The sequence below is a fragment of the Ahaetulla prasina genome, chromosome 1 (genome assembly GCF_028640845.1).
Source record: "Ahaetulla prasina isolate Xishuangbanna chromosome 1, ASM2864084v1, whole genome shotgun sequence".
Taxonomy (NCBI): Eukaryota; Metazoa; Chordata; class Lepidosauria; order Squamata; family Colubridae; genus Ahaetulla; species Ahaetulla prasina.
Genome location: NC_080539.1, coordinates 268258489 through 268387375, shown reverse-complemented (window position 1 = coordinate 268387375; position 128887 = coordinate 268258489). Strand labels below are relative to the sequence as shown.

The 128887-nt window shown below is 40.1% G+C and overlaps 2 long non-coding RNA genes across 4 annotated transcripts; one reads left to right on the top strand and one right to left on the bottom strand.

Moving 5' to 3' along the window:
- Positions 1–7228: 7228 nt before the first annotated feature.
- Positions 7229–76059, bottom strand: LOC131185756 (uncharacterized). Its single transcript, XR_009152224.1, has 3 exons — positions 75831–76059; positions 14085–14241; positions 7229–9290 (listed from the first exon to the last, which is right to left on the bottom strand). It is a non-coding gene; the product is annotated as an uncharacterized LOC131185756 (long non-coding RNA).
- Positions 76060–86511: 10452 nt separating this feature from the next.
- On the top strand, positions 86512–97440 carry LOC131185750 (uncharacterized). Of its 3 annotated transcripts, none has more exons than XR_009152222.1 (3): positions 86512–86854; positions 88081–88173; positions 97374–97440. It is a non-coding gene; the product is annotated as an uncharacterized LOC131185750 (long non-coding RNA). The 3 variants fall into 3 exon arrangements; XR_009152220.1 differs by lacking the exon at positions 97374–97440 and adding an exon at positions 92582–93257; XR_009152223.1 differs by lacking the exons at positions 86512–86854; positions 97374–97440 and adding exons at positions 86865–87178; positions 92582–93257.
- The last annotated feature ends 31447 nt before the right edge of the window (positions 97441–128887 follow it).

Below are 128887 nucleotides of genomic sequence, written 5' to 3'. Positions count from 1 at the left end.
TTCTCTTGATATATCCGGGAAGACTTGAATAGTCTTCCTTCAAACTCAAAGCATCTCCCAACTCTCTTAACTTGGCCATAACTTCCAACTTATCACCAAGATTTGCGAACCTGACAAGCACATTCCTGTTAGAACCATTTTGCCTTCTATATCCAATTCTAAAACACTTGCCAGGTCTGCTATTGTGAACGTAAGTTGCGTATCCAAATCATTAATCCATTTCAAAACCCGCTGTTTCAATTTATCTTCCTTTCTTCCGAGATTCCTCTGATAACAAAATTATATTTCCTCATCTCTTCTTCCAAAAGACAAATTCTCTTATCTTGCTGCTCATTTTATAAAATATTTTGCCAATTTGCCGATCTACTTTTGCCTCATGCACATGCAGCTGCTCCATTTCATCTTTAATCATTGTCATTTCCTCTTTTGTTTAGCAAAGTTATCATTCATATCTTGCTTTAAATTTTGCACTTCGGATGTCAGTTTAAATGTCAAATTATCTATACGCTCTGATAGTGCTGCTATTTTTTCCCCAATTTTATTTAAAGCTGCAGCAATTTGCTGCTTTTCTGAAAGTTGTTGAGTCATTTTGAAAAAAAACAAAACCAAAAATTTCTCAAACTGGGATTCCAATTTTCAAAGAGTCTTAGTGAAGATCAAAGGACAGCAGTCAAACCAATTTTACAGAGGGTCTTGATGAAGATCAAGGGACGACAATCTTTAATTGAAGCGAAACGGCTTATTTGCACTCGTTAGTAGCTTATCAGTAACTTATGAGTCATATTCACTCCACAAAGAAACACAATTACCTCACAGCTTAATCAGCGCCATTTTTTCTCCACGTCGGCAGAGAAAAAAAAAAAACAAACCAGCTTGAACTTCAAAACAAAGTCCTTTTTTTGTTTTCTGTAATATAAACAAGCTATTAAATTCCTCTCAAAAGAAAAATAATAAAAAATTATCCACCTAATAAAATCTTCTTCAGCCAATCAGCCAGTCAGTCCAACACAAAAGATCGATCTCTTCAATTAAAATTCTTCTCATTAGCAAATTCAGTCTTTGATATTCCTTAGCCTCAGCATTTAACACAGAACACGATAATTATAATAAGGAAAGCAAAAGACAGCAGTTTATTCCAAACTCCTTGTGTCTGCCAGTTCGGTCATCCCACGCAGTAAAAACTCCTTAATTCAAGCAGTTTCAGATGACCTACCAGTTTTAAATTCAGTCTGCTGGGCTATTAACACTTCCACTTCATGATTTATTAACTTTCATCCATAACGGTGCATTCCAAACAGCATTAATCCTCATAAATCTTCATTATTAAGCCCTGTGAAGTGAAGGAAAGGTCCTTACCCCACCACGGTCATGGCCACGCCCCGACACTCCTGCTCTAAAGGAACATTTGGAATTGAATCCAAGTACTGCACGTCCCATAAACTACAGAATCATGGTTATGCCTATATTGGAAAATGGCCAGGGGATGTTCTGATTCAGCAGAATGTTGATAAGATGGCTGTTCTATTTGATTCATCAAGGTCATTCTCATACTTTTGTAAAAGAAAATTCCAATCATGAAGCCAGGACCAGACAGAATAATAATAACAACAGCAGCAGCAACAACAACAGAGTTGGAAGGGACCTTGGAGGCCTTCTAGTCCAACCCCTGCCCAGGCAGGAAACCCTACACCATTTCAGACAAATGGTTATCCAACATTTTCTTAAAAAATTCCAGTGTTGGAGCATTCACAACTTCTGCAGGCAAGTCGTTCCACTCATTAATTGTTCTGTCAGGAAATTTCTCCTTAGTTCTAAGTTGCTTCTCTCCTTGATTAGTTTCCACCCATTGCATCTTGTTCTACCCTAGTAGAACAAGAAGTAATCTAGCATTATTTCGTTTTCGAGAATTTTATAAACTTGGGTAAATGTCCAGCAAAACAGTGTGTCGGTTTAGACGTTGACTCAATAGTGTTGTTTTTCAAGTAAGCTTAGTCAACTAAGAAGATAAGAAATGATGAGAGTTCTTGTGAAGTCCAATTATTTTAGTGACCCATGCTTTTGGGGATGTTATACTTGTCCTAAATGCCACCATTACTACTTCTTTACCTTTTGGTATTTTCCCAGATCACACACGACATTTTCAAAATGGTTGAATCTCTTGCCTGCAATTTTAATCTATTTTACATAATATAAGAGATTTTTAGCACCAGAAAAATGGCAATTTCCTCAGTCAGGTTTCATGTTCCTAACCTGATTTTCTGGGCTTAATCCTTTTCCTGTTGAAATCAGTAACTACATTGTAATATAATGATTCACGTTCAAGGTTCAAGCATGGAAAATTCAAGCTCCGTGCTGATTTTACTTCCATTGTTGAAAGATGATCCCCTAACGTTTGCAAGAGTGCAATAGATTTTTAACCCTTCCAGCTCTGCCCAACCTTCTCCAGAGGTCTGTTCTGAATGACTACAATATTTGATATATATATGGTGGAGGTATACAAACATATAAATTAATCAACTCTATAAAGAGGTATTTCATCAATTTAAATTAAGGCCATGCTGAACATTTTTTCTACAGGTTCACTTTCCTTTAATGGAAGATAACATTGGTGCTTTTCCTTCCCTTCCCTTCCCTTCCCTTCCCTTCCCTTCCCTTCCCTTCCCTTCCCTTCCCTTCTCTTTCTTCTTTCCTCTCTCGCTCTCTCTCTCTTTCCTTCCTTCCTTCCTTCCTTCCTTCCTTCCTTCCTTCCTTCCTTCCTTCCTTCCTTCCTTCCTTCCTTCCTTCCTTCCAAATAGATAAAAAAGAAAAATATATAATCGTTTATTTGAATCTTTGTGTTTTCATGCTTTGCAAAACAAATGCCAGGAGGTCGTAAGTCATATGACTGTACGCTGTTATCATATCAAAAAATAAAAATATGTACATTTTGGCAAATCTGTCTTTATTATTCTGTGCTGTGGAATGCAATTATCTGTGACTTTTGGTACATAAAAGGCAAAATACAAACAGAAGATAAACTAGGATTATAAATAAAAACAAAAGTTTTACATAAAAGTACAATTTTTCCAACCTTAACTTCATTTCACTTTTCTTTCTGAATCAGTTCACTTTTTAAGACAAATATCAACACAAAAATATATAGTTGTATATGCAGAAATGTTAACTTTATATACATTTTTGTGGATAATTTCTCCAAAGATTATCCAGATTTATGTGTTATTCTGTGAGTATTTATGCACCCTTTCTCATAAGAAATGCATTTTTAAGAAATGGAGAATTGTATTTCAAGTTCAAGAAGTTCTAAATATCAAAGTTTTAGTTCACTTATTAGTTTCAGAATCATAACATTAAGGAAACCAGGATGAACGTTCAGATAAATGCTTTTTCCTCCCTATTCCTATAGAGCAAATCAACCCTTCTTTAAAAAGTTTATGATCAACAATGAGAACGTTTACATTGAGGATTTTTTTTTAAAATTAAAAATGTGCCTGGTAAATAAAGGGTTAATAATCATGTTTATAATACCAAAGTTCCATTTTCTTAGATACACACACTTGACTGTGGTTGGTTAATCCCTGAAGCAAGGAGTTTTAAGGTAATTTGTGGTGCAGCTGTCCTTTTCTGGAACACAAGCAAAATGTTCTGCCCTGGGTCAGCTGTAGGAACAAATGCCGAAAGCAAATGCAAAAACAAGATGTTCACCCACAGACTGCAACTCCAGCAGGACAGGCACGTGAGCAGAGTAACTGGCATTGTCTGAATCAAACCATACAACTCCACAGAGTTTACTGTATGGCTTATGGTCAAGTAAAAGCGAGAGACCAGGGGTAAGGAAAGAACGTCGGTGATAGAAGCCAAACTGACTGACAGACTAATGCCATAAACTCACAGTAAATCTATTGTTTTACCAGAAGGAAGTAGGATTATGGACACATGACAGTCTCTGCATAAAATACCAAAGTAACAGTTGCTTCTCCAGTGCTGGATATTTAGAATCCAAATTCTTCAGTCCATACCGGGACAAACCTTCTCCGTACCTAATCTTGTTAAAATGGAGATTCTCCCTGAATGTTGGCCCTTCACTTTCTATACGTGCCACAATAATTAATCGACAGAGGCCACAAAGCTAATACCCTACAGCAGCTTCCCCAACTTCAGATCTTCTGGATGTGCAAAGATCACAATTTTCAAAATGTCCTGCCAGTGTTTCCATAGAGAGTTGTAATCACACAGTTGGGGGGAAACTTTTTCTTGATTCATAGTTATTGCAGAAACTTAGGGGATTTCCTGGTAAAGTCGTAATCCTGGTAGTGAGATAAGGTGACATCATGAGAATGATCAAGGGACATCATCGCTAAAACCTTGCGGTTGCAAGCAATTTCAATCCACTCCTGTGCCACTGGTGTTTTATCTGTGGATGCTTCAAAGCAGTGGATTTCAGTTCAGATATGGCAACTTACTCTTGCTTTGTGCTCAGTCTCTGATTTCATTGGATGGTATTTTTGTCTGATTCTCTCTCCTAGCATCAGGCTGGCATTATCAGATAAAAGTATATGCAAAATTCGAGCAAGACTATTAGCATGTTCTGATTTAGTTTTGGATATTTTGAATAATGAATGTCAATTCTCTTGGGCTGATTAATGACTGCAATAAAGTAATTTACATATTAGGCAAAAGAGCTGAAAAAAGCCCAAAGCCCAATCCTAATACTAGGATTAAAGGTAAAGGTAAAGGTTCCACTCGCATATATGTGCTAATCGTTCCTGACTCTAGGGGGCGGTGCTCATCTCTGTTTGAAAGCCGTTGAACCAGCGCTGTCTGAAGATGTCTCCATGGTCTTGTGGTGGCATGACTAAATGCCAAAGGCGCACGAAACGCTGTTACCTTCCCACCAAAGGTGATCTCTATTTTTCTACTTGCATTTTTTCTGTGCTTTCGAACTGCTAGGTTGGCAGAAGCTGGGACAAGTAATGGGAGCTCATCCCGTTACGCGGCACTAGAGATTCGAACCACTGAACTGCTGACCTTTCGATCGATAAGCTCTGCGTCTTAGCCACTGAGCCGCTGCATCCCTATGCTAGGATTAGGGGTTTGGAAAGCAACATGAATTTGTCCAGGTGTATTGAAGGAAGGGATTCCAAACAATTAAGATGATGGGTATTTTTTTTAACACAAGTTTTTTTTTACATGCAACACACTTTAAAACAGGATCTCAGTTACAAGGTCATTGTCACTATCTTGACTTTTTGACTTCCTGAGAATATCCCCAAATTTATCACCAGTATAGAAACACAGAGAAATGGTAGCAATTTATTCCTCCCTCCAACTCTGTTTCTTCCTCTATCTCTGGTTAATAGGAGAAGACATGGAATTTAGGGCACTGAAAGAAATATGAATATTGGCAGGCAGGCAAGCATTGATTTGATCCTTTATGGCCAGAAAGAACAAAACAGTTCTCTATAAGTTTAGACTTGTAGGTATAGAAAGAATTCCATGCTCACTGGATATTGATTTCTAATAGTTCTAAAAATTGTTAAAACTGGCTGCAACAATTTGGGTGAGCTTTAAAACTGGAATCATAAAGATCCAGTTGCCTACTAAGTCCTTAGGATGCTCAATCCCATGTGATCAGAGATGGGAAAGGGCACACTTCTCTCTGAGTTGATTCTGATTGACAAAAGGCAATAGTCTTAAGCAAAATTTAACACTAAAGTTTTTAAAGTAACCATTTTTATATATAAGGATAAACAACAGTTTCTACAGCTTTGTTCCTTCATCCTAAAGCTATAAAGTGCTGATTTAAAATCTCTTTCTTCCACACTTTGTTACAGGGTTTAATCCTTGTGATTTGTGTGTTGCTTAATTTGACACCAGAGGGTGCCATAGAATAGTTCATAGAAGAATTAAGATCAGTGAAAAAAAGAAAAAGAAAAAACCCAGATTAAAATACTGCCATCTTATTCATATATAAAGGTAAAGGTAAAGGTTCCCCTTGCACATATGTGCTGATCATTCCTGACTCTAGGGGGTAATGCTCATCTCTGTTTCAAAGCCGAAGAGCCAGCGCTGTCAGAAGACATCTCCGTGGTCTTGTGGTGGCATGACTAAACGCCAAAGGCGCACAGAACACTGTTACTTTCCCACCAAAGGTGGCCCCTATTTTTCTACTTGCATTTTTTATGTGCTTTAGAACTGCTAGGTTGGCAGAAGCTGGGACAAGTAATGGGAACTCACTTAGGGATTCGAACCGCTGAACTGCCGACCTTTCGATCGACAAGCTCAGCATCTTAGCCACTGAGCCACAGTGTCCCTTTATTCCCTTTATACTTTTTCATATATATATATTATTCATATATATTGCATTTGAATGTAATTTAATGACAAGTATTCATATATAGTTGTCATTAAATTACACTCAAATTCAATAGCACTTCTACATAGCAAGGAAGTTAATTGCTTTGTTAAACCTTATTTTTGTTCATATAACTATGATGCACTCATTTTTATCATCCTACCCAGAATATATCTACATCTCTAATATTGGAGACCTGGCTTTGACCTTTGAACATTAGATCTCCTCTTCTGTCTTCCTACTCCCCGCTATCTTATTCCTAAAATCTAGATATTCTGACTGCAGAAAGTTCCCAATCGTAGAATGGCAAGAGGATGATAAGGAAGATTGGATGGAGGAAGAAGATGAGTGGGTGTCCTAAGAATCCTTTAGCTCCAAGGCAGCACGAGGAAAACCAGTGAATGTGTCTCAGTTTCCTCCTTGCTTGCTTCAATTGAGCTATTGAGGGGACATGTAGAGCTGTCAAGCCCAGAATTTGGCTTTTAGGACTTCTTGTGGGAAGGGTGGCTGCAATTTAGGATCCATGAAGTGAGATAGAGAAGAATTCCTCCAATGGAGAAATGGCCTACCTCAAGCTTCACAGAATTCCATTGTTTCTATTCAAAAACTGGCTTCAGAGAAATCTTCTTACTTCCAGTAGCTGATTTGGAAGTAAATAAATTCAGCTGCTCAAGAGACACTGAGTTGTTCATGCAACATACTTTAAAAGTGATATGGAGCTATAATAGTACAAAACAAGAACAATTTGAAAGTTACATCATTTGTTTTAAAACTTATTTCGCAAATCCCATCCCTATATAAAAATAGCTTTTCTAAATGAGACGCTGTTTTAAAATATTATTTTTTGGTATTTATTTAAAACATTTAGCCCCAAAAGTTAACAAACATCTTAAGTCCGATAATATAGAAAAACATATTCTGTAAGTTTATGAAACATTAATTTGCTTAATATACATTGCGCATATAATAATATACGTTAAATATTATTTTGCATTGACAACAAAAATGTTAACTTAGTCATATTACCACAATTAAGGATGAATATCAGTCAACCTGTATTATTTTACTCTGTTCTTATATCTGACTTCTTGAAAATTACACAAGTTATCCAGCAGATCAGATTTGCACAAGTTTATTTTAACTAAGCTGGAAAAGGAACTGAGATTTTATAAGAAGCTCAGGTTTTGCAAAGCATGCATATTTACCACAAAGAAAATCCCTCCGATTTCAATTGGGCTTAAACAACTAATTGGCCCTAGGATTACTTTTTGTTTTTTTGTTTAAATTAATTTTGTGGGACTCTTGATGTTTTACAAAGTACTTTGCCAAACACACATTTATTGAATTTTTAAATACATCCACAACCAATAAAAGGTGGGAATATGATATATATTAACCACCTTACTCTGTTACAATTTACAATAATGTTCCACATGAAACATTCTTAATGAGTGAACACAAATTGGTCTGCACAAATGGAAAACATGTAAGCAGACAGGTAAACCAATCAAATTTTTTTTTATTCATACGATACAGCAGCTTGACTTCCATCCAAAACAACACAGACATTAGTCCATCATCTCTTCCTCTTTATGCTGAGTGATGGAGACCTATTTATTAATGGCTGGTAAAATTCCAAAGGCCTGCTCCAATTCAATGAAGTTTTTTCTGAGGCAGCCCTTTAAAAACCACATGTGTCCTCCCTCTCACTGCTAGAAGAAATGGAATGAGTGGCTGTGTTTTTACACAGCTCTTTGAGGGCCCTTATTTGGAAAATTTGGTAATTTGTGTTGTGTGCAATATATTCCTCCTATCAAATTTGGAAGACTAAATATGATTCCATGGACACTTTTCACTTACAGTTCAAAAGAGGAAATATGGGGTAGTTTACAATACCTATAATTACACCGCCCAGAGTCACTTTGTATGATATTGGTTATATATGATAGATAGATAGATAGATAGATAGATAGATAGATAGATAGATAGATAGATAGATAGATAGATAGATAGATAGATAGATTTAAATAATGAAGTCTTCATTATTATGGAGACCATGTTTCTAGGCAATATAGTTTACTGTGGGTAGGGTCAGTTATCTCAAATTCAGCCGGAATTTTTATTTCTTATTTATTTATTTTATTTTATTTGTTTGTCAATCATGTACAAGGTAGCAAGTATAAGTATGACTATAAACATGAAAAAAAGGGAGTAAACATAGATAAATGGGGACAGTAAGACAGGAAGGGTAGGCATACTGGTGTACTTATGCACGCCCCCTTTACAGGCCTCTTAGGAATGGGATGACGGTTAGGGTTAGGGTTAGAGCATTCCAGGCATTGACCACTCTGTTGCTGAAGTATATTCTGCAATCGAGTTTGGAGTGGTTTATCTTGAGTTTGGATCGATTGTTTGCCTGTGTATTATTGAGGTTGAAGCTGAAGAAGTAGTTGACAGGTAAGACGCTGTAGCAGACAATTTTGTGTTAATAGGATTATTTTATGATAATCTTATGTTGGGTTTACCATTTCCTGTAATAGCATTGACTTCATGATACAAACATTTAAGGGGAATACAAAACAGCTGAAGGTGCTCAAAAGTTGTTACACATTATGATGGATCAATGTGAAACATGTCAATTTACATGACAGCTGCTCTGTGAAAACCCTTCTCTTATCTCTGAGGTTGAAACTAAGGATAGTTCTTCTTAGACAAGTTCTCTTTATGAAGTTTAGAAAGTAAACTCAGGTAAAAAGGAACTTGAAAATGTATTGAAATTTTAGAAGCTATAGTAGTTTTGAAAACATAATTGTTGGAGTAAACTTGAAGTCATATTAGTGCTACTATTGAAATGGATTCCAGAGAAAGGTCTTGAATTTGCTGAGCCACAAAGGTCCATATGGCTGTAAGTTAAATCATCTGCAGTTAGGCCAATAATCTGTTGAAAGAAGAAGCAAGTATTATTTCTTTCTCAAGAGTTTCTCCTTGAGGGAGATGGGTAGTCTAGAAACATAAAACATAAATGAATAAAACAAATAAAAGCACAATGCCTGGACAAATGGATATTAGGATAAAGTCTGACTTGCTCTGAGATTTTAAGACACCTTTTCCTAGCTTGATGACTTTCAGAAGCATTGGAATGAGTCCATGCCTTTGTTTTTGTGAGACAGATGTATGGCCATGAACATCACTTTGCTGGCTGAATATTTGCAAACATCTAAGAAGTCTCTATTGAGTTGTAAAAGGGTTAAAATAGCAGCAGCAGCACAGCTGCTGGTGTGGAAGAGTCGAAGTTGCCTAGTCCTTATCTCATTGTTATCCTGTACCATGAACTGCCCACAATTACAGAACGTATCACTTACTGCCATCTGTTTTTTGTGAGGCACTCCTAGGATCGTGGCCAGCAAAAAGGGATTAAGCAGAGAAAAGCAGACATGGCAAAATGATTCTACAACAATTGGCTGCTACAATCAGCTTCCCTTGTATGTTGTGCACACCAGTAGATTCTGCAGCTGGGAACAGCTGCAAAGAATTAGGGATAAAGATAAACTGTGAAGACTGTTTCAAACCTGCTATAAAGGAAATGCATTTCTCAGTTCAGTGGTAATTGTAGGGTTGTAAAGAAATAAAGACATACAAAATGCACATGTTGTATAAGAAAGAGCGTTTGGGAACAATGCTTTCTTGATAACTGCTATCCAAGATTACTTCAAATTAAAGAAGTTCCTAGAGAAAAACTGAAGTTCATTGATACCGTATTGGCAATTAGTTTACACAGATGTAACACCACTCCAAGGCAATATAATGCTGTCATATCCGATGATCTAGTCCACTGATCTCAACAATAATTGAAAGTAGCATTCTAGAGATCTAATGGAAATTCCCAGACACTCTAGAACTGAGCTATGTCTTCTCCTCAACCACACGATTTGGTTTAGTGGTTAACTAGCCAGTTTTGTCTAATGATTAAAACATTAGGCTAGGAATCGGGAGACTGATTTCTAGTTCCACCTTAGGTATGAAAGCTGACTGGATGACTTTGGGCCAGTTGCTCTGTCTCCAACCCACCTCCTGGAATGGTTGTTGTGAGGAAAAGAGAAGTGGAAGGAGTATTAGGTATGAAAAAATGCTTTGAGTTTCTTGTTTTCATAAAATTAATAAAAGTGGAATAAAAATACATCAATAAAAACATTTTCAATAGAAAACTAATAATATTGTAAGATTTCTACAATAAAGTGAATAATCATCTTTCTAATAACTATAGCAACATTGGTAGTAAACAACCTTTTGACTGAATGACACAAAGGAAGAAAAGAGGGACAATATCAATTGATAATTTTCTTGGAAAGAAATGAGAGCTATTAGACCTGGCATGCAAACATCCAAATGACCTCTAGAAGGCAACAAAGAGATACAGACATCTTTTTTGCAATCCAGATTTGGTAGTCTTAATGAGGACAGTTCAGCATACAGATAATGTATAGTTAGTATAATCTGTGTGCCCCTTACATGTTCATTGAAAGTATGGGGGTGCTTTTAGAATGGAATTTTTGACTGATAATCCAATGTGACAACTTAATTAAGGCACTAGAGATATAATCACATATATTTGTCCTGCTCACATCTGATGTTGGGATATTGGTTGGCTTTCGATGCCTATAATCCATGATCAAGCAAAGGTAATTAATATTATACAGTATTTTAAAATACATCCATCAAATTTTAACTACTTATTTTTGCTTTCAACTTCAGAAAGTCAAGGAAGAATTTTTAACTATACATTAAAATGAATATTTTAGACTTGAAAATACAGAGTAAAATCTGAATATTATGTATGGTTGTTGCCTGATTGCTTTGGTGATTTGCCTTTATGGGCTTAATGTATATGTTTTATCCTTATTTAAGGTTAATTAGAAAGTATCTTTTGTATGCTCCAGAATTATGCAATATAAATAAACAAACAAAAAAACAAATAAATAGTTTGCTGTCTTACTTTTAGTGCCTAGTTGGGAATAATTATAGTTAAGATTAACGCAATCAAATTTCTCTGAAAATAAATGGAGACAGAGGCAGACTTTATAAATGCAATGAAATCTTTGAACTGATTTTAAGCCAAGCTAATTATTTTTTTAAAAATAATCCTTCTCATACATTGCCATTCTTTCGGCAGAAGGAGATAAACTGTCCCATTCAGTGCCACAGTGAAGAATCATTATTATTCAACAGCTGTACTTCCCCCCATCACCACTAAAACCAAATTAATTGAATTATTCCTTAATATGCCATACTGCCAAAATAAAGTACATGGGGCTTTATTGCTTACAGTAAATTAAATTATGGCTATGATGCAGATAATGCTTCTGATCCTTTTCTTTGCTTATATAAAATATCCCTCTTTTAAGATTATTCAATGCATGATTGTATCTTTTGGATTATCTTCAAAGGGCAAAGAAATCTCATTTTCTCATACAGAAATAAACAGATGCCAGCAAAGGTGTACTTTATTGAGGTCATTTTGTCACTGGAATTATTATAATTAAATGCCAGGGCATGGCAAAATAATGTTGTGATGCTTTGATATGCTCCCATCTCCATGTGGTTCACCACAGCAATTTTTGGATTGCCCTGGTGGTGTGAGATTTTAATCTAATTCCTGCTTTTTCTATAAAGCCTTGGCACATGCCAGCGGGACAGCTGTGCATCTTTAGCTTTTCTTTGTGTGGCTCTCACACCAAAATAAGGCCTAGCTGTCTCAAAACCAGGTTTCTATGCCAGGAGTGTCTGCAGTAAAATGGGACATGGTGATATCAATACAGAAATCCATACTTGAGGTGCGTGTCATGCACCACAAAAGTAAATCTTATTCCTTGCTTGATGGCAAAAAACAAAACCAAAACCAAAACCCAGCAACAGGCCAGTCAACTTAGCTTGCTTGTTTCCTGCTGGCAACTGCTAGTTACTGGTTGCAACCTGCTGCTGCTGGCCTGATCTTTTTTTCTTGGTTTGTTTCTTTTGCTTTACTTTTGTGCCAGCAAGCAATAATTAAAGTGCCTTTGTTTTGTTTGTTTGTTTGCTTGCTTGCTTGTTTATTTTTTTGTGCTCTGCTTGGATTTTAAAAAATATTGTCTGGGAAACAGCTTTTGTCAATTGACTTCACTCCCTGGATGGCCCCGCTATCTTTGTCAGAGGGAAGAATTCAGTAAACTTTACACCTAATAGAATTTAAAAGATAGCCTAATTTTGAGTATCTTCAAAGGTAGCTAGAAAATCATGCATTTATTTATAGTAAATACTGTAGTGTTAGGTTTATGATACAACTATGAAGGTCTAAATTATTTGCTTCATTTTGTAGCTCTGGCCACTAATGTGAAGCTCACTGAAGCTAACAGTGGTAAAACCTTATTCCAAATCCCTTTTTCTATATCTTAGTCCCTTATTAAAGTCTTATTGTCTTTTTTTACATCTCACTTCATAATCCTAATTCATTCTTTTGTCTCCGAAAGAAGCACAGCAAATGCCCCCCCACTTATTTTAATGGGGAAGGGGAGAAGGAAGATGATATATTGATGAAACTAAGGTATCAAAATCTTTTATCTCCCTCTTCCACAATGTGTGATAACATTCTATCCCAAAATATTAAAATGACTTTCCAAAGTATTTCTCTTCAGTTTACTACACAGTACAGAAAGATGCTGCATTTCAAAGTGTCCTGTCATGAATGTATTCTATTAATAATAACTGAACCAAACTCTAGATCTGTACATGGAAAGGTCCTTTGGAAATCACATATATCGGTTTGATGGGTCTTTTCTTTATTAGAGTATTTATTACAATAGTTCTTTATTAGAGTGTTTATTAGAGTATTTAAACCAGGGGTGAAATGCTCTTGGTTCTGACTGGATCCGGTATCGTGACCAGTGGTTCGGCATCCGGTAGCAATCGCCGAACCACCAGTGACACCCACCGCCCGGGTGTGATTACTTCCTGGTAATGTGTTTTTTACCTTCTGCGCATGCGCAGAAGGCTTTGCACATGCACAGAAGGTCTGCGTGCAGATGTGGACTTCCAAGCCAGTAAGGAAGGTAAGTCGACTTCACCCCTGATTTAAACACTGGTCAAGCTATCAAAAATTAGAAAATATTTGCCTAAAGGTAGAAAGCTCAGTTCCTTAGCATTCCATGATGATGCTTCCAAAATTCAGAGGTGCAATTTGAGACCACTTTAGGGAAGTTTAAGGAATGGAAGGATAGCAGTTTGCCTCCCACTTCCTTTCTCACAAGGATTATGGTCATGTTTCTTCTGTTGATATCAAAGTGTCACATTCATATGGCAAACATAGTTAATTCATCCTAATGCAATGAAAGTAGGTGTTATATTTACTTTCACAAGGAAAGCTGTAAGGTTTCTCTTACTATTATTGTTAGTTAGCTGCACACATGCTCAAATGAAATACATATATACATAAATATACAAAGAATATATATCTATAATTCTCTTTCTTTCTCTCTTTCTCTCTCTCTCTCTCACACACACACACACACATATCTGTCTGTCTGTCTGTCTGTCTGTCTATCTATCTATCTATCTATCTATCTATCTATCTATCTATCTATCTATTCATCTATATCTGAAAATTAGCATGGGGGCATTTCCAAATGAACAGCCTTTTCATCTCTCAAATGTTTCAGCTTTATCAGTTAGGCATCAGGATACAATGAACATAGATATTTACATGTATGAAAACCTTCTGGTTCACTGAAAACTGACAGCCAATTAGCACTTGCATTTTCTGACTGGTAGGTGAGCATGTCAGTAATTGGTGCTTGCTTGCTGGTTTCTAATAGAGTACCATATCCCATTCTTCGAAGGCTGCAGCTAAACTTGCATCTCTGTGAAAAGAAAGGAAAAATGCAGTCCTCTTGTTTTCTCCTATTTCTGTGCTATTTTATTTATTTTGTATGGCGTAACAGAAGACAGCATTAATGCAAAAACAGCATATAAAAGGGGTGTCAAAATATAAAGCACCAAAGCAGTGAATTATTTTAAAAATGGACAATATGAATGATAAATAAAATTATAAATATAAAAAAAGTATGTATCAGCAGTTACTAGAGTGGTTAAATCTAGAGTCGGATATCAAACCATTGTGATGTCAAACCATTGCTGCCTTCCAAGCCCCCAGAGCTGGTAGGTTGCATTTGTGCTCCTGGATTTAATCATGCCAGCATCCCAATCAGAAATTAAAAAACTGCCCAACTGAGAAAATTAGAACTCGTTTAACCACAAGACTTGGTAAACTGCCATATTTGAAGCAGAGTACGCTATCCTGAAATAGAATTTCCCAATTCAGAGCTGCAACACCTATATAAGGATACATTAAAATTGTTTAAATAATATTATTTGATACCAATAAAGGAGAATATTTGTAGCTCAGGGTTGACATGAGGGGGTCCTTTTTGCTCTTTGAGCTTTCTTGTTTTCTTGCAGAGGTTTCATTAGCCAAACTAGGTAGCATCCATGCTAGTCCATCAGCCCACTAGCACTGATGATGTTATCTAGTTTGGTTAAATGAAATATCTGCAAGAAAACAAGCAAGCTCAGAGAGCACCAAGGACCCCTCAATATCATTTGATCATTGAGGAGGTTCATCTTGTGTAAGTAAAATCTGCATCTTTATGTGGAAGGCGACCTTATGATGAATTGCTTTGCAGTAATTTTATCATGATAGAAATACACACTGTGGAAAGATGGAAAAGAACAAAAAGGGTCTTTAAAAAAAATCAATACAATTTGGTTTAGCTGAAATTAAGGGTATTTCCTGTACATAAGTCAAATAAAGAGCAAAATTTTATAATAATGCAAAGAGAATCTGTGGATTAAGTAAAAACAAGCCTTCTTTAGTGGCTCCAAGAAAAAGAATTGTTTCTGCCATGAAATACAAATGAGAGAGCAACATTTAAGAGTTACTGAACATAGTTGACCTTTAGATCTCTCTTAAAGGTCAACTATTTCCTCTGAAGAAAATTGTTATTCAAACAGAAAACTAACGTAATATGTTTGCTGGCATTCATATTCTCTATCACCACTTTAGTTCTGTACTTTGATTCTTCAACAGGCCTAGCTTCCTCAGCAAAAATGGAACCAGAAGTAGTACAATCGAGGAGAATTGTTAATGTATGAAAGAAATTATTTTCTCCACTTTCAGGAAAACAATGCTATAAAGCCGGGGTCTCCAACTTTGGTCCCTTTAAGACTTGTGGACTTCAACTCCCAGAGTCCCTCAGCCAGCAAAGCTCTCTCTCAGCCCAACCCACCTCACAGGATGGATGTTGTGGAGAAAAGAGGAGGAAGAAGGAATGCTATGTATATTCACTGCCTCATGTTACTTATAAAGTAATAAAGGAGGGATAAAAATCTAATAAATCTGATAAATAAAACAAAAGTGGGTTTTGAAAACAAGGAGGAGTGGGGTAGGATCAACCATGTAGAGAGGATGGCTGGGAAAAGATGCCCGCTCACCCTCTCTAACGTCAATGAACTTCCTGCTACCCATCCAGTAACAAAATGCAATGTCTTTTTGCCTACGTTCCACAATTCCTTATTGTACCTGTATTAAGAAATACTTTTCCAAATAAATCCCTATATGAAAATCATAGAGGGATATTGAACATAAGTGTTATAATGTCAATTTCACTATTAAAATGCTGGGAACAACCAGTGATGGCATTCAGCCGGTTCTGTCTGGATCACGCAAACCGGTAGCGGCAACTGCGTTAGGCTCCGCCCACCCACCTGGATGTAATGCGCGACTACGGTGCATGCGCAGAAGGCCGTGCGTATGCACAGAAGCATACACTCACATTTGTGAACCGGTAGGGAAGGTAAGTAAATCTCACCTCTGGGAAAAACCTCCCATTTGTGACAGTACAAACTGTCAACACAAACTGACAGTAAATCACCCTTTTAAAAACCTGGGAAATTTGCATCTAGAATGAGCTGTTCTTTTTCTGTGGAGATTTTCAGGAAGGGAGAAAGAAGAATTTCACAATCTGCCTTCTGCCCCCACAGACCTTGGATGGAAACAAAATCCTTCTGGGTGTAGATGACAAGAGCTTTAACCTTTAACTTTATTTTTCAGATTCCAAGGACTATTTTTATATTCTGAATGGCTCAAATGTTACTATATAGCACAGAGCTATTTAGTGATTAAAGACACTTCCTGAGCTTCAATCTATTTATGTATGAGTTGGGAAAACTAATTGTAACCACATCTGACTGTTCTTGCACTTGAATGTAATTCCAAAGTTCTACTCATGAGCAGGCTGAACTGCAAAAAAGAAAAAGGAATGACTCCAATGTTTCTCTTTTTCCTCTGTAAAAGCAGTTGTTCATTGATATTTATAGACCGTAGAAAAGTTCAAGTCCTAGTCTGGTGTTTTTTGAGGGGTGAGAGGCATTTCAAGTATGATCAGGCTGGATTTCATGTTCCTCCAGTTTCAGGCACTATTTTTTTTTAATAGTCCAATTCCCCTGTGGGCAGAGCCAGTTTCGTTTACATTTTTATTTAGTATTGTGGAAGAAGACAAGTAAAACATTTCTGGGATTTATACTTTTTAAAGATTTTATAAGCTTTTTACAATTCAAGACACATATTCATTATTAAGTGCTTGGAAATTTAGCTTATACCACAGATTCAAGAATTTTGATCAGAGACACGACTATCTACAGTATCATCTATCTATCTATCTATCTATCTATCTATCTATCTATCTATCTATCTATCTATCTATCTATCTATCTATCTATCTATCTATGAATGATCAGGCTTGAACAGACAAAGACAGAGCATTACCAAAACTCTTTCTTACATTTAATGGACAAACCAAGGAAAAAGATGTTAGCAAAGCCTGGAGTGATTTTGATAGATGATTAAATCCATGGCCTGTCAAAATATCTACCAATTAATATAGTATCAGTTATATTTATTTATTTACTTATTGCAAGAAGATATGCGAATGTCCTGGAAATAAAAATGTGCTGTCCCAGCAAATAAGATAATGTTAAATTCAGTTCACTTCAATTTTTAGACAGGTGCCCATTTCAGCCAAAGCTTTACTGTTCCTAATGAACAGAGTGGGGTTGAAGGCCAATACTATTTTTCCGTATGGAGAATTTAGAGTTCCTTTATATCCATACATCCATACATATCTGTGTATGTGTATGTGTATATGTATATGTATATGTTTATACAGAGGGACCTGGTGGCTCAGTGGCTAAGACTCTGAGCTTGTCGATCAAAAGGTTGGCAGTTCAGCGGTTCAAATCCCTAGTGCCGCGTAACGGGGTGAGCTCCCGTTACTTGTCCCAGCTTCTGCCAATCTAGCAGTTCGAAAGCATGTAAAAAATGCAAGTAGAAAAATAGGGACCAACTTTGGTGGGAAGATAACAGCGTTCCATGCGCCTTTAGCATTTAGTCATCCCAGCCACATGACCACAGAGAAGGTTTTGGACAGCGCTGGCTCTTTGGCTTTGAAACATAGATGAACACCACCCCCTAGAGTCAGGAATGACTAGCACATATGTGTGAGGGGAACCTTTACTTTTTACCTTATACCTAGAATGCCTGCCTCCACCAACTGATAATACATATTTTTTGTCCATGGTTTGGATTAAAATATGGTGGATCATGCAGAACATCTTGAAAAAGAAGATTAAGTTTACTCCACAATTTTTTTTTATTAGGAGTAATTTCAGACTGTACAGTTATAGAGACTAAATTGATTTTGAACCTAATAACTGCTGTGAGATTATTGATTGCACAATATTGGAAGAAATAAGACTTACCTACAATTGGAGAATGGACTAGTAAAGTATCCAATTTAGCAGAAATGGGAAAAATTTCTGCCTACTTGAAAGACTATACACAAGAAAAATATATTTTGGAATGGAGAAAGTGGATTGATTACATTCAAAATAAGTATCAGATTAAAAAATACCAATTAGCCTTTGAGTGAAGTTAGGATTTGTTTTGTATTAATAAGTTTAAGAAAGAAGGGAATTGATAGTGGGAGGGTGTGAAAGGACTGAGGATTATGTCTTATGTTATATTTTAGATTATGTTTGTTAGATATAATACCCTGTATTTTGTTCTGGGAAGTCTTGGGGTAGGAGGGGAAAGGGGGGGAAAGGGGGAAGTTTATAAATTGATTGATTGCCAATGTACACGAATAATTGAAGAATTAATTAAGTTGGAATGGTGCAAAGTCAGGCCTGCTCAGCAACCATTCCGGAAGGGAAAGGGTAGGGAGAGAGGAGAAGAGAGAAGGAAGAAAGTAGGTAGGTAGGGAGTAGGGGGAGAAGAAGGCGGGGAAGTGAGAGGGTTAGAAAGGATGGAAGTGAGAAGTGGGAAGGAGGAGAGAAAGTAGGAAAGTGAGGTGGAGGAAGGTGGAGAAAGTAAAAGAAGGTAGAGAAGGGTAGAAAGGTTTAAGGAAGGGAGTGGCGACTGGGCAGGCCCGATTGAGCATAATTTATGGGGAGGAATAAATGTTGGATAATTGAATGTATTGTACACTGGTTAAATTGTTGGAAATATGGAAAAATAAAAAAAAATTTGGAAAGAAAAAATGCAAGTAGAAAAATAGAGACCAACTTTGGTGGGAAGATAACAACGTTCCATGTGCCTTTGGCATTTAGTCATGCCAGCCACATGACCACAGAGAAGGTTTTGGACAGCGCTGGCTCTTTGGCTTTGAAACATAGATGAGCACCACCCCCTAGAGTCAGGAATGACTAGCACATATGTGCGAGGGGAACCTTTACTTTTTACCTTATACCTAGAATGCCTGCCTCCACCAACTGATAATTCACATTTTTTGTCCATGGTTTGATAGCTGTGATGGGTGCAGAGAACTAGTTCTGAGATAGCCAACAGGCAGACAGACAGATCTACTGGATAAAAAACTGGAAGTTTACAATTAGATCCTCTGCCATTTACATTTTATCAAATGCCAGCTATGGGATTAAGTTAGGGAGCACTTAACAGATGCATAAATAGACCAACAACATTTATTATAGGAAAAGTAAACATGGTTCATAGTTATTAAATAGATTCTTAGCAATTTACCAAAATCCAGCAGGTTTATGCTAACATATGCAAAGATACTACCAGATATTCTTCTTTGCTACCTCAAACTTAATAACTTTCCCATTCATTCAAAGAGGATCAAGATGCCAAAACTACTTCACCTTAGGTTGGTGCAATGAAAAAAGAATCTGCAAATCTGCTGCCCCTTAATGGTTGTAGCTGAACAATTCTGTGGGCTTACCTGATAAGGATACAATCATTGTTGTCAGTGGTGAATCAACACAATGTAGCTTGATATTTGCAAAACTTTGCTTAATACTGCTATATGAGAAATACGCACAAAGGCTTGTTTTGCAGTACCACAACATTCTGCTGGCTAAACAATATAAATGTAAAAACTCTATCTAGAAAATAGTAGAACAAGTAGAGTGGTTTCTGTAAATGTTTCCTTGATTTTTGTAAAAGGTTTTGGACCAGTGGTGAAATCTGAACCGGTTTACTACCGGTTCACCGGCTGCCCATGCCCTGAGCTCCAAATGCATGCTGTGCACGCGCATACACAGTTCGCACCACGCACCAAATGCGAGGTGCGTGTGCGTGAGCATTGCATGACAAAAGGAGGCATGGGGTAAGTAGAACAGCGTACGGAGGTATGTGTGTGATCAGCTGTGGAGCATGATCTTTTTTTTTTTTACTTTTAAAAGCATTTTTTTACAACCTATTCGGCCCGGAAAAAAAAGTAAAAAAAAAGGCTCTGATGATTGTGCAGCTCAGCTGTGATCATCAGAACCTTTTTTTAACCTCTTAAAAGCATTTTTTACAACCTATTTGGCCGAATAGGTTGTTAAAAATGCTTTTAAAAGTAAAAAAAAAGGCTAAGCTGTGATCATCAGAGTCTTTTTTACCTTTCAAAAGCATTTTTTACAACCTATTCCTACCATTCAGGTGGAAAAAGCGAGCGAGCCGAAAAGAAGCAGCAAGCGGGCAAGTGAGTGACTGGGCAATTGGGTGGGCATGGGAGGGGGGCCCAGGGATTTTTGCTACCAGTTCTCTGAACCACCTGCCGCCATCGCTACTGGATCAGTCGATCCGGTCTGAACTGGGAGCATTTCACCCCTGTTCTGGACTAGTCATAAGTCAATAGAAAACCTGATGCTGAGTACAGTTGAAATCTACCCTTTCCACATTATCCTTTCCTTTCCTTAGATAGTGGCTGGGATAGAAAGCCACTTATTCTCTTAAAGCATAACACTCAAATAGAACTCTCCCTATTTAGAAACTAATTATAATCCAAGCAGTTTTAGAAAACTATTTTCTCTTAATGATTTCTGGAGTTTGAGAAGAGATAGCTAGCTAGCTAGCTAGCTAGCTAGATAGATAGACAGACAGACAGACAGACAGACAGACAGACAAAATGGATGAGCTACATTTTACTGTGAAGTGAAAGATCAAAGACCTGATATTGACTTCTTTGAAGATAGTTTGTTAATCTGAGCCTAACAACATGAATTGTTGATAAAGCCAAAATCTACAAAAAAGGATGCCATTGATCTAGTCTACTTATCAAGAGATGAAAAAGCAAAATAAAATAGCTTTTCTTCATATAAAATAATAAGCCTATTAGCTCTGATAATCAATTTTAAAATATTAGACAATAAGACAATCACAGATGTGGAAGCTTATGTTTCTTTATTGTATTATGAACCATATCCTTCCTTAAATCTCTCAATTCCTTATATTCTAATCCCTTGTTGGGTATCATTTTCAATGCTAAACATAGTGTTTGCCAATCAATTTATTAAGGATTATCTTGTCTGTGCCAAGACAAATGTTCGTGCTCAAAGATAAAAGGAAGTCTAAAATTAAAATAATAATTTCACATCCTTGCTTGCAGAGCCTAATTATGGGAGAAATTTGGCACATAGAAAGTCTTGAGGTGATATGGAATCCATTTGTCAATACAGCCCCTTTGAAGTTGACCCTTGCTGTTCACACTATGTTGAACAATTCATGCCTGCTGGGATTGCAATAAAAGGGAGACTATCTCTTGGAAAACAACTACTACTTTCTATATAGTATTCTACCCTTTGGTATCTCCAGATGTATCATCCTATCATCCTTCAATTCACATCATCCTTTAGCATGAATACTACAAGAACTGAAAAGGTGTAAGTAAAGGTTGATGTAAAATTGTCTTGTTTTCTATATCAAATCATTAAAGCATCTACCGTAATAAGATTCTTTTTCTGAAACAGAAACACAATAAAGAAGATAATTCTGAAGCTGCAACCATTCAAATCAGTAGTGGGTTTCAATTTCAGCTGTTATTGGTTCAGTGGTGGGGGCGCGTGTGCTTGCGCAATGCTTCTGCATATATGCAGAGACTTCCAGGCAAGTGGGCGGAGCCTCCTGCAGCCGCCGCTACTGGTTTGCACGAACCAGGGCGAACTGGAAGCAACCCACCACTGATTCAAATCCATGTCAAATATATGGAGATTTCAATATGGTATACCTATCATTGCACTGAATTTAGTTTTCCTGCAAATATCTAAAACAGGGATGTCAAGCTCATGGCCTGCACTGGCCATTCCCACCTCCGTTTTAGCAAAGGGGGGGAAAAGTTGCGATACATCATGTGATGACGTGTCATCGTGAATTTGACACCCCTGGTCTAAAAGATCCTGGCTAATTAGCAATGATATTGATGGGGTTAGACGTAAGAATATTCAGCAATAACTTATAAGAGAACTCTTTGGAGAAAGGAAGGAAAACAAGGAAAACATCTCCCAGTGTATCAGGCTGTAGAGAACTCTAGAGGTTCCAGTTACAGGATCATGAGATGATCATGATCTTTGGTCTAATTCTAAATCTATAGAGAACGAACAAAGTCTCTGTTAGAAGTCAGGGTTATACTGATTTTTGAAAAAAAGTATTGATTGCCTATGAAATGAAGAGACTATGCTATGCATGCCTATGTTTGTAGAGACAGTAAATATTTTTGAAGCAGCCTGTGAATGTTGTAGAACAGGGGTGTCAAACTCAAGGCCCCGGGGGTCAGATCTGGCGCATGGAGTGCTTAAATCTGGCCCACAGGGCCACCCTGGAAACAGGCTGACTGGGTGCTGATCTACAAGCCGGTGGCAGCCGTTTTCGTTGTCAGAGTGCTGGAGCAGGCTGTTACAGCCGAAAATGGAGTGTCCCTCCCGAGCTTTGTTTTCGCTGGCAGAGTGCTAGCAAAACAAACTTGCTTGCCCTCTGCTGCCTAGGGCAGTGAACCAGTGGTGGGTTGCTACCGGTTCGCACCGGTTCGGGAGGACCGCTAGTGGCAATTTTATAATAATAATAATAATAATAATAATAATAATAATAATAATAATAATAATAATAATAATAATAATAATAATAATAATAATAATATTTTAATTTGTATACCGCCCTTCTCCCGAAGGACTCAGGGCGGTGAACAGGCAAATAAAATATAAATACACACAATAATTAAAAACAACCCTTAAAAAACTAATTTAAATGCCCAAAATGTTAAAAAACATACTCCCCCGTAAAATAACACAATTTTAAAACCCATCCAATAAAAATAAAAATCAGGCTAGTCCAGCCATATGAAATAAATAAGTTTTAAGTTCGCGGCGAAAGGTCCTAAGGTCAGGTAATTGTCGAAGTCCAAGGGGAAGTTCGTTCCACAGGGTCGGAGCTCCCACAGAGAAGGCCCTCCCCCTGGGGGCCGCCAGTCGACACTGTTTGGCTGATGGCACCCTGAGGAGTCCCTCTCTGTGGGAGCGTACCGGACGATGGGAGATAGAGGCCGGCAGTAGGCGGTCCCGTAGATTTTGGCTAGCTTGGAGAACTGTTAGTAATTGCTGGCTGGCCATGCCCCTGAACCACTTCCACTCGCTCACCCCAGCTGCCCGATGCTCGCTCGCCCCTCCCCATTCCACCCAGTCACTTCTCCTTACACTGTGTGGGTCCTCCGCATGCCCAGCTGAGCCACGCGATCATCAGAGGCTTTTTTTAAAACTTTTAAAAGCATTTTTTCTTCTTCAGCTGGCTGATGATCGCACGGCTCAGCTGGATCAACTGAAACCTTTAAAAGCATTTTTTTTCTACAGCCTCTTCGGCCAAAGAGGCTGTAAAAAATGCTTTTAAAAGGTTCCTCTGGCGATCCCAGCTGAGTTGCCTGATCATCAAAGGCTTTTAAAAGAATTTTTTTACAACCTCTTCGGCCAAAAACGTTGTTGAAAAAATGTTTTTAAAAGTAAAAAAAAAAGTTGGCCATGCCTACCCAGTCACATTACCCACCCCACCCAAGCCAGGCCCACAGAACTGGTAGTAACAAATTTTACATTTCACCCCTGTTGGAGAACCCTGACCTAGACCACTTTAGGAGCAAAATGGTGGGTTTTGCTGGCATTTCAGAAGGAAAGGGAGGGAGGGAGAGAGAGAGAGAGAGAAATAGACAAAGAGACAAAGAGACAAAGAAAGAAAGAGAAAGAAGGAAAGAAGGAGGGAGAGAGAAAAGAGACAAAGAGACAAAGAGAGAGAAACAAAGAGAAAGAAAAGAAAGAAAGAAAGAAAAGGAAGGAAGGAATGGAGAGAGAGAAAGAGAGAAGAGACAGAAAAAGAGAAAGAAAGAGAAAGAAAGAGGGAGAAAGAGAAAAGAGAGCGAGAAAGAGAGAAAGAAAGAAAGAGAGAAAGAAAAAATAAAGAGAAAGAAAGAGGAAGGAAGGGGGAGAGAGAGAGAAGAGGAACAAGGACTACAAACCCTGGCACTAGATGTGGCTTCAGAAGACGCTTTGAAACAGGACAGCAATCTAGGGCTTGAAGGGACCTTAGAGGCTGTCTAGTCCAACCACCTGCTCCAGCAGGAAACCTTACATTGTCTGGATTATTTTGGTGCCTCTAACAGAGAGGAAAATTGCCAGAAAGGACAATTAGTTGTTTACTAGGAAAAGGCTGCCATGCAGAGGAAGGCAGGGATAGTCCTTGACTTATGACCAGAATTGAGTCCAAAATTTTGGTTGCTAAGCAAGAGCGTTGTTAAGTGAGTTTCACCATATTTTACTCAATCCATGATTTCTCCTGGCTCTAACAGACATCTGCATGTTAGGGAAGAACATCTGAAGATGTGTGTAATGTTCTAAATGTACAGAAGTTATAGTTAAATGTGTGGCAGAAAGTGGACTCTGGGTATGTTTTTCCAAATGTAGTAAGTGAGGTTGAATGTGTATAGTTTTAGAAGAGGTGTGTGTGTGTGTGTGTATGTATATACAGTATTTATAGTAGATAATGTATTTTCTGTGTAATATTGTATGTACACATATGTGTAATATGTATGTACACATATGGCATATACATAGGATTAAATAGTATATTTTGGATGTTCAGTAGTAGTAAATAAATAGACAGGGAAATTGTATCTCGTTAAGACCTTTGAGGAGAGGAGAGGCCATGCACCCTAACCCTAACCTTTGACATGAGTGAATCAAGTTGGCCACACCCACCCAGTCACATGACCACCAAGCCACACCCACCCAGTCACATGACCACCAAGCCATGCCCACCAATAAGCCACGCCCACAGAACTGGTAGTGAAAAAATTTAGAACCCACCCCTGCAGTGAACAGCCTGCACTACCATGCGGGGGTCCTCCATGTGGCCTGAGAGGGATGGTGAGGCTCCTCTGGAGGACAAGGGTTTGGCATTCTCCCTGGTCTTGCCTTCCTCTGTTGGAGACAATGGATCCCCCCAGCCCTCCTTGAGACTCCACAGGTGCCCCCAACATGAGTGACATTGAGCTGATCATGCCCTCCTCCCGGCCATGCCCCCTGAGGTCAAACACAACTCTGATGCGGCCCTCAATGAAATTGAGTTTGACATCCCTGTTGTAGAAGATGCTGCTGCTTACATGCTTCAAAAAGAGGACATTATTAGTACATTATCTCTGTGCTTTGTAAACCACTTCTTTGAGGTACTTCACACAGCCCTGTTACAGATCTCTGCTTCTGGATGGCTTTATCTACATACTTGTAAAAATGCTCAACCAATTTATTTGGCCATTATGCTGAACTTTATTAAAACAAAGAGTTAATCAAAAGCAGCACACTCTTCTCTAGTATGGAGCATTATGGTACTAAGAAAAGAAAAAAGATTGCTGTATGGCTGACATCGATAAATGAGCATTTGATATGCAATGTGAGTATGGGAAAAAGAAATTAGTTCTATAATTAACTGCTTAAGGGTCCTCATCTTGAAAGTACTCTAACCCATCATGGAATTATGTGTGAAGAAGGCATAAATATCTGAGCAATTTTAAATGTGCTGTGAATATTTCTAGAGACTCACAAACTATAATAGAAGTATATGTATTGTGTCATTTCTCACTGAGGAAGCTGCAGCTGTTACATGATATGATATGATATATAGATGACATGATATAATATGATATATGATGTGATGGAATATTTGAGTATTTTCTTTTTCACTAACAATATCCTCAGTTTTCTGAAAACTAACACTACGGTTATTTACAAACATTCTTACATAATCAGATGTCATTAACAGAGTTTATCAGAAACCTAATTATGAAACTATACTGATATCATGAAACCTAATTACTTCCAATTGATGGTTTCTTTTTAAGGTTTAATTTACAGAGAAAAAACTGAACTTAAAGTATGAGATTTATGGCATTCAGCCACATAAATATTAATATCTCCACCAACAGACAATAAAAAAAAACACAAAAATATTATTTATACTTACATAATGCTTAGTATGTTTTATGACTGAAATGCTATGTGTTGTTATATGGATTAAGACGAAACTACAATGAAACCCAAAACCCCCCACAATTCATAGAAAACACAGAAGACCTGAATTTCTAGAAAACTGAAGAAAAGAATCTGTGGGAAAAGAGAAGTCAACTTAAAATTGAAAGCAGAGGAATTTATTTATTTATTTATTTATTTATTTATTCATACTTTTATACCGCCCTATCTCCCTAGGGACTCAGGGCGGTGTACAGCCATATAAAAACAACATAAATATACAAAGTAAAACATTCATCTAAAAAACTTATTAAATAGGCCAAATATTTAAAATAGACATATAAATAATAAAACCCAATTTAAAACCAAATCTAAAATTTAAACAATTAAAATTTAAAAATCTAGTCCAGTCCTGCGCAGATAAATAGATGTGTCTTAAGCTCGCGGCGGAAGGTCCGAAGGTCAGGAAGTTGACGGAGTCCTGGGGGAAGCTCGTTCCAGAGGGTGGGAGCCCCCACAGAAAAGGCCCTTCCCCTGGGCGTCGCCAGTCGGCACTGCCTAGCTGACGGCACCCTGAGGAGTCCCTCCCTGTGAGAGCGCACGGGCCGGTGGGAGGCATTCGGAGGCAGCAGACGGTCCCGTAAGTATAGTAAGTAAGTAAGAATAAAACATGGAAACTGAATCAGTAAATAAAAAGTCATGAAAAGAAAGTAATCTTTGCCTTATACCAGAATATTATAAATGCCAAAGTATCCCCATGTTTAATAATGAGATAATAATGAGATAATAGGTAGTCCTCACTCGCTGACAGTAATTGGAACTAGGAACTTTGTTGCTAAGTGACACAGTCAAAAGATGGAATGTCACATGACCACAACAACTTACCACGGCAGTCTTAGCAGTTCCAGTTACTGTAGCTAGGGTTGTAATATCCAGTGGCAACATTATTGCCACTTCCTACCTCCCACTGGCTTTCCCATTGACTTTGCTTGTCAGAAGCTGGCAGTGAACATTGCAAATGATGATCACAAGGTCATGGGACACAGTGACAATGGAGTTGTGAGCCAATTGCCAACCACCTGAATTACAACCATGTGACCACAGGTACATTGCGATGGCTGCAACTGCAAGGATGTGTCATAAGTCCTCCTTGTTCATCACCACTGCAATTTCAAATGGTCACTGAATGAGTAGATGTTCAGCAAGAACTACCTGTACTAATTAGCTCTTCCTGTCTATGCCACCTGTCATTTTTCATTAGGCAGCAGCTGTTAGAGAAGACACCAAAGTCAGTGTCAGATGCCAAACTGAGAATTTAAGTGTCTGCATGTTAAGGAGGGAGTTAAGTTCTCAGATGAAAAGGATTTTAAAAGACAATAGCAGCTCTCTGGATTGGATCCCAAAATGAACTGAAAATCTACCACAACTCAGTTGCAGAAATATGAACAGGGCATCACATTTTCTGTACCTCTTTTGCTGCCCTCTAATGGCAGTTCTCACTTTTGCACCCATGGTCTGGTAGTGAAGAGCACTGAAATAGCTGGTGGAATCCAGATAGTGTTCCTCCATCAACACAAGATTTCTGTCAGCAGAATGGAGAAAGGAAGCATTTTCAACAGTTCTTCCAATTTCCAAAAGACTATCCAACATTCCTGGAGAAATTTGGTGGGACACAATAGCCTACAAAAAGAGAAAAGCTGAGCGTTGCCATCCTTATTCTGCTGATGGAGTGTTTCCATTACAGAACGTTTGTTGGATTTGATCCAAGGGTTGGATTTGATACCTAGGACCACTTAGTATTCTCAAAACCATATTTGATACCACTTGAAGCCTCTAGCCAATTTTAAAAGGAATGTTACGTCCAGTACTATAGATTTCAAAAGTTTGCTAAATGTTGGTCACTTAATAGCCCTTGCAGTATTTAAACTTTTATCTTTTATACTAGTTTACAGTTTGCTTAAAGGGAGAACCATATTAAAAAGGTGGGAAGTCAGAACTTAATCCTATTATTAACAGAATGCCAACTTTTTCTAATAGAGTGTATTTCACACTTAGTAACTTTAAAATATACAAACCTCAACTCCCATAATTAAAATTGCCAAGTGTGAAAAACACTGTTCTAACACATAGTACAATCATCTCAAATATCAAGTGGGCAGTCATGTAAATTTAAATAATTTATTTATTTTTTAAAAAAGCTTTATTGAAAAATAAAATTGGGTTTGACTTGAAAATATAGCTCACAGTTGCATGAACTCAGTCATTTATGGTCCAATGTGTCATGTGGGATTAGTTAATTCTGTAAATCATGGTTCCTAGAACAGTTGCTAGATCTTTTAGTTTTGTATCTACCAGGTTTGGGCTGCAAAAATCTGGACTATGACTAAATGATAAGAAATACAGAAAAATCTGTATTCTATAAATATGTTCTATAAATGTCCATACATTTATAACCATAACATCAAAGAAAGTTTTCTATATCTCTTTGATGCCATCTAGAGAACATCTGGATTTTGTTGTATGTAGTATATGAACATGCTCAATGTGTCATTTAGGACAGACATGTCCATCCTGGAGCTAATAATATAGCCCCACAAAGGAAGTTTGTTATTTAGAATAGAATAGAATAGAATTTTTTATTGGCCAAGTGTGATTGGACACACAAGGAATTTGTCTTGGTGCATATGCTCTCAGTGTACATAAAAGAAAAGATACGTTCATCAAGGTACAACATTTACAACACAATTGATGGTCAATATATCAATATAAATCATAAGGATTGCCAGCAACAAAGTTACAGTCATAAGTGGAAAGAGATTGGTGATGGGAACTATGAGAAGATTAATAGTAGTGCAGATTTAGTAAATAGTTTGACAGTGTTGAGGGAATTATTTGTTTAGCAGAGTGATGGCCTTCGGGAAAAAACTGTTCTTGTGTCTAGTTGTTCTGGTGTGCAGTGCTCTATAGCGTCGTTTTGAGGGTAGGAGTTGAAACAGTTTATGTCCAGGATGTGAGGGATCTGTAAATATTTTCACAGCCCTCTTCTTGATTCGTGCAGTATACAGATCCTCAATGGAAAGCAGGTTGGTAGCAATTATTTTTTCTGCAGTTCTAATTATCCCCTGAAGTCTGTGTCTTTCTTGTTGAGTTGCAGAACCGAACCAGACAGTTTTAGAGGTGCAAATGACAGACTCAATAGTTCCTCTGTAGAACTGAATCAGCAGCTCCTTGGGCAGTTTGAGCTTACTGAGTTGGCGCAGAAAGAACATTCTTTGTTGTCCTTTTTTTGATGATGTTTTTGATGTTAGCTGTCCATTTTAGATCTTGCAATATGATAGAACCTAGAAATTTGAAGGTTTCTACTGTTGATACTGTCCTGTCTAGTATTGTGAGAGGTGGAAGTATGGAAGGGTTTCTCCTAAAGTCTACCACCATTTCTACGGTTTTGAGTGTGTTCAGTTCCAGATTGTTTCGGTTGCACCACAAGGCTAGTCGTTCGATCTCTCATTTATATTCGGATTCGTCATTGTATCGAATGAGACCAATCACTGTTGTGTCATCTGCGAACTTCAGTAGTTTAACAGATGGATCATTGGAGATGCAGTCATTGGTATACAGAGAGAAGAGAAGTGGGGAGAGCACACAGCCTTGGGGGTTTATATTTATATACATGAACTATATTATATACTTTATATGCAGTCCAACACAATTCCTCTTCAGTCAATGCAACCCAAGCAAGCAAAAGATTGGACAACCATGGTTTAGAGGATTATGATCTTTTTATTCAACCACCTTTCCCCAGAAGGAAATTACTTTTCCATATTTCTTATTTACTTGATAGTTTTACTGATTTCATTATATTAAGTTCGGTAAACTTGGTTGCTTACATATTATTTATTACCTAACTAGATTAAAACATCAACAGTGTGAGTATGGGATTTTCTGTTCATTAAAATGCAGTCGTTTTAGAAACATGCTCATTTTTCCATCTGTTTTGGTGAATTTTGAGAAGGCAGTGATGTGAATCAAAATATTAAAAAGTTTACTGCTTTATAAAATGAAACATATTGGGAAAGAGAACCGTGGTTTTATACTTATTTAAAATGATTTTGTATTGTTAACATCAATTCCTAACAAATGGGAATTTGGTATATTATTAGACAGCAGTAGTAACAAAACAGAAACACCCCCCCTGCAAATAATAGTACCATATACAGTAATGTTGTAATGTAAGGTAATGTCCTTCTCTTGACTTTCAGAAACAATCAAGGCCATTGTTTAGGACATACTTACTTGAGAGTAAGTCCTAATGAGAATTACCACTCAAGCTGAAACTCAAGTTGTTGATCACTCTGCCTATTTGACAACATGATTGTTCAAAGTGAAATGACATCCTTGAAGACAAAACAAGAGGTTTCTTAATATCCAGTCATGTCATCGTTTGACAACTTGGACAGTAAATGGATACGTGAAGGGTGGTTGGCATGTGTGTGTGTGCTGTTTCCAGATCAATGGCCTTTAATGGCCACTTAAAACAACCTCCTTGAGTTGGTTTACAGAAGGAAAAGTAGATGATTGGGTATGTGGGGGTGGGGTTGGTGGAGAACCTTCTCCCAGTGTAACCCAACTGAAAGCACCCAAAAGACACATCCCTCCCCCACTCAAGTAATTAGCATCGTTCCTCATTTTAACTGCAGCTTGAAGCAAGCATGACAATATCTTTGGGATAGTCTCAAATTTCAAAGGTTGTCCTCAAAACCAGCTGCGGCTCATGGAATCCGGCTACTTTTTCTGCATAAGATATAATGCCAAGCTTTTTGAAATGAAAGCTGTAGAAGGACTAGTAGAGATTAATATAGCGAGTGAAGGGAAGAAATGCTTCTTGTTTGATAAAGCACAGATGTCTGCTTGATTTGTTGAGATGGCTGACAGTTGCTGATGGCTTGCAGCTTGGGATTTACCCCTTACCCTCACCCATTCTCTGATCAGTTCATATTACCAATGTGCTGAGATCCAGTTATCATAAACTGCCTTGTAGGATGAAATAGTGAGCAAAAGATAACATACAAACTGGTAGCTAATTTATCTGATAATTTCCCAGGTAGTGTATTAAATAAGTAAGATTCATTGGCCATGAATCCACTTTGGCATGACACCTTAAATGGCCGTATGATATCACAGTCCCTCTCTCTCTCTCCCCACCCCTCGTTTCCCCCTCTCTTTCTCTTCCTCTTTCTCTCAGGAAAGTTTAGGAATTATGTGGGTTCCTAGAAAATAATTCTAAACCTAAATATATTTACTGCAGAATGAGTTGAACTTAACAGTTCATATATCAAGCCAACCCATAATGTAGCTAGTTTGTTTTTTTTCTTAGTGTGTCCTAAGGTCCAGCCATTGTAATGTGCAAATTGTGGTTTATGGTATAGTGTACTGTCTATGCTCAGACATCAAGGGTTTTCTAGCAAACCGTAATTAAGCAAAACATGAATTAATGTAAAGTATTAACCCAACCAATGTGATTTAATTCTGAGTAAACCTAATCAGATCTCCATTATTTGAAAGTCCCAATTATATAGTGATGCTGTCAAACTCAGGAAATCAGGAGTCAAGGTGGTTCAAATGAATGCAGGTTGATCGCATGCTAACATTCTCTAAAAGAATCTGAACTTCTAATGGTCAAAACAAATTGGCAGTAGATAAAGGTCAATGTGATTCAAGGTGGCCTGGAATCAGATTTCTTGTGGGCATGAAAGGACTTGAGACTGATGACATGCTTCAGCCTGCTCCAGAGGTAGTATTCAGCAGGTTCTGAACAGTTCTGGAGAATCAGTAGCAGAAATTTTGAGTAGCTCTGAGAACTGGTAAATACCAGCTCTGACTGGCCCCGCCCCCCATCCATTCTCTGTCTCCTGAGTCCCAGGTGATCAGGAGAAAATGGGGATTTTACAGTATCCTTCCCCTCCCATGCCCACCAAGCCATGCCACGCCCACTAAGTCACACCCACAGAACTGGTAGTAAAAAAAATTGAATCCCACCACTGGCCTGCTCATCTCCTAGAGCTGCACAGTGATATATACTTATATCAAATTCCAATTATATCAAGGACCTTCCCTCCAAATTTACAATTTGGCACCGTAGGTGATGGCGGTGATCTTTACGATCACCAACCTCTGGATTTTGTGGAATCGCTAGGACAGCTTAAATCTGCTGTCCAGCGGTTCGAAAACCCTCTTCGGGAGAAGAGGAGGGGTGAGCTGAGGCAGAGGTTGAATTTCCTAAAGCCCCTGAGAAAAAGGGGTTTGAAGGGTTAAGTTCCCTCCAGCAACCCGAAGAGCTCCAGATCCGAGGATTCTTCTGCTTGGGCGGAACCAATCACCACGACCAAACGCCGAGATTTATTTTGGACAATAAAGGATTATACCGGACAGAACGAAAGTGGGAGAACTTTATGCAAGTAGCCAAGCCGATTCCCCGATACTTTGTAACAAGTTTGAAAACAGCAAGAAAATGGAGGCGAATTGTTAACAAGTTAACGAGTGGAAAGCGAAAGTGATACTTTCAGCGTTTGTCTGCAGTTGGTAATTTGCATGTTACTTGCTGCTTTAACTCTTTAACTCTTTGCTGCCTAGAATCTAGGAGAGATTTTTTTTTTAAATATTGCTTTAAAAAAGCTTTAAAGGACTGTGTTTCCCAGAGGTTAAGAAGATTTAAACTGAATATTAAGTTGGAAATAAATAAATAATTTTATAGAAGATGGCAGCCAAACAATTTATTATTTAAATTTGTATACCGCCCTTCTCCCAAAGGACTCAGGGCGGTTCACAGCCAAGTAAAAATACATAATACACTATAAATATAATTAAAATACTATTAAAAAACTTATTAAATTGGCCAGAATTAAAATTTAGAAGTAAAACCCATTAAAAACCCATAAACTTAAAAAACTAACCCAGTCCAGCGCAGATGAATAAGTGAGTTTTAAGCTCACGGCGAAAGGTTCGGAGGTCCGGAAGTTGACGGAGTCCTGGGGGGAGTTCGTTCCAGAGGGCGGGAGCCCCCACAGAGAAGGCCCTTCCTGGGCGCGCCAGACGACACTGTCGCGCCGACGGCACCCTGAGGAGTCCCTCTGTGAGAGCGCACGGGTCGGTGAGAGGTATTCGTAGCAGCAGGCGGTCCCGTAAGTAACCCGCCCTATGCCATGGAGCGCTTTAAAGACGTTCACCAACACCTTGAAGCGCACCCGAAGGCCACAGGTAGCCAGTGCAGCCTGCGCAGGATAGGTGTCACCGGGAGCCACGAGGGCTCCTCTATCACCCGCAGCTGCATTCTGACTAACTGAGCCTCCGGATGCCCCTCAAGGGAGCCCCATGTAGAGAGCATTGCAGTAGTCCAGACGAGACGCCACAAGGGCGTGAGTGACTGTGCACAAGGCATCCCGGTCTAGAAAGGCGCAACTGGCGCACCAGGCGAACCTGGTGGAAAGCTCTCCTGGAGACGGTCCATGGTCTTCAAAGACAGCCGCTCATCCAGGAGAACGCCCAAATTGCGCACCTTCCATCGGGGCCAATGACTCGCTCCCGACAGTCAGCTGACTCAGCTGACTGTACCGGGATGCCGCATCCACAGCCACTCCGTCTTGGAGGATTGAGCTTGAGCCTGTTTCTCCCCATCCAGACCCGTCGGCTTCCAAACACCGACAGCACTTCGATAGCTTCATTGGGGTGGCCCGTGTGGAAAAGTACAGCTGGGTGTCATCAGCGCACAGCTGGTACCTCACACCGAAGCCACTGATGATCTCACCCAGCGGTTCATATAGATGTTGAACAGAAGGGCGAGAATCGACCCCGCGGCACCCCACAAGTGAGGCGCCGCGGGGTCGACCTCTGCCCGTCAACACCGTCTGCAACCGGTCGGAGAGATAGGAGGAGAACCACCGATAAACGGTGCCTCCCACTCCCAATCCCCCCAACCAGCGCAGCAGGATACCATGGTCGATGGTATCAAAAGCCGCTGAGAGGTCTAATAGGACCTAGGTAGAGGAACAACCCCTATCCCTGGCCCTCCAGAGATCATCCACCAATGCGACCAAAGCCGTCTCAGTGCTGTAACCGGGCCGGAAGCCGGACTGGAACGGGTCCAGATAGACAGTTTCCTCCAGGTGCAAGGGAAACTGATATGCCACCATATTTCTACAACCTTCGCCGCGGGCGGGTTGGAGACCGGACGATAATTACCTAAAACAGCCGGGTCAATTTTCCCTTTTAGCATATTTTTTCAACTGCACAGTGCTTTTCTGGAAATCTGCGTGCTACATTTCTCACATTGTCCCAGACACTTCCTTTTTTAATGATCCCAAAGAAAGACTTTTTCCTTTTTACAGAAGATATTCCATTGGTGCAAGTCTACATTGGTGTAACACTATTGAGCAGGCAGCCATTATTGCAACAGAAACACTTAAGCACAGATTTTCCTTTATCCCACCTCTGCCATTGCTTACACTGGGTTTCTGTGCTCTGAGTTTATGCCTTCTTAATAAGTTAGTTTAGAGGTGAGTTTCACTTATCTTTGCTACCAGTTTGCTCGTGCACGCGCTCACTTCGCTCACACATGCACCACTTCTGCGCATGCATAGAAGCTTCTGCACATGTGCAGAGCTTATTTGATGACATCTGGGTGGGTGGAAGGAGCCTCCTGCTGCCACTGCTACCGGTTCGCCTGAACCAGTAGCAACCCACCACTGAGTTAGTTGATATGAAAGCCTTATGAGTAGCATTTGCAGCATCTCTAATAAATGAATTAATAAGATGTTTGGTAAAATATATATTTGGAATTTTCAAATGATCTGACCCTGAATATTCTTTACTATATCCTACTATTATTTATAAAGAAACACTTGTTCTTACAGCTGTAGTGGGTTGCTACCGGTTTGGTCCGGATCTTGGGAACCGGTAGGAACAGCGGCGGGAGGCTGTGCCCACCTGCCTGGACGTCATTACGGATGCTCTGTGCATGTGCAGAAGCTTCTGTGCATGCGTAGAAGCACTGCGCGCTTGCGCTCCCATTGCGAACCAGTAGCGAAGGTAAGTGGAAGCCACCCCTGTCTTACAGATACAACCTTATACTGCTTAGTAATTGTCTTTGATTATTATTAGAAATTATTTATTTGTCCACTGCATCAATCCAAGTGAACTTTAGACAGTTTATAGGAGTTCAAATATCAATAATCAATAATATATTAATGATTAAAACTACAAAAATAAATATAATAAATACACAGCAAATGTTTATATGCTTTTGGCTCCATAGTCATGCTTCAGATGTTTTCTGGGAAACCTAGGTTTTTAGAAGCCACCAGAAGACTATAAGAGTGGGATCCATCCTTTCCTTGGGAGACAAAGTATTCCATAGCAAAGGATCTTCCATAAATAACACCCATTCTGAGGTCCCTTTCACGTGTGTGTGTGTGTGTGTGTGTGGGCGGGCTTAGTAGGCATCCTCTGGTTGAGTCAGATGGACATAATTTATATGGAAAAGAATGATAGTTTATCTCGAAATGATAAATGACCTCTCTCTTTTGAAAAAAATAATAATTTAGTATTAGAAGTAAAACTAAGAATTATAGATCTGAGTTCTAGGATTTCTGTGTACATTCAGTACTTGAAGATATTTGTATTGATACTTGCCAGAAGTTGGCCCTTTTCTCCCTCCCTCACCCTTTTCTGTCAATTCTGTCTCACATCCCCCTTCTCTGTAAAATTCCGGTGTTGTTGCATATTATTCCCTGTTGACTGATGGAAGTAAAATAATTGTTTGGAATGTTTCATGTGAGCTGTTACCAGATATGTTGAGGAGTGTGGCTTAAACTTGAGGGCACTTCTTAATTGATATGCACAAAGGAGATTTTGCAGACTAAAATTATGTCCTGGTGAATTAACTCAGTTACCATTCATATATAATAGATTCCTACAGTTAACAGTGTTTTTATTGACATAACCATAAAATCTGCAAAATCGAATTATTCATGGAATTGAAGTTGAAGCCCAGGATTCAGGTGACAGAATCATTAGTCCTGTTGTTCCATATACAAAGGTTTGGTTACTTGAGTCTCTGAGCTGCTGCCTCAGGAAACTACATTATAGAAAAGAGCTTTAAAAATAGATTGGAGGAACAGGATGTTATGGTTAATTAAAGGAAGTACCTAATTATTAAAGTGCAACTTCAAAAGATCTTTAAAAGACAATTTTTAAATGATGTTTTGTAATTGTAGTACAAGTAGTCCTTGAGTTACGACCACAATTCAGCTGAAAATTTATGTTGCCAAGTGAACATTTGTTAAGCGAATTTTCCCCCATTTTACGACCTTTGTTGCCACAGTTGTTACGTAAATCATAGCAGTTGTTAAGTTAGTAACATAGTTGTTAAGTGAACCTGGCTTCCTCATTGACTTTGCTTGTCAGAAGGTCACAAAAGGGGATCACATGACCCTGGGACACTGCAACCATCATAAATGTGAGTGAGCTGCCAAGCATTTGAATTTTGATCATGTGACCCTGGGGATGCTGCCATGGTTATGTGAAAAACAGCCATAAGTCACTGTTTTCAGTTCCATTGTAGCTTCAAATGGTCACTAAATAAACTGTTGAGGACTACCTGTATAATAGTTTACCTCATGAGAAGTAAGTATACATCATATAAAATAATATAAAAACTAATAATTAGAAAGAAGGCTATGTAATTGTTGTTAAGAAAGAAAAACACAGAAAATGAAAATCTAAGTTTCTAAAATGCCATTAGAAACAATATTACATAAAACAAAGCAGTTAAAATAATAATCAGGTAAAAATTAATTTATGAAGGGTTAATAGTATAGCTTTAATACTGAAATCTGTACAATGGGCAAAAATAAAGCTAGAGGAACTTTTCACACCTGTAAAGCATATGGAATTCCAAACAATTAAAATCCATGAGTAACTGAATGAAAGAAAGCTAAACCACTGGATAATAAAATCAGTGCATAGCATGTCTCAAAAGGTGCTTTTTTTTAATCTTCAAAAGGCAACTGGACTGTTTTTTTTCTTGAGGAAGAAGGAGAAAATGTTTTGCTTCTCATCCAAGAAGCTTCAATTCTGATTGAATGGAGGGAATGAAAGAATTCCCTGCAGTCATGTGGTCATTAACATTCTTTCTGAGAGTCATAGAGGCCACTTATATCTGCCCACTGCAAGGAGATATCTCTTCCTTGCTGTTGTATCTACTGTTTGAAATGAGCAACTTTACATAGATAATACATAGATCTAATACATCTATTACATAGATAATAGATAAATGATAGATAGATAGGTGATAGATGATAGATAGATGATGATAGATGATAGATGATAGATTGATCGATTGATCGATCGATCAATAGATGAGAGTGAGAGAGATAAGAAGATATCACTTCAGCCCAAAATAAAAGAGGCAAGAAAATTGGAGTGAGGATTAAAAATAAACTTTGATATAATTTTAATTTAAATCATAAATGTGATCCACCCATGATTCACATTAAAACCCTACACTCCGGCTCCCCCATTTTGAGCAATTCTGTGGATAATTTTGTGATTGTGAAATGTCATGTACAATTCTAGGTGGTTTAAATTAGATTGGAATTACATCGGAACTTCAACTGTAAAATAGCCATTTACAGTCTGCCTTCTAGTGGATGTTTTATAGATGATTTCCTGCATATGTAGGATCTCAAGATCAGTCCCAGGTATCTTCAACAGGATAAAGGATATTGGATAAAGGCATTAGGTGATTATTGGAATTAGTGTAGATAAACTACTCAGGATAAGCTCAAAGGGAATATATCCTTCCAATATTATAGTTGACGTTTGCTTCCATAATCCAGGCAAATTATATGCAATAGCAAACAGAATTGGAAACATGTGCAAAGTCAATAACTGAAAATAACCTTATTAAAGGGAATGTATTCCCAAGAATTATTTATGAATATTGTTCCCTAAACTATTAGGGAAGTTATTTAGAAAAATGTACTATTTTTCAAAATAAGTACTACAGTAAAAATAAGTGTATTGTTTAATCTTAATATGAAAATATGAAAAGTTAAATGCTGAGATTTATAATAATAATTAGAATTGACTGAACGTATCTTTTAAAATAGATGAGTTTTGCTCACTTATATGCTTGGGACTGCAAGTCTAAATTGGTCTTGGACAATATTTTTATGTTTTAAATCGATTTTTATTCTTGTGATATGAAAATTAGTTGTAAAAATTAAACTAAGCTTTAGTGAAAAGGACTCCCAAATCTTATGAAATTAAACCAAAGTTTAGATAAAATGAAAATCACTCATAAATCTTATGAAGCTATGCCTTGTCCAAATCTATCTTAGGGCCATTACAAGTTAATTCCCAAACTGGTATTATCGCTATGCATTATGCAGAAGTTCCACCAAATCTAACATGAATATCAAGTGAGATAGTTTTGGCAGCAATTGTGCTAAACAGGGATTTTCCAAGCTTGGCTGCTAACTCAGGATTCCTTTCTTAGGGTCACATTGCTTGTAGATTACAAAATTGGCTGCAGAATAGATACCCGACTCAAATGACAGATTTGTCCAACCTGTGCAGCACTAAAGGAAACTGGGCCATGTTTTGTAAACTGGAGCTAATATTTTCCATCTGTAACTAAGTACAAGACTGATGAAGGACAAAAGAATAGTGTGCAAGCAGAAGGGACTGCAAAGGGAGCCACAGAAGAGAAAGAGAATATAGTTAGTGCAGCTAACTTGGAGAAAGATGGATTCCTTCACAAGTGCTTTCCATTTTATTTAGATATGTTTGGTTGATTCTTTATCCAGGATCCTGTTTGCTTTGCAATGGGAAACTTGCAAAGATGAATCAGTGGTGAACTCTAGCTCAGAAATAAGGATCCTTGTTGGGATTCTTGATTCCTTATGCCTAAATTCATAATTGGGAAAATTTGTTCATATTTAGGGAAAATATTAGCAAAATATATTGTCATTCCAAATGAGAAACTATTTATAAGAAAATCTGCCAAGGATTTTGCTGTATGGCTATTTCTGTTTATTCATGTAAATGTTTTCATATGGAAACTGGTTGTCTCCTCTTTAAAATATCCAAATATATGTAACATCCTGATCTAATGGAACAGCAAGAATGAACCACAAAGTGAAAAGTGCTTGATGTGCCCTCAAATCAGTATCAACTCCTAGACATAAATGTTCTCCATGACAATATGTCCTAACCTGATTTTCAGGTCTTCCAGCAGTGCATTCACTGTAAGTGAGTTCATTCCAGGGGTGAAATGCTCCCGGTTTAGACCGGATCACGCGATCCGGTAGCAATCTTGGCAGCTGTTTGGCGATCCGGTAGCAATGGTAGAGTGAAGCTCTACCTGTTGTGCCTCACCCGCCCTCCTCTCCACAGCTGGGCCCCTCCCATCTCCTGCTATCTGAGTCAGAGTCTGATAATAAAGAGGAATGGCCTGGCATGCCTCCAGCCCCCAGCCCTGGCACCATGCCCAGACAGAATGTCAGGAATGAGCAAACAAACCTCCCTTCTACAGCGTGTGAGCATGAAGCCAGCCACATGCTAGAATTGCCAGCAGCAGATCAGGAGGATAGAAAGTCACAGTGGACGGATCCCCGCTTCCGGAGAATGGAGAGGCGATGTCAGCAAAAGGAAGGGAGGGGCAGGCCTGGATTAGTGCTGAGTCATGGAGCCATAAAAGACCAGCTTGAGTCAAGCAATTTGAGTCAAGCAAAGTCTCATCTGGTTTGCTGAAGTCACACCTTGGATTCCTGCCTGCCCTGAGAAATCTGACAGGAATTTGGCAAAGCTGCAGAGGCTTCGTGGCCACGCTTGATACAGACTTCCCAGACCCGGCTGGCGGAGGGGGAGTGGGACACGACACCACCCACCCACCTGGGTGTCCTTACTTCCTGGTTTTAACCAGAAAGTAATGTGTTTTATACCTTATGCGCATGTGCAGAAAGTTTTGCGCATGGGCAGAAGGTCTGCATGCGCATGTGAATCATTCACCTTATCATTGTCCTTCTAAATATCCTTCCATATTTCCCAGGATTAGAGCCTTTCTCAGAGAATAAGGGCTTTGCATTATGTGTCCAAATAAGATAATCTGAGTTTGGCCTTTTGTGTCTCCAGTGAAAACTTTGAGTTGATTTGTTTGATGATCCACCAGTTTGTTTCCTTAGCTATCCATGGTATTCTCAAGAGTTCCCAGGGGTTCTCTCCAGCATTCTTCAGCACTATACGGTAACTAAGTTTTATATTTATAAAACTTAATGACCACATAGATTCTTATTTTTATATTTATATATTCAGAGAAATAAGCACGGGTATCTTGGAAATATATATATTTTTAAAAAAGAACAAGAACAATACTTACAAACTTACAACTTTTATATAGATGTTATTATATTATTTTATATGTACAATTTAGAGGCTGTCCATCACTGCAAGACTGGCCAGCAACGAGAATAAAGATTGTATCCAAAACTAAACATAACATATATTTTATCAAATAAAAGATTCTACAAGGACTCAGCACTCATCCTGTCCCAATGCCTGAAAGGATAGTCAGGTTTTCAGATCTTTGTGAACATTATAAGGATGGGATCTCCAGAGAGATGCTATTCCAGGCAAAAGATCTGCTGAGGATCCATGATGCTCTCGAAGATTGATTATTATTATATTTTTGCAACTAGCAACTAGCATTGATGATGTTACCAAGTTTGGGTAATCAAATGTCTAAAAGAAAACAACCAAGTTCAGAAAGCACCAAGGACCCCTCATTTCAACCCTCAGCTACAAATATTCTCTTTTAATAGATCTGCTTCCTAGATCCCAAAAGATGGCATGCTTAGTTGAAGTGGCCTGGAGCACAGCTACTCAAAAGTAACATGATATTTGTAGGTCTCCTTTCCCCTTTTGCAGACACAAAGCCTACTATGTTTCAAGAAGATATATTTCAGTAAGAGAAATTGGATTTATTAAGAAAGGAATCATTAATCATTCCTGGCTAACAATGTTTTGGGGAAACACCTTCTAAGAGTCCCTTTAAGGAAGAGTTGACAAGCAGGGGACTTTCCAGTGGTGGAAAGGCAGTTACAGCAACATTATCACCAGTAATGTCTCCGCCGTTTCCATTTTAGAAATCCATTAAAAACAAACTTGGAAGAAATTCTCAGGAGCATAAAGTTGAAAAAAAGGAAGCTTCTTTTCCAGGGGATGAGAACTTTCAAAAAACACAAGGGAAATATTAAGGGTTTCTCCCTTTAAATACTACAAGAATGCCTGTTAGGTTCTGGAAGTAACAAGGCTGGAGACCAGGGTAGTGACAACAGCTCTTTAATATATGGTGAACCCAGCAACAGGCTGGGGGAAAACCTCTCCTTTTATACAGTTCTACTGGCGGCTTCGTCCAATCAGCAACGTGCTGATTTCCCGCCCAAATATTTAAAGGTACATACAAGAATACATAACACTCCTCCCCTCCCAGAAAACACTTTGCCTCTATTTACATTTTATTTACATGTTATTTTCAATGTAGTCACGCAAATAACCTGGGCGTCTCCTAGTTCTTTCAGACCTGCGCGGTTCAGTCCTGGGTGGTGTTTTGAGCTGGTCGGAGGGGCTGTTTTCCTCCCAGCTCTTTCTCTAGGCCATCGGGCCCTGGATTATTGGCAGACTTTTTTCTTGGCCATCCGCCTGGATTACTTTTGAATTTTCCTGCTGTTTCCTCGAACCTGATGGCGTCGCTGGACCTCCGGGACCTCAGCTAAGTCTTGCGCCTCCCGGTCATGGTCAGCTGTGGGTTCAAATAAGGAGGGGTCATAATTTGTTTCCTGTGGCTTAGTTTGTTCAGTTATTCGCTCCTTATCTGATCTATGTGGCGCCTCCATACTCGGTTGTCTTGTAATTCACCAAGTATGACTTTGGGCCGGTTGTTTTATTATTTGCCCTGCGAGCCAACTAGGGCCGTCCCCATAGTTCGGGCCCACACTCGGTCGCCTATGCCCATTTCCCTTGTTTTGTCTATTTCCCCCTTGTAACCCTCTGGTGTGTAATGGGGACTCAAACGGTCAAGTGGGCACCGGAGTTTCCGTCCCATCAATAATTCGGCTGGGCTTCTGCCTGTAGCAGTGCTTGGGGTTCTGTGCTGAACGGCCAGAAAGAGGTCTATCTTTGTTTGCCAGTCACCTGGCTTGAGCCTGGACAATGCCTCCTTAGCGCTCCGGACGGAACGCTCTGCAAGGCCATTCGACGCAGGGTGGAAAGGCGCAGAGAGGGCATGTCGGATGCCCTCCTCTGCCAAGTATTCTTCAACTGGGCTGCCGTGAATTGCGGCTCATGTCGGACACCAGAGTGCCAGGCAACCCGTGGGTTGCGAATAAGTGGCGCAGGGCTGCGATTACTGCCTCTGCCGTAGTGGATTTCATGAGTATGATCTCCAACCATTTAGAGAATGCGTCGACAACCACTAAGAAAGTTTGGCCATGGAAAGGGCCAGCAAAATCAATGTGGATTCTTGACCAGGGCCCTTGGGGTTTTTCCCATTCCTGACTGGGGCCGTTGGGGTAGGGGTCTGGACTCTTGGCAAGCCTGGCATTTCCCACCCTCTCAGCAATCTCTGAGTCCATGAGTGGCCACCACACATAGCTTCGCTAGCCCCTTCATCCTGACGATCCCTGGGTGACCTCGTGGAGGAGGTCCAGTACCTTTCCCTTAATTTATCGGGATTACCACACGATCACCCCATAACAGGCACCCCTTGAGCCGAGAGCTCATCCGTTTTTAACAAATTTTGAACTGCTCGCCCGGGCGCAGCGGGCCACCCTCTTTGTACCCAACCGAGTACAGTCCTTAACATAATGTCCCGGTATGATGCCCGAGCCACTTCCTTAGATGTGACTGGGCCAGAGTCCAAAGAGTCAATAAGCAGGATGGGCGTCCCCGGCGTAGGGTCTTCGATGGCCCTGGTAGTGGGCACCTGCTTAACGCGTCTGCATGCCCCACTTCTTTTCCTGGTCGATGCTGCAGCTTGTACGAATAAGCGGCTAAGAAAATAGTCCAACGGGTCAAGCGTGGCGAAAGTGCCACAGGCGTTGGGCGGTCGCCAGCCATTATCCCTAGTAGCGGTCTGTGGTCAGTCACGATTTCAAAATCCCGCCCAAAACATATTCGTGGAATTTTTCACCCTGACACAATGGCTAGTGCTTCTTTATCTAATTGGCTGTAGTTCCTCTCTGGGAGGACATCGTTCTAGAGTAAAAGCTATAGGGGCTTCTGTGCCGTTTGAAGTCTATGGCTGAGTACAGCCCCACCCCATAAGGGAGGCATCGCAAACCAGCACTAGGGGCAAAGTGTTATGATATTGGATGAGCAGGCTGTCACTTGAGAGCAGGTTTTTACTGCTTCAAAGCCCTATTTTCGACTTTCCCCAAGACCAAACAGTATTTTTCCTAAAAGCCTATGCAGCGGTTCAGCAACGGTCGCTTTGTTTTTAAAAAGACCGCGTAAAATTCACTAGCCCCAGGAATGCCTGTAGCTCTGCTTTGTTTTTGGGCGCTGGAGCCTTTCTAATTGCCTTGACCTTGCTCTCAGTGGGTGAATTTTCTTGTCTATCCGTAGCCCAAGAATTCGAGATTGACCCCTATTTGGCATTTGTTTACCTTGACTTTAATCCGGCTGTCCGGAAAATGCCCAGAACCTTTCTCAAACGCTCCCCAATTCCTCCATGTTTTCCCTGAAATCAAGACATCATCAAGTAGGAACTACCCTGGGAGCCCTTGCAGAAGTCGTTCCATTAGGTTTTGGAACAGCCCTGGTGCCACACTCACCCCAAATTGCAATTGGGTACACTTGAAGGCCCCTGTGCGTTACAATCGTTTGGGCTTGACTGTCGGGCGTCTACGGGCAGTTGTTGGTAGGCTTGAGCCAAGTCTAACTTTGCAAAGACTTGCCCTTGCCCCAAAGAGTGCAGCAAGTGTTGCACCACGGGAACCGGTAAGCGCTTTTCTGTAAGGCTTTGTTAAGCGCCGCCTTGTAGTCAGCGCAAATTCTAATTGACCCGTCTGGTTTTATTGGGTGACGATTGGCGTCTCCCACTTTGCGTGATCGACTGGCACCAAAATCCCTGATTTATGAGCTTATCTAGCTCCTTGTCAATTTTGGTTTTAGGGCAAAGGGACTCTCCTCGCCTTAAGCCTAATGGGAGCTACCTGGGGTCTAAGTTGAAGGAAATAGGGGTCCCTTGTACTTGCCCAGGCAGTCCTTGAAGACATCTTCGAACTCGTTAAAGAGAATGTCTTTCAGGTTACAGTCACTTCTGTAGATGCCAGTCACTCCATGCCCAGGGCACGAAACCAGTCTAGTCCCAACAGACTGGGCAGGGTCCTTCGACGATCGTGATGGGCAGGGTCTTCTTGTGTGGTCCGTGCGACTCGGACGGAGGTGGTCCTCGAACAGGGATGCGATTCTCCTGGTAGTCGTGGACTCGTAGCCGTTGTGTTGCAGGTGGCGCCGCGACTGACGGCAGTGACTTCGCCAAAGTGTCCCAGGACATGATGGTGATCGCTGATCCCGTGTCTACTTCGAGCCGGCACCGTACTCTCTATTTTGGTTTGGTGAAGATCTTCTTCTCCACTCGGTCGAGCGCCTATGACCACAGTCGTTGGTTTGAATCCGCCTTTTTGTTTGAGCCAATCGCGGTCGCCTTGCCGATTCCGCGCTCTGATTGGCCGATTTGAATTTTCGGCGGAAGGTTGGGCGCTCGACAAACTTGAGCTAGGTGCCCTTTCTTCCCACACCGCCGACATGTCGCGTCCTTAAACTTGCAGCGTTGGCGCTGGTGTTGACCTCCGCAGCTTCCGTGATTCGCCTCGGTCCCTTTGTCGCGCTTTCGGTTCGGCAGACCCTTCCTCATCTTCACCGCCGGATTCGGTCTGAACCTCCTCCTGGTGCACTGAGTTGCTTTCGCGCCGCCTTTTGTGGGAGGCTTTTGCAGTGTCTCCGCCGCTTGGAGGACATTTCATGTGCTCTGGCTTCGTCCAGAGCGCTGGCATTAGGTTGCTCTTTGCTAGCAGCCGTCGCAAACGGATGTCTTTGACCCTCAGATGAGTTGCTCGAGGAGCACCTCGCCTAGGTCACGGTATCCGCAGTCCTTGGACGCTTTCTTAGGGCGCCATGTAGTCACCGATGGATTCGCCTCCATCTGCCTTCGCCTCCAATTCAAACCGCCGCAATTTGGACGGCGGTGCGTGGTTTCTTAGTAATGTCTGTAGAGTTGGCCACGACACCGATTGTAACGGGCGTTGGCTCTGCCAGGGCTTCCGCGATATCAATGACCTCCGGACCACAGTGGCTTAAGAAATAAGCCCTTTGCGGTTATCTGAACTCCTTGCAGTTCGTTAGCTTCTAGAAAGCTTTCGAAACGGGTCATATATGTTCCCCATTTCTCTTTAGCCGGGTCAAACGGTGCGGGCGGAGTGTAACTGGCCATCTCCGCTTTTCTGCCCTGTGTTTGCTGGGTTCGGGTCTATCGTGCTTCAGCTCGGTTCTGGTTCTCCTTAGCCTCGAGATCCCACCTTCGTCGCCAGTGTTAGGTTCTGGAAGTAACGAGGCTGGAGACCAGGGTAGTGACAACAGCTCTTTAATATATGGTGAACCCAGCAACAGGCTGGGGGAAAACCTCTCCTTTTATACAGTTCTACTGGCGGCTTCGTCCAATCAGCAACGTGCTGATTTCCCGCCCAAATATTTAAAGGTACATACAAGAATACATAACAATGCCCATATCTGTAAATGACTCAAGTGCAAATAATTGAAAGCGCAAGTTGATTTTTAAATGGTCTCAGAGTGAAGGACTTCACTATTCAATCTGCTTCATATTCATGTTAGAATCCCAACCTTCTTCTGTTGTAGAGAAAAATTTAAGATTAAGGCACTGTACACGGGAATGAAAATTTTTGACAGACATTGTATAAGTCTTGACGTGCCTATCCAACACTGGCTTTTTTTTTCTAATGACAGAGTCCTGGGGTGGAGTAGATCCAGGAATCTCAGCATTGCACCAGGAGCCATTGAGTTTTCTTCTTACTTTGATGTTATCCTAGAAGCAGCCAGCTCTGGACAGGAAGATGGGTTGTGATGAAAACAACACCGGCCTATCCCCGGTTAGAAAAGAGACCTGCCAAGAGGAATGAAGGGAGAGTGACACTGCTGGAAGATTTCCTCAGGAAACATGCAAGAAGAATGTGGGTAAACAATATATATTAAAATTAATCATCCCTCAAGTTGAGAGGCTGTCAGGAAGGGGGCAGATCATAAGCCCATTATGAAGTAGCTATTTAGAGAAGTCTCTTCATTCTCTTTGGATCATATGCCTGAGCTTGTGAAAGGCAGCAATGCCTCAGGGAGAAGTAATGTGGCCATTGGGTCAGAGAATCATCTGAACAAACAAACAAACAACAAACAGGTGGGTCACAAACCATTCGACCAACAGTCTCATAAGATATCCAGAAGGAATAGCCACAAAACAAACTACACCTGAAATAAAGAACTGGCTTTCATATCTTACTTTTTGGTTTCCTAGGATGCTGTGTTTTGTTTTGTTCTCTTGTTGGATTTTTTTTCCAAATGTTATATTCTAGGACACCTAGGAAAGTATTGTGGGAATAGTTCACATTTCTTTGGAGAACCGCAGCAACAAACATTTGTCAATGTCTCTTTCACTTCCATGTGCTAATTTTTAATATCTTCAAAGGTAATTGCAGAAAAAATAATTGCTACCAACCTGCCTTCCATTGAGGACCTGTATACTGCACGAATCAAGAAGAGGGCCGTGAAAATATTTACAGATCCCTCACATCCAGGACATAAACTGTTTCAACTCCTACCCTCAAAACAACGCTATAGAGCACTGCACACCAGAACAACTAGACACAAGAACAGTTTTTTCCCAAAGGCCATCACTCTGCTAAACAAATAATTCCCTCAACACTGTCAAACTATTTACTAAATCTGCACTACTATTAATCTTCTCATCATTCCCATCACCAATCTCTTTCCACTTATGACTGTATGACTGTAACTTTGTTGCTGGCAATCCTTATGATTTATATTGATATATTGACCATCATTTGTGTTGTAAATGTTGTACCTTGATGAACGTATCTTTTCTTTTATGTACACTGAGAGCATATGCACCAAGACAAATTCCTTGTGTGTCCAATCACACTTGGCCAATAAAAATTCTATTCTATTCTATTCTATTCTATTCTATTCTATTCTATTCTATTCTATTCTATTCTATTCTATTCTAATTCCTGTCCCTCAGCCTGGAAAACAGTATATGGCATTGAAAATCTTATGCTCAGCTTCTTTATACTCTTCTAATTTATTTGGTATTTATGCAGTTAATTAAATGCCTCATAAAATGCTTTCTGAAGGCATTATATAATCTATAGAAAATAGTAATGCAATATTAGTAAAACAATTTATAATATAAACTTGATAAAATAATATAAATACCAATCTAAAACAAACCCAATATCACTTAAAAATTCTATTAGACTCAGGTGAAATGGACTGTATATATATCTAATGCAATAAACAAACCGACAAATAAATGAAGAGTTTTAAAAGTAGAATGGTGAAGGACACGTTAGTTCCCATAATGAAAGAATAGACGGCAAAGGTGATGGAGTTTGCAGAGATGGCAAAAAAAATTTCTAAGTAAAGAGAAGAATTTATCTAGCTTTGTTTCTACCTAGAAACCACTTCTGGATTTTGTACTTGAAAATGAAAAAAATCAAAACTTTAATTTTAGGTTTCCACAATTAGAATGACTTTGTTGTTATAGAAATGGCTCACAGCAAAAGGTTGAGGCTGTAACTTCTTTTTGTATTCTACTGCATTGAAAAAGGTCAGAAGTCACTACTTTTTTCTTTCTTTTTCACTTCTTTCTGCACTTCTTTTCTTTTTCAATTTTTGTTTCTATTTGTATTTTATCAGACAATAAACTTTAGTTTAAAAATCTACAAGAAGAATTAGAATAGCATAATTTGAGGTTCAGATGGCATGGTTTTCTATGGTTATGATGAAGTTAAGGTTAATGTAGATTTTAAGAATCATTATATTAGAAATGCCATATTCAAAATATGGACCAGGTATAAACTCAAACTGCGGCGAAAATCCCTTTATGGGCCTCAGAACAAGAAGTATCTTATGAAAGAAACAATTTCTTAATTTCAACAATAAAGAAAAATGTCATTTCTTTAGAATGTTTGTTTTCTTTTTCTTTTTTTCCTTTTCTATTTCTTTTTCTACAGATTTTTTTACTTTCTTATTACTTATCTTTATTCCACTTTAAATCAAAAGTTTAACTGTTTTTAAATCTATTGAAAACTTATTTAATAAAGAAGTTTAATAAAAAATATTTTAAAAAATAAGTCTATAATGCATGACATTTGTGATATTCATTGTGGGATCCGGAATTGACAGAGACAATGCTTTTAAGTTAAGCTAATGACTATTTGGCTTTTAGCTCTCTGTGGGTCTACGGCACAAATTAAACAGCAGCTCTTATTACAAGCAAGAGCTGATAGAAGAAAGGTCCACTAGAATATCAAAGAAAGCAACACGGTTGGCTTGTTGCCATTCCAAAATTAAAGAAATATGAGAATTAGACGACACCTATGAGTCTGTACTGAACAAGAAATCAGACAAGCTATATATGGGTCGAAGTTTAGCCACAGAGCTTCAAGAGTTAATCTGCCAGTACATGCATGTGCGAATTGCTTGATCTAGTCTGAGGCAAAGAATATGGTCAAAAGGCAACAGCAGAGTTCCGCTCTTGTATGGCTTCTCTAGACTGGGACTGTAGGAGGTACTTAATCTCATCTAGCTAAGAACAAAAGGAAAGTCCAGCTTAAATCAGTCAGCATGGTTTGGGATTTCAGGCCAGGGATTCTGAATACGAATTCAAGCCCCTCTCTCTGTGATGTGCCTCGTCCTCCCTCCTCTTCTCAGCCGGGCCCCTCCCGTCTCCTCCCGGGCCTGCTATCAGACTCAGAGTCTGATAATGAAGATGAACGGCCTGTCATGCCTCCAGCCCCCGGCCCTGGCCCCATGCCCAGACAGGATGTCAGGAATGAACAAACAAACCTCACTCATACGGGGTGTGTTCCTTTGGCTCAGCCATCAGAGGAAGTCAGCCACGGATTGGAATTACTCGGGCCTACTCCTTCTGACCCCTCCCTTTCTCAAACAGCAGAAGACAATTCAAAGTGGGAGGATCCTCGCTTCCGGAGATCTGAGAGGCAACGCCAGCAGAAGGAAGGGAGGGGAAGGCCTGGATAAATGCTGAGTCATGGAGCCACACCCCACAGCCTATATAAAGGACCTGCTTTTGGCATTCCAACTTTGAGTCAAGCAAAGTCTCATCTAGTTTGCTGAAGTCACAACTTGGACTCCTGCCTGCCCTGAGAAATCTGGAAGGAATTTGGCAAAGCTGCAGAGGCTTCGTGGCCACACTTGATACAGACTTCCTAGACCCGGTCGTCGGAGGGGGAGGGGGACACGACACTCTGATTTAGGCTAGTCTTTCAGTAGAAATTACCTCACAAGGTTGTGGTAAATATATAACGAAATGTGCGTGCATGCTTACACCCCCTTGAGTTCACCACGGGAACTAGAGCAGTGATGGCTAACCTTTTCCAAACCGTGTGCCCAAAGTGTGTGTGTGTGTGTGTGCGAATGCACGTGTGCCCAAACCCCAAAAATGCAATGTGTGCATGGCCCCCACACATGTGCCCCACCCCTTCGCACATGCACGCATGCCCCCCCCGCATGCCCCCCACCCCCACGCATGCACAGCAGAGACCCAAAGACCAGCTGGCTGGCGGGAGGCACACACGTATGCATGGCAGAGCTGAACTGGGGCGACGGTTTGCATGCCCTCAAAGAGGGCACTGCTTGCCACCTCTAGCATGCGTGCCATAGGTTTGCCATCACAGAAATAGAGTGTCTGTGGTTTTGAGGGCTGTGCTTGTATGTAATTAAGTGTAGTAATAAATAACATTTGGTGCATAGATATAGTCCTCGACTTACAGTCACAATTGAGCCCGAAATTTATGTTGCTAAGGTTGTTAAGTGAGTTTTCCCCATTTTATGGCCTTTCTTGGCATAGTTGTTAGGTGAATCACTGCAGTTGTTAAGTCAGTAACACGGTTGTTAAGTGAATCTGGCTTCCCTATTGAATTTGCTTGTTGGAAGGTCACAAAAGATGATCACATGACCCCAAGATCACACTGTCATAAATATGAGTCAGTTGCCAAGCTTTTGATCACACTACCATGGGGATGCTGCAATGGTTGTAAGTGTGAAAAACAGTCATGAGTCACATTTTTCACTTCCATTGTAACTTCAGTCATTAAATGAACTGTTGCAAGTCAAGGACTACCTGTAACTAAATCTACATTGTATTGGCTTTTGCTGGAGTCATTTATATATTGACCAAATCTACTTTCCTATGATTTTTTTTTCTGAAACTGATGTTTGGAAAAATAAGGATTGGAATTGGTTGGATTTGAAAGGGGTTATTTATTGTCCAGTCTTCCAGTTAACCCCTTCTTCTTCTATTTGTAAAGGGCAAAGTTGCAGAACAGAAAATATCTCCAGAGGCTACAAGATGCTGCAGAGTTGGTAGAACACCAGCTTTTTAAAAGAAAAGAAGACATAATGCCACAATGCCATGAAGTAGAAGAACAAGTAGGCATTGCTTTGTGCTTGCTTCCCTGATCTGCAAGATTTTAAAAATACCACAACTAATAACTTGAGTAAAGCATAGATTAATTTCTATGCCACCTGGCAAAGAGCTATGGATTAAAGCCAGGCCCTCCATATTGAGCTAATGTCCTATGAATACTGTGCCCAAATGCCCAACCAACTGGCCTCTTGTTTAAACCATGGACGTGTTGCTCTTGTTAGTCCGTGCTCTTAAGTGTTCATTCTCCTGTTTCCCTCCGAATGCAAAGATCATTGTTTCAGTGGAGGGGAGAAAAAGACAGTAAACCTGTTCAATTAAAGCACATTACTAGAACCAGCTGTTAAGGCTGCCTGAATGCCAGGGGCTTTAGCAAAAGTAAATATCCTTAGCGAAAGAAGGCAGACACATTCGGTCCTTGGAGGCAAGGCAACAATTTTCCTCCTGCTATTCAGAAAAAGAGTCTTTGTTTTAGGTTAGAGGCTAGAACCATGTAAAGATCACCCAAGTGAGTGCCCAATAAGTGTAAATCTTTCCCAGTCTAGGACAGTAAGGTCTCTATGCTCTCGCCCTAGGAAGTAACTATCCCATCAGTCAAAAACTTCATGTAACTGTGCATTTGATACACTAAATCAATATCTTTCTAAATCAGTAGCCCTCCCTTTTACTCCATGTAGCAATAGCACTTAGCAATAGCACTTAGACTTATATATCACTTCTCAGTGCTTTACAGGCCTTTCTAAGCGGTTTACAAAATCAGCATATTGCCCCCAACAATCTGGGTCCTCATTTTACCGACCTTGGAAAGATGGAAGGCTGAGTCAACCTTGAGCTCGTGAGAATCAAACTATTGAACTGCTGGCAGCTGATGGTCAGCAGAAGTAGTCTGCAGTACTGCATTCTAACCACTGTACCACCATGGCTCAATATATATATATATAGGTTTGGTTTTTATCCCACAATGCTTTCTAACTGTTAAGTGGGCAAGAGCTAGGGACAAGGGACAGGAACTCACCCTGTCCCGCGAAGCTGAACTCGAACCACCAGAGTGCTGGCAATTGCTCAGCACATCCAGTGTCATTAAGCCTCTGCACCACCATGTCTCCTAAGGCTGTCATGATAATAAGATCTGCAAATAGCACAGAATGCTCTAAGTACAAATAGATAACATATCTCAAGGAGAGTCAGTGGTATGCATATCTATTCAAAAGTACACCCATTATGTTTAATGCGATATATTTTCGGGTAACAGAACATGTAGAATAATAGACTTTAGGCTCACAAAAGCAAAAAAAGCAGGATATAAATCTAATAATGAAAATGTAAAAAAAACTTATACAGTATATAAGCTTGCACAATAAAATAACTGGACTGAGGTATAATTGATGACATAGTACAGTGGAGAAAACTCTTGATACAAAATGCTTCTATACTGAAGCTTCTAGACTTTGCACAGCTACTCCATATTTGCTTCCTTAACAGATTTTTTTGGTGACAAGAAAAGAATTGATGGAAGAAATGAAAAATATTGTTTGAATTCTTCTATTCTATGAAATTATGGCAGACTAGATGGATGATAGATGAAGGGGACACGGTGGCTCAGTGGTTGAGACACTGAGCTTGTCGATCAGAAAGGTTGGCAGTTCAGCGATTCAAATCCCTAGCACTGCATAACAGAGTGAGCTCCTGTTACTTGCCCCAGCTTCTGCCAGCCTAGCAGTTCAAAAGCATGTAAAAATGCAAGTAGAAAAATAGGGACCACCTTGGTCGGAAGGTAACAGGTTCCATGCACTTTTGGTGTTTAGTTATGCTGGCCACATGACCACGGAGACGTCTTTGGACAGCACTGGCTCTTCGGTTTTGAAACAGAGATGAGCACTGCCCCCTAAAATTGGGAATGACTAGCACATATGTGTGAGGGGAACTTTTACCTTTACCTAGATGGATGGATGGATGGATGGATGGAAGGAAGGAAGGAAGGAAGGAAGGAAGGAAGGAAGGAAGGAAGGAAGGAAGGAAGGAAGGAAGGGTCTTCGGTTGATCCTACCAGTGTTAAATATATCTTTAGACATGTTAAAGAACAGAACCTTTTTTCTAGCTTTAACTTCTAGCCTTGGAATAGCCTTGGATATTGCTAAAGAATATCATATGGTCTATATAGTCTCTATTGTCTTCCCTAGCAAGGAAAATTATATCCTTTGCTAATTGAAGGAAAAACCTAAACTGCACTGTTGAATTGATTAGTGCTATCAACTTCCAATATGCTTGTATAATAAAGTTTAGTCCTGTTTAATTATACATTCTATTTTTTTAAATTATTGCAATTATGATTTTAGCTGCCTGGAGTACTTTGAGCAACATTCATTGGTGGAAAGGGAGACTCAAAAATAAATGAACTAATAAATATATGCTTTATTCTGTGAAAAAGTTATATTTCAAAATGGAAGAGTATATAACATTTTGCTTTTAAATATCCCAATTAAGATATTTTTGGTAGATTTATAATTTTAGATATAGGAACAATTTAGGCTTAAATCAGTGATGAAATCCAATTTTTTTTACTACTGGCTCTGTGGGCGTGGCTTGGTGGGCATGGTGTGGCTTGGTGGGCATGGCAGAGGAAGGATACTGCAAAATCCCCATTCCACTACCGGTTCTCCAAACTGCTCAAAATTACTGCTACCGGTTCTCCGGAACCTGTCAGAACCTGTTGGATTTCACCCCTGGTTTAAATCTACTCATACATCATATATATTCTATTACATATCAAACCTCTAAGAAAATTGTTTATATCCATCCAAACCCTAGTTTAGGTGTGGTGGCCTTTCAGATATTGCTGAACTACAGTTTGCAAAGGGATCAGAGAAACCAAATGATGCTCTCTTTTGCAACATGAAATTGTTCTTTCTCATTGTCAAAAATGAGATGTTTGGAAGAAGACATTGCACACCAGAACTGCCTTCTGGTTCCGATTTGTAGCAGTCGCCTTTGAACATATCACAACACCAGCTATTATTTACTAAGACTTGATTGAATGAAAGGATTCTGCTTCATTCAAATCATGACACCCACAAGCCCCAGAGAGCCTTTCTTTGCTTACAACAGCAAGAACAACACAAAATCTCCTCTCCAAAAAAGCCCACTGCAGATCCAGGCAGTCTCTTATTGCAAAGCAGTCAGACTGGCTGGCACCCCCAAAGTAGCTTCTTCATCTCCAAGACAGCTGCATCGCAGGCATGACGATGGCTTTGCCAGTCAGGAAAGAGCTGGCTGAAAGCTGTCAGAGCACACCCAGAGGTCTTGCATGCCAGAGAAACCAGCTGTCCTGAGACAGTAAACACCATTCCACAAGAGTTGGGATCAAGCAGACTGGAGGGGTGTCCTCCATTCATGCGGACCTTCCACAGTGTAGTTGTCAGAATCAGCAGAGGCCACTTGAAAGAGTTCCACCTCCAAAGAGATGTAGCAGTGACAGGGGCTTCTTCATTGTTGGAGGTGTGACCAGGACAGGAGTCAAGAGTAATGTCATGGCACATGCGTAATCTTGCTTGCATGCATATATGCAAATACACTTCCAGAGGACTGGGCTCAGCTTCTCAAAGATGCATCAAAGGAAAATGAGCATGGAACTGTTTGTAAGCTTGTAAGCTTAAGGAGCAAGGGTTCCTTTTTAGTTGTAATGTCGAAAAATATTAGTTCTTTTAAAATAAATGGATATTTAGAAGTAGATATTTCTGAGTATTATTTATGATACTATATGTCCTGCATTCCTATTCTGTTTTTAAAAACACTTTTAACTGCAATTTCTCTTCTTTCTTTCTTTATTTTTTATTGGTGGTGGTGGTCCTGCTTTTTATCAAAAAAAGTAGTTGCAGCCATATTTTCTAAGACGATTGATTGATGATGGCTCACCAGATTTTTGAAGGGTCTGCTTTATATATGTGTGTGTGTGTGTGCTTTTATTCATAGTATTTTTGTGTTCTTTGCAACTTAGATGGTATATCATCTAGTAGTACTGTTTTACTACTTGCAAACCTTTAAATGTGTGTGATGTATTGTCATAATTAATCTGAAAACAATTGGCCAGTTCCAGCACTCCTGTCTGAATGGAGAATTCCACATATAATGTATTTTATGAGTGTGATCGATTTTTCTGAGATATATAATGAAAGGGGCTGTGCATGTCTAGCCTTTAAAAAAAGTAGCAATGACACAGCAGTGACACAGGTTCAAAGTCCCACTTTTCCCAAAGAGTTGATTGGCAGATTTTTCACATTTTCAAAAGAATATCAGTATGTCAGATATTCCCTCCCCCAATAAATATCTTACCACACCATATTTTTTCCTCACCTTTGCCATCAAACATGTTCCAAATATATTCAGTTCCAAGAATCTGAAAGCAAACCAGTGCAGATCCATTTCAGACTTCTTGCCACCCTTACAAGAAAAGGCCTTATTTTCTTCCTACTTCAGCACTCATATTCTCATATTGTCTTATGGCCATGTCCCAGCCTCAACTCCATTTCAATCAACTCAGTTGCAGCAGTGGGTAAACACTCCATCAGCTAATCTGATTTGATCCATGGAGAGATGATAGCACTTCAAACTGCTCAGTGCTTGTGTCAATAATTTCAAAAACCAATTTGTCCTTGCAACCAATTTTTGCTAGCGTATTGAAAGACTATTGCTATCCACAAGACTATTCTGCCAGCCACAAGTCAAATTTATATGAACAATGCATAGAATGCATATATTTGGGTCTGTATGATCTAGAAAAGTGCCTACTTTTCTTTCTTTGAAGGAAGTTTGTTATTTCATTGGGCACTGTTGACTCTCTAGGGAAGTGGTAACATACTCAGTGGCTGGCAAGCTTGAATTAAAAAAGAGAGAGAGACCTGAGTGGATGGCATTCTCTGTACTCAATTACTGACTGGATTGAGTTGAGCAATGCATGGCTGAATGTACCCCCTTGCCAGCTCCTGGGTCACAAAGAATGAACAACCTGCTAAATGCATATTTGATCTACAGTTGTTTTAGGTGAGGTTTTAAAGCATATTGGCAATGATTTGCAGAAGGGATAACTTGGGAAGTCACAAGGCTGTCCAGTTTGTGGTTTGTTGAAGGCAAAATACATACACTTTGGAAGGAAAATAAAATTGCAGTCATTTATCAGATGATTTTCATATATTCATTTCATCAATAATTTTCCTACACATTGTTGGGGCAAAATATACTTCTGAATCTCAAAGGAATCAGATATCAAATATGTGGCCACCTCTACCCCATGAGTGTTTTTCAAGCCTCTGATCCATCACAAAATGGTCTGAAGTATACCTGTGACGATTGTAACTTCAGGTCACTCAAACAGTCTGGGAATATGCATATGTGAATCCATCTGTCTTCCAACAGACAAATAAGGAAATGCAAAGAAAGGCATTCAGGTTAGCTCTGCATTTTCTTCTTGGTCATGACCACTATGGACTTCTCATAACTTCCTGGGTGCAGGAACAGATGATATGAAATCTTCTTCCCACGTCTAGCCCCTATTAATGCATCCTGAGCCTCTGGTTTACAGCTTCAATTCACAATTGTTGTCTTTTTACCAGAGAATCCTTCAGAGCAGTTGGACTCCAACTCTTCACCCCATTCTACTTCATTTTATTCAGATAACTGCCGTAGCTCTGATTGGCTGAGCTACCTGGCAGACCACCTCCCCTCCATTGGCTGTTCCCTGCCCTGGACAGCCATTTTCTTCTGTATACTCTCTGATGCTCAGCTGTTGCTTCTTTTTCATAATACTGAAATTGATCCAATGCTGGCTCATGAAGTTCATGAGTAACCTAGAAGCTGATCTGAGCAATTTTTGATATCTACTCAGGCTAAATAAAGCACGTGCCCTTTACTTTCCCATGTCTAGCCCAAAGTACGGTAAAGCTTTCCTTTCCCTTCCCATTTTTTTCTTTAAAAATCAGCTTTAAGTTGCAAATTTAGCTCTAAGTATCCATTGACCTATAGAATAATGTAAGGATGAAAGAACAGCCTTGTAATGTATTTAAACTTTAGGAGGGAAGTTTGGGCGGGAACTAGCACGTTGCTGATTGGTTGAAGCCTCAGCCAAAATAGTATTTAAAGAGGGGGTTTTGCCTATTGTCTTTTGCTGGGATCACTATAAACTATAGAGCTGTTGTCACTCACTGGTCTCCTGCCTCTTTATTGCCCAAACTTAACATTGGCGACGAAGGTGGGATATTGAGGCAGTGAGATTGGGAAAAAAGAGCTGAAGGAGCAAAGGAATTCGCGAACCCAGCCAGTTTCAAAGGGCGGATATTAGCGATGTCCAGCTACACGGCGCCAGTGCCATTTGACCCAGCCAAGGAGAAATGGGGGTCTTACATGGCTCGCTTCGAGTGTTTCCTCGAAGCAAACGAACTACAAGGAGTCTCGGATAATCGGAAGCGAGCGTACTTCCTGAGCCACTGCGGTCCAGAGGTTTTCGATACCGCGGAGTCACTTTCAGAGCCAACGCCGGTACAATCGGTACCGTGGCAAACACTACAAACAACACTTGACCACGCGGTACCCTCAAAGTTCGTCCAACGGTTCGAGTTGAGCAGCGGGTACAGCGAGAGGCGAATCGATAAGCGTGTACATGGCGCGTTGAGGAAAGCCGCGAACCACTGTGAGTACAGAGATTTGGAGGACTCCTTACTCGAACAACTCATTTGTGGGGTCAGGGACATCCGACTGCAAAGGCGGCTGCTGTCTAAAAGCAACCTGACTTTGGCAATAGCCTTGGCGAGGCCAGGGCTCACGAGATGTCCACCAAAGCGGCGGAGACCTTGCAAAAGCCGAACGCAGGGTGCCGGGCGAAAACAACACCGGTCCACAGCGAGAAGTCCAGGCCGAATCGGAAGGTGAGGAAGAGGAAGAGGTTTTCCACACGGGAGGCCGGAGAGAGGTGACCGGGACGAATGCGTGAGTTGTGGGGGCCAACACCAACGACAAAACTGCAGGTTCAAGGACGCGATTTGTTGGCGGTGCGAAAAGAAAGGACACATAGCTCAGGCCTGTCGAGCCCCCCAACCTTCCCGCCAAAAATTCAAACCGACCAATCAGAGCGCGGGAGCAGCGAAGCGGCCTGGGATTGGTCCATTCAAAAAGGGCACGAAGTTAAATCAGACCACTGTGAGAGTGGGCCATGCATCGACACGACTAGAAAAGAAGATTTTTACCAAAACATACATTGAAGGGGTACCGTGCCAAATGGAGGTGGACACCGGCTCATCAATCACAATTATGTCCTGGGACACCATCGTGAGGGACTTGCTAGCCATTGCAAAGCGCCAGCTACAAACCCAGAAGCTGAGAGTGCAAGACTACCAGGGAAATCGGATCCCTGTTCGAGGGGTCACGTCCGTCAAAGTCAAGTATGGACAATTCAAGAAAACCCTGCCAATCACCGTAGTAGATGGAACTTTACCGAGTTTGCTAGGACTGGACTGGTTCCGAGCTTTGGGCATGGGAGTGACCGGGGTCTACAGAAATGAAGTCAACCTCAAGGATGAACTGCTGAAGGAGTTCGAGGACGTCTTCAAAGACTGCCTGGGCAAGTACGTGGGGACCCCTATTTCTTTCAATCTAGACCCACAAGTTGCCCCCATCAGGTTAAAGGCTAGGAGGGTCCCATTCGCCCTAAAGCCCAAGATTGACAGGGAATTAGACAAGCTAGTAAGCCAGGGAATACTAGTCCCCGTCGACCATGCAAAATGGGAGACACCTATAGTGACCCCAGTCAAACCGGACGGATCGGTCCGGATTTGTGCTGACTACAAGGCAACGCTTAACAAAGCATTGCAGAAGAGCGCATACCCCATCCCAGTAGTGCAACACTTGCTGCACTCGTTAGGACAAGGGCAGGTTTTCGCCAAACTCGATTTGGCTCAGCCTACCAGCAACTACCCGTAGATAGCAGCACAGCCGAGGCGCAGACAATTGTCACGCACCGCGGCGCTTTCAAATGCACTCGATTCCAGTTCGGAGTTAGTGTGGCTCCAGGGCTATTCCAAAACCTAATGGAGTGACTATTACAGGGTCTACCTGGGGTGGTACCATATTTCGACGATGTATTGGTATCAGCAGAAAACTTAGATGAACTTGGGGTAAAACTAAGGAAGGTTTTGGGCATTTTCAGGTCTGCTGGGCTTAAAGTTAAGCTTAACAAATGCCAAATTGGGGTGGAATCCGTAGAGTTCCTGGGATACCGAATAGACAGGGAAGGGATTCACCCTACTGAGAGCAAGGTACGGACCATTAGGAAGGCCCCAGCTCCCAAAAATAAAACAGAATTACAAGCATTCTTAGGGCTTGTCAACTTCTATGCGGTATTCTTAAAGAATAAGGCAACAATAGCTGAACCGTTACATAAATTACTAGCAAAGAAAGCTATTTGGTCCTGGGGCAGGGTGGAGGCTAAGGCATTTGAGGGGGTAAAAAACCTTTTGTCCAGCGATAGCCTCCTCATTCAGTACAATGGCACGTTGCCATTAGTACTAGTTTGCGATGCATCTCCCTATGGGGTGGGGGCTATGCTCAGCCATAGGTTACCGAATGGAACAGAAGCCCCTATAGCGTATTATTCCCGAACAATGTCCTCGGCTGAAAGGAACTACAGCCAGCTAGCTAGGGAGGCATTGGCTATAGTCTCTGGGGTTAAGAAATTCCACGAATACTTATTCGGACGAGATTTCGAGATAGTCATGGACCATAGACCCCTACTGGAACTCCTAGCGGGCGACCGCCCATGTCGTGTCCCACTCCTCCGCTGACGGCTGGGTCCGGGAAATCCGAATCAGGCTTGCCTCTGCAGCTCTGCCCAAAGTCCTAGCAAAGTCCTCAGAGCAGGCAGGAGACCAGTAAGTGACTTCAGCAAGATAAGTTTGACTTTTGCCTGACTCAGAGACTGCCAGAAAGTAGCTCCTTTATATAGGCCATGGGGTGTGGCTCCATGACTCAGCACTCATTAAGGCCTGCCCCTCCCTTCCCTCTGTTGCCTCCGCCTCTCCAATCTTCTGATGCGAGGGTCACTCCAATCAGCTGTTCTTGGGAGTAAACCCTCCTCAGGCTCACCTGCTGTGGAGGAGGGGGAGGGGTCTAGCTGCTCCGTTTGCCTGGGCATGGAGTCAGGGCTGGGGCAGGGAGATGCTCCTTCTTCTGCAGTTTGTGGGGGCATGGAGCCAGGACTTGGGCCGGAAGGCATACATTCCTCAGTGTTGGGGAGCAGGTAAGAAGGCCCCAGCTGCTCTGAGGGCGGGCAAGACACAACAGCCCAACACCCATTGCACTTTCACCCAGGCTGACCCGATGGACTATCTTCCTAGCGGCATACTCTTACAAATTGCTCCACCACCCCGGAAAAGACTTAGGGCATGCAGACGCTCTTAGTAGATGCCCTTTACCAGAGACTATCGAAGACCCGACCTCGGGGACACCCTTCTTGCTAATTGACTCTTTGGACTCTGGCCCAGTCACATCCAAGGAAGTGGCTAGGGCATCTTACAAGGATATTACCATAGGGACTGTAATCGGTTGGGTGCAAAGGGGATGGCCCGCTGCGCCGGGTGAGCATTTCAAAGACTTTGCGAAAAAACCATCGGAACTGTCGGTTCAAGGAGGGTGTCTGTTATGGGGGAATAGGGTGGTTATCCCGGAGAAATTATGCAGAAATGTGTTGGAACTGTTGCATGTGGGCCACCCGGGGATTGTGAGGATGAAGAGCTTAGCAAGGAGTTATGTATGGTGGCCCCTAATGGATAAGGAAATTAGCGACAGGGTAGGGAAATGCCAATCCTGCCAAGAGTCAAGGCCACTACCCCCTACAGCCCCAATTAGAGAGTGGGAGAAACCCCAGGGGCCATGGTCCAGGATTCACATAGATTTTGCCGGGCCATTCCATGGGCAGACCTTTTTAATTGTAGTAGATGCCTACTCAAAATGGTTAGAAATCATCATCATGAAAACCACGATGGCCGAGGCAGTTATCTCAGTCCTGAGGCACCTATTCGTAACACATGGCCTGCCCGACACCCTAGTTTCTGACAACGGCCCGCAATTCACGGCAAACCAGTTTGAGGGGTACTTAGCGGAAGAGGGCATCAGACATGTCCTCTCGGCGCCTTTCCACCCGGCGCCGAACGGACTTGCAGAACGTTTCGTTCGGAGCGCCAAGGAAGCGCTATCTAGGATAAGTCCAGGCGATTGGCAAACCAAAATCGATACCTTCTTGGCAGTCCAACATAGAACCCCCGTGTGACAACTGGCCGCAGCCCAGCGGAACTATTGATGGGCAGGAAACTCAGGTGCCCATTAGACCGACTAAACCCAACCTACACCCCAGATGGGTACAAGGGTATACAAGAAAAAACTAGGGAAATGACAGCGGGTGACCCAGTGTGGGCACACAACTATAGCGAGGGCCCAACATGGTAATATTGGTGTATGATAGTATCTTAGGGGAAAGAAACAAAGAATAAAGACAGCCTAACTTTGTATCACTGGAGAGAATATGAGGAATGGGGAGGAGCGTGAAGCATCTATGTGTGCAAACATCTGGATCAACAAAGGAAAGAATTGGGACTAGTGAGGAAGGAACAATCCTAAAAGACCTAGACTTGTCTTCCCTGAATAGATGGGAAGGGTAAGAAACAGAGAATGACCAGACAGGTCTTATAATGCCATAGTCTGGACCAGTGGTGAAATTCAAAAAAATTCCTTACTGGTTCTGTGGGTGTGGCTTGGTGATCATGTGACTGGGTGGGCACAGCTTGGTGGTCATGTGACCAGGTGGGCGTGGCTGCACAAGTGACTCACACACAATGTAAAAGCAGCTGGACTTCACACAAAATTGCCCTGCAACAAGCAGGAACCTCACGGAGTCACAGAGAGTCAAAAACCAACTATAACTACACAAAATAACACAAAAGCTGCACAACTGACTCACACACAATGCAAAAGCAGCTAGACTTCACACAAAATGGCCCCTGCAACAAGCAGAAACCTCATAGTCAATCAGGAACAGCTGATTGTCTCACACCCGATTGTCGGAACTTTTTTTTAACTTTTTTTTAGCATTTTTTTACTACCAGTTCGGACGAATAGGCAGTAAAAATGCTAAAAAAAGTTTTTAAAAAGTTCCAATGATCACACAGCACAGCTGATTGTCACACAGCTGATTGTTGCACAGCTGATTGTCACTTTTTAAAGCATTTTTTACTACCGGTTCAGGCGAACTGGCCTAAACCGGTTGCATTTCATCCCTGGTCTGGACCAAATACCCAGGCTAACTCCACAGCCAAACCCATGCACTCCAGATTGGAATATCTGAAGTTGACTTAAGAAACAGATAGGAGCAGCATGGGAGACAAGTACCTTAGTCTGCAATGTTAAATTTCATGCCTTGCCTCTTGAACCTTGTCTGTCACAAGGGTAATTAAGATGATTTACTGTCTCTGGAGTTTCTCAGTCATCCAGGTCATAGTTGTCCCAAAGATGCTTTTTCAACTGGGCTTTCTTTGTTTTTTCCTTGAAGATGTTTTGCTTCTCGTCCAAGAAGCTTCTTCAGTTTCTAAGAACTGAAAGAACTGAAGAAGCTTCTTGGATGAGAAGCAAAACATCTTTGAGGGAAAAAACAAAGAAAGCCCAGTTGCCTTTGAAAAGCACTTTTGGAACAAGATGACCTGACCTTGTAATCAATCCTTTGCTTATTCAAGTGCCTCTAAGGAGGATTTGATAGTTCATTGGCAAGAGAGAGGGAAGACCAATGGAGAATGGTCATAAACACTGAAGAACCAAAACATTTTGGAAAAAGATTTCCAGTTTAACTGCATTTTCAGGTAAATGTTAGTGGAGCCAGAGAGAAGGGAGGGTAAATAAAGACTTTACTCTCAAAAATCACCTGACACTCCAATTGTACAAATGCACTGCTGGCAAAGATAATTTTTTATATAGCATTTCCCCAAGAGCATTCCCGAGATATTTCTTTTTCTTTACAACCCACCCTGGCCAGAAAAATATGGCAAATATTTTTCACTAGGTGTTGGATGGCTGACATGTTGTTCCCACAGTATCCCAGAAAGAGGCTCAGTCATGGAATGTCATAGAAGATGCAGAACAGTTGCCAGGCGGTCAGAGGAATTGCTGAAGCTAGTCTTTGTTGTGGCACCAAAACTACTACTTAAGTAAATGCAAACATCTCATGTGTGATGGAAGGATTATATTACTACATCACTGCCTGGTGATGATCCCATGAAATTAGTATTATCTTTCAGGTGTGTCTTTCTTTCCCCCAACAAAAATTAGTTAAATATTTAGGTCCAAAAAAGATTCTCCTTTTAGTTTTGGATCTCCCTCCTTGGGTATGGAGAGGAATGCCATTTCCTGAATGCCACCACTCTGCTAAACAACTAAGTCCCACAACACTGTCAAACTATTTACTAAGACTGTATTACTATTATTCTTCTCATCCTTCCTATTACCTTCTCCTCCCACTTATGACTATAACAATGTTGCTTGTATTTTTATGATTTGTGTTGTTCTGTTTGTTTCCTAGTATGATTTGATTGCTTATTAGTAACCTATGACTATCACTAAGTGTTGTATCTTATGATTCTTGATGAATGTATCTTGTCCTTTTATGTACACTGAGAGCATATGCATCAAAGACAAATTCATTGTGTATCCAATCACACTTGGCCAATACAAATTTCTATTCTATTCTATAAAAGTTCTAGCCTTGAAGATTCTCTGCTACATGCCTCAGAAATCTATATGCAGAAAGCATGTAAAAGAAAGCCTTCTCTAGGAACAGGACTGGAGTAGTGGTGAAATCTGAACCGGTTTGTTGTGACTCCGGCTCCCGAGCCTGCCCTCACGGAGGAAGATGACTCTGAAAGTGATGGGGAGGAGCTGACAAGGCCTCCCTCTCCAGGACCTTCCTTTCTGGCAACGCCTCAGGTTCCAGCTGAAGGCCAGGAGGAAGGCATGTCAGAGCACCCAGTAATAGGGAGTGATGAAAATCAATCTTGGATTGATCCCAGGCAGCGTTGGAGGGAGAGGCATGCGCAGCAAAGGAAGAGGTGTGGAAGGGCCAGAGATTGCTGAGTCACTGAGCCACGCCCACAGGGGATAAAAGTGGGTGGGGTTGCTCTGTAGGCTCTGTGACGGACAAAAACTGCATATTGTGAGTTTCGGATGGGATATTTTTCGGAATTAAGGCTTGGACGTTGTGAATGACTTCTGACTAACCTTTGAACTCTTGGTTGCTCCAGCAACGGACTACAGATATGCTGACTCCTGTTTCTAGAGGTTATAAGAAACTTGGCAGGCATTTGGAAAGTAGCTGCCAGCACTTTTATCTGCTAAAGGGATTCAGGTCGGCTTGTAAAAATAAATTACTGGTAAACGTCGTTTGCTCGTGTGTCTTCCTATGTGAGGTGGGGGGACAGAACATCCTGGTTTGCTGGCTGCGCATGTTCACCGCATGCCAAATGCATGCTGTGCGCATGCATGCGCAGTGTGCACCACACACCAAATGTGAGGTGCGTGCGCATGGGAGCATGCAGTGCACTCCAAAAGGAGGCATGGGGTAAGTAGAACAGCATGTTCGTGTGTGTGTGTGTGTGATCAGCTGTGCCGCACGATCTTTGGAGCCTTTTGTTTTTACTTTTAAAAGCAGGTGAATAGGTTGTAAAAAAAATGCTTTTAAAAGTAAAAAAAAGGCTCTGATGATCGCACACCACAGTTGTGAGTGTCGGAGCCTTTTTTGTACCTTTTAAAAGCATTTTTTTACAACCTATTCACCTGAATAGATTGGAAAAATGCTTTTAAAAGGTAAAAAAAGGCTCTGACAATTGTGCGCCACAGCTGTAATCCTCGGAGCCTTTTTAAAAACTTTTTTAAAGCATTTTTACTACCGGTTCTTCTCATTAATTAATAATTTATAATAAATATTTAGATATCTCTTCATAATTAAAGCAATACAAAGGAATAATCACTTGAATCATCATCATCATCATCTTTTAACGACCCCGTAATCCCTTGCGGGGTGGTATCTGGACAACTGAATGGAACTAGCAGAGAGTTTTAATGGCTGGATACCCTTCCTGTTGCCAATGCGGAGTTTTGTTCAGCAGATATATTCTCAGTGTGCCCAGAGAGAGAAATATCTGTCTCTACCTAGGATCGAACTCACAGCCTCCTGATTGTGAGGCAATAGCTCCACCTTCACTCTAGGCTACTACATCACTCCGAAATAATGACTTGAATGCAGTCCTGGAATTATTAGGTATTCAAAAACAATAAGTTTATGTACTATTTTATGGTTCAGAGGGTACTTGCTCTTTAAATGTAATTTATGTTGATAATCCCAAAGGTGCTTTTTCAAAAGGTACCTGGACTTTCTTTGTTTTTCCTTAAAGATGTTTCATTTCACTTCTTGCCTTTTGAAAAAACACCTTTGGGATAACCATGACCTAGATGACTAAGAATCTCCATAGAAATTAATGTCTATAATGATTAAATTAATTAATGGAGTGCTTGGTTCAATAGACAACTGAACATTTTATTTTATTTATTTATACTTTTATATTTTTTAAGTTATATTTGAGAAATGAGAAATTATTGAGAAATAATTAGGACTACTAGGAAAAAAATGGCCAATTTTTAAAAAAAACTGTTCGGAATGTGTATCATACTCTATTAAATGTCTTGTCTGATGATCTCAACTGAAATTCCAAAATTTGGAATAGTGGTTGAAAGCCTACATGGAAATTCTTTATGAATAAATATGTGGTCATGGTGACTAAAAGATTGTGGAACTCTAATTAGTCATTATTATTGCTAGAAAATAATTTTCCTCTATATGAATCAATATTTCTATTCACCTTAGATTAAGAACCCGAAGAAAGTAAATGCGTATCGTCTAATTTTACAGTGTGAAGTCTTGATTGAGTCATAAATGACTGGATATAATGTCATTTTTTTCTGTTGATGTACTGTGCTAGTTTGAGACGCAAACAGAAGGAATTGCCTTCTTCTCAAGACCGAAACTAATCCATGATGACTTGTGACATTGCAGTCTGCAATTCTCCAAATTATATTGGATTTCAACCCCCACTGTCCTTCCTCTTTGGCTGATAGGGCTCCTAGGTTTTGCCATTCAGCAACATCTGGAAAATCACAAATTATCAATCACAAATTCCAATTAAATGCTGGTACAATCAGTGAAACTATTAGCAATTCATAGCTATCTCTTGCAAAACATGGTTGGACTTTTGCAACGCACTGAAGACTTGACTGTTTCCCTAGCCAGGCATTTGGGTCAGGTGGGTAGATGAGCAAATATCCACATATCCTAGATCAGGGATGTCAAACTCATGGCGTCATGGCGGTGTCACATGACGTATCGGGACTTTTTTCCTCTTCACTAAAAGGGACATTCTAAAACTGAGTAAAGCATTGGTGGTTGACTGATACAATTTGATACATAGACATCTGGTACAATAGATAGTTTTGTCATATGGGTCATGTAGTCATTGTGCCAATGATACCAGCTGTACAATTTTATTGGACTTTTGCAAACTATACAATTTATGTCTTTCATGCAAAAAAATAATATTGTGCATGGTATCACTCGTCCCTCACTTTGTGACTGTCACTTTGTGACTTTGTGACTATATAAATAATTGTTGATAAGTAATATGTATATAATGGGACACAATGGCTCAGTGGCTAAGACGCCGAGCTTGTCAACTGAAAGGTTGGCAGTTCAGCGGTTCAAATCCCTAGTGCCGCGTAATGGGGTGAGCTCCCATTACTTTTTCCCAGCTTCTGCCAACCTAGCAGTTCAAAAGCAAGTAAAAAATGCAAATAGAAAAATAAGGACCACCTTTGGTAGGAAGGTAACAGCATTACGCCTTTGGTGTTTAGTCATGCTGGCCACATGACCACAGAGACATCTTCAGACAGCGCTGGCTCTTCAGCTTTGAAACGGAGATGAGCACCGCCCCCTAGAGTCGGGAACGACTAGCACATATGTGTGAGGGGAACCTTCACTTTTACCTTTAACTTGCATATATAAATTAGATTTGCAACATTATGTTACAAATCCAAGTTGCATACTCAGATCAACTGGATATAAGGATGACAAAATATGAGAAAAGGATATCCAATTGGGCAGGCATACAATTAATCTTTTTTCCAAAGGTAAGAAAACAGGTGAAATTATGAACTCTTTCAATTTAAAATCTTAATCTTTAACAGAATAGTACAACCTTTTAAACAATGGAAGACTAACCTAATTTTTTTTTCTTGGATACTTTCATAATGCAGAGTCCACCCTCTTCTTATATTGCAAGAACTATAAATAGAAGTAATATTTTAGAAAAAGCCCTTTATCCTTCAGGCACCAAATGCAAACAAATACCATTTTGAGTGGAAACGTTACATAATCCAGAGATTAAAAGAAATCTTGAATGTAATTAGACTAGCTCTGATTTTCTTAATTCCATGGCCAGTTATGAGGTCAAAGCATAGAGCACAGTCCAAAATAAGCATTTAATTTTAGTGCATCTTTTTAAAAATAATGTGTACCATACTCGTATATATAAAATTGCTATGAAGTTATGAAAACTTATATCTAGCTATAAACTAAACGTATTACTGATTACTAACTTTAAAACAATTAAACTTAGAACATGTGAAATGTTATGAAAACTTATCATTATATTAGCCTATGAAAATCACTACAAATTAAAGAGTAACACTATGACTTAATTTGGGAACTACTTCCTCCAGCTCATGGCAACCTTGGGCATTGTTTAGTTATAATTGAATACTATTGAATACAATACTTATTATTAGAATATTCAACTGAGTCAAGGCGAAAGGAAGATCTAGGTCTGTATAATTTTTGCTCAGTCGTGAAGTGTATGGGACTTTGGTCTCTATCTTTCTCTCTTAATAGAATTGGTGTGTGGATAAAATGCTGCTGTGAGATTGGAGGAAAAATGCTGTTGATGAATTTTGACCATGTGGGAAGACCAGTGAAGCAGACCTAGATGAGAACTTCTTAAATGAAGTGGGACCAGATTCATACAAGAAAAATGGATCTCTCCATTATGTTGCCTCGTGTTTTAAAGATAACCACTGAACCGTAACTACCAGCTGTTCCTTTAGGTTCATCTAGAACAGTAAAACAAAATTGACAAAGCTTAACTGTGCATTGAAATTCTTATCAGGCAATAAACAGCCTTTAATTTTCATGGTGTTCCTTGAAACCAATTTATTCATCTTTCCCCAGCCTCTAGATGTATCCTCCAGATACTGTACATAAGACAACTCATACAAGTCAATTTGTGACACCGTGTGACACAAATTGTCTACTTGATACTAGCACCACTACCTGGTACTAATCCAGTACCTTTCCTTGACAAGAATTACAATTCTTAGGGCTGAGAGAGAGTGAGGTGACCCAGCTGGCTTTGTGGCTAAGACAGACTATAATACACTGACTACTACTTTCGAGCCAAGTGGCTTAACCACTACACCAAAACTGGCTCTACTCCTTATCTGCCTCGGGTCTTTTTTTTGCAAGTCAGAAAACTCCAAATATTGTAAATTTTCCTCATTGAGTCCATTTTTCAGCCTCTTGAATTCTTCGAGTTGTCTGTTTGTGTATCTTTTACATCTCTATAATTTGTTAAAAAAAATGGTGGCTAGAAGTGTATATTGTGTTCTATATTTAGTTCTATTAGATTTAAGTAAAGACATTACAGTGTTGGTAGCTTAATTTTCTTTTCCTTTTCTCATGATGCCCAGCTAGAAATTTGCCTTTTTTCACAACAGCCTCACTGGGTCAAAGTGTTCTTGGTTGGAACAGATCTTTTGATCTACAGCACAAAGGATGGACATTCCATTCTGACGACAGATGCAATATAATGCCAGTAAAATAGAGGGTGTCATCCCCCGCTAACATTTGAATGAATAGCATTATGCAAGGCATATTTTTATAACTCCCTTCTGGATCCATTTCTTAAAGGCATGTCCGTCACCATCATTGCATCATGGTCTTTGGAGAGCTGTTTTTGGCTTTCTATAACTTTTGGATGTAATTTTATCTTATTCTCTTATGCCAAAGATCAGCCAATAGCAGCTGGCAGAAAAGCTGTTTAATCTCTCGGAGGAGTCAGGTTAAAGTCCATGACTTGCATCCTTCCTTAGGAAAATGCCTTAAAACAATAGCGCTGGCTTCAAATTGTCCCATCCAACAGGTACACTTTTGCCATGCAAAACACTGTATATTGTTTCTTGGGCCCTCTTTGCTTTTTTTTTTTCCCCTGCAGAAGGAGATGCTGCTCACTTGGCCCTATTCATGCTGTCATTTCTTTTCTCCGTTCAGTCACCTGACCTGTGCTTCTGTAAGATTACAGTCACATGACCAGGGGCATAACACATCACTGCTAAGTAATTGTTTGCTTTTCCCAGGAAGATGCTCCTTGAATCTGAAGTATTCTGCAGAGCTTCATGACATCAGCAAACCTCTCCCCATGGTCCTGGCTTAGCAATCAGTGTTTTGGTGGTGTCTTCTATGCCAGGGTTCTCCAACCTTGGTCCCTTTAAGACTTGTGGACTTCAACTCCCAGAATCTCTCAGCCAGCAAAGCTGGCTGAGGAACTCTAGGAGTTGAAGTCCACAAGTCTTAAAGGGACCAAGGTTGGAGACCCCTGTTCTATACAGGTAGTTCTTGACTATAAACACAATGGAAGCCAAAATTTATGTTGCTAAGCATGAAATTTGTTAAGTGAAATTTTCCCCATTTTATGATTTTTCTTGCCACAGTTGTTAAGAGATTCACTGCAGTTGTTAAATTAGTAACATGGTTGTTAAGTGAATCTGGTTTCCCCATTGACTTTGCCTGTCAGAAGGTCGCAAAAAGGAATCACATGACCCTGGGACACTGCAACGGTCATAAATATGAGTCAGTTGCCACGTGGCCATGGGGATGCTGCAATGGTCGTAAGGGTGAAAAACGGTCATAAGTCACCTTTTCAGTACCGTTGTAACTTTGAATGGTCATGCTATTAACTGTTGTAAGTCGAGGAGTACCTGTATTGCCAGGACTTGGCAGTAATGTATGTAATACTTCGAAATGTCAAAAGCTTCTTCCCATGGGGAGAAGCTACTGAATATGATCTGCAAAAGAATGTCATCAAATGCCTTGATGAAACACTTACTTCATTTTTAGATATACATGCTCTGACATTGTACATTAATTGTACATTGTACATTAATTGTACATTGTATATTAATTGTACATTGACATTGTACATCAATCCTACTATCAGGAATATTTATCAGCATTTGGACCTCGTAAGCTGCAGAAAAGAAAAAGGGTTTATAAGCAGATTTTTTTTTAAATTTGCATTTATATCCCGCCCTTCTCCGAAGACTCAGGGCGGCTTACACTATGTTAGCAATAGTCTTCATCCTATTTGTATATTTATATACAAAGTCAACTTATTGCCCCCAACAATCTCCTCATTTTCAAGGTCCTCATTTTACCTACCTTATAAAGGATGGAAGGCTGAGTCAACCTTGGGCCTGGTGGGACTAGAACCTGCAGTAATTGCAGGCAGCTGTGTTAATAACAGACTGTCTTACCAGTCTGAGCCACAGAGGCCCAAGATGGAAGAGGGGAAACTCCTTTCAGCCCTTCTTCCTCAGTGGGAGGTCCAAAATTCACACCATGGTTACATCCATGCAGTTGAACCATGTAGCTCCTCCCCTTTGTTCTTGCCCCTTTTATACATGTATCAACATTGTACACACACATACACACACACACACACATATGCACAAACACCCACCCACAGAGACTTCAGTCATGATGTGAGATCTTGGGGTTTTTTTAACGCAAATCCATTTGGAGGGTAATGTGACATATAAACTAGGAAATGTGTGTGTTTTCCTTCCGGCAACTGTTATAAAAAGGTAACTGAGAAAAATTCCTCACAAATAATTACTTTTGCATGTGTAGTTCTCCCTCTTCCAATTACTTCCTTCAAAATCCTGTAAAAGGAAAACCTGAATGTTGACAAACACGTTTCTTCAACTAAGAGTTGGAGAAGTCCACAATCACATGTCCACCATGAAATTATCTTTTTGACCATCTCTGCTCAGAAAAAGACAAAAAGACTCTTTAAAGTCTTGCATTCTTTAGATTGAAGTTACCGTTTCCCAGGGACAAACATGGATGGAAAAAATTATCTGACCTCTGTTCAACTTAAGTATATTTTGCACAATATACTTACGCCATAAGTGAGCTTATGGCTACCAACAATCTTTCCTCTTTGTTGTGCAACAGAGACAATTAATACATGCTCTTTAATGTGAACCCTGAAAGGGAACAGTGGCTCAATTCCTCTTTCTTTGTAAATCCCAATTAAAAAAATATTTTTCATAGCTAGATTACATATTTTTCTTGCCTTCTTGAGTCCTCAGATTTCTTGTTTGAACACCATTAATCCACATTGACATGGTTCATTCACTGCGCCTATATATCAGCATTAAGTTTAACTCTAGCAGATGAGTAAATACATGAATTCGCATGAACGTGTATCTATTTCGGTCTCTCAGCTTTTGTTAGCTGTCTTCTGAAAGCTCATTACCTCTTTAGGCTGATTTTCCAAACCTAATACATCATTCCAGTGTTATTTGCTGATATATCTGAGCTAATCCATATGTGACATGATACCTTCACCACAACAATTTATTTTTTGTTAAATGAACCGTTTCAATACACTGTTTTGATTTGGAAAATTAAGAACCCAACAAATCATCTAAAAACCTGCAGGACTCATAATTACTTAGTGAACTATTAATTATATTAAGGCTGGAATTAGCAAATAACTAAAAATGCTGCACAGAAATATGAAAATCCAGATTGTCTAGTTCATCTTTCAATTATTTCTGAAGCCAGGAGCAGTTCTACCATTTGGCTGCATAACGTGGTTCCCTTAGACGAAAAATTTTGGAAATTATGAAAGGGTAGATAATTATTAGTTATTTACTTTTTATTCCTGAATTTCTCCCTCATGTGAAAATCCCATACCAATGCTCTGCAGACGAGTCCTATGGACTTGGATTTTAGTGTGTAAGAGTTGCCGTATGCCAAGTTCTCTGTTTTTCACAATTCTGACATAAGATCCACCTTTCCCTTCCCTGTCAGGGTTGAAGCAAAAAAGAAGGCCTCACGCTTGAATTTTTTTTTATTTGAATTTATATCCCGCCCTTCTCCGAAGACTCAGGGCGGCTTACACTATGTTAAGCAATAGTCTTCATCCATTTGTATACTATAAAGGATGGAAGGATGGAAGGCTGAGTCAACCTTGGGCCTGGTGGGACTTGAACTTGCAGTAATTGCAAGCAGCTGTGTTAATAACAGACAGACTTAGTCTGCTGAGCCACCAGGGGCCCTTGAATCAGGCTGAATACCTGCCATTCTCCTCCTGGTCCTCTTTTCTGATAGCAGCAGTGCTGACCCTCACTGTCTAGTCATACTGTATCTTCCAAAGTGTCTCTGTGAGGGCATCTTCAAATCAACACTAGGCATTGTTCTGCAAGTAAGGCAGCTGGCCAGCTGTTCCTCATATTCTTACATTGTACATCATAAAACTGATGTTCCCGGCAGCAGATCCAGATGGTAACAAGTTGAGACTTGTCCCAATTTATCAGTGGGCAACTCTTATCTTTGCTTCTATCACATGATAGTATTCGGGATTTGAACATGTACTTGGTATATGCTTTTTGAAACATAAAAAAATTGTTCATTTTAAAATAATAAGCCATCTTCTCTATTTACACCCTAACAATGATAAAATCAGCAAAAATAACATGCTATTGATAGACTTTCCCAAAATATTGATTAATTCTTTCAAAACATTTTGCTGCTTAGTTTCCAAAAATTCTTCATCGTTTCATAGGAACCTGAACACCGTCAACATCTTTTTCTTATTCATTCTTATACTTGTTGAAAATAATTTGTGTTTCTCCAAGATTTGAAGGGGACACTGTTTCACTCTTTTCTTATGACAATAAGAGTATGCTTGATTTGATTTTCAAGACATCTGTGTAGACTTCCCTTCCATTTCCTATTAGTCCCAATAACCTTGCTGATGTTTCTGGAAAATATGACAGTCCCTGGAAAGGCATTGAGGAGACAAAGAGGACACCAAGAAATGAGACTCAAAGATTGCTAAATCTTTGATTCTGCCATAGGATTCTTCCACTGGATTTGAGCCCCTCCCCCCTCCATCAGCTGCTTTAGATTCCGTCCATTCTATTGCCATCTAAACTTCAGTAACAAAAGCATTTCATTGGAAATACTGGAGTGTCATGTTTTGTCATCGATCTTTTGGATATGGTTTCAAAATGGATGCCAGACTGAGAACTATATATATATAAAAAAGACCAAAGTTATTGATTACTACTGTAAAGAGAGATTTGGAAGCTTAACCTTAGTTTTTTGTTGTTGTTTTGTTCCTCCAAGATGCTTTAACAGTGGGCAGGAAGTGACAGCTATACTCAGAGAACCACGTTTTGTCATACTCCATAGTATGACAAAATACAAATACTATTAGTTAAGTTGGCATTGCTTTGATGGGACTTGTTTTGAAAATATGTCAAACAATTTCTTTAAGGAAAAAAACGAACCAAATTGTATTTTATCAGGCAACAATTCTTCAAATTCAATAGGCCAGAAAAACGGGTTTATAATGTGAGATATAACAATTGAATTCTAATACGGGATCAATCAGAGATATTATCGCAAATGGCCAGATAAAATGTTTGCCTAGAGGATAAACAAAGCAAGATCTATTCTATCATTGATTTCCCTAAAGAGGAATAGTTAGCTAGAAAAGCCTTATTGAATATATTTCATTTCAAGCTAATAATGAACCTTCTGGTAGCTAGAGGCACTGCTGTAAAACCTGATGTTAGTGCTTAACAAATGGCAGATTAAACAGGATTTTCTCACTGTTGTAACAGTGCCCTCTGGTGGCTAATAAGAATCTGAATGTTTGCTTTTGCTGGTATGTGCAAATAAAACGAACCCAACACAAGGACAGGAAATGTGCCCTCCAGAGAACTTATTTCTGTGGGCTGCCAAAAGCATACAGACAAAACCCCTCATATTAAGGTGGTCCAGAATGTTAACTATCTGTATGTAATGAAAGGAAGGGAAAGTGCAAATAACTTAATGTGACAAATGTGGTGTAACTATAATGGCATCTCCATGTGATCATCTTTCAGAAAGAGGACAACTCTGCCTGACTGCTTATGCGTAACTTGAGAAAATGAACAGATTCCAGTCTGGCAATGCTGACATTCTGTCCCGAACATTAGAAGAGAATCCAAAGCCTTCTTCCAAAGCAAGACTGGTCCAGCATTTCTAAGCGCTGATTGCTCTGCTGGAATCGGTTCCAAACTTAGTGTCTCTATGGAGAACATTTCCTTCTGCGAATTGGTTGGGTAACCTTGGCCACCTTTCTTTTATTTCCCTTTAAAATTTTGGAGAAAATGGGGTCCTTCATCAAAAGCCCCATGCTACTCCAGTTCAGCTGACCCATGAGCTAGGTTATCTATCTATCTATCTATCTATCTATCTATCTATCTATCTATCTATCTATCTATCTATCTATCTATCTATCAATCATTTATCTAATCTATCATCTATCTATCTATCTATCTATCTATCTATCTATCTATCTACCTATCTATCTATCTAATCATCTATCTACAGTATCTAATCTATTATCTACCATCATCTATCTAATCTATCATCTAACATCATCTATCTATCACGTGTCTGTTTGTCTGTCCTATCTATCTGTTTGTCTGTCTGTCTGTCTGTCTGTCTAGTCATTCCATAGTTTTAATCTATCAATTATTTTGTAGGTTTGGGCTGAATACATCCCATAAAAACATCCATTATTTGAGTAACCATCTCAATTCATTGAGCAAATGATGTTATATAGATACTAATGCAGTATTTTTTCCCACTTAAGAAAAAAATTATCCACTTATATCATATAGATTGTGGAATAGTGAGATTTATTCCTAGATAAAAAAGGACACAGATTTATTAGAATATTACATTACCTAATATTCTCAGTGATATTTAATATTTGAATAAATATGCAAAGAATGACACTTCCTGGATTTATTGCTAGTTTTTTTTTTCTTTACTTATCCCAATCAAAATATTGAAAATTAATCAAAATATTAAACTGAATACTGTGCTGTTAGGCGTAGTAGCTGCACCAATGCCTTGCCAACCACCATAGACAGTGGAGTGGGGAGGGCAGGGACATCAAGGAAAATGACAAACTTGCATAGCAAAGCCACCATAGACCTAGCTTGGGTTCCATAGATCTGGCTTGGATGACTCCTAATATAGGCAGAAACCCTAAAGCTTCAAACAGAATGTGGAGTCATCAAACTAGTGCATAAGGAATAAGCAACTCAAAAATTTGTTTTCATTATTTTTCTTTGCTCCCGATATTTACTACAATGTTTTCTTGTATATTTTTTTGTAAGCCTCCTTCTCCTCCTCCTCCTCCTCCTCCTCCTCCTCCTCCTCCTCCTCCTCCTCCTCCTCCTCCTCCTCCTCCTCCTCCTCCTCCTCCTCCTCCTCCTCCTCCTCCTTTCCACAGCTTCCTCCACTCCAAAGACCATGGACATTACCTGAATTAGATAGCAATCCCTGCAGGTAAGGAGTGTGACAAGCCAAGCAGCAGGAGCTAGACCAACATACTTGGAAATGAGTTTTCATGATGGTGTGGGTTGTTCGTCCTCCCATTTGTTTGTTTGGATGATGAGGGGCATTAACCCCCTCATCTTCAGTTCCTGGAAATTCTTGTTTGGCATCACTAGGAATTTCAGAGGAGTTGTGTCACCCACTATGTCTTCACCCTTAAAAGAATACTGCCAACCACATCCCTCTGAGAATCAATCAAGGAGAGACCTTTTGAGAGAGAGAAATGGAACAACTTAATAATCAGTTACTGGAAACAAAACCAAAGTAGCTGCATTATACCTCTTTCAAGAATGTTGACTACCAGCAAGTTTTTAGGTTTTGTGAGGTCTCTTTTCTGTTACATGCTCAGCCACTAAGGAGCTACTTATCAGTATAACTGCAACATTTCATACCTTCTCATATGAAGGTATTTTCATGATTCATGGTTCAAACTTTAGTTATGAACTATGACTGAAACAACCACAACAAAATCCAGGGAGCACAAACTCTGTATGGAAACACACCACAAAAGAGTATTTAATCTGAATATACGTGTATTGGGTTTGCTCGAGTCATACCTTCATATCTGTTGCTAAGTGAATCAATGTCTGTGTGATACCTCAGAGTTATTCAAAACCCCCATGTTGACTAAATGTCAGAGGTTGTTAATTTAAAAAGAGTTCAGGGCTTTTTCCTGGGCCCAGGAATAACAGCTAGCATGACTTCATTTCATGCTCATAATCCATCATAATCATGAATTATTAGGAATTTGTGATTTTTTTTCTCTAGTGCCAATTATGTTGTAGAAAGACTTGGATTAATTATTACAATCTTGATTGTACTTGCTCACCATGGCAAGTAATATCCTCAACATTTGGTAGAACTCAGGTATCCTATCCAACTACCGTGTTTCCCTGAAAATAAGACATCCCTGATAATAAGCCCTCCCTATAAAATAAACCCTCCTCCGAATATAAGCCCTTTGCTGAAAATAAGCCCTCCCCAAAAATATTTAAACACATGCACAGCCAGTCCCCACCATTTCCTCTGGTTAGGGTTAGGGAAACAGAGCTGGAAATCAGGTAAGATGGCAAGAGGAGCCTCGTCTTGTTCCATATACCCCAAAATTATAAGACCTCCCCAAAAATAAGGCCAAGTGCTTATTTTGGGGTTCAAAAAAAATATAAGACAGGGTCTTATTTTCGGGAAAACATGGTAACCTAGAGGACTACATAGGACAAAATGGTGGTCACACTATTGAGAGCAATACTTTTATATCTACAGTATTTAAACACAGAGGGCATTTATTTCTTCCATGAATGCTCCCTTATAGTCAGCGCAACCGGACCGACCCGTCCGGTTTGACTGGGGTGACTATAGGGTCTCCCACTTAGCATGGTCAACTGGCACTAGAATTCCCTGGTTTACTAGCTTGTCCAGTTCGGTCAATCCTGGGCTTTAGGGCTGAACGGGACCCTCCTAGCCTTTAGGCGGATAGGGGCAACTTGGGGTCTAAGTTAAAAGAGATAGGGGTCCCGTGTACTTGCCCAGGCAGTCTCTGAAAACGTCCCCAAATTCTTTCACGAGTGCGTCTTTGAGGGCGACTTCGTTTCTGAAGATTCCAGTCACTCCCATGCCCAATGCTCGGAACCAGTCCAGTCCCAACAAGCTTGGCAGGGTCCCATCGACGATGGTGATGGGCAGAGTTTTCTTGTATTGTCCATACTCGGCGTGGACGGACGTTACCCCTCGAACAGGGATGCGATTCCTTGGTAGTCTTGTACCTTTAATTTCTGTGGTTTCAGCTTGCGCTTTGCGATGGCGGGTAAGGCTTTCACGAGTGTCCCAGGACATGATCGTGATCGCTGAGCCGGTGTCCACCTCCAATCGCACGGCACCCCTCAATCTTTGCTTTGTAAAGATTTTTTCTCTAAGCGTGTTGATGCGTGACCCACTCTCACGACAGTCTGATTCAACTTCGCCTTTTTAAACTGACCAATCACGGGCCGCTTCGCGTTCCAGCGCTCTGATTGGTCGGTTTGAATTTTGGCGGGAAGGTTGGGGTGCTCGACAGACCTGTGCTAGGTGCCCTTCCTTTCGCGCGCCGACAAGTTGCATCCTTAAATTTGCATTGTTGTCGTTGGTGTTGCCCTCCGCAACTCGCGCAGTCACCCGGTCTTCTTTCTCCGGCCTCCCGGTGTGGAAGACTCCTTCCTCTCCTCACCGTCCGACTCGGCCTGGACCTCTTCATTGTGGACGGGGTTGATTTGCACCAACCGTTGGTGCGACCTGCTTTTGTAGGGTTTCCGCCGCTTGGGTAGACATCTCGTGAGCCCTGGCTTCGCCCAAGGCGTTTGCCAGCGTTAGGTTGCTTTTAGACAGCAGCCGCCTCCGCAAACGGATGTCCCTGACCCCGGATGAGTTGCTCCAGCAATGCCTCATCCAAGTCTCGGTACTCGCAATGTTTTGAGGCTTTCCTCAGGGCTGCCATGTATGCGCTGATGGACTCGCCTCTTGCTGTCTGCGCTCCCAATTCGAACCGTTGCACATACTTGACGGCGTTGGTGCATAATGGGCTTTCAATAAAGTCTGCAGAGTTTGCCACGGTACCGACTGTACCGGCGTTGGCTCGCCAGGATTCTCGTGTGTCGAAAACTTCTGGACCGCAGTGGCTCAGGAAATACGCTCGCTTCCTGTTGTCTGAAACTCCTTGAAGTTCGTTCGCCTCGAGAAACACTCAAAGCAGCCATGTATGACCCCATTTTCCTTAGCTGGGTCGAATGGCGCTGGCGGTGTGTAGCCGGACATCGCTGCTTTCCGCCCCTTGTTTGCTGGGTTCGCGTCTTCCTGGTGAGTTCAGCTCTTTTCCTGGCGCTCTTAGCCTCGAGATCCCACCTTCGTCGCCAGTGTTAGATTCGGGCAATAACGAGGCAGGAGACCAGGATAGTGACAACAGCTCTTTACTATATGGTGAACCCAGCAACGCGGGCTGGGAAAACCCTCTCTTTATATACAGTTTAGCCAGAGGCTTCATCCAATCAGCAACGTGCTTTTTCCCGCTCAGTTTTCCCTCCACAACTCTTAAAGATACATTACACAAATACTATTAGTTAAGTTGGCATTGCTTTGATGGGACTTGTTTTGAAAATATGTCAAACAATTTCTTTAAGGAAAAAAACGAAGCAAATTGTATTTTATCAGGCAACAATTCTTATAATTCAATAGGCCAGAAAAACGGGTTTATAATGTGAGATAGAACAATTGAATTCTAATACGGGATCAATCAGAGATATTAACGCAAATGGCCAGATAAAATGTTTGCCTAGAGGATAAACAAAGCAAGATCTATTCTATCATTGATTTCCCCAAAGAGGAATAGTTAGCTAGAAAAGCCTTATTGAATATATTTCATTTCAAGCTAATAATGAACTTTCTGGTAGCTAGAGGCACTGCTGTAAAACCTGATGTTAGTGCTTAACAAATGGCAGATTAAACAGGATTTTCTCACTGTTGTAACAGTGCCCTCTGGTGGCTAATAAGAATCTGAATGTTTGCTTTTGCTGGTATGTGCAAATAAAACGAACCCAACACAAGGACAGGAAATGTGCCCTCCAGAGAACTTATTTCTGTGGGCTGCCAAAAGCATACAGACAAAACCCCTCATATTAAGGTGGTCCAGAATGTTAACTATCTGTATGTAATGAAAGGAAGGGAAAGTGCAAATAACTTAATGTGACAAATGTGGTGTAACTATAATGGCATCTCCATGTGATCATCTTTCAGAAAGAGGACAACTCTGCCTGACTGCTTATGCGTAACTTGAGAAAAATGAACAGATTCCAGTGTGGCAATGCTGACATTCTGTCCCGAACATTAGAAGAGAATCCAAAGCCTTCTTCCAAAGCAAGACTGGTCCAGCATTTCTAAGCGCTGATTGCTCTGCTGGAATCGGTTCCAAACTTAGTGTCTCTATGGAGAACATTTCCTTCTGCGAATTGGTTGGGTAACCTTGGCCACCTTTCTTTTATTTCCCTTTAAAATTTTGGAGAAAATGGGGTCCTTCATCAAAAGCCCCATGCTACTCCAGTTCAGCTGACCCATGAGCTAGGTTATCTATCTATCTATCTATCTATCTATCTATCTATCTATCTATCTATCTATCTATCTATCTATCTATCATTTATCTAATCTATCATCTATCTATCTATCTATCTATCTATCTATCTATCTATCTATCTATCTATCTAATCATCTATCTACAGTATCTAATCTATTATCTACCATCATCTGTCTATCTATCATCTATCTAATCTATCATCTAACATCATCTATCTATCACGTGTCTGTTTGTCTGTCCTATCTATCTGTCTGTCTGTCTGTCTGTCTGTCTATCTAGTCATTCCATAGTTTTAATCTATCAATTATTTTGTAGGTTTGGGCTGAATACATCCCATAAAAACATCCATTATTTGAGTAACCATCTCAATTCATTGAGCAAATGATGTTATATAGATACTAATGCAGTATTTTTTTCCACTTAAGAAAAAAATTATCCACTTATATCATATAGATTGTGGAATAGTGAGATTTATTCCTAGATAAAAAAGGACACAGATTTATTAGAATATTACATTACCTAATATTCTCAGTGATATTTAATATTTGAATAAATATACAAAGGATGACACTTCCTGGATTTATTGCTAGTTTTTTTTCCTTTACTTATCCCAATAAAAATATTGAAAATTAATCAAAATATTAAACTGAATACTGTGCTGTTAGGCGTAGTAAGCAGCTGCACCAATCCCTTGCCAACCACCATAGACAGTGGAGCGGGGAGGGCAGGGGCATCAAGGAAAATGACAAACTTGCATAGCAAAGCCACCATAGACCTAGCTTGGGTTCCATAGATCTGGCTTGGATGACTCCTAGTATAGGCAGAAACCCTAAAGCTTCAAACAGAATGTGGAGTCATCAAACTAGTGCATAAGGAATAAGCAACTCAAAAGTTTGTTTTCATTGTTTTTCTTTGCTCCCAATATTTACTACAATGTTTTCTTGTATATTATTTTGTAAGCCGCCTCCTCCTCCTCCACCTCCTCCACCACCTCCTCCTCCTCCTCCCTTGATGCATGGAATCCTACTTTCCACAGCTTCCTCCACTCCAAAGACCATGGACATTACCTGAATTAGATAGCAATCCCTGCAGGTAAGGAGTGTGACAAGCCAAGCAGCAGGAGCTAGACCAACATACTTGGAAATGAGTTTTCATGATGGTGTGGGTTGTTTGTCCTCCCATTTGTTTGTTTGGATGATGAGGGGCATTAACCCCCTCATCTTCAGTTCCTGGAAATTCTTGTTTGGCATCACTAGGAATTTCAGAGGAGTTGTGTCACCCACTATGTCTTCACCCTTAAAAGAATACTGCCAACCACATCCTTCTGAGAATCAATCAAGGAGAGACCTTTTGAGAGAGAAAAATGGAACAACTTAATAATCAGTTACTGGAAACAAAACCAAAGTAGCTGCATTATACCTCTGTCAAGAATGTTGACTACCAGCAAGTTTTTAGGTTTTGTGAGGTCTCTTTTCTGTTACATGCTCAGCCGCTAAGGAGCTACTTATCAGTATAACTGCAACATTTCATACCTTCACATAGGAAGGTATTTTCATGATTCATGGTTCAAACTTTAGTTATGAACTATGACTGAAACAACCACAACAAAATCCAGGGAGCACAAACTCTGTATGGAAACACACCACAAAAGAGTATTTACTCTGAATGTACGTGTATTGGGTTTGCTCGAGTCATACCTTCATATCTGTTGATAAGTGAATCAATGTCTGTGTGATACCTCAGAGTTATTCAAAAACCCCATGTTGACTAAATGTCAGAGGTTGTTAATTTAAAAAGAGTTCAGGGCTTTTTCCTGGGCCCAGGAATAACAGCTAGCATGACTTCATTTCATGCTCATAATCCATCATAATCATGAATTATTAGGAATTTGTGATTTTTTTTCTCTAGTGCCAATTATGTTGTAGAAAGACTTGGATTAATTATTAGAATCTTGAAGGCTCACCATGGCAAGTAATATCCTCAACATTTGGTAGAACTCAGGTATCCTATCCAACTACCGTGTTTCCCCGAAAATAAGACATCCCTGATAATAAGCCCTCCCTGTAAAATAAACCCTCCTCCGAATATAAGCCCTTTGCTGAAAATAAGCCCTCCCCGAAAATATTTAAACACATGCACAGCCAGTCCCCACCATTTCCTGTGGTTAGGGTTAGGGAAACAGAGCTGGAAATCAGGTAAGATGGCAAGAAGAACCCCGTCTTGTTCCATATACCCCAAAATTATAAGACCTCCCCAAAAATAAGGCCAAGTGCTTATTTTGGGGTTCAAAAAAATATAAGACAGGGTCTTATTTTCGGGAAAACATGGTAACCTAGAGGACTACATAGGACAAAATGGTGGTCACACTATTGAGAACAATACTTTTATATCTACAGTATTTAAACACAGAGGGCATTTATTTCTTCCATGAATGCTCCCTGGAGATAAAGGCTACCACTGTTAGTCAAAACAGGGCTGTGCAAATGTAGAGAAGGGGAAAAGGTTCTCTCTTCTCTCATTCTGTTCTTCCATCCTGTTTTTTTGGGGGGGCGGGCGGGCAGGGAGATACAAGCATTGGGGGCACAGGTTAGGTTTATGCCATCCAAGGCTGCTATAGGATACAAATCTAGAGTGAGATCCTGGGAATCAATGTCTTTGGACCAATTCTGACAGTGGGCTTTTTAGTATTGATATGATCTGACCTCTAAAGCAAGTTCGGTTGTGCAAAAGCCATTTTTTACATTGGTGTTGCCCTCTGGATAGGGTTACTCTCTTCAATTGGGGACCATAAAACTGATCCTGAGGAGTGTCTATGGAGATTTTCAGTCATCCAAGTCATGGTTGTCCTAAAGATAATTTTTCAAACTTTTTATTCAGAAGTAAAGAAGCTTCTTGGATGAGAAACGAAACGTCTTCAAGGAAAAACAAAGAAAGTCTAACTGTCTTTTGAAAAAAGCACCTCTGGGCAAATAAGGAGAATAAACGATTTTAAGAGAAAGAAGAAAAAAAGGAGAAAGAGAGAAAAGAAGAAAATAAAAAAATAGCTGACAATATATTGAATGGTTTAAATATTAATAATGGAATTTGAAAATATAAAAAGTCTTTAATTGTAATTATGGAATTCACTTAAAGCATTAGAAATGATATTATGTTATGAAGATTAACTAAGTTTTTTTGATTATGGTTTATTATAAAGAATTATAAATTTATAAACAGTTGAATATTATATGAATTGTTTTGAATTGCAAATATATGAATGATTTTTGTTTTGTCTCCTTCCCCACTTCGGATCAACGAGCTGGCCTTCAGCCAGTGGATTCACGGCTCTTATCAGTCCTGGCAGAGAAATCGCAGCTGCCTGCCAAAGTTCAAACAAATGACTCACGTAGCAAGACTTTCAGCTCTTTTTGAAACGGTTCAGCTAAACTTTTGCTTCCCGTGGAGTGAGAGCAGTCCCAAAGCTCCTTATATATTCTATGGGGTGGGGCTCCTGCCCCACCCTTCCTTTTGATGATGCCGCCTCTCTAATCTTCTGAAGCGCGGGTCAAGCCAAGCTTGATTATTATTATCAGCTGGGTCTGAAGGTGTAGCCTGGGAAATTTATTTATTTATTTATTTAATTAATTAAACTTTTATACCGCCCTTCTCCCGAAGGACTCAGGGCGGTGTACAGCCTACATTAAAACAATTTATATACACACTAAAATAACAATTAAAAAACTTATTCAATAAAAGGCCGAAATTAAAACCGTCCAATTGACCATATAAAATACCCAATAAAATTACAATTAAAAAATTTAAAATTTAAAATTTAGAATCAGGGGATGACAGCCTTATTATGTCCTCTGACTGGTCTGGTTCTGGCTCCTGGAGCCGGGCCAAAGGAATCGGTGCTCCCGAGGTAAGCCTTACCGGCCCTTCCCCCTCACTCTCGGAGTCACTGTCAGGCATGGGGCCAGGTTCGGGGGATGGAGTCACAAGAGATTTTAATGTTTGATAAGTAGCATATATAAAATTTTACAAATATCAATTCTGATAACGATTGATTTGGAAATAAAGGGTTTAATTTAGAGAGAGTAATGAGAAAGGGGGGAAAAAGAGGAAAGCTGATAAATGATTAGAATTCAGGGTGAAGGGTAAAATTAGATATACAACATAAATAAAGGAAAGAAAACAAAAATGAGAGAGAAAAGGAAAAAATATATTAATGTAAGTATACAAAATGTGTTGGAAGAGAACTGAAAGTTGTATAAATCTGAAACCTGGCCAATATTCTGTTCAGAAAAAAATGTATTATATGCTTGTGTGTGTGTTAAAAAAAAAAAAAATAGCTGACAATATATTGAATGGTTTAAATATTAATAATGGAATTTGAAAATATAAAAAGTCTTTAATTGTAATTATGGAATTCACTTAAAGCATTAGAAATGATATTATGTTATGAAGATTAACTAAGTTTTTTTGATTATGGTTTATTATAAAGAATTATAAATTTATAAACAGTTGAATATTATATGAATTGTTTTGAATTGCAAATATATGAATGATTTTTGTTTTGTCTCCTTCCCCACTTCGGATCAACGAGCTGGCCTTCAGCCAGTGGATTCACGGCTCTTATCAGTCCTGGCAGAGAAATCGCAGCTGCCTGCCAAAGTTCAAACAAATGACTCACGTAGCAAGACTTTCAGCTCTTTTTGAAACGGTTCAGCTAAACTTTTGCTTCCCGTGGAGTGAGAGCAGTCCCAAAGCTCCTTATATATCCTATGGGGTGGGGCTCCTGCCCCACCCTTCCTTTTGATGATGCCGCCTCTCTAATCTTCTGAAGCGCGGGTCAAGCCAAGCTTGATTATTATTATCAGCTGGGTCTGAAGGTGTAGCCTGGGAAATTTATTTATTTATTTATTTATTTAATTAAACTTTTATACCGCCCTTCTCCCGAAGGACTCAGGGTGGTGTACAGACAGCCTACATTAAAACAATTTATATACACACTAAAATAACAATTAAAAAATTTATTCAATAAAAGGCCGAAATTAAAACCGTCCAATTGACCATATAAAATACCCAATAAAATTACAATTAAAAAATTTAAAATTTAAAATTTAGAATCAGGGGATGACAGCCTTATTATGTCCTCTGACTGGTCTGGTTCTGGCTCCTGGAGCCGGGCCAAAGGAATCGGTGCTCCCGAGGTAAGCCTTACCGGCCCTTCCCCCTCACTCTCGGAGTCACTGTCAGGCATGGGGCCAGGTTCGGGGGATGGAGTCACAAGAGATTTTAATGTTTGATAAGTAGTATATATAAAATTTTACAAATATCAATTCTGATAACGATTGATTTGGAAATAAAGGGTTTAATTTAGAGAGAGTAATGAGAAAGGGGGGAAAAAGAGGAAAGCTGATAAATGATTAGAATTCAGGGTGAAGGGTAAAATTAGATATACAACATAAATAAAGGAAAGAAAACAAAAATGAGAGAGAAAAGGAAAAATATATTAATGTAAGTATACAAAATGTGTTGGAAGAGAACTGAAAGTTGTATAAATCTGAAACCTGGCCAATATTCTGTTCAGAAAAAAATGTATTATATGCTTGTGTGTGTGTTAAAAAAAAAAAAACTTTTTACAAAAAAAAGAAAAAAGTACCTCTGGGTGACCCCAAGGAACTTTATGTACTATTTCTGAGTCTGAATGCCAATAAACCTTACTTCTGAGTAAATATATTTGGTCTGCAAGTTCATATAAAATAAGCCATTAATAGTTATGTGGCTAATCTAGGTGCAAACTCCTCTGTAATATCTTCCTACGTAAATAAATCCCCTACCAACATAATACAGTGACCAGCAGCGGGCAGTTCCCCTGGGAAGCCAATGAGAAATGCTGCACAACATGTGTTTAGCCTCCCCTAAATGGACACAAGAGGAGAGGCTGCTCACTGGAACAGTGTGGAGAAGAGGGAGGCACAAGAGAGGCTAATGCTGAAAGCCTCTTTACATCTGGGATCAGTCTTGAATTTTTATTTAAGCAGAACGGAAGGTTTGCTTTCTTCCCATTTTGATTTTTAAAATAAAATAACATTTTTTATGACAAAAGGATAATGAAAATGTGGAGTTCTTGGTATTCTCTGAGCTTGGTTGTTTTCTTGCAGATATTTCATTATCCAGCTAGGTGACATCTTCAGGGAATAACTTCAAATATTCTCTTCTGTTGGATGTTGAAGATTCCGCATCAGCCTGTGAAAGTAGGTAATATGTTCATAATCAAGAAGACAGATGGAGCATATATAAACTTTTTATTATTTATTTATTTATTTTGTCACAACAATATATATAAGTATCATACAAAAGATTATATAGTGTATAAACATATGTATGAGTAAATATTAGGAGGAATAAGTATATATATATATATATATATATAAATATATATATAAATATATATATATGAAGAAGAAAAGAAAAAAGTACCTCTGGGTGACCCCAAGGAACTTTATGTACTATTTCTGAGTCTGAATGCCAATAAACCTTACTTCTGAGTAAATATATTTGGTCTGCAAGTTCATATAAAATAAGCCATTAATAGTTATGTGGCTAATCTAGGTGCAAACTCCTCTGTAATATCTTCCTACGTAAATAAATCCCCTACCAACATAATACAGTGACCAGCAGCGGGCAGTTCCCCTGGGAAGCCAATGAGAAATGCTGCACAACATGTGTTTAGCCTCCCCTAAATGGACACAAGAGGAGAGGCTGCTCACTGGAACAGTGTGGAGAAGAGGGAGGCACAAGAGAGGCTAATGCTGAAAGCCTCTTTACATCTGGGATCAGTCTTGAATTTTTATTTAAGCAGAACGGAAGGTTTGCTTTCTTCCCATTTTGATTTTTAAAATAAAATAACAGGTGGTAGCCTTCAGCCCAGTTGCATTTCTGAATAAGAAAATCATTTGGGGATGGCATTCAGCTAGTGCTAAATAAATCTCTAGGGGTGACGGCCCTCTCAATTCCTGGCAAATAGATGGGGAAGAAATGGAGGTAGTGACAGATTTTATTTTCCTGGGCTCCAAGATCACCGCAGATGGGGACTGCAGCCAAGAAATTAAAAGACGCTTGCTCCTGGGGAGGAAAGCTATGGTAAATCTAGATAGCTTACTAAAAAGCAGAGACATCACCCTGACAACAAAAGTGCGTATAGTCAAAGCTATGGTTTTCCCAATTGCAAGGTATGGCTGTGAAAGTTGTACCATAAGGAAGGCTGAACGCCAAAGGATTGAGGCCTTTGAACTATGGTGCTGGAGAAGGCTCCTGTGAGTCTCTTAGACTGCAAGGTGATCAAACCGGTCAGTCCTGGAGGAGATCAACCCTGACTGCTTTTTAGAAGCCCAGATCCTGAAGATGAAACTGAAATACTTTGGCAACCTAATGAGAAGGAAGGAGTCACTGGAGAAGAGCCTAATGCTGGGAAAGATTGAGGGCAAAAGAAGAAAGGGATGACAGAGAATGAGGTGGCTGGATGGAGTCACCGAAGCAGTCAGCGTGAGCTTAAATGGACTATGGGGGATGGTGGAGGACAGGAAGGCCTAGACGAACGTTGTCCATGGAGTGGCGATGGGTCGGACATGACTTCACAACTAACAACGAACAAGTAATAGCCATAAGCATAATGCTACCAATGGGCTTGATAATGCTTCTGAATCGGATATGGCCAGGAAGATGTGTGATCAGCCACTGCTCTTGGAAAGGTTCAGAATCTAATGCGATGATCATCCCACGGTACAGCTGTGGGGAAAACACCAGAAGGCAATGGTTTAGGATTGCTAGGAAAAGAAAAAAGAGTGTGCTAACTGAGTTAGAGGTAGAGGAAAAGGCTAAATATGAACGACTGAAAATATCTGAGACAGTAGCAGAGGGGGAAAGATGAAAAGATATATGAATGAATGAATGAATGAATGAATGAATGAATGAATGAATGAAATTGCAATGAAAACCATTTACATATTGCTCATAAAAATAACATTTTTTATGACAAAAGGATAATGAAAATGTGGAGTTCTTGGTATTCTCTGAGCTTGGTTGTTTTCTTGCAGATATTTCATTATCCAGCTAGGTGACATCTTCAGGGAATAACTTCAAATATTCTCTTCTGTTGGATGTTGAAGATTCCGCATCAGCCTGTGAAAGTAGGTAATATGTTCATAATCAAGAAGACAGATGGAGCATATATAAACTTTTTTATTGTTATTACCAGTAATAGACTTGCACATTACTTGGGATTCATTCTCTAAAATAAAACCAAGAAACAATAGAACAACTCCAATTAAATGAAAAGGGAATTATGACAATCAATCTGATAGCCATCTACTTATGGAATGTTGTGACTGAAATGAATGAAATTGTGAAATAAGTTCATGCAAAGAACTGAAGTTTTCCAAGTTCCATGACATCAATTCCATGTTCTTGACCGTGTCCCTCCCTCCCAGATATATTGGATTATGATTCATCATCCCAACCCCCAACCCCACAAATCAAGGATTGGAGGTATGAAGGGAGAATTTTCAGTTCTCTGTCTCTTCCTAGGGACTGCTTGGAAGAAATTATAGTGAAGCACATCTGGAGGAAAACATACTGGGGAAAATTCAAGGATAACAGAATAACAAAGTTGGAAGGGACCTTGGAGGTCTTCTAGTCCAACCCCTGCTCAGGCAGAAAACCCTATACCATTTCAGACAAATGCTTGTCCCCTCTCTACTTAAAAACCTCCAGTGTTGGAGCTCCCACAACTTTTGGAGGCAAGTTGTTCCGCTGCTTAGTTGTTCTAACTATCAGAAAATTTCTCCTTAGTTCTAGGTTGCTTCTCTCCTTGATTAGTTTCCATCCATTGCCTCTTGTCCTGCCTTCAAATGAATTTAACTTTCAAGTTTTGCCAGTAGTTATTTAGTCTCCTGAAAGGAATAATCCCATTTGAATTCTGCTTTCCCCCCCCCCCACTTCACATGACTCCATATCTGTTCCAGTGAGGTCTGACTGATGTCCATGTGGGCATGCTGCAGACTGTGTGTGCATCAGTAGTAACACTCATTGTGTTGCTTGTTCATCTGGGCGCTGATGTGCCAGACAGTATGCATGGGGTTAATCTCTGCTGATCCTCATGAGACATTTAGAAACAATGTCCCCAAACATGCCAGCGCAAGGTCAGGAATAAATTGGTTCTCTTCCTGGATTCCTGCCATTCTGTTTTTCCTATCCTGAAGGCGAGGGCTTAGTCACCAGCTTGGAGGGAAAAATGTTTTGCTGAAAAACATTATCCACAGAGAACAGCCAGTTCCTCCTGTATAGTACACTTACAAGAGAGGGGGCTTATGGAAATATGTTTATGCTTCCATTTAGCAAAACTTCCATCACAGGTCTGAAACAATATAGATCAGGGGTCTCCAACCTTGGCAACTTTAAGACTTGTGGACTTCAACTCCCAGAATTCCTCAGCCAGCTTTCTGGGAGTTGAAGTCCACAGGTCTTAAAGTTGCCAAGGTTGGAGACCCCTGATACAGATTGATAAATGATGATACAGATCACGGGTGTCAAACTGGTGGCCCGCAGGCTGGATGTGTCACGCACAGGCCAGGCCCACCATCTCAGCTCCGCAAAAAGGAAAAATGTCACGATACGTCCCATGACGGCAACATGACGCAGCAAGTTTGATACCTGTGATATAGATCATTATTAAAAACATTGTTTTAATATTGTTTTTAGCAAACAAATCCGCGACATTTAAAAACGGCCTTGTGCTGAAGTAACAGCATTTATTGATTTGATTTGTTTCATTTGGTTCGATTTCAACAAACAAGGAACAAAAAGTTGGTCAAAAATTGGGGCAGTTGCGAGAAGCAAACACTCGCGACCCAGACGAAGACTTTAATCATCCTTGCTAAAAGTTTGACTCAAGAGCCAGATCTTCAAAGGCCTCCAAAACACTAGCACAATTGGAGCCACTTGGATCTTGGGGGAGACTTCATTCCAGAAGGCAGATGCTAGAATGAGAAAGCACTTTTTCAGGATCCCAGTAATGCAAAAGGCATTGTTTAATTGAAAAAATCCAGAGCTCATAAAACCTGCTGTATCAGATTGACTACTGTATCAAATTGAGAGTTACAATGGAAGACGGTAACAAGCCCTGTGTCACGAATGACCAGCACCTTGAATAGGACCCGTAAGCAAACCGGTAATCAGAGAAGCTTGTGAAGCAGGGATGTTATGTGGACTTACTGAGGAATGCTCATCACTGTCCACACTGCCACATTCTTGGCCCCAAGCAGATGGAATTATCCAAAGAGGGAAGTTCCCAAAAAATACATCACCAATTGGTACATCACCAATTCGCCAGTTTCCCAGTTGCCACCTGCATTGCCTTCATAGCAGAGTCCCTGTTTCTTTGTATATAAGAAGTAGATCTTTAAAGGAATTACCATTGCTTTCTTCTGGAAGGTTTCATGACTTCCTAGTCCTGTCTACAGCAATTTTGTCCTGGCCAGACATTAATCTGAATGGGATTTGAGAGAAGATCCTGGAGGAACTGCTACAGAGCAACCTCAGCAGTTCAATAATTGATGGAAACAGGATGAGTCTTCATTGATACTGTAAGGTTTCAAAGCAAACCAGACATGAAACACGAGTAGATATTTCTACTTTATTGCAAAGCTACACTAACAGAATCTTCAAGTCTGAAAGTAGAATTCTCCCACCACCTCTTTTGTGGCATGAAAACTTAGGGAGGGTCTGTTCTGAACCTCTTATTCTACCCACTATACAGATGCAGGCCATGCTGTGTCTTATCTGACAGGTTTTCCAAAGTCTTTCCAATATAAGTGGATGCTGCTGGGTGGGGGGGAAAGCAACAGATTGTGTGAGTGGCTGGGAAATGGTCATGTAGCATTGCAACAGCATTTACGATTTATATTGACTGTTTCCTAATATGATTTGATTGCTTATTTGTACCCTATGACTGTTATTAAGTGTTGTATCTTATGATTTTTCATGAACGTATCTTTTATTTTATGTACACTGAGAGCATATGCATCAAGACAAATTTCTTGTGTGTCCAATCACACTTGGCCAATAAAAAATATATATTCAATTCTATTCAAATGAAGATCATATGACCACAGCAGCAGCCTGGCAGTGCTGAATCAGCCACAGTTTCCCCAAATTTCATTTCTTTGAGAGTAATGGGTCCTGGCAGCTAACACATTTAAGGTATCCTTGGTGGCAAAATTTTGCTCTCTGATGGACAGTTCTGTCCAGTTAAAGGTTACAGACATGAGAGGTTTAGTAATATATAGATAACTGGAAGAGGGCTTTCTGAAACTTGGAAAGAAATTGAAATCTGGAGTCTATGACACATGGTTGATGAGGTCTCCGTACCTAAAAATGTGGCCTAAAAGGCTGTGCTGTTTCCTGCGCTGTCAGGTGGCCCTTATAAGGAATGAAATATGCCAATTTTGTAAATACTGTTAGCAGATATATGCTGATATATAGTATACTATACTGGGAGAAGGTCATTAAAATCCAGTAAGATTGTATATTAGGGCTTCAAAGGGCAGTTTAGATGTTGCAGTAACCACCTGGCTTTCCAGTAGCAGATTTTGCCATGCAGCTCATATGATAATCCTTGATGTCTATCCTTATTCTCAGCCACCAGAATTTCCTAAGGATGCGATGCTGAATTTTAAACATTCATCCATGTCCACTCAGCCTATTGCCACAGCAGTGTTGCAACATCTCTTCCCTTAAAGGAATGGAAACATATAAATGACCATTATGTCCCTGCCCCTCCTCAACCATGAAATGTGGTCTTAACCAAGCTGCTTGGAGGTTCTCCATCCAAGCCCTGATGTAAGCATCATGCTGTTGCTAAGTTTTAATCTAAGAGTGTATAAGAGATCAACTCCCTGCCTCCCCACTCCCAATCTTTCTGGAAGTTCCAATTCTAAGGGAACATAAAGTTTTTTGGTTTTTTGTTTGTTTACATTTATACCCCGCCCTTCTCCGAAGACTCAGGGCGGCTTACAATGTATAAGGCAATAGTCTCATTCTATTTGTATATATATATATATATATATTTACAAAGTCAACTTATTGCCCCCCCAACAATCTGGGTCCTCATTTTACCTACCTTATAAAGGGTGGAAGGCTGAGTCAACCTTGGGCTGGGCTCGAACCTGCAGTAATTGCAGGCTCTGTGTTCTAATAACAGGCTTCTCTACTCAACTAAAGTTGATTGGTTGAAGAATGATGGCTGATGGATATAGGTAGGGAAGGCCATATTCAGGCTTATATTATAGGGCAGTGATGGCAAATCTTTTAGACACCGAGTGCCCAAACTGCACACGCATGCCCAAATTGAAAGGTGCGCTCATGCGCACGAACATGCACATGTGCTGATATGTGCAAACATGTGCATGCACGGGCATGCTCAGCAGAGACCCGAAAACCAGCTGGCTGGTGGGAGGTGGGGCATCCCAACACCAGCGTGGCAGCGTGGCAAAAGGGAAGATCTTTTTCTTTCGTGAACTTCTGTTTCATTGTTTGCAGGGAAACAGATGCTCACGAAAGAAACGCCACAGAGATCTGACCTGGGGTGACAGCGTGTGGGCCAGCAGAGAGGGCTCTGCGTGCCACCTCTGGTCCGCCTGCCATTGGTTTGCCAACACGATTATACGGCATCTGGAGGTTTGTTTTGTGATCCAGGAATATTAAGAGATAATCAAAATACGAAATTGTGCCCACCTGATTTGTCAAGCTAAAACTATTCAGTGTTATGCTCATGAGCTCTGCAATAAGCCAAGCTCCCTCAGTTTCTTTCCTGACTGCTCCAATTTGCATGGGTTACTGAAGACTATTGGGAAGAAACCTATGAGGCTGAGAAGAAGAGAGGCTGAAAAACCTTTTCCCCTTGCCATTTCTGCCCAGCCTCAGTTCTGACAGTCAACCATTTATTATCCGCAACACATTCTTCCTAATTATTTGTGACGCCTTGCCTACACAGTTCATCTCTGTTTGTCAGCAAGAACATCTCTAAATTGGTTAATCAGAGACAGATCATTCCACCTTGTTTCTCTCGGCCTCTTTCAAATGTTATCTGAACATTCTGTGTAACTCTATTAAGGTCATTTTCCTTACTCTTTACCCAGATATCTTTATTTTTTAAAAAAATTATTTATTTATTTATTTATTGTCAAGCATGTATTTGATAACAGATACAAGTGTAATTGTGATTACATGAAATGGGTACGAATAAAAGGAAACATTAGGACAGGGGCTGTAGGACGCTGGTGCTCTTAAGCACGCCCCTTACAGACCTCTTAGGAATGGGATGTGGTCTACAGTAGACAGTCTAAGGTTAAAGTTATGGGGGTTTGGGGAAGAAACCACAGAGTCAGGTAGTGGATTCTAGCCATTGACAACTCTGTTACTGAAGTCGTATTTTCGGCAATCAAGTTTGGATCGGTTTACATGAGTTTGTATCTATTGTGTGCTCTTGTATTGTTTTGGTTGAAGCTGAAGTATTCATTGACAGGTAGGACATTGTGGCAGATGATAAGCTTAGTATGCTTGGAAGCCAACTTTTGGCAGTACCTGTCTCTTGCTCTTAGAATTCTCAAGGTCTCCATCTAAAAAAGTATAAATAAAACCAATACTATCCCAAAAGTGCTTTTTCAAGCGGCAACTGGACTTTCTGGTTTTTCCTTGAAGATGTTTCGCTTCTCGGATAAGAAGCGAAACATCTTCAAAGAAAAACCAGAAAGTTCAGTTGCCTCTTGAAAAAGCAAGTTTGGGACAAACATGACCTGGATGATTGAGAATCTCCATAGACAAAACCAATGCTAGTAGAAAGATGGACTTGAAGGAGGAACTAGAAGTGAGAAGGATTTAGTGGAAATTGTATTTATTTATTTATTTATTTATTTATTTATTAAATTTTTATACCGCCCTTCTCCCGAAGGACTCAGGGCGGTGTACAGCCAAGGGTAAAAGACAAAATATATACAATTAAGATAACAATTAAAACAAAGCAAATTATAAAGGCTGATAGTTAAAAATTAGATTTAAAATGTGTTCAAAACACTAATGTTCAAAACTAGTGTTCAAAACACTAATAGTCCCTGGACTGGTTCTGTAAGAATTGAGATCAATTTTTAATCTGATTGATTGATTGATTGATTCATTCATCAAATTTCTAGACTGGCTGACCTGGATGACTTCCTTTATTTATTTTTTTATTATTTATTTATTTTGTCACAACAATATATATAAGTATCATACAAAAAGATTATATAGTGTATAAACATATGTATGAGTAAATATTAGGAGGAATAAGTATATATATATATATATATATATATATATATATATATAAATATATAAATATATATATATGAAGAAGAAAAAGAAAAACAATAGGACAGGAACGGTAGGCATGTTTGTGCGCTTATGCACGCCCCTTATAGTCCTCTTAGAAATGGGGTGTGGTCAATATTAGAAAGTTTTTTGGTTAAAGCTTTTGGGATTATGGGAAGAGACCACAGAGTCAGGTAAAGTATTCCAAGCACTGATTACAGAAGTCATATTTTCTGCAATCTAGATTAAAGTGGTTAACATTAAGTTTAAATCTATTGGTTGCTCTTGTATTATTGCAATTAAAGCTGAAGTAGTCTTTAACAGGAAGGACATTACAATAGATGATTCTATGAGTTAAACTTAGGTCTTAGACCAACTCCTTATGCGGGGAGTTGGTCTTAAATGATCAAACCCAAGAAATGTGAAAGACTCAGTATCCTATGCATGGTCACTCATGCTCTCGTCACTTCCCGCCTGGACTACTGTAACGCTCTCTACATGGGGCTCCCCTTGAAGAGCACCCGGAGGCTCCAACTGGTTCAGAATGTGGCCGTGTGGATAATAGTGGGAGCAACTCGAGGCTCCCATGTAACACCTATCCTGCGCGAGCTGCACTGGCTTCCGGTGGTCTTCCGGGTGCAATTCAAGGTGTTGGTTATCACCTTTAAAGCGCTCCATGGCATAGGACCGGGTTATTTACGAGACCGCCTGCTGCTACCAATAGCCTCCCATTGACCCGTGCGCTCCCATAGAGGGGGTCTCCTCAGGGTGCCGTCGGTCAAACAATGTAGACTGGCGACCCCCAGGGGGAGAGCCTTCTCTGTGGGGGCCCCTGCCCTCTGGAATGAACTGCCTCCGAGGTTACGTCAACTTTCTGATCTCCGGACCTTTCGCCGCGAGCTAAAGACCTTTCTGTTCCATCGTGCAGGGCTGGCTTAATGAAGTTTTTTTATTGGGGTTTTAATATAGTTTTATTATAATTCTTTCAGTCTTTAATTTAATTAGTTTTTAAATGCTTTTTTTAACTTTTTGATTTGTACTTTTACCATGGCTGTAAACCGCCCTGAGTCCTTCAGGAGAAGGGCAGTATATAAATTAAATAAATAAATAAAATAAATAAATAAATATGTACCTCTTCCCTAAATTACGATCAAATTCTAAATATTGTTTTTAGAGATGTACACAGGACCCTTAAACACCAAGCTTTGCTATAGTCAAGCAAAAGAAAAACACCACACACATTGCACAGAATCGGATTTTATTCATTTATTCCGTCAGTCTTTTATAAGCTTCAGAATTCTTGGATGCTCACCTATTTCTCTCATCTTTTCAATGTAAACAAGAGGATCTAGCCTTTGATACAAGGAGGAACAAGTGCTCATCCTCTGAGAAGAGTAAAAATATCCATATGAAACCTGAATCCAGTCAATGCGGCATTAATAGCTCAGCTATCAAAGTAGCTTTCCTAGTCATGAGTTCCATTCTCCGGATTCCCGCTAAAGATAGCCTGAAAAGAAGTCTATGTGTGTGTACACTTCACTTACAAATTTACCTTGAACTTTGTGTACACAATAAATTTACTTGGCCAAGACAAAGATCAAAAGATGAATTATTTGAATCTACTTATAAAAAACAAGTGGAACAGAAATGTTAGAAAAGCATATTATAAAAAAGAAAATTATAATTAATCACTTAAATAATTTAGATTATATAACCCGAATGAGGCAGAAGTTTTTAATAGCAGCATAGTATTGTACTTCCCCACTGTATTTTAATGTCTTGTTTTTTTAATTTAAAAAAATTGCTATGATGTACAGAAAAAGATGAACGTATACATCTACATATGCCCAAAGAACAATAAAAACCAAAACACATTACAAACTGTATATTTTTAAAAAGACACTACTTGCCTTTTAAATCACAAATTTAACTTTGTGCATCTGATGTAATTTTGTTTGATCCTTTCATTATGTTCATATAGATATAGAACCAGCAGCATCTGCAGGGAGGTCCAGGGGACCAGCAAAAGTATCACTTATTGTCATGATACAAGCCTTTTGTATATGTGATGTGACATTGCATGCACTCCCAAAAGATGCCTAGCTTGGGGCACAATAGCATGACACTCTTTTCATAAATTTGAAAGAGGAATAGTGGAATAGTGGCATCACAGTTTAGCAGCTTCCCCTTCACAGCAATCACTCAGATGAAAAATACACATGAAAAAGGGAAATTGACAGAGAATTAGTCAGAGGTGTTATTCAGTCCATTTACACCAGTTTGCGCAAACCATTTGTGGAAATTTGGCCAAGATTGCCAAACCGGTAGCAATGGCCAGCTGGCCATGCCCCTGAACTGGTCCTCCGGTCACCGCTTGCTCATATCAGCTGCCATGTTCATTGCCGCCATGTTATTCCCGCATTGCACATCCCATTGCCTTGCAAGTCCAATGGGATGCACATGTGCGAAGAACATGGTGGCAACGGCAGCAGCTTTTTCCGCAACCTCCAGTACTTTTCAGTGGCCTGCTGCAAAGCTGCTCTCAAAGAGGTGGGGGCTCGGAGGATTCTTTGCCAGATACTTCTCAGCAGCGGTGGCTGGCTGGAGGCCACTGAAAACTCTAGTCAGCTTGCCTTTCGGACTCTGGACCAGCCTCCGTGGAAGGTTAGCAGCTGAACAAAGAGGCGCTGGTGAGGGAGAAAGCGGGGATAGGGCTGGGGCTGCTAAAGGAGGGGAAACAGATGTGACTGGAGAAGGGAAAGCGGGGGTAGATAGGTGGAAATTCCAAAAATTTTCCTACCTTTTCCTGTGGGCATGGCTAAGTGGGGGGGGGTCATGTGACTGAGAGGGCATGGGCGGGGTGTGAGTGATGTCAAGTTGGCCACACCCATTCAGTCACATGCCTCCCATCTAGCCATGCCCTCCGAACCAGTAGCGAAAATTTTTGAAACCCACCACTGGAATTAGTAATATATTTTATTTCCAGAATCAGAGCTGGAAGAATCATTTAGGTCTCTAGTCCCTCCCAGAAGATCATCATTGCTGCAAACCCAACGACTGATTGGTAAGAATGTGAATTTGATCTGAGCCTCCTTTGAGCACTGTTGAAATTGAGTGGCAAACATGAACAGCAAAATGATCAGTTTGGGGCAATGCAAATTTATATTTTGTTTTGGAAGATAAACCACTTCTATTCCCTTTCTTAGGCAGCCCAAAATCACATTTTAATGTTGTGAGAACTGAGCAGTAGTGATCTATAAACCGATGGCTTATGATGTTATGCATGAACTCAACCAATTGTTTTATTCAGCAAACCAAACTTAAATAAAGCACAAGTCAGCCTGCACTGTGAGACTAGCAAGGGTTTTCCTCTCAACTGCCATTTGTATGTGCATGCATGTTATATTTAAAAGTGAGGATTAAAGCATTGAGGAATGGGATTTAACTGACGTTTAAATTAAATTAGTCTCATTGATGTCTCTTGGGGAGGTTGTAATTTAGCACGGTAATAAAACTCTCAAATGCAGCATGGCTACTTTAACTTTAAACCAGTTATTTTCCATCTAATAATAGCAGTGTTATGTGGTTTTGAAAACCTTAAAAAAACAAGCGGTGGTGCTGGAGAAGTTTTCTCCCCATTCCTTGGACAGTAAAGTTGACTAACAAGCAAGTACTGGAATGCCTACCAGACATGTCACAAGAAGGCAAAAATCACAAAACTACATCTTACTTACTTTGGCCATGTCATGCAAGAGAATTCACTGGAGAAAGAAATTGTGTTTATAAGAGTTAGTGGTACAAGGAAACCGGGCCACCAAAGAACATGGTGGCTAGATACCATCAAAGCTGAGACCAGCCAGAGCATAGAACAACTCAAAGAAGCGGTGCAGATGCCGAGAGACCCAATCCATAGAATTTCCAAGAGTCGGACATGACTGAATAGATAACATCATCATCATCATCATCTAAAGCAGTCCTATAAGTCATTCATTTGAGAATCAGACAGAAAAGATGTTCAGATGCCCACTACCTAGGTATGAGAGCTGGACTGAATGTGTTGTGTAATAATTCTACATACACAGTTCACTTTAGAAAATATGGAAGCAAAGCAGAGTAAAAATACCTTTTCCCACAAAAAAAATGACCATTCTACATCTGAAAATTTGATATAAGAAAGGGATGGGTAGCATTCTCATCTACGGAAAATTTTCTGCAAGACTGATTAACTTAAGGCAAATTTCCTTAAACAAAACATTTGCTAACACTGAAAACCCACCAACCCCATTCAACCAACAGTACCCATGTGCTGTTAAAGAGGATGTGAAAAATACTTTTATGTCATAATACAAGCACACCATCATGTCTATTCTGAGTACCCATATTTTTCAGAGTATAAGACACACTCCCCCCCCCTCAAAAGAGGGTGAAAATTTGGGTGTGTCTTATACTCTGATTGTGGCTCTGCCCACCCGCTGGCCCCCACCCTTTGGCCTCTGCCTCCCAACAATTTACCTCCTTGCAGCAAGCAACAAACAGCAAAACAGCCCATTTCAGTTCAGCACAGCCTGATTAGCAGAAGCAGTTGATTGTCAGTTGGATCGGCCTCTCGACCCTCAGCTGTTTCAGGCTGCAGAGATTGCCATTGCCTATTGCCACAGGGCCTCTGCTGCTTGCTGAAATCAGGCAAATTGCTGGGAGGAAGTTTTTTTTTTCTTGTGCTAATCATGCTGTGCTGAAAATGAAACTAAAGCAGGCTGTTTGCTGCAACGAGGCAAACTGGGAGGCAGAGGCAGAGTTGTTGTGTTTTATGAGTCTTAATTTCTTCTTTGTGTCCTTTTGTTGTAAAATTTCTGTCTAGAATCAACAATTAGCTGGAATTTAAAAAGCATTTCACTAACTTAATTAAAATGTTATCTGAAGGAAAATAAAGAGAGGGGGGGAAAAGGCTTTACGTCTAACAGATTGCGTGTTAAATAGTTTACTGATTCTGATTACGATACCAATCTATGCAAAGAAAAAAAACTTAAAACAGTTCCAAACTGGTAAAATTTCATTTTATTTCCCATATCCATGCACTAGCATATATCTTGTTTTCCTCCCCAAAAAAGGTAGGTGTGTCTTATACTCCGGAGCATCTTATACTCTGAAAAATACGGTATATAGGTTTATCATTTCATGCTGGAATCATTATTCACACACACACACAAATACACACAGCCACCACTCCTTCCCTCCCCATAATCCCCAATTGGTCATTGGCTCAGCATGATGGGAGCTCTTTGAAAAGTGCCAAAATGGGAAATGCAAATTTATAACCTCTGGATTCCCCAGGGGTGAATATGTCCTTTGCTGTTCAGTTCAACATTTCTGATTAATATGGTCCTTTCTGTTTCTCCAGGCAGCTGTTTTTATAACATGCCTACATCTTTTGGATCCACTCACCTCCATTTCATCTGGGGAAAGGAGTGGAAGAGTGGTATGCAACCCCAGGATTAAATTTCCATCTCAACGACAATAGCAAGGATGAAGGATTTTTATTGTCCTATTCATCATCCTAGCAATAATATCTCTCCTATGGAGATTCGCTTTTTCTCATGCACCTGTTGGATTTTTCTAAAGACAGACAGATCCAGCGAAAGTGGTGAATGTAACAGATCACTTACATCTTGCAACCATTTTGAATGTGTTTCTTTCATTACCCAGCCCAATTTATAGAGACCAAAAAGCCTCCAGCCTCAGGATTTACATTTAATCATTTCCATTTATATTGAACTGTGTCTTGGGTTAATAATTTCACAACATGGTTTGAAATATTGCAGTATCCCTTAGGATGGAATCAAACATGAAAGAAAACTGAGAGAAGCATATGAAGAATGGTTGCAGGAACTGGGTATGTCTTGTTTAATGAAAAGAAGGACTAGGGGAGACATGATAGCAGTGTTCCAATATCTCAGGGGTTGCCACAAAAAAGAGGGAGTCAAGCTATTCTCCAAAGCACCTGAGGGTAGAACAAGAAGCAATGGGTGGAAATTAATCAAGGAGAGAAGCAACTTAGAACTAAGGAGAAATTTCCTGACAGCTAGAACAATTAATCAGTGGAACAACTTGCCTGCAGAAGTTGTAAATGCTCCAACACTGGAAGTTTTTAAGAAGATGTTGGATAACCATTTGTCTGAAGTGGTGTAGGGCTTCCTGCCTGGTCAGGGGGTTGGACTAGAAGACCTCCAAGGTCCCTTCCAACTCTGTTATTATTATTATAAATATTAAGTTTTCAAAGAACTTTGTCACATATACGATTGCAGTGAGAGGTAAATGTGAGAAAATGAGGTATGAAGAATATGAGGTAAAAGTGAAGACAGGTAAGAAATAAATAAAGGTTACCCCCCCACACACACACAGCAGTATCCTAAGATGCTGATAAAGTTGGAGGCATGTCATTTTAAAGATGAGCTACCCCACTTTCTGATTAGTGAATCACCACACTTGCATTGCTTTAATGGCCTCATACTTGCACCCTTAATAATTAATTTCATTTAATATCATTTAATCGTTAAAGGAAATTAATTATGAAGGGTGCAATCATCAACGGCCAGCATAGCAATGCAAGTAACAAAATAAATATAAATATAAATATAAATAAATATAATTTGATCACAATTCCATATTTTTTAAAATGAAATCTATAGGGTTTTTCAAAGCATGCTAAACGCTGTTCTTGTGAAAGATAGAAGAAAGACATACTTTTGCAGACTACCTTAAATTAAAATAGTAGCCATATAGAAATGCAGTGCTCTATTAATAGGCTTCTCCTTGTTTCATCTAAAATGCATCTTCACAAGCCATTTGTTAATTAAATTATTATGATTTTGAATTATGAATTAAATTATCAGTTGGCCTGCTATAGTGCATACTCAGTCCATCCATATGCATGTGATGGGTGCCATTTAAGGTGCTGGGCTATGACCAGTAACACCCAGCTATGAATTCACTCTCAGCAAGTTCACTGGGTGACTTTGGACCAGTTTTTTTTCCAACCCAATCTATTTCATATGTTGTGTGCCAGCTACAGATTGAATGTTATATCTGCTAACTTGAATGAATGAATGATACAGTCTAGCCCATTCAGAAGGAGGTATAATGTCAGTGTGGAGTTCTTCAGCACCTTATATTTATTATAAAGGACACTTCTTTATTTTCAAAAAGCTGTCCTTTAGATATATTTGTTTTATTAAGACTGACTTTTGTCTTTTATTTTGGTTATTTAACCAAAGAGGAGGGCTAAGACTGTCTAATCTTAAATTATACTTCAAAGCCTGTTGGATGAAGGAATGGATTTTATTGAGAAATAAAAGAATGTTAGAATTGGAAGATCATAAGGATAAGCTTTGTCTGGCATGGGTTTTTATAGTACGACTTTAACTTTGTCCTCACCATGAAATGTATCCCTATGTAAGGAGTGATATGTTGAGAATATGGAATAAATGAGAACCTGGGCTATAAGGAAAGGTAGTTTTATTGTCATCAACACAGAAAACATTTTCTAGAAGAAAAACAGCAGACGGACAGAAATGGTTAACATATCAAAATTTATTAATACAGTATGAAGGAGAAATTAAGATGAAGTCAGGAGAACAATTGACTGCAGAAGGATATAATTTTCAATGTTTTTCATTTGTACAGTTAAAAGAAAGGTTTAATATGAATAAAATATGACAAAAATGAAAAATATAAAACAAAATTTGAAATGGAATTATATACAAATAATCAACATGTAATATAAAAAATGTAAAAACTTTTGTTAAGATTTGAAACCGAAGTACATATTAAATATTGTGTGGCTAAAAGGGCTGCTAATTTTAGTCATAACGTGAAGATGAATGCTTAGAGAGAACGTGGGTAACTGGTATTAAATTCACACCATGTCAAAATTTAAAAGATTTTTTAAATAAAATGATGTACTATTGGTATGTGACACCAGGCATATCATCAAACATTTATAAAAGTATTTCAATCCGGTGCTGGAAATGTGAAAAGTATGAGCGAACATTTTATCATGCATGATGGACATGTGGGAAATCTAAGAAATTCTGGGTACAAATTCATGTAGTGATGCAAAGGATTTTAAAGGTTAATAATGCTAAGAAACGGAACTTTTCTAATTGACTTATGGGCAATGAATTTGAAAAGATTCACGGTAAATTGGCACTGCATATGGTAACTGCAGTATAATGGAAGAATAATAAAATTCTCACAGTGAAGAAATGGATTGTAAAAATTTCAGAATGTGCAGAAATGGTGAAACTGACCTATTTGATCAGAGAACAAACAATAACTTTCAAAAAAAAAAGACTGGAAGCTTTATTAGAAAATTATATTCTTAAAACTAGATGAAAGTGATACTCACTTTATTTGGGAAATAGTTAAAGTAGACTTTAGATGTCACAGTGACTACCAGTCCATATCCTTTTGGAATGAAAAGGATTCTCCATATAAATCTAGATCAAAAGAACACTCCATTAATTCATTTCCCAGAGTCTAATACTGTCTAAGAGATAAAGAATTGTACATTCCAAACAAATTTCATTAGTACCATGTTTCCTCGAAAATAAGACCCTGTCTTATATTTTTTTGTACCCTGAAATAAGCGCTTGGCCTTATTGCCATGCATTCAAATGCTGAATTGGGCTTATTATCAGGGGTGTCTTATTTTCGGGGAAACGGTATCATGCATTCTAAATAATTCAACTTAATTTTATGAAAACAGTACTTTCTTGCACTGAAATACTGTAATATTGGTTTCATTCTCAAACATTAATCATTATTAGCACATTAAGAAAGGTTCTTTATTCTTTTTGAAAATGGATGAAATCCTCTCAGTGGATAATTTTGACTCATATTTGTGAAAAGTAAAACAAAACTTTAATTTTTTAGTTTCTCTACTTTTAATATTTCTTTCTCATAGTTTTATTTCTGTATCCAAATTGCAAATTATAAATAATAATCTAATAATCTGATGATTGCCCTAATAAACTAAATCATTCTGTGGAAATAGTTTTCTCGTTACAAGGTGGAAAATATGGAGCAAAGTGTTTCAATTAATAAAACAGAAACATTTACAAAGCTGGAATGGTATATTACAAAACTGGGGAAAATGATGAGAGAATATGGTTCACATCCTTGGTAACTAAACAAACTGCACAGCAGGAGAATACACCATGATAATTAGGGAATTACAGTTGTTAGTCACAGAAAATATGCTGCAGTTGTGGGTCAAAGATCTGAGGTCATGGCACAGGAAGCAAAATTGTAATTTAGAGACAGTGAGGAATTGGGGGCATACATTCGAGTATTGCAGATTTAAAGTCTACCTTGACGTCTGTCTGCTCTTGAAGACTAATTGCATTGACAGAAAACAAATACCATATCAGGTTGTAAATTAAGACTTGAAATTTTTTTGGCGTTACTGGTAAAATCCAGTTATTGATAAAAGTGGTGATAAACAGAGTGAAACATGCACTCTGCATTTATCCTGGACTCAAATCTCTTAGGTTGCTTACTTTGGTGGTTCATGGGATGTTCTCCACTTCTAGCAGTTGTAGAGATTTGACAGAACAAGCGGTGAGTAGCTGGCCAGGTGTGCTCAGCTTGACTCTAAAATCCATAACCACAGCTCATCTTTGTCAATGTTAAGAACAGCGGGTGCCTATGGGTTTAGTATATTACAGATCAAACTAGGATCCTAAGCCCATCCCTATTGTGAGGAGGCATGAGGCTTTTAGGCCAAAAAACCCTGCCTTTATATTTTTCACATATAATACAAAACTATTATTTAATAAACTGGAACAAACTATAAATGTTGGACTATATAAGACGAAAGAAACAAAGAGAGAAAAAAATGTGGGATAGCATTTAAGTGAAGATGTTAAATATCCATCAATAAAGAAAATGCTCGAACTTGCAGTTTAAGAAATAGATATGATTTAGATTCCATAAATTAGAACTGCATTTTATTTCTGTGGAACAGCTAAGCTTATAGTTAGTGACCCTATTAAAACCAATGGAACTGAAACTCTCTTAATTTTGGCTGGATCATAGCTTTAGGGAGAAGTGCTTAGGAGTAAGAGTTACCAAAAGTCCAATCAATTGTCTCCTTTAAACTCGTCTTTCATGGGAAGCTACAAAAAAGCTAGAGTAAGCTGCCAGCATATTAATAGTTTGCTGAACTAATTAGATCCAGCTAATGTTGCAAAATTTATTTCTGAAACATGGAAACAGCTGTTAGTGTGAAGTCAAACCTGGCAATTATAGCTATGATTATTCTTCAAATCTCAGAGGGTTTTGTAAAAGGTTTTCACCATAAATTTGGTATCACTTTAAGAAAATTTAAAGACTTTTATAAACTCAGAGAGGCAGCAACAGAACAGCAGCGAAGTGCCTTCGAACCATGACAGAGACCTAGAATTACCTGTACAAAATTTGAATACTTGTCTCAAATTTTTTCAATTTTCATTGCTGTCTGCAGTGGCTTGTATTATATTTCACCCCCTATATCCTTGTATTATACCTGAACTGAGCCATAGGAAAAGACCCATAACACGCATGTTAAGAGACTAGTTCACTATTAAGTCAACCTCACTATTAGCTGGTATCTGACAACAAGAGTATAAAAATAAATTGCATACCAAAGAAAACATATGCTGCATTTACATACTGAACTAATGACCCAGAAGCTTGGTATGATATATGAAATTGTCAAAATGTGTAAAAGATAAAAGTAAAGGTTCCCCTCACACATATGTGCTAATCGTTCCCGACTCTAAGGGGCGGTGCTCATCTCCATTTTAAAGCCAAAGAGCGGGCACTGTTCTAAGACATCTCCATGGTCATGTGGCCGGCATGACTAAATGTCAAAGGCGCACGGAACGCTGTTACCTTCCCACCAAAGATGGTCCCTATTTTTTCTACTTGCATTTTTTACGTTGTTTCAAACTGCTAGGTTGGCAAGAAGCTGGGACAAGTAACGGGAGCTCACCCCATTACGCAGCACTCGGGATTTGAACCGCTGAACTGCCGACCTTTCGATTGACAAGCACAGCATCTTAGCCACTGAGCCACCACGTCTCTTTATCTATCTCTTTATTTATCTATCTAGACCCGTTCCAGTCCGGCTTCCGGCCCGGATACAGTACGGAGACAGCTTTGGTCGCACTGGTGGATGATCTCTGGAGGGCCAGGGATAGGGGTTACTCCTCTGCCCTGGTCCTATTAGACCTCTCAGCGGCTTTTGATACCATCGACCATGGTATCCTGCTGCGCCGGTTGGAGGGGTTGGGAGTGGGAGGCACCGTTTATCGGTGGTTCTCCTCCTACCTCTCTGACCGGACGCAGACGGTGTTGACAGGGGGGCAGAGATCGACTCGAAGGTGCCTCATGTGTGGGGTGCCGCAGGGGTCGATTCTCTCACCCCTCCTGTTCAACATCTATATGAAGCCGCTGGGTGAGATCATCAGTGGCTTTGGGGCGAGATACCAACTGTACGCTGATGATACCCAGCTGTACTTTTCCATCCCGGGCCACCCCAGTGAAGCTGTCGAAGTGCTGTCCCGGTGTCTGGAAGCCGTACGGGTCTGGATGGGGAGGAACAGGCTCAAATTTAATCCCTCCAAGACGGAGTGGCTGCGGATGCCGGCACCTTGGTACAGTCAGCTGCAGATGCGGCTGTCTGTCGGGGGTGAATCATTGGCCCCGATGGAGAAGGTACGCAACTTGGGTGTGCTCCTGGATGGTCGGTTGTCCTTTGAAGACCATTTGGCGACCGTCTCCAGGAAAGCATTTTATCAGGTTCGCCTGATCCGCCAGTTGCGTCCCTTCCTGGACCGGGATGCCTTATGCACAGTCACTCATGCTCTCGTTACCTCTCGCCTGGACTACTGCAATGCTCTCTACATGGGGCTCCCCTTGAAGAGCACCCGGAGACTTCAGCTAGTTCAGAACGCGGCTGCGCGGGTTATTGAGGGAGCGGCTTGGAGCTCCCACATAACACCTATCCTGCGCAGACTGCACTGGCTACCTGTTGTTTTCCGGTGCGCTTCAAGGTATTGGTTACCACCTTTAAAGCGCTCCATGGCTTAGGACCGGGCTATCTACGGGACCGTCTACTGCCGGCCTCTATCTCCCATCGTCCGGTATGTTCCCACAGAGAGGGACTCCTCAGGGTGCCGTCAGCCAAACAGTGACGCCTGGCGGCCCCAGGGGAGGGCCTTCTGTGGGGGCTCCGACCCTGTGGAACGAACTTCCCCTCGGACTTCGACAATTACCTGACCTTAGGACCTTTCGCCGCGAACTTAAAACTTATTTATTTTGTATGGCTGGACTAGCCTGATTTTTATCTTTATTGGATGGGTTTTTTAAATTTTGTGATTTTATGGGGGAGTATATTTTTTAACATTTGGGCATTTAAATTAGTTTTTTAAGGGATGTTTTTAATTATTGTGTGTATTTGTATTTTATCTGCCTGTTCACCGCCCTGAGTCCTTCGGGAGAAGGGCGGTATACAAATTAAAATATTATTATTATTATTATTATTATTATTATTATTATTATTATTATTATTATTATTATTATTATTATTATTATTATTATTATTATTATTATTATTATTATTATTATTATTTATCAAAATGTGTATGTCCAGTCAAACTGAAAAGACTTTAAAAGTGTTTATGTTTGGACACAGCAAAATTGATGATGATTATAATGCAAGTGTAAGAAATATGATAAACGTAACTGAAACTTTGCAAAGCTTAACTTAGAAAGCAATAAGTATTTGACTTATTCTTCTTTAAAGTCACACTGTTTACAATAGATTATGGTGCTGCAAAATCAGATGGCAGAATGTCAAGTTATAATAGGATTTTATACTATATCATGATGAGTATTAATTTGATAGTGTCTGTGTTGAAGAAGCAGTATGGGAAGAGTATTGATGCCTTTGAATTTTGGCATGGAAGAAGACTCCTAAAAATGCCATAAACAAGGAAACAAACTGATGGATCATGAAACAAATCAATCCACAATTTAGTAGGATAATTTTCATTATCCTATTTCAGACACATTATGTGAAGACCTAACTGTCTAGAGAAGATTCTAATGCAGGGAAAGGTGAAAGGAAAGAGAAGGAAAGGATGACCAAGTAGCAATGTGGATGGACGGATTTACTTATAGTGGTGATAAGTGCATCATTGGAAGACCTGAAGGAACAGGTTATGGATAGATGGTTATTTTGAAGATCTTTCTATATGGTCCCTAGGAGTCAAAAATTATTGGATAGCACATAATGAACCAGTCAAGTGCCTGTGCAAACTTCACTTTAAATCTTCTGATAGATGTCTTTTATAGTAGCTGTAATATTTTTTAAACTCTGGATTGAAATATGTACCGTATTTTTCAGACTATAAAACGCACCGGAGTATAAGACGCACCTTAGTTTTTGGGAGGAAAATATGAAAAAAGCTGATTGGCGGGTGGATTGGCCTCCCGGAATACACCCAATCAACTGTTCCCAGAGGTGAATTTTAGCAACAGGTTCATTGGTTGTGAGCTCTGCACCTTGCTTTTTTTTTCAGCCTCTTTTTCTGAAGCTCTGTTTCAGAGGCTTTTTTTCTGAAGCTGTTTCAGAGGCTTTTTTTTTTTTGAAGCTCCATTTCAGAGGCTTTTTTCAGCCTCTGAAACCTCCGTTTGAGAGACTGGGTGGGGCTATATTTGGAGTATAAGACGCATCCAGATTTTCACCCTCTTTTTTGGGAGGAAAAGGTGAGTCTTATAATCCGAAAAATACGATATATGATTTCTATATCAATCCATTCTGGAATTGGTGTCTAACGTACTACACTTTTTTAGAATTGTTTTTTTTTTAAATCTCAATGAATGTGCAAAGCTCCCTGACTTCCCATTTGGTCATGTATAAAATGAATTGGCAGTTTAGCATCTCTCGCAGCCCATATCTTGGCCCACCTCCTATGAAATCTATGCACCAGGAATTGTCTCATGAGAACTATCTACTGAATAATAAAACACTAAAGTGCCTTGTATTTCCTCATACTTTATTAGCAAAGCAAAATACAAAGTTGGAACTTTGTTTGTTCTGCATGCATGGATAAGGTACACCTGACCAGCCGCACCAAAGCCATGGTCACTGCAGGTTTATCACAATTAGTATGCATACATGTAATTTTTAATGTGGATTTAGAGAAATGATAACACACACATTGTTTCTGTGATTACTTAATGAAAGATGTCATCGGCATATATAGACATTGTATTTTATTGCTTGTAAGCCTGCTAGAGTCACTGTGAGTGAGTAGGCAGCCTTATAAATTTGTCAAATAAATAAATGACCATTTATAGGCAGCATAGCCAATTATTCCCAATATAAATTAGAAATTAGCTGACAATTGATGTTTGAATTTTGATTGCATGAAGGGAATTATCAGAAATACGAATTATTTGTCAGAAATCATTGTCCAAAAATAAAGGGACCATAGTCAATGTTTGATTGCTGTGATTTGCTCTGAACTTCACTGCTAATAAGATTCTCCTACTCCTATTTCAGATTACAGTTTACAAGTTTATTTCAAACCCCAGGATGAATTGTCTAGGAAGCAATGCTCTTTTTGATTTCAAGATTATGAACTTTTAATTTATAAAACAAGACAACTATGCTGGGTCTTTAATTCCCATCAATCTAGCCAGTATAGCGCTTATCACAGGATAAAATATACTTGCAGTTCAAAACATCCAGAGGGCACTATCAATGGGAATGAATCCCACTGAAATCATTGAATCATTCATTGCTTCAAATCACAGATGTATATTGAAATTTCAATATATATGTACTGAATTATAAACTGTAATTTCAAACTCTATATAGATCTATAATCCAAACCACAATTTTCTCCACTTATTTCACATGTTCACGATTGACCTTATCGCTCATGCGCACTACCAATGTCCAATCCTAAGCACAGTTTAGGGGCCTCTGGTGGCTCAACAGACTAAAGCAGTCTGTTATTAACACAGCTGCTTGCAATTACTGCAAGTTCAAGTCCCATCAGGCCCAAGGTTGACTCAGCCTTCCATCCTTTATAAGGTAAAATGAGGACCCAGATTGTTGGGGGCAATAAAAGTTGACTTTGTATATAATATACAAATGGATGAAGACTATTGCTTAACACAATGTAAGCCGCCCTGAGTCTTCGGAGAAGGGCGGGATATAAATTCAAATTTAAAAAAAAAGTTAAAAGATGAGAAGAATACAGGAAGTCATAAGCACACCTTGAGAACTTACTGAGAGCTAATTGTCAAGTGGTATAAGACTCAATAGAGAAATGTTGATAGAACATATCTGGCATTTTTCTTAAGGGCGAATGAATAATATATATGGAGGCATATGACTTTATGATTTAGGCCTAAGATGAGGCAAAGTGGTTTAAGAGCACAAATGTGCCTACCGTTCCTGTCCTATTGTTTGCTTGTTTCTTCTTTTCTTTTTTTCTTCTTATAAATATATATGCTTATATTTCCTTATATTACCTCATATATATGTTTATATACTATATAATCTTTTTATGTGATGCTTATATATGATGTGACAAAATAAATAAATAAATAAATAGAATAGAATAGAATAGAATAGAATAGAATAGAATAGAATAGAATAGAATAGAATTTTATTGGCCAAGTGTGATTGGACACACAAGGAATTTGTCTTGGTGCATATGCTCTCAGTGTACATAAAAGAAAAGACGTTCATCAAGGTACAACATTTACAACACAATTGATGATCAATATATCAATATAAATCATAAGGATTGCCAGCAACAAGTTATAGTCATACAGTCATAAGTGGAAAGAGATTGGTGATGGGAACTATGAAACAATTAATAGTAGTGCAGATTCAGTAAATAGTCTGACAGTGTTGAGGGAATTATTTGTTTAGCAGAGTGATGGCCTTCGGGGAAAAACTGTTCTTGTGTCTAGTTGTTCTGGTGTGCAGTGCTCTATAGCTGCTTTGAGGGTAGGAGTTGAAACAGTTTATGTCCAGGATGCGAGGGATCTGCAAATATTTTCACGGCCCTCTTCTTGATTCGTGCAGTATACAGGTTCTCAATGGAAGGCAAGTTGGTAGCAATTATTTTTTCTGCAGTTCTAATTATCCTCTGAAGTCTGTGTTTTCTTGTTGGGTTGCAGAACCGAACCAGACATTTATAGAGGTGCAAATGACAGACTCAATAATTCCTCTGTAGAATTGGATCAGCAGCTCCTTGGGCAGTTTGAGCTTACTGAGTTGGCGCAGAAAGAACATTCTTTGTTGTCCTTTTTAATGATGTTTTGATGTTAGCTGTCCATTTGAGATCTTGCGATATGATAGAACCCAGAAATTTGAAGGTTTCTACTGTTGATACTGTGTTGTCAAGTATTGTGAGAGGTGGAAGTATGGAAGGGTTTTCCTAAAGTCTACCACCATTTCTACGGTTTTGAGTGTGTTCAGTTCCAGATTGTTTTGGTTGCACCACAAGGCTAGTCGTTCGACCTCTCGTCTATATGCGGATTCGTCATTGTCTCGAATGAGACCAATCACTGTTGTGTCATCTGCGAACTTCAGTAGCTTAACAGATGGATCATTGGAGATGCAGTCATTGGTATACAGAGAGAAGAGAAGTCGGGAGAGCACACAGCCTTGGGGGGGCCCTGTGCTAATTGTACAGGTATTTGATGTGATCTTGCTTAGCTTCACCTGCTGCTTCCTGTTTGTTAGGAAGCTTGTGATCCACTTACAAGTCTGTTCCGGTACCTGTAGCTGGTTTAGCTTAGTTAGAAGAATGTCTGGAATGATGGTATTGAATGCTGAACTAAAGTCTACAAAAAGGACCCTTGCATAGGTCTTTGGAGACTCAACATGTTGTAGGATGTAATGCAGAGCCATATTAACAGCATCATCTGTTGATCTATTTGCTCGGTATACAAATTGCAAGGGGTGTAAGAGCGGATCCGTGATGGTTTTCAAGTAGGAAAGCACTAGCCTTTCAAAGGTTTTCATGACTACAGATGTTAAAGCAACTGGTCTGTAGTCATTCAGTTCCTTGATGGTGGGCTTCTTCGGCACTGGGATGATGCTACCATCATTTGAAGCAAGAAGGAACATAGCACATCTCTAGTGATTTATTGAAAATATGGGTGAAGATGGGGCCAATTGGTCAGCACAGACTTTTAAGCAAGAAGGAGTTATCTTCTGGGCCTGGAGCTTTTCCTGGCTTTTGTCTGTGAAATAAGTCCTGCACTTCCTTTTCTGTGATCACTAGGGGTTGTGAACCCAATGAAATGGGGTCAGTTGTAGAAGGCTTGGCTGTTGTTGGTGTGTCTGAGATGGGGGTTGTAGAGATAGGTGGCTGTAGTTTCCTTTCAAACCTGCAGTAAAACTCGTTCAGGTCATCTGCCAGTTGTTGATTACCTTCAGCCTGGGAAGGAGGTTTGCCATAGCCGGTGATATTTTTAAGAGTTTTCCACATGTTTGCTGGTTCATTTGCTGAAAATTGATTCTTTAGCTTTTCAGAGTAGCTTCTTTTTGCTGCTCTTATCTCCCTTGTTAGTGCATTTCTGGCCTGATTGTACAGCATTTTATCACCTTTTCTGTAGGCTTCCTCTTTGGAATGTCGTAGCTGCTTAAGTTTAGGTGTAAACCAAGGTTTGTTATTACTGTGTATTCGCAAGTTCCTTGTAGGTACACATAGGTCTTCACAGAAGCTGACATATGATGTTACAGTATCTGTGAGTTCATCCAGGTCTACAGAGGTATCTTTAAAAATATTCCAATCAGTGCAGTCAAAACATGCCTGTAGCTTTAATTCTGATTCCTCCGTCCAGGTTTTCACTGATTTAATTATTGGTTTTATGGCTTTAAGTCTTTGCCTGTAAGCAGGTACAAGGTGAATCATGCAATGATCAGAGTGTCCTACAGCTGCACATGGTAAAGACCGATAGGCATCTTTTAGTGTTGTGTAGCAGTGGTCTAGAGTATTCTTGCCTCTGGTGGGACAATTGACATGCTGAAAGTATTTTGGTAGTTCTTTCCTTAAGTTTGCCTTGTTTAGATCTCCCAAAACAATGGCCAGTGAATCAGGGTGTTTGGCTTCAGCCTCCATGATTTGGTCAGCTAGAGTTCGTAATGCCTCGTTTACACAGGCTTGTGGTGGGACATAAACAGCAATTAGAAGAAATGAGGAAAATTCACGAGGCGAATAGTAAGGTTTGCAGTTGATAATTAGAGTCTCTAAATTGTTGTCACAGAATTTGTAAATTATGTTAAAATCTTGACACCAGGTTGAATTAATATATAGGCATAAGCCTCCTCCTTTCTTTTTACCAGATGTTTCTGGAATCCTGTCTGATCGTTCAATTTGAAATCCTGGAATGTTCAGGCTGCTATTTTCAATTGATTCATTTAACCAGGTTTCAGAGAAGCATAGGACTGCTGAATTGCGAAAATCAGAATAGTATAAATAAATTGTTCACATAGAGAAAAATATTGCACTTAGATTCCACCAAACCTTATTGTAGAGTTCTACTTCAACTTTAAATTGTTATAAAATTTGTACTGCATGAATGTATGATTTTTACCTGCACAGCTGTTTCAGCTATAATCACTCCAGTTCTCAACAAAGCCATCTTCCTGCTTGCTTTATTTTCAATAATAATAAGTGATTTGGTTTCCCACCAATCAGCAGGGGAGTTCCAAGCTGTCACAACATTCCTAATCCAGTGGAAAATGATTTTATTGTTGGAAACAATGAAGAGTGTGAAAGTTGCATGACAGATGGGATTGCACATGGAAAAATAGTCTCTTAGGGAATGGCACATTTGAGGAGTAGAGAAAGATTCACACAAGGAATATTGGCTGTGAGTCAAAGGTAAAGCTTATAATCATATTGACCATTTGATTCTCTTCCTAGATTTAGGTCCATTGACTATGCTTAATGGAAGGACAAAAAGTAGCTAATATGAACCATAAAGGTCCATTAGATGCAACAGTCTTTCAAAAGTCCAAGGGGTTACTCAAACTACAAATGTCTAAAACTTAAAATACTAGTTTAATGGACATTTTGAGAGGAGGACACTTTAGATACTTTTCAATCAGTGTTTTGAAAATTGTGGTACAAAGGCTCATAGGGAGTACAGTTCTTTCTAAGACAGTTAAATTGTAGTTTTTGTTCTTTGGTTTTTAAGTTCGTATGAAGATAGATGTAGTTTATCAAGATGTTGGTTGACTCTTGTTTGATAAGAAGATACTGAGTTGCTGTGTGTTGAGCAGGTATACTATTGTTAGATCTTTGGTTACGTCTTTTGATAGATCTGTAGATAAATTTCAATTGAACAGTGTTTGATCAGAATATCATGCTTCTAAGAATTCTCTTGCATTTTTTCATTTGACTTGTTCTAAGATTTCCATTGTTTCTTGGTAGAAATTAGTTACAAAATGAACTGCAAGGACTGCAAACATTCACCATGTAGAAAAGGCAGGCAAAAAGATCAGCAGAAAGTACCTACAAACACCACCCAATTGTCAAAAGATACAATGACATTTCATTAATCTCCTGCCACACAACCTCAGAAATAATGGCAACTCAAACTAGAGCCGTAATAGATACATAACCTCTGCCAATCAATGAACCTTGCTTTTCCAAAATTATTGCACTCATTATCTTACCTAGATAGGTAAGTAGGTAAATAAGTAGCCCAAAGTCAAACTGAGAACTCCACCAATCTGATATAGTAACATTGACTACAGAAAAGAAAAATGTTTTACGGGACTAATCAACTAAACATTCAACTGCCTAATATTCTAAGCCTTTTGTGTCTGTGTGTGATGATCTGCACAGTTATTTCAGATATTGTTTTGCGAATAAGCTTTTCATGTGGGGAATTACATGAATATGATAGCAAATGGCTGAATCTTTATTTGCAAAACTAAATAAAAATACTCTATAGCATAGGAAACTAGAGCCACATATCCAAGAGGACTTGAAGGTCTGTGTTTCTGGAACATGCAACTTAACAAACTTTATAAACTGAACGATAATATTGCAATGAATGAAATGGCACATAGCTGCTGCTTAAGGGGAAAATATCACAAATACCATTGGGTGACAAAGAGCATTTAACTTGTAGCTACATGATACAATTGTGTTTCATTTTGACAGGCAAAAAGGAAGAAGGTTAAAGAATTATAGTAAATAGAATTCATAGACAGAGGACAGATAGATGCGAGGGGGGGGGAGGGAGGGAGGGAGAGAGAGAGAGAGATCAATTATAATTCAAAAAAGCTTCACATTAGAGACATATAAAATTCACTTCAATAGATTTATAAGGAGTTCTATAGTAAAATATACAAATTTTGGATGAAACTAAACCAGGAATAAGACTAGTTAGAAAGCCTGATTACCAGAAAACGACAGAGAGTTGTTTCATTAGATAGCGTAAACATAAGCAACTAATACTGAGAATGGAATCTGTTAAATGTAGCTTATATATAAATGTAATGTGCATGCATTTCTCAAATCATGTCACATAATGAATATTTCAGAACATACTGTACATTGTTTCTATTTCTCCCATAATATGTTTTTGAAAAAAGATGGTAAAATAGATGAATTTTCATGGTAATTTGAAAACGAGATGAAATTGTGACAATGATTATTCTCAACCATGTCTTGGGAAGCATCTAACAGCTGGTTAACATAACTACACTACTGTATACCACTCCTTAAATGTGGAGCAATTAACTGTTGGCTGAATTCTCCTACTTCCAAGCTGGGCCATTTCAACTCATTCTTGCCCACCTGCTAAAATCTGGCATTTTTCTCATTATCATGAAATGATTCCAATATTCCAAATCAGGAAATGCTGAGATTAAGGTAAATGTTCAGAAAGAATTAAAAAAAAATCTCAAAAATCTACAAAATGACCACAGATGCATGCCACATACTTTCTATGAACAATCATCTCAAATTAGCATAAAGTCTGATACTCTGTGTATATTGGACATTAATATTAATTCTTAATTCCAGGAACTCATAGGCTCATTATGTTAATGTCTGTCTGAAACAATTCTGAATGGGAAGTTCAATTAGTAAATAAAAATAACTAGCATATAGAAGACTTACTGACTTGCCAGCTTTGTGAGGAGGGGAAAAGGGGGGGGGGAAATGGGCCAAGCACAGGACTCTGTATGACAGAACTTAATTGGAATGAGACAACATCTAGTGATCATTGTAGTATCTGTCTCTCTGTATCACATGTTCACTTAATGACCATGTCGCTTAAAAACCAAGTTGTTGGAATCGAATGCAGTCGAGTAAATGAGGACAGAGTGTAAATCATAATGATACGTAATTTTTCTGGTTACATTTACTGAGGCAATTAATAACATTGACAATTTGAAATTGGTATGAGTATTAAGATGGGAAACTACTAGGAAATCCCAGATAGACCAAGATGTTTAAAAAGGAGGACAAGGGAAAGCCACTTTCATACTGTTGCCAAGAGTATGGTTCAGTGGTGAAATCCAATTTTTTTTCTACCGGTTCTGTGGGTGTGGCTTGGTGGGTGTGATGTGGTTTGGTGGGCGTGTCTTGGTGGCATGGCAGGGGAAGGATACTGCAAAATCTCCATTCTCACCCCACTCTGGGGCCAGCCGGAGGTAGTATCTGCCAGTTCTCCACACTGCTCAAAATTTCTGCTACCAGTTCTCCAGAACCTGTTAGAACCTGCTGGATTTCACCCCTGGTATGGTTGGATCCATAAAGTCAACCTTGACTTGAAAGAGACTTAATCCAAAAAGGTTGGAAAACCTTCAGGTATTAAGCAGAAGCAGCAGCTTGCAATAAACCATGATGATGTCATATGTGGCCTCATGCTAATGCATAATTAGCATGAGGACATCATCACACAGTTGGTCCTTTGTCCCTTTGCCCCCTCCCATTACTGTGGCATTAATATGGGATATGGGATTAGATGGGATCCTGTATTTATTCCTAAGGGGATCTGTGCCTTTCCCAGGCCCTTTGTCAGACATCCTGCAGGGACCGCATCTGGACTAGCATTATTTGGAGTATGGGAGCATCCAGAGTCCAAAAGTTTGAAACACAACCCTGTCTTTCACTTATATCCTTGGATTAAGAATTTGGGCACACATCAAGTTTCTAAATTCAATTCCCTTAAATGCAACAAGTGGATTTTTGCTCTCATTGCAGACAGATGTTGATCGGGCATTGTTCTCTATTCTGCAGATTAGTCATTGCCACTGCATTAAAGATAAAGAAATCCAGAACAATTCCTACTAACTTCCATGACACAACCATAATGAGCTTTTTGTTTCTGGACACAACACATAAATGCCGCCTTCTAGGATGGGATGATGATGATGATTTTGATGTCTTCCCAATCCAGCTCTAGGATTCCATTTCTGACCTCCTACCTCTTACCTCCAGAAGTTGTGAATTCTCCAACACTGGAAGTTTTTAAGAAGAGATTGGGCAACCATTTGTCTAAAATGGTATCAGGTTTCCTGCCTGAGCAGGGGGTTGGACTAGAAGACCTCCAAGGTCCCTTCCAACTCTGTTATTTTAAATTCTAAAACTGACCAGGCTCAATCCTGATTAACTTCTAAATCTAGACACAGTTGCCTGGACGTTGCCACTTAGTGAAAATGAGTTAGTTTAGATCAAAACAGGAACAAGGCCATCCCAATCAGACCAGAACTGGAATTACAGTGTAATCAAGGAAAGATCAAGAGTAAAATCAGTTTGCCCAAACAATTTTAATCAGAGAGTCAAATATATATATATTTTATTTGCATTTATACCCCGCCCTTCTCCGAAGACTCAGGGCGGCTTACACTATGTCAAGCAATAGTCTTCATCCATTTGTATATTATATACAAAGTCAACTTTTATTGCCCCCAACAATCTGGGTCCTCATTTTATCTACCTTATAAAGGATGGAAGGCTGAGTCAACCTGGTGGGACTTGAACTTGCAGTAATTGCAAGCAGCTGTGTTAATAACAGACTGTCTTTAGTCTGTTGAGCCACCAGAGGCCCACCTTCATATGAATGAAGGTGTATATACGTGTTCCAGGATCCAATCTGCGTCGGTCACCGGGACCAGAAGTTTTGTCTTCTGAGCTTTCGAACTCATGCTGTAGCCCACCTTCAAGGAACTTCTCACACACTCTGCTTGAGAGAAGTTCCCTCAGGATGGGCTCCACTACGAGTCCGAAAGCTCAGAAGACAAAACCTCTGGTCCCAGAGTGACCGACCCAGATTGGATCCTGCAGTCAAATAAATATGAGCTCATGTGAACAGAACGCATGAACTGAACCAAAGGTATCTACAATAAAAGCATTTATTAAAGGTTCATCTAGCTGGCTGACCTTTGGCAAACATCAAAAAAGTCAAGATGGCAGCTGTGATAGTGCAATGAAGGCTGTACTTGGGTTTTTTTTTAAGGTGTTTTATACACAAAAAATAGCAGGGCTTCAATTGCACCATTGTGGTTGCTATCTTGACTTTTTTAACCATACGCTGCACATACTCCTGCACATACCCTATAAATGTAATTATACACCATGTTATACCCAGTGTTTTATTATGATTATTATATTCCTCACTCACACATTCAATTTTGCTGCTGATTGTGCCTAACTTTCCTCTTGGAGAGTTTTATCTCAGTATTATTTCTGCTTCCCAACCTTTTATTCCCCTACCTCCCCCCACGTCCCCTAGTATATGCATCGCTTCATGTTTTTCTTCCTTTGGAAAGAGAACTCTTTTTCTTTTCAAGAAAAAAACAAACAACTTACCTCCCGGAAAGACTCAAAGTAGGCCATGAAGAATCCGTTTCGTATCATTTTTGTCTCCCTTCAGAAGTGCAGGTGCAAGCAGTGGGCGTAGAAAGAGGCTCTGATCCTCTTAGAGAAAGAAGGTCATTTCGACCGTTGCTATAATGGTTAAAAGGCACCAGCTCCTTCCTGTCTGTCATCGGCTGGGCCTTAATGTTTGGGCTTGTGGGTTTTGTTCAGTGCAAGTGGGCATGCTCTCTTTCTCAGCCATTTGCCAGCAGATTTGCTGGCGTGTTGCCCACCTTAAGTACCGTGTAGGCAGGATGGCGCCTCTGCTACTTAAAACAATATTTAATGTTTTACATCACTGCGGGCTTGCAGATTAATTTCCAAATCCATGAAGTATCAGCGGATCAGCATGAGGCTCGCTAATGCCGCACTAGGAAATAATGCATGAGGGGAAGAGCTTAGTCTACAGAGTGCAAGAAATTAGAGGGAATATTAGCCACAGAATATTTTTTTTCAGCCTGCGATAAAATGTCCTTCTCTTACAGAGGCACATACAATGGGCTTCGGGAGGAGAAAAGCACATTCAGAAGTAAGGGAATCTGGGCAGAGCCTTAGATATAGTTCTTATCTCTAGGCCATTCTAATCTGCATCATAAAGAAATGAGAAACAAAAGCATCTTTTGGAAATGTTTATAACTTCATGCAGACACTAGGATAGGATTTTCCATCTCTCAAAATGTATGATGGAAGCAAGAACAAAGACTTTAAACTGAACATACGCCTTCCTAAAGAGGATTGAATTTGCCTGAGAATAGCCATTTTATCCATAAACCAAGCTTTTCAGATAGTGTGGGCCAGAGTCCTTGAAATCTTCAAGACTATGGTGGAAAGAAAGAAAGAAAGAAAGAAAGAAAGAAAGAAAGAAAGAAAGAAAGAAAGAAAGAAAGAAAGAAAGAAAGAAAGAAATAATTTGGCTCCCAAAGCTGGCTGAGTGATCTGGGAGTTGAAGTCCACAAGTCTTAAAGGGACCAAGGTTGGAGACCCCTGAACTAGATGAGCTTCATTAAGATGGGCCATCTATCCGGGTTTTTTTGTAAAAGAGAGAGATCTGTTTATAATCTATTTACAGGACTTACCAGTCAATATTGATTTGGGAACAAAAAGTGAGCAGAGGGGAAAAGGTTTACAAGTGACTTCTTAGCAGTTGATGTCTGGAGAGCAGCAGCGCAAAGAGACAAGTAGAGTGACCATACCTGGACTGCATAAAGCAGGGTGACCATTAGAGAGCATTGGCAAGACTTCCAAATTATGAAGAGATCAGGGTGGTATTCACTTACCTTCGCTACCTGTTCACAAATGTGTGAGAGAGTGCATGTGCGCTACGCTTGCATGTGCCTCCTCCACACATGTGCAGAGCCTTCTGCACATGTGCAGAGGGTCAAAAACGGGATGTGATGACATCTGGGCGGATGGTACTACTGTGCTACTGGTTTGTGCGATCCAGATAAAGCCAGCTGAATTTCACCACTGGAAGAGATGTCTTATATTTTTATTTAAATGATACCATACACACACACACACACACACACTGTCGTGTCCCACTCCTCCGCTGACGGCTGGGTCAGGGAAATCCGAATCAGGCTTGCCTCTGCAGCTCTGCCCAAAGTCCTAGCAAAGTCCTCAGAGCAGGCAGGAGACCAGTAAGTGACTTCAGCAAGATAAGTTCGACTTTGCCTGACTCAGAGACTGCCAGAAAGCAGATCCTTTATATAGGCCATGGGGTGTGGCTCCATGACTCAGCACTCATTAAGGCCTGCCCCTCCCTTCCTTCTGTTACCTCCGCCTATCCAATCTTCTGATGCGAGGGTCACTCCAATCAGCTGTTGTTGGAAGTAAACTTTCCTCAGGCTCACATGCTGTGGAGGAGGGGGAGGGGTCTAGCTGCTCCGTCTGCCTGGGCATGGAGCCAGGGCCGGGGCCGGGGGATGCTCCCTCCTCCGCAGCCCGCCCGGGCATGGAGCCAGGGCTGGGACCGGGAGGTGCCCCCTCCTCTGCAGCCTGTCTGGGCATGGAGCCAGAACTGGGGCCGGGAGGCATACATTCCTCCGTGTTCGGGAACAGATAAGCAGACCCTGGCTGCGGTGAGAGCGGACAAGACACAACACACACAAACACACTCATATCCTGAATCAGAATACGTTTTCTTTTTAGTGGTGCATTGGTGACACAGTGTGGCACAATGATTAGAATGCAGTACTGCAGGCTACTTCTGCTGACCGCCGGCTGACTGCAATTTGGCACTTCAAATCTCACCAGGCTCAAGGTTGACCCAGCCTTCCAGCCTTCCTCCTGAGGTCGGTAAAATGAGATGGTTGTGGACAATAGGCTGACTCTGTAAATCACTTAGAGAGGGCTATAAATTTATTTATTTATTTATTATTTAGATTTTTATACCGCCCTTCTCCCGAAGGACTCAGGGCGGTGTACAGCCAGATTAAAACAATTCAATATACAAATTAAAACAACAATTAAAATACATATTCTATAAGTGGCCGAGAATTAAAACCGTCAAATTGACCCATACTAAAATACCCCAATTAAAATTATTAAAAATTCAAAAATTTAAAATTTAAAAATCAAGCCAGTCCCGCTTGGAAAAACAGATACGTTTTCAATTCACGGCGAAAGGTCCGAAGGTCAGGTAATTGGCGCAAACCGGGGGGCGAAGTTCGTTCCAGAGGGTAGGTGCTCCAACAGAGAAGGCCCTTCCCCTGGGGGCCGCCAGCCGACATTGCTTGGCGGACGGCACCCTGAGAAGACCCTCTCTGTCTGAGCGTACGGGTCGGTGGGAGGCATAAGGTAACAGCAGGCGGTCCCATAAGTACCCGGGCCCTAAGCCATGGAGCGCTTTAAAGGTGGTAACCAACACCTTGAAGCGCACCCGAAAGACCACAGGTAGCCAGTGCAGACTGCACAGGAGCGGTGTTACCCGGAAGCAACGTGTGGCTCCCTCAATCACCCGCGCAGCTGCATTCTGAACTAACTGGAGCCTCCGAGTGCACTTCAGGGTAGCCCCATGTAGAGAGCATTGCAATAATCTAGACGAGAAGTGACGAGAGCATGGGTGACCGTGCATAAGGCATCCCGGTCAAGAAAGGGGCGCAACTGGCGAACCAGGTGGACCTGGTAAAAGGCTCTCCTGGAGATGGCCGCCAACTGATCTTCAAACGACAGCCGTCCATCCAGGAGAACGCCCAAGTTGCGCACCCTTTCTGTTGGGGCCAATGACTCGTCCCCAACAGTCAGCCGCGGTTGCAGCTCACTGTACCGGGGTGCCGGCATCCACAGCCACTCCGTCTTGGATGGATTGAGTCTGAGTCTGTTTCTCCCCATCCAGACCCGTACGGCTTCCAGGCACCGGGACAGCACTTCGACAGCTTCATTGGGGTGGCCCGGGGTGGAAAAGTACAGCTGAGTATCATCAGCGTACAGCTGGTAACTCACCCCAAAGCCACTGATGACCTCGCACAACGGCTTCATATAGATGTTGAACAGGAGAGGCGAGAGAATCGACCCCTGAGGCACCCCACAAGTAAGGCGCCTCGCGATCGATCTCTGCCCTCCTGTCAACACCGTCTGCGACCAGTCAGAGAGATAGGAGGAGAACCACCGATAGACGGTGCCTTCCACTCCCAAACTCTCCAACCGGTGCAGCAGGATACCATGGTCGATGGTATCAAAAGCCGATGAGAGATCTAACAGGTCCAGGGCAGAGGAACTGGAACGGGTCTAGATAGACAGCTTCATCCAGCACTGTAAAACGTTATATAAGTCTAAGTGCCTTTGCTATAGCACCCATCTCTGTACAGGGAGGGAGAGAGTTCAAATTCTTCCTATCCCTGCATACTGAAGCATCAAAAAGCACCTGAAGACATGAGCATAGTAATCTCTGGTGCGTATATATGAAGATGTTTTGTGCATGTATCTATTTATTTCTGTATGTAATCATGCATAGGGACCACACCCATAGTCAGTTGTCAGTTTCCTTGGTAGCCATTAAGATAGTCAACCCTTCTCTGCTGTTTTTCTTTGGAGCACCAGAAAATATTTGCTATTATACAGTTGAGTTGTGTTTTCTCTTGCACTCACTAGTGGTAACTTATTTCAAATTGTTAAGGAACATATTTAGTAGATACAAGTTTCTGTTCAGAAATTGCTGCCCATTTTTGCATAGTTTGAGTAATGGATCAAGTCCTCCCTTATTCTGTTTTCAAAAGGAAATGTATGCTTACTTCTGACAACACACATTACACAAAAATATAAAAAGATGTTTTTAAAATATAAAATCATACAATGCCAAACATAGAGGCAGGAATGGGCTGCTGGGGGTTCACAGGAGTTCGGGAGAACTTCTAGCTAAGATTCTATGCAGTTCGGAGAACCCTCAAATCTCCCACCTGGCTGGCCCCCCTCCCCCCTCCCAGGAGTCCCCACGCGGCCCACTTTGGAGGCAGGTAAGTGCAGGGCACACATGGAGGCTTGGGAGGGCGAAAAACAGGTCTACCAGAAGTTCAGAAAGGCCCTCCAGAGGGCCTCCGGAGCCTGGACAGGTCGTTTTCGCCCTCCTGGAGGCTCGAGGAAAGCCTCTGGAGCCAGGGGAGGGCAAGCCGCCCTGAGTCTTCTGAGAAGGGCGGGATATACGTGCAAAAAAAAACAAAAACGCTGCTCCGCCATGGTGCAGGAGGCTGACTAGGCCATGCCCACCATGACCACCAACCAGGCAGAGAACCAGTTTAGAATGGCTATAATTTTCAAAGCCCACCTCTGCATAGAGGCATCATAAATCAAAATAGTGATAAAAATTTGGCCAGTTTTTCTCAATCTTCAGCTTCTTCCACAAGGTGGCCAAGGTACAAACAAATTTAATAAATAAATAAATGAGGTAGGTACCGATCTATACTCAAACAAAAGATCATTCCAAAAGTTGGTCCTACCACTGAAAAACAACATTGGCTCCATTGGCCTCCCCAAAGTTTTAAAACTTCATTTGTAATTGTTTTTGATGAAATATATCCCTGTATATATAATTTATCCTTTAGTTTCAGTATCATTCAATACCTATTCTTATTGACCACAAGCTACTTCTCATACTTACACCTGCCCCTTGATTGGAAATATAACTAAGGGACTATAACTCAAGAATCAAGTACATGTCTTGCCCATAGAATAAATCTGCCACCCACTGTATGAAAGGCATTGAGAGCAGACTATCTGAAAGACCTTTGCCTTGGATTTTGAAGGACAGCTGCTGCAGGTGAGTTGGAATAACTATTTAGCCTAGTAAATTTGGCCTGTGTCACTTCTTGTCTCCCAATTTGCTTGGACATGAGGAATTGTCACAACTAGGCAACTTGCTATTTTGAACTTGATGTACCCTCAGGATCAATATATGTTGCTCATTGGGCATCAGCTCCACAATGGATATCTTCTGGAAAAAGGCAAAGCAAATCTTCCTGGATGTGAATTAATGAAAATACAGAAGGATGATCGTGTGTGCAGAACGGAAGACTGACAGTTGTGAGGGACAACTACAAGAAGCTTTGTTTTGTTTGTTTTTTGAGCCAGGCTTGTCCTGGCTATAAGGAATTCAGCCACCCATGTTAACCACTAAGAGACATTACAGATGGGCATTTACATGCTTACTGTCAAACCTGATCCCTCTATAGGATGAATAAAATGGTCCAGGAGGTGGCCGTTTTGATGCCAGCCAGACGTCTGAGAGCATCATTGCATCTGTTATACTACACTGACCTCTGGTCTTGAGTGTTATAATTTAAGAACCAGCTGTATATTTCGACACACGAAACTACAGTAAGTCATCTTAGCTGAGTAGGACAGTGTTGTTCCTTCAAACATTATCTCCAGAGGGAAGTCAACCATATAGCTCCATGACTGAGACAGGTGCATTCTATAGTCACAACCACAGCAGGTGTCAACTTAGCTTGGAGTTGTAGAATCAGGCTCCACACTGTCCAAAGTTTATCTTCAAAAGAGGTCTTTTGGAGGAAGCAATGGTTCAACTGATCGGTGCCAAACCAGAGCAGAGATAATGATTTTTCAGAATGTCATATATTTAATTAATTATTTGATTATTAATCTCCTCATCCTTTTTCAAAACTGCTTACCGGAATCATATGGAATACATTTATGGAATACCCATCCAGGCCAAACTATGCAGGAAATATTGCAGTTAAGTTATACACATCATTGATGAGAATTCCTTTAAACACAGAGCCTCGTTTGCAGATGGAACTAATTGACCACAGTGGAAAATCGGCCAGTAGGAAGTTCAGAGATACCTACAGAGAGACTGGGACTGAGTCATGTTTGTTTAATGTACAACAAAAAAAAATGAAACAAAAAACCAAACAAGACAAAAGATTTGTGGACACCCACAATCCTATGCGCTGTTGCATGAAATGTTAGGAGGAATAACCTCTGAATAAAATAACCACCAGATTATGCTCCAGTTGCCTACAGCTTCAAGGTTTTCTCTTACATCAAAGAATATTGATCAGCAAATAAACTGACACATGAGACAACCAAGATGATCATAGGAAGGTGAAAGACCTAGTTCTGAGTCAAGGACAGTAGTTCAGACCCCAAATTCAATCTCCTACTTACAATAGCACTTCCATGTTGTCAGATTTAATTTCACTGTTTGTCCTTTAGGCTCCAGAGGTTTGAAAATCTGCTGTCATTTAACAGCTGCAAAAAATGGCAGAAGCCAAGCTTTCCTTGTTTTGAACTGAAAATGCTCGATTGCCTCAGGTTGGCTAAGCCTAGTGTTCTTCATGCTGGCTGAGGAATTCTGGGAAGTGAAGTCCACACATCTTCAAGCTGCCAAGGTTGAGAAACACTTGCTTAGTCAATGGCTTGAGATTCCCAAATGGTCTCCCATCCAAGCACTTGTCCCTTCTTCACTTTTCAAGAGCAGCTTGATACAGCCATCTGCTGAGATGACGTAATATAGGAATGATTTGCTTTGCACAGCAAAGATCCCACAACAAAGGCCCCAAACTTGTAGGAGTAGGGAAATTCCTGTCTTGAAGCTTTAAAAGCCACAGTATTTTAATACAGTTACCTAATCCTCTTTAGCAAGTACACCAAAAAGGACACTTCACCAGGGAGAAGATATTTGAATGAGACAGATCATATCTATTAGAGGAGGAAGGGGCAATTGGGATAAGGTTGCTGGTTAAGTAGCAACCAAGCCCCTATTTTGTTGCCCTTGGATTGCCACTGCATGGAAACACTTAAAAATTGATTGTAAAGTTTCCCGCCATTTTGAGGGAAACAATTATAACGTAAACTCTTAAAAAGAATCAACATGATTTTTGTGCATGTCCGCATGCATATACACACAAAGTATTGTCAAATAGCTGAACCCTGGTTCCTCAGGCAAAACTCCCAGAAAATAGGACTGCACAGATCCGCAAAGTGAGATTGAATTGTTGTAGGTAACTAACATTGCCCTTTGCGGTCTACATAGTCTGGAGTTTTTCCCCCCCTATATCTCAAGAGATACTTAGACTGGAATGTAAACAGAAACAATCCTGCTCATAACAGCATTTATGAAAGGCATCCATATCATAATTTCATCCCTTCCAGTCCCCAGATAACACACCACCGTCATTGTGAGGGGGCAGCCTACAAATGTGATTAACATATATAAATAAAATAAATACAATTGTTAGGCTGGTTCTCCCAGATAGCCAGTAGTTGCCTGCTGCTAGTCTCCTCTAACTCTAGCTGCGCGGGTGATAGAAGGAGCTCCGCGTAGCTCCCATATAACACCGCTCCTGCGCAGACTGCACTGGCTACCTGTGGCCTTTCGAGTGCACTTTAAGGTGTTGGTTACTACCTTTAAAGCGCTCCATGGCTTAGGGCCTGGGTACTTACGGGACCGCCTGCTGTTACCACATGCCTCCCACCGACCCGTACGCTCTCACAGAGAGGGACTTCTCAGGGTGCCGTCCGCCAAGCAATGTCGGCTGGCGGCCCCCAGGGGAAGGTCCTTCTCTGTGGGGGCTCCCACCCTCTGGAACGAACTTCCCCCGGGTTTACGCCAAATACCTGACCTTCGGACCTTCCGTCGCGAACTGAAGACACATCTTTTTATTCGCGCGGGGCTGTCTTAAATTGAATTTTATCAAATTTTTAAATTCTTAGAAATTAATTTTAAATGGGTTTTTTTAGCTTATTATATATTTTACTTCTCAGGCCAATTTTAAAATAAGTTTTTTAACTGCATTTTAAATTTGTATATTGTACCGTCTGTTTTATTCTTGCCTGAGTCCTTCGGGAGAAGGGCGGTACAGAAATCAAATAAATAAATAAATAAAATAAATAAAACTTTTAAAAAGTCTTGAAACACATCATTCAAGGCAACATTCAGTCTTGCGGTGTGTTATAAAACAAGATACTAATTTGTTAAACAATTAACTATGAGATGTGTACAATTAGTCCACAACTTACACCCACAGTGGAGTCCAAAATTTCTGTTTGCTAAGCAAGACAGTATTTAAGTGAGCTGTGCTCCGTTTTACAATATTTCTTGCCACAATTGTTAAGTGAATCATTATAGTTGTTAAGTTAGTAACATAGTTGCTAAGTGAATCTGGCTTCCCCATTGACTTGGCTTGTCAGAAGGTCGGAAAAGGGGATCACGTGACCCTGTGACACTGCAACCATCATAAATATGAGTCGGTTGCCAATCGTCTGAACATTGATCATGTGACCATGGGGCGGCTGCAACAGTCATAAATGTGAAAAATGGTCATAAATCCCCTTTTTCAGTGCTGTTGTAACTTTGAACAGTCACTAAACAAACTGGGGTAAGTCAAGGGGCCGGGATGGCTCAGGCTGTTAGAAGCCTGTTATTAGAACACAGCAGCCTGCAACTACTGCAGGTTCAAGCCCGGCCCAAGGTTGACTCAGCCTTCCACCCTTTATAAGGTAGGTAAAATGAGGACCCAGATTGTTGGGGGGGGCAATAAGTTGACTTTGTAAAAATATACAAATAGAATGAGACTATTGCCTTATACACTGTAAGCCACCCTGAGTCTTCGGAGAAGGGCGGGGTATAAATGTAAACAACAAAAAAAAAAAGTATGAACTGTACTGAAGAGGAGACTGTAATAAGAATCAATGGTTAAGTAGCTATGGTGCATAAATACTTCATGTCTTTAATATTTTTCCGTATCCGTTATTTTAGAACAAATTTGCACTTAGTGAGAAATGCCTTTCTGTAATTACGATTGTTTCACAGGCAGAAAACGTTGGCAACGTGTAATGCAAAAGGGTTGTTTCAAGACCCCTGAAGATACTCAGCTTAAATAAATAATGAAAGATTATAATTCAATATGAATTGGTGTACGTCAGGGGTGGGTTCTACTTACCTTTACTACCCGTTCGCATCACACACATGTACTTTTCTGCGCATGCACAGAAGCTTCTGCACATGTGCAGATCACCTATGATGACGTTGGGTCAGTGGGCGGAGCCTCCCGCCAGTTTTACTACTAGTTCTTGCGAACCGTTCTGAACCGGGGGCAACCCACCACTGATGTATGTTTACTAAATGTAACAAATATTATCAAAATACTTTATTTGTACTAAAATGTATGACATGCAGAATATGGTGATTGACACAAAAATAACATATTGAAATATTGAATAATTAAACAATGAAGGATTATAAATTGAAAAAGCAAATAATGGAAGATTTTAATTTAGCATAAATGTTTGTGCTATTATTAGAATTATATAAGCTTGTTAAAAGTAATAAATATGATTAATAACATTCTATTTGTATTAAAATATATGACACTTAGAATAGGGTGATTGGCATAGAAATGGCATATCGAAATATTGAATGATTAAATAATGAAAGATTATAATTTAATAAAAATATGTGTATTATTACAAGGATTATATAAGCTTGTTCAATGAAAACAAATATGATTAATACTATTTTATTTGTATTAAAATGTATGACACTCAGGTGCCTCACTGTTCACACATGGATATGTTTGTAAAAAAAACAAAACTTTTTTTTTTAAAAAGATACTCAGCTACACACTGGGACTTCTTAATGGGTTGTTTCTTAGGAGAGGCCCAGACAGTCAGATGCACAGAAGAGGGATGATCCATTTTGCAGGTGCAATGCAATGCAAAGTTATTTGTAACGGAATCACGTGTGGTCGACCCAATCTCTCTGTGTCCAAATGCTTATGACCTTGCATTCAGTTCTGCTTTAGGTCTCCCAAGTGGAAAATTGGTGCCATTTGTAAAAAGATAACAAGCAGGCCACCCACCATATCTAAGATCTCATTCGTTTCTCTTCCTACCTGCTGTTTCGAACCTCAGGCACCTTCACAGCCCCTCTGGGTTTGGTTGGTGGAATGTACTTTCGAAACACCTGTTCACATTGTCAGTCATTCGTGATTTGTGCCACTTAGGAAGGAGAGAGGGAAACACACTTCTGTTTATGGCCTGTTGTCATTTTTGTCTGGTTTATGAGAATCTGAGGCTC